This window comes from Tiliqua scincoides, chromosome 2 (assembly GCF_035046505.1).
Source record: "Tiliqua scincoides isolate rTilSci1 chromosome 2, rTilSci1.hap2, whole genome shotgun sequence".
NCBI lineage: Eukaryota > Metazoa > Chordata > Lepidosauria > Squamata > Scincidae > Tiliqua > Tiliqua scincoides.
In genome coordinates this window covers 8554524-8698702 of record NC_089822.1, presented here as the reverse complement: position 1 = coordinate 8698702, position 144179 = coordinate 8554524, and the positions used below count along the sequence as shown (strand labels likewise).

General features: G+C 44.6%; 3 protein-coding genes and 1 long non-coding RNA gene across 4 annotated transcripts in view; 1 reads left to right on the top strand and 3 right to left on the bottom strand.

The window, feature by feature from the left end:
• Window positions 1–42534: 42534 nt before the first annotated feature.
• On the top strand, window positions 42535–84650 carry MEX3C (mex-3 RNA binding family member C). The gene is made up of 2 exons (XM_066618028.1): window positions 42535–42994; window positions 81209–84650. The coding sequence occupies exons 1-2, from the start codon at window positions 42535–42537 to the stop codon at window positions 82435–82437; spliced, it is 1689 nt and encodes a 562-aa protein (XP_066474125.1). The 3' UTR covers window positions 82438–84650.
• Window positions 84651–96303: 11653 nt separating this feature from the next.
• On the bottom strand, window positions 96304–126723 carry SMAD4 (SMAD family member 4). Its single transcript, XM_066614929.1, has 12 exons — window positions 126623–126723; window positions 111453–111772; window positions 111038–111212; window positions 107044–107073; window positions 106346–106561; window positions 104882–105001; window positions 104634–104747; window positions 103830–103880; window positions 103293–103476; window positions 100597–100765; window positions 98397–98535; window positions 96304–97636 (listed from the first exon to the last, which is right to left on the bottom strand). The coding sequence occupies exons 2-12, from the start codon at window positions 111699–111701 to the stop codon at window positions 97425–97427; spliced, it is 1659 nt and encodes a 552-aa protein (XP_066471026.1). The 5' UTR covers window positions 111702–111772; window positions 126623–126723; the 3' UTR covers window positions 96304–97424.
• Window positions 126724–127914: 1191 nt separating this feature from the next.
• LOC136641957 (uncharacterized) lies at window positions 127915–132253 on the bottom strand. The gene is made up of 3 exons (XR_010793931.1): window positions 132079–132253; window positions 131345–131425; window positions 127915–128667 (listed from the first exon to the last, which is right to left on the bottom strand). It is a non-coding gene; the product is annotated as an uncharacterized lncRNA (long non-coding RNA).
• A 7428-nt stretch (window positions 132254–139681) lies between these two features.
• The window catches only part of ELAC1 (elaC ribonuclease Z 1), a 9614-nt gene continuing 5116 nt past the window's right edge, over window positions 139682–144179 (bottom strand). Inside the window, exons 2-4 of the mRNA XM_066617307.1 lie at window positions 142949–143128; window positions 141012–141479; window positions 139682–140524 (exon numbers count right to left, since the gene is read on the bottom strand). Of these exons, the coding sequence (XP_066473404.1) occupies window positions 140055–140524; window positions 141012–141479; window positions 142949–143105 (1095 nt within the window). The 5' untranslated portion in view covers window positions 143106–143128 and the 3' untranslated portion in view covers window positions 139682–140054. The remainder of the gene's footprint in view (window positions 140525–141011; window positions 141480–142948; window positions 143129–144179) is intronic.

The window sequence follows — 144179 nt, the reverse complement described above, 5'->3', positions numbered from 1 at the left end:
GAAGTGCCTTTTGGAGGCCTCTGCCTTCTGAGGCCTCTTCTTGCTGCTGCTTCTGGCTCTACTCCTCTGGGAAGGCAAGGAAGAAGTAGAGCCACAGCAGCAGCAAGAGTTCTTAGAGGCCTCCAAAAGGTACTCCCAGCTTTCTGCAACAACTGGAAATGCTTTCTGAAGGCCTCTAAGACACCCCGTTAAAGGTGGTGCCTAGGATGTACTCCCTGCCCCCTTAGCTATGCCACTGACCCTGAATCAGTCACCCCCTTGGAGCCCTCGCCATCTGCCGCTAACATAACCCACATCAGGTGGCCTAATGGATGGGCTGGCCGTGGCCACATCTATAGGACTGTGCTATGACATGCATGCTATGACATGCAGCATGTCATGCTATGACATGCCACATCTATAGGCCTGTGCTATGACATGACAGGAACACCTGTCAAAGTTGTTACAGGGGCAAGGGGAGAGTCTGCCGAGTGCGGTCAAAACAGGTGACAGGAAACCGTAATTGATGCACCTGCGCAAGTAGAAATTGCCAATTGCCCAGGCTTGAGTCTGCTCAGGAATTTTTTTTTCTTTTTTGACTCGACTCTCATTTCAGTCCGTTTCATTCTCCAGCTAAGTAGAACTAAAAATATGCCCCTTTTCGCTCCGGCGGTGTTTTATTACAGGCTTGTTTTGAAGAGAGGGGGTGGTGTTAATGGGAAGTCAAAGTTAAGTGGCCCAAAAATTTTCACTATTAAGCTTTCCAGCATGACTCAAGGAGAAAACGCTTATCTCTCTCGCATAAATTCAGCATCCAAATAAAGCAAAAAGAAAAGAGAGCAGCGACATTAAGGGTGATTCTGCTGAGTGAGCGAGGAGACAATGCTTAAATGCATAATTACACTCCTTCATGCCATAATAAGGAAGCTTTGCAATTTGGTGGTTAACAGCAATCAATGCAATTTTTGTTCTGGGAACATTCAGTGCATCCGGTAATAAGAGGAGCACCTTATTCCGACAACGTTTCTGCCATTTTAATTACTGCAAGCTTTTGTTCCGTGGAGAACCTGGCCAAAAAGGAGCCCTTTTAATTAAAAAAAGAAAGGTGCAGGCTACCTGGTGATATCTGGATCAGGCTGGGAGATAAACACGCTTAGGAACAAGTTGCAGTTTCTCCATACTACACCACAACCTGAGCCAAGAAGAAAACAGAATCTGTAATGCTTCCCAATGTTTTCATTGGTGGGACATGAAACAAAGGCCTAACGCTCCAATGGGCAGAGAGCCAATTGGTGCCTACATTGTTTTTGGCAGGTCCCCTGAATCTTTAAGAGTGGCTCAACAAACAAGGATTACATAAATGACATTTCTCACACCATTAAGAACATAAGCCCAGCTGGATCAGGCCAAAGGCCCATCTAGTCCAGTTTCCTGTATCTCACAGTAGCCCACCAAATGCCCCAGGGAGCACACCTGATAACAAGAGACCTGCAAGGCATTCTGGGAATTGTAGTTAAGAACATAAGAACAGCCCCACTGGCTCAGGCCATAGGCCCATCTAGTCCAGCTTCCTGTATCTCACAGTAGCCCACCAAATGCCCCAGGGAGCACACAAGACAACAGACACAACCTGTGTCCTGGTGCCCTCCCCTGCATCTGGCAATCAGAGGCAGCCTGTCTCTAAACCAAGGGCTTGCACAAACCTACTATGACTTGTAACCCATAATGAACTTCTCCTCCAGAAATCTGTCCAATGCCTTCTTAAAAGCATCCAGGCAAGATGCCATAACTACTTCTTGTGGCAAAGAGTTCCACAAACCAACCACACGCTGGGTAAAGAAATATTTTCTTCTGTTTGTCCGAACTCTCCCAACACTCAGCTTTCGTGGATGTTCCCTGGTTCTGATGTTATGCTAGAGGGAAAAGAGTGTCTCTCTATCCACTCTGTCCATCCTCTGCATGATTTTGTATGTCTCAATCATGTCCCCCCTCAGGCGCCTCTTTTGTGTCACCATGGCAGATAAAACCTTCATCTGCTAAGTTTCAGCCCGTCAGGCACTTGATACAGGGCACAATCCTAACCCCTTATGTCAGTGCTTTCCAGTACTGACATAAGAGCATCTGAGGTAAGGGAACAAACATTCCCTTACTTGAGGAAGCCTCTGTGAGTGACACCCAACTGCAGGATGCAGGTCCCATTGGCACCGCTATGCCAGTGCTGGAAAGCACTGCATAAGGGGTTAGGATTGTGCCCACAGATAGACAGGGATGTACCAATCCACTCTGGCTCGACTTGAGTCTAGCCCCCCGCACCACCTTTGACTCAACTTCTGCTCAAGTCTTAATGGGCAGCCGTGGGGATTCATCCAAAGCGTTTTTGGGACTCCATTTGACTCAAGTGCAAGTCTTTTGGCAAACGAGTCAGGCGTGGCTCTACGGAAAAAACGGAGCTTGCTGGCAGGGTGTGTGTGTGTGTCAGAGTTCTTATTTAACACTCCCCTGATGTCCCCATCCCATCTGTAAACAACGTTCTGCTGTTCTTCAAGAGACAGGAGCAGTACTGAAAGCACCGATTGATTCCTGACGAATCCCAGCCATGATCCCACCCCCATTCACATCAGGACTCCCCATTCCACCATCAGAAGGAATGCCAAACATGGACAGACCTACAGGGAGGGAGGAGGAGGTGTCCCAGCACAGTAAAGCAGGAGAGGACGGTCAGCGCAAGCGAAGGGACAGAAGCAGTGGGTCCAGGAGGGGGAACTGGCCTGCTTGAGCCTACTTAGCAATTGTGCTGCACTGTTGTAATTCTTGAGTTCTAAAAAAAGTCCCATTCAAAGTACTAGAATTGTCTTCAGTAAGTTCTTTCTGAAATTTGTGTCTGCAAGGGAGTCACAAGCAGATGCTACTCAAGGCTGGCTTCTCCTCTTCCGTTTGGGGAGAGGGATTTACAATAACCATTGAGAAGGTGTCAAAAAAAATTGGGGGTGGTTGGTGTAATTTTCCTTCACTGCTGTTGCTTCCACACTTCCTTGTCAGTTCCTCCGGCTCTGATCATGGTAAGATCAATAAAATGCTTCAGACAAGTAACCCCCAGCTATCTGTGTTAATTAGATTTGCTAACAATGGAAATGGTTGCATTATTGCTAAGTCAGGGAAATCTCCATGGATGCACATAGTTCACTGAAGTTCCCAGAAAGACCCTAAGCACAAGGCATTTTTGGAAAGTTTAAAACCTTCTTAAGAACTAAGGGCCTGATCCTATTCAGCTTCCCAGTGCTGATGCCAAAGGGGTGTGCAATGCATCCTGTGGGGGGGGGGGAGTCATAGGGACCTTCACAAGGTAAGGGAACACTTGCTCCTGCACCTTGGGACTGTATAGTGGCTGCATCAGCACTGGAAAGTTGGATAGAATTGGGCCCTTAAGAGTGGAATTACCCATATTAATGTAATAAGAGCCTAACCCAGGGGTGTCAAAGTTTTTGGCAGGAGGGGCCACATCATCTCTCTGACACTGTGTCAGGGGCCAGAGGAAAAAAGAATTAATTTAAATTTAAAATTTGAATAAATTTACATACGTTTACATAAATGAATATATTAAAGATGAATTTATATGAATGAATGAAGGTCTTGCAATAGCTCAAGGCCTATAAAAGGCCTTGCACAAAGCAAGGCTGGCCTTTCCTTTGCTGCCGCTACTGCATCACAGGTGTGAAACAACAAGCAGTGGAGGGAGCCCTCATCCCACACGAGAGGTCAAACAGTCTCCCTCAAGCTGAGAGCAGTTGCATTGGGCCAGTGTGGGCTCCAACAAATCTCCAGAGGGCCAGAGGCTCATTGGAGTCTGGGGGCTCCCTGAGGGCCACATTGAGAGGCCTCGAGGGCTGCAAGTGGCCCCAGGGCCGGGGTTTGGGCACCCCTGGCCTAACCCTATCCCTTCACCTGTGCCAAAAAGAAACAATTGGGGGTGGGTGAGTTGGGAAGTTTTCGAGGGGAAAGGGGAATTATTTCATCTTACCCCTCCATAAGCCTCCCACCCACCAATGGGTCTCATCAGACCTGCACCAGCTCTTTAGCTGGCACAAATCCAAAAAGAAAGGTGTGGGGAGTCTCCACAGAGGGGAAAGGATCTGGCTTTCACAATTGAGCCAATGGAAAGGGCCTAGTTCTGACGTAACTAGGGCTGCAGTCCTATTCACACTTACCTGGGAGTAAGTCCCATTGATGACAAAGGGATTTACTTCAAGTAGATCTGCATAGGATTGGGCTCTCAGAGACATTATGGAGACAGCTCTGGGAGGGGAGAATATCAGCCCAAGGAATTCACTGACATCACCCATGCTGCATCAGTCAGGCCCAGAAGCATTCTAGAAGGATTGCCATGGAACAGAAAGCAGAGCCTCATCCCTTAGCCTTCATCAAAAAAAGAGAACAAGACATTTTCAGGAGAGAATCTCAACTATGCTATCCTGCTGTTGTAAGAATGATGTCTGCTCAAGGTTCTGAGAGCTGGTTCAGAAAATACATACTTAACTTTTCTAAGCACCGACTTCGACTGAAGTGGGCTTCCCATTTTAATCCAGTAACAAAGCCTGCAGCTCACATATTCAAAAGTTACTGCTCTAATGCCGGCAGCAGAATACCTAAGGGCCCAATCCTGTCCAACTTCCCAGCACCAATTAAGCTGCAATGCAACCCTGAGGTAAGGGAACACTTGCTCCCGAACCTTGTGGAGGCCTCCATAAATGTCCCCCTATGCTGGATGCAGTATATGGAAGTGGGTTGCAGTCATGATTGGCAGCGGTTCTGAGGCATGGGGAGGCCTGCAGAGGGGCCGTGGGTTTCTCGCACCCTCCAGAGGGCCATAGTGCCGACTGGTAAGTTTGAAAAATCTCCCTTTTTGCATGGTGGCGACGCGATCGTGGGAGCACTGCTGCCACAAGGTCACCAAACCCCTTAAGGGGGTAGCAACCTGTTTGTCCTGGCTGGGGATACGCTGTTTGGGATACGCTGAACTGAATGATAGCAGTCATTGTGAGGAGCCCAAGGGGGGTGACAGACTGCTATTTCATATCTAAACTATAGGAACACAATCACTCCATCTGCAGACCCAAGACTGCAGACCCAAGACTTGGCAGACCCAAGACAGTATCAGGCCGCATCCCAGTTTCCACCACATCTATTTTTTTTTTTTAATACAAGTATTTCTATACCGCCTTTCTTGGTCCTCAGATTTCTCCTCGGACTTTATTCAAGGCGGTTTACATAGGCAGGCAAATTTAAATCCCCGTAGGGATTTTTACAGTTTGAAAGGTTCTATCTTTCAAGAAACCACAACATTCAGATGTTTCTTTCTTGATCTGGTTTCACATTCTGGCCTCCATCCTCCCACACTCAGAGCAGATGGAATAGCTTGGCTCAGCTTGTCAGCTGCTTCAAGGTCGCACGGTGCCGGTGGCCTCAAACTGGCGACCTTCGGATGTTATCTTCAGGCAAACGGAGGCTCAACCCTCTAGACCAGACCTCCTGCCTGAGGTCTGGTCTATCCCGCCTTTCCCCATTCAAACAGAGGCAGTCAAGGCAGCTTCCAATAAATATTGGAAACAACCAGTGGATTCAGAGACAGCAAATTAAACCATTGAAAGGCCAACACAAATGTGATGTTGCGTTTCAGCCCCTCTTTTCCTCCCCTTTCCTTCATCAACTGCTGCAGAAAATATATTTACTTTCTCTTCATCTTAATTCCAGTCAATTTCTCTTTGCCTGCAACTATAAAATTAATATCTTCCTTGCCACCTGCAAGGCATAATGTTCACTCTGAGCAGTGATGGAGTGCCTGAATTATTTGCGCATGCTGCTAGCGCGGGAGAGATTTAGTAGGATTAATATGGAGAATAAATGAAAATTTGTTAAAGGGGGCAGAGAAAATAACCTGGGCATGAATCTCTCCTTCATGCTGGTGGTTGACTTTTATTTCATCTTAGCACTCAGTGAGGGTGTGCGTGTGTTTTAAATTGACTTTGGAAAATAACACTTAGTGAAGAAATGTTTTTAAAGAGCGCCAGCAGAATACAATACAGGTTGATAATCCAATACCTGCATTGTAGATCTCCAAACCAAGAGGGTCTTTTTTTCTCCAGATTTAATTTCAACTTGTTAGCCCATGCTCAGATGCCAACTGCCTTCAGGTAGCTCTCCAGGATTTCAACAACCTCTCTGGGATTAAATGCCACAGAGAGATAGCACTGAGTCACCTGTACTGCTCAATCACCCATAGTTCCAAACCTTCCTGCATCTATTGTGCCTCTTTACCAGGAACAGTCCATATTTTCTGGACTGTCCCATGAGTCCCTATGTTCTATTTTGTTTGGGGTTTCTTAAAATTGTCTTAGCATGTGTTGCCAGTGTGGTCATCTTCAGCTCCCTTCCCAGGGAAGTTGAGTATCTGAGTGGATGGATTTGGACTCTGGATACATGTCAATTAATGAACATAAAGGGACCATGCAGAGCCTAGCTGAGCACCCAATTCATCACCGCATTGTAAGTATAGAACTGCTCATTTCATTTACGTTTGCAACAAATAGCTATTTTGTCTTTTAACCACCAGGTGGCAATAAGCATAAACACTTTCAATTGCATATACAGTCAGCCCATATCTTACACTTGTGCGAATTCATGCGTCATGGGTGAATTTATTTTGCTTGTGCAAATTAACGTGCCTGCATTTGGCCAAGAAGAAGAAGAATTATTTTAAAAGTGCAGGAGATTCCCCAGAGGCAAGTACGTATGTAGTCCACATCAGAGAGAAGTCAAGGGCCAGAGCAGTGCACATAGGGGCTGGAGGCACTGATGTAGACAAAACTATTCAGATGGTCAGGTACAAACAAATGATAATTCAGGAAAGGCTAGTGTGGCAATAAGTCACTCAGAGTGAGAAAATAAAGCCTGAAGCAACTGTTATATAGAGCCTGCCATGTTCCTGTTGGCTCCCCAGATCACAGTCTAGATGGGCTGATGAGCTGCAGTACCCTCTCTGGCCATTAGCAGGGTGGCACTGTAGCACAACCAAGACCAGGCTAATAGGTCTTTTTGTCTGAGAGTTGCCATGGTGGAACTGGTAGCAAAGTGCCTGGGTCCTGCTGCCAAGTTCTCTAGTTTGATCACCCTGATGCCTTACAGGGTGTTGCCTTTCATTGTATTCCACCTGGACTTTTGATCATTTGTACTGAAACCTATGAAAATGTCTGTTCCTATTAGAGTGACATGCAATCCTTGTTTCTCTGAAGCCCTGTCTGGTGGTTTAATCTCATCTGACTTCTCCCTTGACTGAGGAACACCATGCTTCAGATGCCATAAGTGTAGTGAGCTGGTGTGGGTTAATGGCTGCCCTCGACCTGCAGATATTCAGCTAAACACACAAAAGGCACCTGCCACTGAGTTTCCACTCTCCCCGCCCTGTGTATGTTCACTAACCACACAGGTCAACCAAGGAGTACCTACAGCTGCTGAAGCCTGCAGAGAAAGAAACCTTTGCTCCTCATTGGCCATACAAGTGGCTTACAGCCCATTCCTATCTTCAGTCAGCTTTCAGGGTGTGGTGGGGCTGACATGGTCTCCACTTCATCCTGTGGGTTGGCCAGGGACCATGGCACAACTGAGAGGTAAGTAAATGAAATTCTTCTTACCTACTCCACCACACCAGGGTTCCCAGTGGGTCTATTTAGATCTGCCCCATCTAAATAGATCTGCCCCATCTCTTTGGCTCTTTGGAGTGGACCCAAGGGGGCATGACAAGGGCATTGAGGGGGCATAGGATATCGGTGGCACTGTTACCACCTATAACCCCCTTCCCCAACATGCCACCTGGTGGCCCCAATCCCCACCCTGATCCTCCCCCTTTCCTCCCCCTCCCCATCCACAACCCACACACCCCCAGGCCAACTCACCTCCTCCAGCAGTGGTTGGGTGCTCCAGTGGTGCGCTAGCAGTTGCCAGACCTTCACACTAGCAGCCATATTGCACTCTTTGTCACCACAGCCACAGCAAAGACAAAGTGGGCCTTCAACTGATGGAACACTCAGAAGGCACACACAGGCTTGGGCTGTCATGCTTGGGGCTAGGGATAGGGACAGAAGGTGCATGTCACAGCTATTTTGTATTGCCTCTTTCAAGACACAAGCCCATGCTCCGGGATGAGAAAGGCCATTTAAGTGGGAAACCATTTCAATTAGGCAACAAAAGCCTGTGTGAGTGGTTAGTCCTATGAATGATCTCCTTGGGGGCCTGCATAGTCCTAGGTCCAGATGGACTAAAGATAGTTTGCAAATAACATTCCTTGAACAGTTGTCAAAGTTGTATTGAAGCAAGTTACAGTAGGAACCAGATTATTCTCTGAGCAGGTGCGTGAAGGCAAGCAACAGCAGGACACTGATTCCAAGGGCAGCAGCCAGCATCCATTCAGTCATAGCTAGAATTGCACAGTAACACTTGTTTGTTCCACATTTCAGTCTCCCATGGAATCATCTTACAAATATTATAGCTATCTGGATGCTCCAGAGATGACACCCCTCATTAGAGTCCTTGACTTTCCTTCCAAATCATTCACAGCCTTTAATCAATCGAAATGCCACTCTGTTTCCAAAAACTCAGTTCTGACAGCTTTATGGTTCCTGGACATCATGATCTCAGACTCAGTTATTCCTGAAAGTCATGATCAGTTGCCCTCTGCAGCAATGAGCATGTAAGTTACTGACTCTGCTCTGTTCTGTAACTGCTCACAGCTGTATTTTGCTAGAGCACAATTTTAAGCAAGGATCCAAAAAGACCCCCATGGAAGGCATTATGTTTAATAACAGCCATACTCCATCTTTGTTTTGAAGCAGTGTAATTTGGGAAAGACATTTTCATCCAACAGATCAACTGATGGCTACGCGAAGGGCTTTCGACTTCCCTAGTTTGTATGGGAGGCGGGTTGCGTGTGGATGAAATTTCTCTCCCATACCCAAAAATGTAATTACCGATGGAAGATTTATGTCACACACTCGGATATGCAGAAGCCATTCTCAAGAGGCATTTATAGATCACAATGCTACTTTAAACATCACAGACAGAATGTAATGGCATCCAACAGAGTGCTGCGAATACGTTACAAAGTGTTGTCTGAGACGCAGAGCACCAAATTAACCATTTGACAGAATTGCTTAAGATTTCTCATTGGTTGAGTAGAAGATACTTATGGGCTCAGTAAATTACACACCTGGAGCCTTGCAATGACAGTTTCCAGGAGAGGAGAGCCAGGATGGTGCAAGTGGTTTGGGAGTTGGACTTCGACCTGGAAGATCCAGGTTCAAATTCCCACAAAGTTTACTGGGTGACCAGTCACGATCTCTCAGCTTCACCTACCTCACAGGGTTGTTGTGAAGACAAAAGGAGGGGGGAAATTATGTACTGAGCTCCAGAGCTCCTTGGAGGAAGGGTGGTATAAAAATGTGAAAAATAAATAAAATGTGTGTGTGTGTGCCAGCTCTTCTGTAGTCATTCTCCCACAAGTTCTGTTGAACAGATAGAAGGGCAATATTGCCAGCGCCAAGGCTGTTGGGTAGGCTGCTCTTAGCACTCTTAACACCCACAGGTGCAGGTCCTTCACTCTTCGCTATACTGAAGTTCAGCCTACTGAATCCGACAGCACCAGTAACTGGAGTAAAAAGAAAGTGCATGGTATTTATTTTTGCCCCAACAGAGTCCATCCGGAACTATCCCAGCCTCTGCTCTTGGCCCTGCCAACATTCCAGTACAAAAATTGGGCCATCTTCCCTCTGAGATCACTTAACCGTTCATCCAGCCCTGGGTGTGTGCTTCTCACTCCCCAACAGTGCTAGGTTTCTCTGAAAGGTTAACAGTGGACACACATTCCCACATGTGGTCAACACTACTTCCAGCACCCATCCTAGGACTGTGCAAAAGAAACTTCTTCTAAAGCCCCTGTGGCTCTGAGCCGTAACTGCAGGCAATCATTTCTGCTGCTGGAAAAAAAGAAAGGAAAATTTTACAAAATGCAAAACTCTTTCACGGTCTGGTGTAAAAATATGTCTTTGAGAAGCAGTGGGAATTCAGGACAATAAGAAGATAAAGGTCAAAGCCTTTTTCCTTTTTTTAATCCTTATCTAATTTATTGTAAAATGGCATGTCGTTACTCAAAACTGATTTAAAAAATGAGGCAATCACATTCTTTATTACCACTATACAAAATCATTTCTCTTAGATGTGAGACAAGAGTTTTAAAAACCTGCATCATATTTATCTGTAGCTTGAGAGCGGGGGAGGAGGAAGAACTGAATGTCCAACATGCTGATTATCAGATCAAAAAACACATGGGAGAAAAGTTGCCTCCCAACCCCAACTGCAAAGAGATCAGCACTGTTGTTTGTCAAGTGTGTAGTATTCAGACATACACTGCTCCCTGGGCACCAACGCTTCATTTACCTATCCTGCTTTATAACCATTCTTAGACCTATTCTCCAGCATTTGGTCTGAAGACTGAAGTCAATTGCCATCAACACATCTTATGGCAGTACATAGATGCAACCTGCTGGGTTTGGATGGAACATGGAAGAAACTGACAAGGCTCACCAGAATGTTGAGTTCACTGACTGTTTTGACCCAAAGATGGATAATCTACAAGAATATGTGGTTACCAATTGAACCAATAAATCAATAAAATATTGACTGGCTGGCAATACTACTTGTTGGCTGGTTGGCAAATGTATCAAATCCTGAGAGTTGGCAGCCACTTTTTTTATTCTATGCTTTGATGAGTGTCCTGTTACCCCTCCATACGCCTCTGTTTTGCTCCCACGGCCTGGAATGGCTCTGTAGGGGAGGGGGCACTTGCATGCCACACTGAAGCTCCCTGCAAAATTTAGTACTTTGCACCTCCTTTAGCTGTACCACTGCCCGGAGCAGTCCTCAGTGGTACCTCTGTTCACAGCTTGCTGTCCGAATCTAATACTTGGCAGGAGTGCCTTCAGTGTATCTCAAAAATCATAGAGACGTACAGGAGGCTGGAACAGTGGTCTCTAGAGTACACTGGGTCTAACAGAGTAATTCTAATTTGCACTGGAATAGGCAGACCAGCGGGCCTGCGCTGTATCCAGTGCAAGGTACAGGAACTTAATTGCTCAGCCTGGGGCAAGAGGAATCGTTTCCCCTTGCCCCAGGGAGCACCACTGCAGCCCCAATGGAGTTACTTGAATCTGGAGGTAGTGCAAATCCAAGCAGCCCAGGGCTGGCCCAGGCTGCCCACGAATGGGGTTAGGCCCCGCCTGCCTACCCCAGGAATGCTTGCTGCCCACCCTCCCCCCAGCCTTTCATCCGCCCCCCAGACCCCTGCACTGGCCAAGCTCAACCAGCACAAACTCACCTTCTCCAAGGCTTGCGATGGCACAGGGAGACTGGCGCAAGTCCCTTGCGCTGGCCTGACTGCCTCCATAGTGGCGCGAAAGTGCTTTACGGCACTTTTGCAATATTCCTGAATATTTTGCAATATTTATTATGTTAAGATTGCGCCCTAAACTGTTTAGGCTTTTCTAAGATACACCCAGCAGCTTGAACAATGCTTAGAAAAGAGCAGAGCACCAGTTTGGATGTTGTAGCACTGGTGTAATGTAGTCCCAGCCTTGCCAGAGCAGAATGTGGCCCTCCCTCTTCTCATGTGTCATCTTGCATATATTTACAGAGCAGAGCTTGGCTGCACTGCCCAGTCTAAATAGATTTTGCATCAGAGCCCCATTATTACAGCTGACATGCAATAATCCATGTTTAAAGTTTCATAGTCCCCAAGTCGACAGGTGAAGTCTTGCTTGCAAAAATCCAGAAAGAACAGTCAAGGAAGTGTCACAGATATAGAGAGATCACTGCAGGGGCATTTATGCAGACCAACTTCAGCAATGACTCTAATCCTCTTGATCAGTGGTCTCAACTGCAGACCACTGCATCTCAGAAAAGGTGTCCAGGTGTCAGGCGACACAAGGTTCTGAGATAACTGGCAGCAAAACAGGGGGTGGGGGGCTGCGCACAAAATGGAAAGCTCCATGCCGCACTTGGATGCCTTTTGGAGATGCCAGATCCGCACCATGGGCAGTGGTTTGGCAAGCATTGCTCGTGATAATCCAGCAGAAGAGGAGGGGAAAGCAAGCTTTGCAATCACCACCTCTCTGTATTCCTGGCTGTATAAGAAAGCACCCAGGAGGCAGAGCAAGGGGAAGAGAGGGGAAACGAAGCTACCCTCCATACCTTCTGTTTTGGCACTGTCTCCTCACCTTTCCACCAGACCTGCTTAAAATAAATAGAATAAAGGCGCAATCCAAACCTGTATTTGGGCTAGCGCAAGTCCCTTGTGCCGGCCCAGGAGGGTTGCAAGCATGCGGAAAGGCATGTTTGTGCCTCCTCAAGTGGAAGCCAGGCCGGCACTCTGAGAAGCACCAGCTTGCGGAGACTGACATAAGCAGAAAAGGTAGACAGGCTGACGTATTTGGGCTGATGTAAGTAGAAAAGGTAGGCAGGGGAAAGGCGGGGGGGAGGCGGGGGGAAGGTGTTCCTGGGCTGGGGGAGGGCAAGAGGCGGGGCTGGGGTCCAGCACTTATGCCGGATTCCAACCCCCATTCCCAGGGAGAACAGAGCAGCTTCAAGCTGCTCCGTTCTCCTCGAACTAAGTCCAAGGGGACCCATAGGGGCTAGCAGCCCTTACCCGGAGGTAAGGGGAAATGGCTGAGCTGCTTATGGCCACTATCCTGCGCTGGATACAGCGCAAGCCTCCTGGCTTGCCTGTTCCAGTGCAGGATAGGACTGCGCCCAAAGTGGACTATGCTTGTGCAAGGAAGAGGCAACAGGATACAGTTATCTTGTTGTCCTGTGTGCTCCTGAGGCATCTGGTGGGCCACTGTGAGATTCAGGAAGCTGGACTAGATGGGTCCCTGGCCTGATCCAGCGGGGCTCTTCTTATGCTAGGAGGTCCCACCATGCTCCATTCACCAGTTTATTTCAAGCAGGATGGCAAGGAGGAAGGAAGCTATGCCAGAGCTCAAGGGGGAAGAGGGTGGGCTCCAGATTTTATCAGATCTACTCACCTTCCTTGCCCACCCAGCAAGGAGGAGGAGAGCAAGGTGGCAGGGATGCATGTGCACAGAAGAATGGACGAGCAGCAAAACAGGGTTGCCTTGGGCAGCACCCAAGCTGCAACCAAGCAGGCCTTTCAGACTGACTAAGAATTAAAAAAGAAAAATTCAGACTTGAAAATCACAATAATAGCAGCACATAAGAATAAGAGATAAATGAATTTTTAAAAAATTGCGACACTAGAATAAAACCAAACTCAGATGATATTTTTAAGCCCTGATAAATAAACAAGGTCTTTGCTTAGCATAGAAAAGACATAAGACAAGACTTCCTGGACATAGCATCCCACAAATGGGGTGCCACAACCAAGCAGGCCCTCCCTCCAGTGATCATCCACCTGATTTCAGAAGGCAAGAAGAACCATGTAGGATATCACTTAGGCTTATGGCATACCATCGTATGCACGGGACCTCATATCACAGTCTACCGTCTGTGTGTGGTAGAAGAAGAGGCATACACCTATTCCTGCACCCTGCAAACTGAATCAATGGCCAGGAAATATGCAAATCATCCTGTAGCTTGTAATCAGGCAGGACTGAATTAAGCTAGTGGTCTATAGCAGGGGTTATAAAGCAGGGGTTATATAGCAGGGGTTATAAATGTTATAAAGGGGTCCCTGCCTGCTGCCCTCCCCCCACCCATCCCACCCCATTCCCACCCCATTCCACCCTCCCCTGCCCCTCTGCCAGCCTGGGCGGAGCTTATCTGCTCTAGCGCACACATCTTCTATAGGTGCTGGCAGGCTGGCACAAGCCTTCCCGCTGGCACCTCAAAATCTTTAGCTGTTGCAATATGCTTTTCAGCACATTTGTGACAGGAAGCGCCAGTGGAATGCATGCTCCATTGGCATTGAGGCTCAACAGGATTGTGCCCACAGTGAAAAATTTTAAGTTTATTTATATCATGCTATTAATGACATCCATAATGATTACGTACCATGAAGCATGCAGTTCCCCCAATACGTAAATAACAGCATTATTAGTCTGTGAGATGCTGATTACACCAGAGACAGCTTGCAAGCATTTCGTGTGGGGCCCTGAAAATGTGGATATGCAGACATTAAATTAAAAGATGCTTGCTTCTTGGAAGGAAAGCTATGGTAAGCCTAGACAATGTAATGAAAAGCCAAGGCATCAAAGCTATGGTTTTTCCAATAGTAATGTATGGTTGTGAGAGCTGGACTATAAGGAAGGCTGAGCACCGATGAATAGATGCTTTTGAATTATGGTGTTGGAGAAGACTTTTGAGAGTTCCTTGAACAGCAAGGAGATCAAATCAGCCAATCCCACAGGAAACCAACCCTGGTTGTTCATTGGAAGGACAGATGCTGAAGCTTAAATACTTTGGTCATCTCATGAGAAGCCTCTTTAGAAAAGATCCTGATGCTGGGAAAAATTGAAAGCAAAAGGAGAAGGGGACGGCAGAGGAGGAGATGGTTAGATAGTGTCATGGAGGCAATGAACATGAATTTGGACAAACTCCGCAAGTTAATGGTAGACAGGGAGGCCTGGCATGCTGCGGTCCTTGGGGTCACGACTCATGAAGAGTCGGACACAACGACTGAAAACAAACAACAACAACATGCTACTTTTGCTACTGTGTTAATCCGGCCCTATAATCAGGACATGAGAAGTCAAACTATGCAAATGAAATAAAATGGTGTGTTCAGTATATAAAGTGTTCAGAATTTGTATTGCAGATGTGGTCTTACTAATTATTTGTAACCAACGACTTCCCACTATTGTCTGTTAAAACGCTGTATCTGAAGACAATAGCAGGTTGGTTGGTGTTTCAATAAATCCATTAACTGCAATTCTCTTACACAAAACCGCCACTAGAGGGGAGAAAATGCCCATATTTATCCACCTTCGTTAAAAAAACATGTCAGCAGAAGCCAGCTACAATTATCCCCACAGTATCCTGCCTTCCCATTGTTGGCTGAATTTCAAAAGAGGCTCAGTGACAAGTCAAAGTGAGTTGTATGAGCTCACGAGAACTATAGAGTGATTTATGAGAGTCAAAGTCTGCGAGATGATTTTTTAACCATCTGTTAAAAAAATCATTTCCCCAGAATAACTTCTGAATATTTTGTATCCAACATTTGCATTTGACATCCAATGATTTTTCAATGAAAGTCGATAACACCAACAGCAATGAAAATTTAATAGTGTCTTACCCATAGCAATCAACATTTTACAGTATCTGACAGCTAACATAGCAATAGCATTTAGTAATGTTTATAGTCACTTCTTTCATCCATTTAAAATGAATTTGAAAACATCGTTGTAAAAATCTAAACAATGACACTTTGAATTTTCATTTCAGACTTTGAACTCAAGAATCAAATCACAAAATTTGAAAATATATCATCATCATCTTCTTCATGACCTTGTACACTGATACCTAACTCAGGTGCTCCAGTTCTATCAATCAGGAAGTGAAATGGAAGGAGCCACCCAAAATTAACAGCCCAATCCTTATCCTCATGATACAACGGTAGCTCTTGTGATCCACCCCACAGGGGTTGCCATCACCCAAATTCACTCTGACAAAGTGTTGCCAGTGGTGCAGGAGCTGTTTAACTCCACTTCAGCAGTGGTAGGTAGCAGACCAGAGCAGGTACGGTGGCAGCAGGGACAGATCACAGAAAGGTTTGGGCCAGACCAGGGCAGGTTAGGGTCAGATCTCAGCAGCAGCAGCCACAAGAACCAGAGCCCCGTCCCAGGCCCGGCATAACCCCATGGACCAAACAGATTTACAAAGTAAATCGGCCAGATCAGCAAAGTAGCTGGCATGAATCTGAGTAGACCCATAAGGGGACCAGGGAGCAGCAGAAGTGATAAGTACAAATTCTCTTTACTTACCTCTCCTGCCCAGACTAGTCCCCAGCTGACCCACGGGATGCAGCAGAGGCTGTGTCAATGTCCCTACATCATACAAGCCCAACAGGATTGGGCTGTTAGGTGATGGTTTCTGCATACTCAGGAGACACCCTAAGTGTGCAGAATGATATATGTCTGGAAATTGAAAGGAAAACAGTTAAATCCCCGAACTGACTAGGTATCTGGCCTAGATGCCTTTAAAAGGGGATTGCACTTTTCCTCCAACTTGTCCATCATAGTTTACAAGCCATGATGTGTATGTGCAACCTCCTGATTTTAAAAGTGGGTTACCTCAGAATGCCAGATGCCAAGGATGGCTCCGGGATGTGGGTCTCTTGTTGTCTTGTGTGCTCCCTGGGGCATTTGGTGGGCCATTGTGAGATACAGGAAGCTGGGCTAGATGGGCTTATGGTCTGATCCAGCAGGGCTGTTCTTATGTTCTTAACTACAATTCCCAGGAGGCCTTGCAGGTCTCTTGTTATCTGGTGTGTTCCCTGGGGCATTTGGTGGGCCGCTGTGAGATACAGGAAGCTGGACTAGATGGGCCTATGGCCTGATCCAGTGGGGCTGTTCTTATGTTCTTATGACAAGGACCTATGAGTTTCCAGAACTCACAGAATTTGGAAAGTAGTTGAGCCCCAGAATATTAGGATGTCAACTGAAACAAAATAAGGAAAGGGAAGGGGGAAAGAGAGAGAACTGCCCTGCTCAGGCCTCTGTTTACAGCAAATATCCTGGAGGGAGTAAAATTGAGGAAGATGCATGCTGTAAGATTGAGGCTGAAATCCTAACCTCACTTTCCTGGGAGTTGAACACAATAGGTTTTACTTCTGAGTAGACCTGGTTAGGCTTGTGCCCTAAAAAAACTTCCCTGCCAGCACTGAATATCTGGAAAAGATATTTCAGTAACAGAAAAAGGGATACACTACCTTTTCCCTGACCCACTCTCTAGAATCCTCTCTCCAACCCATCCCAGGTACCCACCAACCAGTTGCTACATAGCAATAGCTCAAATCCAAGGTCAGCAGCATTTAGCACTATAAAGCACAAAGGGGAGTTTTCAGGAAGGAAGAAATTAGACTTTTTTTACTTCCTGCTCTGTCTCTCCTGAAATGTGAGCTCTACCCCACCCCTGGAGCCCTAATCAACACTACACTGTGCTATTCAAGGCTGACTGATGTTAACATGGTGAATATTTTATTTCTGTTTCCTTGAATTCAAGGTCTGCAAGAGACACTTGGTGCTTGCCGACTGCTTGGAAAGCAAAGGACCAGGCAGGTAACATGCTGTTAGAGTCCTCGCCATTAGAGGACTGATGACGAGGTCCCCCAGATTGGGAAGCTGGGAAGGCCACATTTTTCACTTGAACCATATAATCACCCCCCTTAATTAAGAACATAAGAACAGCCCCACTGGATCAGGCCATAGGCCCATCTAGTCCAGCTTCCTGTATCTCACAGCGGCCCACCAAATGCCCCAGGGAGCACACCAGATAACAAGAGACCTCATCCTGGTGCCCTCCCTTGCATCTGGCATTCTGACATAGCCCATTTCTAATGCTCCAACTTTGCATGGAGTCTTGTTTACTCCTTAAATGTAAATGGAGTTTCCAAAATTCAGATGAAGACTTCCAGCTCCAAGTTCTGCAGAAACAGCTTAGAGTCTTATGACAGTAGCCACCTCCCTAGACTTCTGAGTTCAGAAAAATAACTTTTGTTAAAACAAAGAGTCCACACCATTGTCACTCCTCACCAACTCCATGACAGAGCTCCAACCTGGGAATGATTCAATGGCCCTGCAACTAGTTTTGCACCCTCAATGGGAGAACAAAAGCACAATCTAGAAAGGGTCCTCAACTGGCAACAGAGGACCCCCTGATTGAGGGCCCAATCCTATTCAACTTTCCAACACAAGTGTAGCGGCAATGCAGCCCTGAAGGAAGGGTACAAAGGTACCCATACCTTGAAGGGGCTTCTTTGACTGCCCCCCCCCATTGCAAGACGCAGTGCACACCCCATTGGCATGGCTGCACCAGCACTGGATAATTGGATAGGATTGGGCCCGTAATCACCCAATTTAAGAAACCAATGATATTCCATAGGGGAAAAGGGTACATAAACCCTTGGCTTTAGAGCCTCGTGTTGTCTGTTCTCCCTGTGCCCATTGCATCCTGCCTTGCTGTGGTCTGTAACTTGCCAAAGCTGCATCAAGTCACCCCCATTCCAGCCTCCATCTGCTCATGGCCAAATGAGGTTGCTTAGTTTGCATTCACTTCCAATATACAAGATTCTTATGTTCTTATTGTGACAACAGAATGGGCAGCAAAATGGCAGATGCGCTTCAATGTCAGTAAGTGTAAAGTCATGCACATTGGGGCAAAAAATCAAAACTTTAGATATAGGCTGATGGGGTCTGAGCTATCTGTGACAGATCAGGAGAGAGACCTTGGGGTGGTGGTGGACAGGTCGATGAAAGTGTCGACCCAATGTGCGGCGGCAGTGAAGAAGGCCAATTCTATGCTTGGGATCATTAGGAAGGGTATTGAGAGCAAAACAGCTAGTATTATAATGCCGTTGTACAAATCTATGATAAGGCCATACCTGGAGTATTGTGTCCAGTTCTGGTCGCTGCATCTCAAAAAAGACATAGTGGAAATGGAAAAGGTGCAAAAGAGAGCGACTAAGATGATTACGGGGCTGGGGCACCTTCCTTATGAGGAAAGGCTACGGCGTTTGGGCCTCTTCAGCCTAGAAAAGAGACGCTTGAGGGGGGACATGATTGAGACATACAAAATTATGCAGGGAATGGACAGAGTGGCTAGGGAGATGCTCTTTACACTCTCACATAATACCAGAACCAGGAGACATCCACTAAAATTGAGTGTTGGGCGGGTTAGGACAGACAAAAGAAAATATTTCTTTACTCAGCGTGTGGTCGGTCTGTGGAACTCCTTGCCACAGGATGTGGTGCTGGCGTCTAGCCTAGACGCCTTTAAAAGGGGATTGGACAAGTTTCTGGAGGAAAAATCCATTATGGGGTACAAGCCATGATGTGTATGCGCAACCTCCTGATTTTAGAAATGGGTTAAGTCAGAATGCCAGATGTAGGGGAGGGCACCAGGATGAGGTCTCTTGTTATCTGGTGTACTCCCTGGGGCATTTGGTGGGCCGCTGTGAGATACAGGAAGCTGGACTAGATGGGCCTATGGCCTGATCCAGTGGGGCTGTTCTTATGTTCTTATGTTAACATACTTTCATGATAGTCAGAAGGAAAAATTGTGTGCTACATTTATAGTATCCCTTATTAATTAGGTTACCTGCCACTCTGTTTATAATTGCCCACAGACTTGAAGCTCTCTGGGATCCTTTTTAAAAAAAAGAAAGAAAGAAATGGTTTTGGTTACACAGCATTCCATTTGAAGTGGAAACAATTATATGAGACTATGAGCAGAACTTAATCACACAGATCAGATAAAACTGGGGAAAGCTGTTCAGGTAGCAATCATACAAACACTTCCTGGAGAGTAGGCCCAGTTAAAACAATTGCATTATTTGCAAGTAATCATGCATAAAATTGTCCCACACATTGGCCAGACAACAGAAAAGTAATCAGTACAGAGGCAGAAAAGTTTTGCCATAAACCTCAGTGTTTGGGGTTTCTGTTCTGTTCTGAACACTTGACAGACTATGGGATGTTTCGGGTATAGTGTACTGTTAAATAAAAGGCTCTGTACTTGAGTAAAGATGAGGCCCAGAGAAGGAAAGGAAGAATAAAGCTTGCAAATTACAATCTTCAGCAAATTCCTAATGGAGATTGTAATACCATAGGAGATACACATTTCATTATTTCACACTAAAGCTATTATACCTACAGAAAGGTAAAAGTGAATACCAAATATTATCCCTGCGCTCATAAGAAATATTTGCATATGATATCCTTTACACCAGTGTTTCTCAAACTATGGATCGGGACCCCCACTAGGTGGGTCACGAGCCAATTTCAGGTGGGTCCCCATTCATTTCAATATTTTATTTTTAAAATATTAGATGATACCTGGGTAAGTATGGGTAGGATTGCAACCTAAGATTGTTAAAAATTTTCCTGCTTGATGATGTCACTTCCGGTCATGACATAACTTCCAGTGGGTCCTGACAGATTCCCATTCTAAAAAGTGGGTCCAAACACTAAACATTTATCAGCAGTTCCCAACCTTTAGGAGCCCACAGGCCACTGAGGCAAAAATTGGAATTGCCATGGACCACATGTGGCTGTGGAGAATCTAGGCTCCACCCTCCCTGGTGGTCCATCTCCCAAGCACTCCCCCATGGACCATCAGAGAGGACGGAGAATGGCCTGCCCACAGCCACAGCTGCCACTTCAACAGTTGTGGCTGTGGGCAGTCGATTCTCTGTCCTCTTTGATGGTCCGTGGGAGATTGCTTACACAATGAGACACCGGAAGTGATCAAAGGTGATTTTTTTTTCCTGAGACCTTACAGACCACTTCTCAAGGTCTCACAGACCAGCTGTGGTCCATGGACCACAGGTTGGGAATGAATGCTCTACACACCACCCACCAGTAGAACATCTTAAAGCACAAGTGCATACACACAGGAAGCCACTGGCTAACATTGCCACATTTGTACTGGCAGGTCTCATCTGTCTTTAACAGCCATCTGATGTACAAAAATTGTACAGGTGACACATTTGCAGCATGGAGAGCCAGTAAAAGAGGGAGCCTTTGAGAGACTGGGAGATCAAGTTTAGTGGATCAATAATATCTTCCAGAGCAGTACCAGTAGGGACAGAGGCATTCCTGGTGGCACAAGTGATAACAGGGGTCAACCAGGTTGGGCACTGACAGACTCACGCTCATAACTGGGCCCACGAGGTGGGCTTACCCTTGAACTCTCCCAGGGCTCATGGCATGAGTCAGCCAAAAGGTTTTGCACTGCCACTGCCCCTGGACCCCTGTAGCAATGCCTTTCCCCAAGATGTTCTAGCATCGTTGTGGGGTGTATAGATGGGGAAATGGAAGCAACAGCATGAATTTCTTGGTCAGCAGACTTGTGCAGTAGCCCTTCCTTCTTCCACTTGTGAGGTGGGATGCAATAGTGGCTTCTCTCTCTCTCTTCTAAGGTAGGAGAGGCAGGAGCTAATCCAACCAGCCGAAAATCCACTCATTTGCCAATAAAGAGGGCAAAAGAAGCTGAGGCTTGGGTGCAGCTTTCCTTGAGTGCAGGGAACCAAAACACCATAGGTGGTGCAGTTCAGGCCTTCATCCTAGGGTCCCCCTCTATCTGGTGGTGATACTACCTGGTGGACAGGGCTCTGAAGAGCATCTTGCTCCACAGCAGCTCTCTTTGCTGCCATTGAGAGAAAACAGAGCCATGGACCGTGACCGTTAAATATCACCCCAGAAGATGCCCACCAGAAGAGATGCCTTCAAATGGGGATTACACAAAATTTATGGAGTACATTTCCTGCAAATGGTAACGTTGGCAGCTGATTTTCAGCAGGAAAATGGAACACGGGACAAAGGTTGTCCTGATGCAGACTGGGGACCCCACAGTTGCCTTTTATTTAGAACAATGATGGCAAACCTATGACACTCATGTCAAAGGTGACACACCACAATGTTTAGGTTTACACGCCTGCGTCCACGAACACCAAACTGAGTTTTACTTGTACAGTATTTCATTTCTGTAATTATTTGACATTTCTTTATAAAATACATAGCACCACATATGATCGGACTGTATTTTTTAAAAAAGTAAATGAATATGTAAAGAATTGTTTTATTTTGTTGAGGGGGGGGGGGGTAACACAGCAGCAGAGTTAAGACATGTCCTGAATTTTTGATATGCTGAGCCCAAAAGGTTCACCATCACTAGTTCAGCCAGCTCAAGGCACATAACTTCAAAACCTGTTTAAAGTATCATGTCCTTTGGCACATTTTCTTATATTCTTATGCAAGTGTGTATATCCAGGATCACTTATGGTCAATTAACACAGTCTTGAAATGCAAAGAGATTCTGAGTAGGCAAAATTAAATTTAAAATGCATCAGCAAACTGCAGGACTGACTTAATTTTGGCTTAAATTTAAATGTAAGTATCCATGGAGCAACAGGATCAGTGAAAAAGGGAGATTTCAAGAGCATCAGAGACCAAGGAAAAACTGATAGGAAAAAAATCCTTAAAGTAGTATTTTTTAAAGCAGTCCATGCATGACTGGTGTTAGACACCCCAACAGAGAATTCTCCTTGAACAATATCCCCCAAGACAAAATATCACTTGGTGTATTCCTCAGGTCAGCTTAAATTTACCCTATAGAAATCCATAAAAATATAAGCCCTGCAGGATCAGACCAAGGACCCATCTAGTCCATCTCACAGTGGCCCACCAAATGCCTCAGGCAGAACTGAAAAAATTGTACATAGGTGTCCTTTGCATATTGACCCTCCAACATATGTTCATTTTTTCCACTGCTTCCAGACACACAATTAAATCTTTTCTTATAAAATGACAACTAAGGATGAGTGCTGCCTGCTTAATTTATATATATATATTTTGTGTGTGTGTACACACACAGGTATCAGCAAGCTATAGAATAGGCTACTGATTAACTGTTACCAATTAACCTTTTCACCTTTCTCAAGTCAGAGAGAACATTTACTCACAAGCAGGCATATGTTCAATTAAACATATGCCCACTGCAAAGTTTATCATTGTTCAGCTTCTTGGCTTGTTTATCACACAGATTACTAAAAGAGCCCACACTCTTTTCCAAGGCACCTGTTTTCCAGAGATTCATGCATGTTATATTAATTCTCCTGCCTTCAGCTAGCCTAATTTAAATTGTCAACTTCTTTTTCTGGACCTGTTCCAATGCTTTTAAAAGCAGGCTTGCCACACCAAAGTTTACCAAATGCAACTTTTCCACTTTTGAAGGTATATGAAGGAAAACTTCATCTCCTAAATTCCTATGTGGACTTTTTGTTTAAAAGCACAGAAACGGGGCCAGTAAGAAAAGTTGGAAACCCTACTGGAAACCATTGGTTGATCTAGCCCAGTACAGCCTGCTCCGAGACAGAGCCGCACTCGAAAGTTTCCCACATAGAGCTTTTTTTCCAGCATCACCACTGCACTGAGCTCTCACTTAGTTTCAGATCATGTGACTGGAGCCTGTTTTGCTAGAGGCTCTTTGTGAGTTGGCCTTAAAGCAACTGTATGACTATACTATAGTGCAGGGCACAACTAAGGCACTAGCTTGTACACCTCATCAGGCAGGTGGTTAGGCCAAACATGGTTAGAAATCAAACAAAGATTGATAGCTACAACAGCTCCCCCTTACACATTCCTGTAACTTACCCCACCTATTGGGGTAAGTACACTGCTCAAAACAATAAAGGGAACACTTAAACAACACATCCGAGATCTGAATGAACAAAATATTCCTATTAAATACTTTGTTCCTGACATAGCTGAATGTGCTGACAACAAAATCACACAAAAATCATCAATGGAAATCATATTTATCAACCCATGGAGGTCTGGGTTTGGTGTCATACTCAAAATTGAAGTGGAAAAACACACTACAGGCTGATCCAACTTCGATGTAATGTCCATAAAGCAAGTCAAAATGAGGATCAGTAGTGTGTGTGGCCTCCACGTGCCTGTATGACCTCCCTACAACGCCTGGGCATGCTCCTGATGAGGTGCCGGATAGTCTCCTGAGGGATCGCCTCCCAGACCTGGACTAAAGCATCCGCCAACTCCTGGACAGTCTGTGGTGCAATGTGGTGCTGGTGGATGGAGCGAGACATGATGTCCCAGATGTGCTCAATTGGATTCAGGTCTGGGGAATGGGCGGGCCAGTCCATAGCATCAATGCCTTCATCTTGCAGGAACTGCTGACACACTCCAGCCACATGAGATCTAGCATTGTCCTGCATTAGGAGGAACCCAGGGCCAACCGCACCAGCATATGGTCTCACAAGGGGTCTGAGGATCTCATCTCGGTACCTAATGGCAGTCAGGCTACCTCTGGTGAGCACATGGAGGGCTGTACGGCCCCCCAAAGAAATGCCACCCCACACCATTACTGACCCACTGCCAAACCGGTCATGCTGGAGGATGTTGCAGGCAGCAGAACATTCTCCCTGCCGTCTCCAGACTCTCTCACGTCTGTCACACGTGCTCAGTGTGAACCTGCTTTCATCTGTGAAGAGCACAGGGCGCCAGTGCCGAGGTTGCCAATCTTGGTGTTCTCTAGCAAATGCCAAACGTCCTGCACGGTGTTGGGCTGTCAGCACAACCCCCACCTGTGGACGTCGGGCCCTCATACCACCCTTATGGAGTCTGTTTCTGACCGTTTGAGCAGACACATGCACATTTGTGGCCTGCTGGAGGTCATTTTGCAGGGCTCTGGCAGTGCTCCTCCTGTTCCTCCTGGCACGAAGGCGGAGGTAGCGGTCCTGATGCTGGGTTGTTGCCCTACTATGACCTCCTCCACGTCTCCTGGTGTACTGGCCTGTCTCCTGGTAGCGCCTCCATGCTCTGGACACTACACTGACAGACACAGCAAACCTTCTTGCCACAGCTCACATTGATGTGCCATCCTGGATGAGATGCACTACCTGAGCCACTTGTGTGGGTTGCAGACTCCGCCTCATGCTGCCACTAGAGTGACAACACCACCAGCATTCAAAGGTCACCCAAACATCAGCCAGAAAGCATAGGGACTGCGAAGTGGTCTGTGGTCACCACCTGCAGAACCACTCCTTTATTGGGGGTGTCTTGTTATTTGCCTATGATTTCCACCTGTTGTCTACTCCATGTGTGCAACAGCATGTGAACTTGATTGTCAATCAGTGTGGCTTCCTAGGTGGACAGTTTGTTTTCAAAGAAGTGTGATTGACTTGGAGTGACATTGTGTTGTTTAAGTGTTCCCTTTATTGTTTTGAGCAGTGTATTTTTGAAGACAGAGGTGCATATCTTTCCATGATTATCAATTAGGTAACCAGGAGAAGTCGTACTGTTTTCCATAACCTTTGGCAGGTTTATGCAGATGGCCAGCTCACAAGAGGTTACAGGTGCATAGATGCAAGCTATTCTGCAGTGAATGCTCATCTAATGACAAACAGTGCTGCCTGGTATGCAAAGCACTTTGCGTGTCTTATTTTGGTACAAGCCTTACAACGATCCTGAAAGGTTAGCATTCTTATTCCCATAGCGCAACTGGGGCTGAGAGGGTCTTGCTTGCCAAAGGTCACCTAGTTCATGGCAGTCTTGGCAGAGGGGAGATTTGAACCAGGGAAGTTCCATTCAAAGCTCACACTATACCTGTTCTGTATTAACTCTGAGGAGAATAACACTGCAGTTTTTCTTGAAGCTGCCAAGAGTTCTCTTAAAGTAAGGAAGGTTGTAGTGTGATTGTGAATACATCCTGACAAGGAGGAGGTTTTTTTTGCTTCAAACAGCAGCATATTTCTGATCTATTATACACAGACCGAAAATTACATAAACCTGAATTCCAGGCATGACTGGAACTGGCTCTCAAACAAACCCCATTCCCCTGAAGGCTAAAACAATTAGCATACTATTCATTCATAAGATTAAAGCCACTGAGATGTAAAACTGCAGCTGTACAAGGCAATCTTTCCACCTGTTTTCTGAAATTCAGAAAAGACACTTTCCCTTGTGCTTTTCTGCAGCAATGTTGTCTGGGATGTGCTGTGCTATATTCAAGCAAAGTGAATTAACTGCACATTGTCCCTTAAGCACAAGCCAGCCTCAAATTCCACATCCACCCACCTCACTTAGGCTGGAAAAGATCTGCTACGGTCCTGCATTAAGAGCCCTGCCAGGGAGCTGTATGAAACCTTGCTAATAAACCAGGCATGTTACCAACCTCTGTATGAAGCCTACTTGAACCAGTAGTTCAATGGACAACACAAAGTATGTGAGGTCTGTGTTGCTAGATGCACATGAACTCTCATCCTCATATGAGAATGAAGGATCTGCACATGAAGGCCTCTGTGCCCATAAGCAGGCCTGGATTTAAAGACAGGTGACATAAATGCATGAAAGAAACAGACCTGACCCAACCTCTCATGTATTTTCCTCTTTCAGCTGTTATGGGATTGGCCAAGTAAACTCTGTAATTAAATCCACAGCCCAACATCTTTGTTCTCAGACCTCCCCAAAGGACTAACTTGGACGTCTGAGAGGAGTAAGTAACCACTTCACTTCAACATGTGTGCTGGCCACCCGTGCCTGAGGAAGAATCTCAGGCACTCAGAAACTGGTAATCAAAATCCCATAATAAGGCATAACACTTTACCAACTTTTTTACTTCAGTTTTATTTCTGTAAAAAATATATGCACAAATGCTCAAACAGAGTTTTCAAAAGTATTGAGTAAACAAGGTGATTACTATGCAGGTATTTAGGGGAAAAACACACACACACACAGCAAAGGGACAGCCTACCTAAAAGGTCCGGGTGAACTTTCAATCCAGAGGTTATACTTGCTTTGTTTTAGAAGTGATGATCAGGGAAGCAGAGTGAGCTCTGTGTCTCCTATTTCTAAATCTATGCACAATCCAGGAGGAGGGTTTTTAGCACCTATATCTGATATGCCAGCTATGCCCCTTCTCATCACTCAGTCCCTTGTGAATTGACTGCTACAGTGCACTCTTCCTGGGTCCATCCTTGAAAACTGTTCAGATTTCAGCGCTGGTCCTAAATGTTGCTGTTTCTAGGAACATATATGTTAAGCAAGAACATATAAGAGCACTACTACTGGACTGGTGGGCAGCCACAGAAATCATGTGTACCTTTTGCAGTGTTATGCTGTTATGGAGATGCCATGGTGTAGTGTTTTTTCATGAAGCTTCAGTTCGTAGCACTCAAGGCCTCTCTAGAGGGGCTTCCTCTTCCAATCACCGCCTTCTTGAATCAAAAAATGCCTCACCTGGCTTCTGAAGGGCTGTGTGCCACTGCTGTGCCCTCACAGGGTCTTCACAGCACCTTACCTGCTGTGTGGTGCTTTGCAAGAAACAGGCTTGTCTTGGCAGCACCACTGTTGAGCAGGGATCAGGAGAGTGGATCTGCCTTCTCCACACAGCTTCTGGGCAGAAGCCCACTGCTGTGGTGCAATTTTGGCGGGAAAGGGCTTGAGCTGCCATCTACTGCCAAGAACCACTCTGCAGCCAGGCTCCGATGCTGTCCCAAAACCAAGGGGGAACATGAGCCCTACAGTTGTCCAGCTGCTAGATGGGCAAGAAGCAACCCCATTTGCTGCACCAACAAGGACGGCAGTCAGGCGAGCATGGCCAAGAACCACCCTGCAGCCAGGCTCCGATGCTGTCCCAAAACTAGAGGGGAGCATGAGCCCTACAGTTGTCCAGCTGCTAGAGGGGCAAGAAGCAACCCCATTTTCTGCCCCAACAAGGACAGCAGTCAGGGGAGCTCAGGCAGGATGGCTGCGGTCCTTTTCCTCACAACTTGTTTAAAAGTAAAGAAGGGGCCAACACCCCAGAAAAAAACAGTTTTGAATTTCAGGTAAGCTGACCAAGAAAAAACCCAACCTACCCTGCCTAGAGGCAAGGTCAGTCTGGGGAATCGAGGGAGCCTCTCCCCTCAGGAAGAATTTGTAACCTGACCTGCCTGCCTGAGAGGTAGGAGCTTCCCCTGATGTCAAGGACTGACCCTGCCATGGAGATTCCACCAAATTAAAATCCTGCATGCAGTGTCTGTACACATGACAAGCTGTGGATTGGCCATGGACTGGAAGGTGGCAATCACCAGTTTTTACAGTTCTTTCCTCCAGCCCGATTAATCAGAGACAGAAGCACATAAGAACATAAGAACAGCCCCACTGGATCAGGCCATAGGCCCATCTAGTCCAGCTTCCTGTATCTCACAGCGGCCCACCAAATGCCTCCAGGAGCACACCAGATAACAAGAGACCTCATCCTGGTGCCCTCCCTTGCATCTGGCATTCTGGCATAGCCCATTTCTAAAATCAGGAGGTTACACATTCACATCATGGCTTGTAACCCGTAATGGATTTTTCCTCCAGAAACTTGTCCAATCCCCTTTTAAAGGCGTCCAGGCCAGACGCCATCACCACATCCTGTGGCAAGGAGTTCCACAGACCAACCACATGCTGAGTAAAGTAATATTTTCTTTTGTCTGTTCTAACTCTCCCAACACTCAATTTTAGTGGATGTCCCCTGGTTCTGGTGTTATGTGAGAGTGTAAACAGCATCTCCCTATCCACTCTGTCCATCCCCTGCATAATTTTGTATGTCTCAATCATGTCCCCCCTCAGGCGCCTCTTTTCTAGGCTGAAGAGGCCCAAACGCCGTAGCCTTTCCTCATAAGGAAGGTGCCCCAGCCCCAGGTTCGTGAGGCAAGACTTACCCTTACAGAAGCCATGCTGATTCTCCCTCAGCAAGGCCTGTTCCTCTGTGTACCATCACAATACTTCAGTAACACATCACACCAAAACAGTAAGGTCACATTTCATCACTGAGCCCAGAATTCTCAGACCACATTGTGGAAACTCAAAAAAAAAAAGAGGTGTAATCCATTTCCATCATTCAATCCCAGTGGATACTTGCAGCACCAAATGGGATGCTTTGACGCAGTCACCCTAACAAAAGGCACTGAATGTTGGAACCAGAAAATTCTGGAATGTTTCATCCATGGCAGTTGGAAGTGGGCTACATGAATAAGAGACAAACAGCTAGAAGATGGGCTGCTACAGGGAAAACGTATAGAAGTCAGAAGGGAATGTGTATAAAATTCTGGGAGAAAAGATCAAGTGTGAGCTTGTGTGTGTGTGTTAGAGAATCTTAAGGAGGGGAAAGGGAAATGCGGATGGAAAGAGAAAGCAAAATGAGAGAGAAGGAAAGGCAACAGATGCAAAAATTGGCCCAGACCAGTCCATTCAGACAACGAATGAGTGAATGATCCCACTCTCCTTTTCTTCACCTCCACCTGTGAGAAGAGACTGAAATTGTAAGACTCTGGTTTATTCTAACTGTGGTTAGTTAACAAACCAAAATCTAAAATGAAGATTTATTAAGGGCTTTTATGTGCCAGGATTATTCAAAACATTTGGCTCAAGCCAATGCAGCTGCAACTGGCACAATCCACCAAATTTCTACTGTGCAACACCTTTGACAGAAGCAGGTCAAGAGTGGAGCTGACTCCTCTCCACCTTTTCCTGGCACCAGTTTGAAATGCAGAAAAATTTCACGATTTCTCAACTTTTGCAATCTTTTGAAATATCAGCCCTTTCTAAAAAGTTGCTATGAAATTCAGCTTTGAGAAGTATATAAAAGGCAAATAAAGTTAGGTATCAATTTGCTATAAGTAAACTTTTTGGGCACAATCTAGACAAAGAAACACACTTGTAAGTTCCAGTGATTTCACTGGAAGCAGGGCTGACCCAAGACCAAGTGCCTGAAAAAGTGTGCCAAATGTTGCCCCCCCCCCACATGGCAATATGCCATCCTGTGTTCCTCCCAATACTTGTAACAGAAAAGAAGGGGTGGCATGGAAGAGTGGAGGAGAGTGGTATCTCTGAGATTTGAGCCCAGTACTCTCCTCCATCCCCTTTCCAGTCCCCGGGGAGGAGGGGAGATGGAAGGAGAACCAGTGGTAGCAAGTGCACAGATGAAGGTGAGCATGCCCCCGCCAACCTGTTGCCTGAGGTTACTGCCTTACTCAGCCTTATGAATGGGCCAGCCCTGAGTGGGAGAGTTAAGAATGTTACTTAAATCTCTTCCATGGGCAACCCAATCCTATCTAATTCTCTATGTGGCGATGTAGTAGCACTGGTGCACCTTCCACAGCATCCTGTGAAGGGGTTTTGCCTGCTGGAGGTCCCCTGAGGGTAAGAGGGCATTTGTCCCCTTGCCCCGGGTAAGCCCTAGCAATCTCTATGGGGCAACTTGGACCCGTGCCAGCTCAATTGCTGGTCCACATTGCTCCATGAAGGTGGAGTTGGGAGGGGCTTGGGATTTGGCCCTTGTGCCACAGCAGCTAATCCTGCCCCCTGCCGGGCCTGATCTACCCTCCTCCTTGCCCCGGTCACTTCCTATCCCCTGTCCTGTTCAACCTCCCTCCCAACCCCTGCATGGGCTTACCTGCTCCAACAGGTGTCCGTGGGCCTGCCAGCATGTGGGAGGCTACTGCAGCCTCCCAACCAGCGAGCCTGCAGCATGCATCAGCGGTGGCTGCTGTGTGATAGCATTAAAGCAGCCTCCATTGGCACAATGCTAGTTATGGAAGTAGGGGAGAAGGTTAAGATTGGGCTGTAAATTTTGCTAGATTGTGCTGTTTCTTCTAAATCCTATAGCTTTCATGATTTGGAACTTTTTTAACTAATGGAATTAAGAACTATAAATTCTAATTTAAAGAACTTAATCTCTTTGGCAGGGGGAAGTACTGCAATTAAAAGATGCGGCCAAACTCTCTCTGGATGCGTAGTTCGCTCCTGTACATTCAAACCATATCAGAAGCCATGCCAAAAAGCATCAGGACTCATAAAGACTTCCTGGTTCATTATATACATAAGCAATAACAGACCATGGAGGAGGCAAGTACAACATTCTTAGTCTCGTTTTCTATCCCCAAATAATTTTCTGTGTGACTATGTAGTGGATGCCAGAACAAGTCCTAATACTAGACCATCTTATCACTCTGATAGTGGGGAGGAATATGTTCAATCAGAGCTGTTTTGAACATTGCTGTTGTAGCCGAACACCTACCTGAACCAGCGAGCCACCTTTAAATGGGGAAAATGACTCACTGACACACTAAAATCTTTCCAAGCATCTTCAGCTACAGTCTAGATTGCAGCCTTGGTTTCTACAAAACTTTCCTTCCTGGAAAGGAATATAAGAGGAAATAGAATTAATCCTGGAATGTACTGACCCCTACATTCAAAAAGCATTGTCATGAGGGTTTTGAGTCTCTTGCAGCCTACACAAATACTAGAATGAGGAGTAGAAGGAGTAGAAGTTACCTGTCTTCTGTACCTCAAATCGTACCACCTTGGAACTTATATATAGCTTGGATACTTATCCTATCAATGCTAGCACCAAGTTGCTAGCCTGCCCTGGATTCCCATGGCACCCCATCTCACTCCAAATAGTGTCCTGGGTGGTAACACTGCCATGGATACTAAGGGTTGGCCTGTCATGTAGGCCCGCTGTTGGCGGTGGGCCCCCTTGACCAGTGCACAACCTGGCCAACCTTTAATCTGAACCCTGTATCTTAGGCTGCTGTCCTAAGAGCAGTCACCCGAAAATAAATTACACTGAAATCAATCAGGGCTACTTCTATGATTATAAAATTGGGTTGTAAGAGTCTGTTTTATGGGTCTAGTGACTTTTCTGATTAACCACTATGCTTTTAAAATCAGCAATTAAATATGTAATTAACCAACCATGTGGATGAATCCATTAAAGTCTAATCCATTTCATTTGAAAATGTTAACAGTTTGCAAAAATTTGTAAATGAGGGACTGCAGGTCATCCAAGACTAGTTACAGAGGCAAATCACATAATCCTGCTGTTGAAAATACTTCTGATCTGACTATGGTAGGCATATAATTTAGAGGAATACGTAGCAAGGTTCCCTTCCAGAATTATTTTTAAATCACCATCTTATATTTAAAAGAGGAAAACCACTAACTTTGTTTAGACACAAAAGATGAATTCTCACATTAATGGCAAGTTAAGTAAGGGCTGTATTTATTTTGTTAAAAGGTTAGCAATGTCTGTTTGGAAGCTACAAGCCCCAAAGTGCCCTTAACTCAGAAGCTAAGGGGGGGGGGGGAGGAGTTTGGTGAATAACACAAGCCAGTGAAAAGTCAGTTATTTCAGGTGGATTATGATACCTGAATGTTCCTGCATGAAGAAAACACCACACTCGAAAATACTGTCTCAGAAAAAAGACTAGGCTTGCAAATCTTTCTCTCTGACACTCAGGGCTGGTCCAAGTCCTCCAAGACCAAAATGCTGCCCCCCCTCCCCGCTTTACCTGAAAATGTACCAGCCTCTGCTTCCATGATTGAAAGAGGGGAATGGAGTGGAAGAGGAGTGTGGAGAGCGTTTCATTCTTCTCCACACTTCCTCTTCTGCGCCATCCCTTTCCCTTTTCCAATCCAGAAAGTAGGGAGAGGAGCAGTGGAGGCAACTGGGTGAACAGGTGAGAGCCCCCCACTAGTCAGCCTTCAGATACTCTATCAAGGAAGGTTATTTTATGGAGAACCCATGAGACACTCACACACATCTTTGCAGCCTCAAGTGATAGTCAAGAAAATGTGTTAAGGCCTGCTGGTTGTATAAACCAGCTCTCAGTGCGCATTCTGCATGATTTCGGTCATGCTCTTCAGTCAGTTCTCAGGTATAGTTGAAATCTGTATTAATGTACAGGTTGAAAGAAAAATGGCCACCTATTGGAATGGAGGATTCTGGTACCTGAACTGCGCTTGGTGAGTGGAGCCCTCTGAGTCCAGACCTCATGAATGGAGCCATGGGGCAAAGCTTAGGGGTTCCCAGCACAGAGCAATTCTATGAATCAGAGGTGTACAACAAACAGAAAATCAGCAAGGGTGGGAATGGCCTTGCACTTTGATTTTCTGTCCAGTGACCCACAAGCAAACAACAAACAACAAGAAGCCAGGACAGTTCTTTTCTAGTTACGTGGCAACCCTACTGTGGGAGGCTAAAGTTTCAGGGCCTAATACTAGTCTCTGAATTAGATTTACAGTGCCAAATATTAATCGTGCAGAGGAGAGCACTGACCTAGGCATACTGCTTTTGGCAGGAAATCCTTCATAACATTGCATCTTTCTTCAGAATAATCATGTTTAAAAGCCATGTTCGAGCATTTGGGTTACAGTCCTTTTCCTCAGGTTGGATAGCCAAGAAAAAAGGGGGCGAATAGGATGGTTCTGAACAAGGGCAGGATGTAGAGTCCTTGTCTGCTAGTTGTTTTAGTCACACACAGTACTAACAGAATAGTTACTACAGATCAAGCCTACCCACTGGTTTGAATAATAAAAGTTGATCAAGTTGCATTCACTGTAGAGCTAAACCACATCAGCCCAATCCCATTCAAGTTCCCCTGTGCTGATGTGCCACCACAGCTTGCATGGCATCCTGCAGATGAATTTTGCATGCTGGAGGTCTCTGCAAGGTGACATTCATCCCCTTGCCCTGGTGAAAGTCCCAGCAGCTGTAGTGGCCTCCTAAATCACTGGTGCAGGCCTGAGTTGCCCCATGCAGGTGGACTGGGCCTAGGAAGGGGAATAAGATATGTGGCAACTTTGCCATCAATCCCGTCCCTCTCAGGTCCAATCCACCCACCCTGCCCCATCACCATTCCCTTCCGCATTACACCTCCTCCCCACCCTCTCCCCATCCCTGCATTGCCTGGCATGGAACTTACTATGTCCGGTATGCTTCTCGCCTGTGCTGGTGCAGACCTTCCTGCCACCTGCACATTTATGACAGTCTTGGATGGCAGAGTGCATACTCTGCCAGCCCACAAGGGGGATAGGATTGGGCCATAAGGCAAGTGGAAATTCATGAACAGTTTAAATCTAAGTAAATTCTGCCACCAAGGCCCAATATAGCCTTAACATTGTGCTGCAACATGCGATGATAAAAAGAAATCAGAAGGTCTCTATTGCTAGCCCCACGAGGTATAGCTTTGAAATATGTCTCTTTGTGAATCAGACACTGCAATTAATTTTATAAAAGATGAAAAAGAAACATGTGTTCAAAGTATACCATGCATTTCAACTGGTGCTTTCCCAAGTTATTACAGTGGTGCCTCGCAAGACAAATGCCTCACACACCAAAAAACTCGCAAGACGAAAGTGTTTTTGCGATTTTTCTGGTGACTCGCAAGACGAATTTTTCTATGGCCGTGCTTCGCAAGACAAATTTTTAAAATTAAAAAGTTGAAGTTTTGTGCTTGAAATTTTTGAAATCCTCTGTACAGTATGTATGCCTTTAAAGAGCACTTAATAAACACTTTGTAAACCAAATTTGACTTTGTTCTGACTTTTTTTGCCCATAGGAACGCATTAATTAAATTTCAATGCATTCCTATGGGAAACCGCGCTTCGCAAGACGAAATTTTCGCAATACGAAACGACTTGCGGAATGAATTAATTTAGTCTTGCGAGTCACCACTGTAATTGGATAGGCTTTAGTTGCATTACTTCTGAATCATCCGAGTCTCACTGTAGCTACCTGCAGCTGCTGCTGCCTGACCAGAATAATCTTCTGAGAGGTTCTGGCTACAACTACCCTCCTTTTTACTCTGCCACCAGACTGGAGAGGGCTTTTAGTTTAGAAGTCTGGCTTTTTAATCTGAACCATCTGGGTTTCGGTGTTTTAGTGGACTTAGCTGAGTGTAGTTTGAGTTTTAAGTCTTTTCAGTAGATCAGTGATCTCCAAACTGGAAACTGCTGTGTCCTAAAAAAGCCCTCCCCATTCCAAGTGGTGCTTACCGTTCTGCCGTAGCTTTGTATTTCTTTCAAACTGATCTGGGCACAGGGATGCAGAACAGGTAAGTGCTGCTCATGGGGGGGGGTCTTTTCCAAACCCTGGATCTGGCCCGTGGACTGGGGTTTGGAGAGCCCTGCAGTAGATTAATCTTTGGTTCTAAATGTAACTGTCTACAACATTGCTCCTTACCAGTAGTATTATCAGCATTTCAGGTGTGTTGTTTTTAGTCCTTTGACAATGTCCTACACATGTGAGGGCAAAACATTAGGAGAATCAATTCTGCTCAATCAGTTCTTGTGGTCAAAAATCCAGAAAGAACTTTTTACTTGAATAACCTTGTTAGGGATGCAGTGGGGGCAAAGTGTTGAAGCTCCCTTGCCTCCTGCCATGGTCTTACTGCAATTCAAAAACCCCTGCCCACTGGTGCTATTTTTTTTTAACTGTTTTTGGTTAAAGGGCCCAATCCTATTCAATTTTCCAGTGCCAGTGCAGTCATGCCAATGGGACATGCGCTGCATCCTGCAGTGAGGAGCCGACCACAGAGGTCTCCTCAAGGTAAGGGAACAAATGTTCCTTTCCCTCGGGGTTGCACTGTAGCTGTACCGGTGATGGAAAGCTGGATAGGACTGGGCCCTAAAACACATTAAAAGTAACATGTATGTATGCCTAACTAGTATGACTATGGTAGGTTTGTTGGTGGGAGGAAAGATCTGTCCTAGCACCATGGACTTCTATTGGGCAACACCATGGCATCACTGCACATGACCCAATCATTTCTGTTTATACTCATTGCCATTTCAAAAATCTTTGTCCCTCACCACCATACCACTCATGCAGGCCTTTACATGCTTCACGATATCACATGAAGGATGGATCTGCGGTGTTCCTCCCTTGCTGTAATGCATAGCTTACATTCGTGGTCTGGCACACACCTTCCCTCTCCTTCCCATCCCATATTTCCTTGCAGTATGCAAAGTCACCCTAAATTTTACAGAGATCCTGATTAGGTTTATTGCTACATGTAAAATTTATCTATTGGTGGAACTGACACAGCATTTAAAATTGGAAAACTGCTGTATGCTCAGATCAACAAATGCAAACTAATTGTAAATATTTGGTCTGCTGTAGCCTTCATGCAGGAACATAACAACACCCTATTTTGCATCAGTGTAGGGGCATAGCATTCACCCCACCCCAAGCCCACTGTTCCTATCATAGCAATCTTTGGAACTGGGCCATTATTCTCATTGATGTCAACAAGGTTAAAGCCATCTGATTTGTGGCCATCAGCCAGGATGATTCAAAGCATATCTGTAGCCTTTCCGGCATGCATAAAACGGACTAATAATGGCCAAGGCAGTGCGCACATCTTTTTAACAGTCTTATCTCATAAAAGGTCAAACACTTTTCCAGGAAAATGTCATAATGAAAAATTATGAAAGCCCAATAAAAAAAGATCTGTGCAGAGAGTCTATTCACAGACATTTGATACAGTTTTGGGATTTCTCTGTAAAAAAAATACATCTGTAGAATCTGATAAGAGTCAGTTTTCAACAAAACCTTTTTCTCCTCACAACAGCTACACATACAGCAATGGATAGTACAGGTGGGCAATGGAACTGATAAACAAGGTAGATTGTAGGACATTCATCACTGGAAGACTTTTAAAAGCTAAAGTGCATAAACTTCTCTTCAGAAAAAGTTAAGATACGGTTATTCTAAGTAGTGTTAAGAACAGAGCTCAAACTTGAAATTCTAGTGGGGGAAAATGGGTTTGTGTTAGTGGATTAGCTTTGTAAATTGCAATACTGTATTACAGGTGGGGACTTAGTATCCATGAGGGATTTGTTCTCGGACCCCTTACAAATACCGAAAACCATGGATAAGTAAATATGCTGTTTCAGCCCTTAAAGCCTCCAACGGCGATTGGGACGGTGCTGGTAATCTTTAAATTCTTTCTCTTTAGCTGAAATCTAGTACAGGTAGAGCCTCCATATCCACAGATTATGTATCCATGGATCTGGCTCAACACAGGTCCACCGGACCCGCACTGAGCCAGACTTGGCCCAACCTGAGCTTTCTGAAGGCAACCGGAGCTGCGGTCCAGTTGCCTCTGCAGGGCTTTCTGAAGCCCACGGCCTGGGCCTTGGATTGCCTTAAAAGGCATAAAAATGTCACTTTGTTTCCCTCTGGAAACCGGAAGTGACCCTTTTCAACCTGAAATGGCTATACTGAAGTCTATAAAGGCCGCAGGTAAATGCACACAGCCTCTGTAGGCTTCAGAAAGCCCTCCAGAGGCAACCAGAGCACAGCTTCTGCTGCCTTCAGAGGGCTCAGGTTGGGCCAAGTCTGGCTCAACACAGATCTGAGAGACCTACGTTGAGCCAGATCCATGGATACATAATCCATGTGGATAATCCACAATAATCCATGTGGATACCTCAAATCTGGATATAGAAGCCCCACTTATATTCAGCTATCCAAGAGCAAGGCTTTACCTGCCCCTTCCCGTGGAAGAGAAAACCCATCATGTTCAGAGCTGCACGGAGAGAGAGAAAGAGAGAGAGCGCGCGCAAAGAAAGCAAAATGGTGCATCCTTTATAAATGGAAACTGGACAATGAGATAACTTTTCTGCAAGTTTCATTCTCCATTTCACCCCAATTGAGACAAAGTAGTGTAAATGGGCTGCAGTTGGCAGGACTACAGGAAGGAGCGGGAACAGCTTCCTCCCCAGACTGGTGTTTCTGTGTTTTAAGCCCCTTCCCCAATTAGGGAGTACCATAATTCCAAAATGGTTTTTTGTGCAGCTGAGTCAAAAACTTTCTCATGAAAAGTTTTGGGCGAAATTTATGGAACAGGTGGAACAAAGCTACCTCCCAGTCACAATTTTTGTTGCCCTTCCCTTGGGATAGCAGAAGCAATAGCATTTCTTCAAGTGCCTTTTTTCCCCACAGACAGCCCTCCATGCACTACTATATAATTATGAAATGTCACCCTGAAATATATGATAGGGTTTCTAGGGAAAAAATGGCACCCACCAGGAGGCACACTGCTGATGCCTCCCAAAACACATTTTGGCCCCAAGCTCCAATTCCTCAAATTGCAAAAATCATGCACTGCATAGTAGTTCAACTTCAGGACATTTGGAACACAGTGAAACAATTCTATTATCTTTTCACCACTTTACATCAGTACTAGTTTTCACTGCAGGCTGCAAAATGGTTTCCAGAACATGGTCAGTGAGACCATGGCAAAATATCAAACTGCACTGAGCAACCCAGACTTTGAGCCAGAACAAATGCTACTTTTATCATTGTGTTTTTATAGTTGTCTAGTTGCTGTTCTCCCTGGAAATTTTCACCCTGGTTTGTTTTACCATGTTTTTTACAGAGCACCATCCATCCTTCTTCCAAGATGGTGCAATCTGGAATAAGACCTGGATGCTGCTTCTCTGCTATTAAAAAACAACCAAAACCCATGCTCCTCGTGCACTGCTGGCACTTCTGGGTTTCACAGCAGCATGTGAGGAGCATTGTAAGCAGGAGAATGGTTTGTGTATCCCTTGAGTAAGCAGGAAGCAGATCACTGCAGCTTGTGATGGCAGCAAGTTGCAGGGAGGCTTAGCAGCACACTCAGGTTGAAAGCCACCCCAAATCCTCCACCCCTTCAGACTTGTTGCAATGCCATTGATGCAACCTGCATAGGTGGCTCCATGGATGAGCCAGCTGTATTCCCTCCTCCCTCAAATCAAAATCTCAGCCTTCTCCATGTGGTTCCTTTAATATTTGATAGGGAAATCATATGACAATGTGATCTTTACAGAGAGAGGTTAAAGACTTTAAATTTCAGAAGACTTTTTAGGTGACTGGGTAGATTAGGGTTAAGTGCATGGTTTGGGTTTGGGTTTACTGTCTGCTTCTCTGGCTCCTTGGATTTGCTCTTTTGACTTTTATGCTGCCACTTACTTATCTGAGTTTTTATGCAGCTGCTTCTTTCTAATTTTATTTTTGCTAAGAATGCTTTTATGATGGGCTGTGTATTTTTATGATTATTAGATTTGTTACTCTTTTTACTATACTTCTTACAGCTTTATTTTAAAATGTATCTATATAAGGTTTCTTTTTGTAAGTCATCTTGAGCTCTAAATTTTAAAATAATTGAATACGTTATGCAAGTGTGTTCAGAAATACTGTAGACCTGAATACCTCTATACCAGGGGTGCTCAATAGGTGGATCATGATCTACCGGTAGATCGCAAGGCAAAATGAGTAGATCGTGGAGTGCCGACCCCCCCCTTCAGGTGCCTCTGGGAGGAAACGCCGGGAATAAGGCCCATTGTACTCAATGGGGCTTACTCCCAGGTAAGTGTGGCTAGGATTGCAGCCTCACAGCCTAATCCTAGGCATGTCTACTCAGGAGTAAGTCCTGTTATACTCAGTGGGGCTCAAGGTACACCAACATACATTGTACACATAAATGTTATATGTTATGATGGCGCGAACATTGTAAAAAAAACTCTGGTAGATCTCCGGGCCTTGCTGGGTTTCAAAGTAGCTCTCGAGCCAAAAACGTGTGAGTACCCCTGCTCTATACAGATGAGGCAGGGCTCAACTGACTGCACAGTCTTATACCTAAGTAAAACTACCAGCCTAGCAACACTAATGTATGTGGTCCTTATCCTACTCTAATCTGATACAAAGCAGAAAGAGCAAATAAGAGCTCCAAAACTGCCAAAGAGATGCATCCCTGTCAGCCATTTCTGTGGCACCTATGGAATATCTCCAGCATGTTCCACCAGCAAGTACCAATCTGGGGTGGCATCCTGATGACACCCCTACCTGGGGCAGAACATGACAGAAGCCAATTGATGCAATGTGACAGGCAACCACCCCCATGACGTTAGCATACTACAATTCACCTGACAGAAAGGTCTCACAGTGCCTCCTACTGCAGAACTGGGGTGCATGCAGTAAGGAAACAAAACCAAAGAATTGCCAGGAAGCCCAACATTCAGACTTCAAAGATCCTTATGCCACTGACACAAACAGACACTGCTTAAGAAGTACTTTTTTGAGTGCAGCAGCCAAGGGAATGAGTAAGCTTCCTTGGGAGACAGCAGACATGTAAACATGCAAATATCCCCAGGGCAAGGGCCTATGTCCCTATGGGGGAACCTATCAGTCGGAAATAACTTATTTTGCAAGAGAGGAACTGGGACAAGCCACAAGGGGAACCCTAAGAACTTTCAGGCAATCAGGAATGCTGATAACTCAGTACATCAAGACCTAAGCTAGGAACCAGGCATGTCCAGACACCAATGGCAGAGATAAAAGAGGAGGTGGCAACATTTCCCACACTGGTTCTCACACAATCTCAAATCCCAAAGTCATAGGTGGCACTTTCGGTTCATTAAAAGAAAAATGCACAATCCAAAGCAATGTGGAGAGGCTGTTTTGGAGTACTTTACACTTAACTAACCTTAAAAAAAATCTGCCCAGATTACTCAAGAGCCTTTGGTTAGGGAATTCATCAAAAGTTTTTTTCAAGTTCAAGTATTACATAAACTGCATCACCTGTATCCACACTCCTACTGACCTCTGCATTGACCTCTAGTGGCAGTAAACCCATATCCTGTTAAGGATAGTCCTCTGGGGGTGCTGGGATCCTACTTCTGTTAGGAACATGAAAAGATGGGTTTGTTACGGATGCGAAGACTACATAGTGAAGAGCTTGTGGATGCCACTACCAGACAGGGAGGCTGGATGTGCTGTGGAAGAGGCAGTGGTTGTGGTGCAGTGGCGTAGCTAGAGAGGGTGCAAAGTAGTAAGTTTTGCAGGGAACCTCACCTCTAGCTACGCCATTGCCATGGTGCACTTGTGCACTAGTGACTTTGGGAAAAATAATTGAAAACCAAATTTGTGTTGCTCGGCATGGTTACTTGGAAGTAAACACTCTCACCTATTCACTGGGGTGTGTTTTCAGTCAAGACCACAGCATCCCGCTGCTGCGCCACGCTGCCCCCCCCCCAGCTTGGACACTCTCTGAATGCCCATTCAGATGACAGGGGTTCTTATGAATGAGGCTGCCATCCTATTCATACTTTCCTAAGAGTAAGCCTCATCGACTCTAATGAGACTTACTTCTGAGTAGACATGTCAAGCATTGGGGCTCTGAGTCCCTGAGAGTGGGCTGAGGCTGCACATTTACCTGGGAGCAAGACCCAGGAGCTCTGAGTCCCCAAAGGTGGACATTTCCTAAGGAGGGAAACCTGAGGTGCTGCTGTCATAATTATGACCTATTCCCCCCCTCCAAGTGCTTCATCCTCCCCTCAGTCTCTGGCCTTCCCTCCCCCCAGGCTGGGGGGAGGGGTGGGACAGCTCTTGTGAATGAGACTGTAGTCCAATCCACATACTTGCTTGGGAGTTAGGCCCACTGACTCTTATGGGATCTACTTCTGAGTAGGCATGCCTAGAACTGGGCTCTAAAGCTGCAGTCCCATGCACACTTACCTGGGAGCAAGGCCCACTGACTCTTGTGGGTCTTACTTCTAAGTAGACTTGCATAGGCTTGGGGCTCCGAGTCCCTGAGGGTGGGCTGAGGCTAGAATCCTACCTACACACTTCTCTAGCAGCAAGGCCTACTGACTATTATAGGAGTTCTTCTAAGTAGACTTACACCTCTGAGTTCCCCAGGCTGAGGATGGAAGCAAGATGCATTGACTCTTGTGGGGCTTACTCCTGAGTAGACTTGCACAGGCTTGAAGCTCTGAGTCCCTGAGGGTGGGCTGGTGTCCTATCCACACACTTACCTGGGAGCAAGGCACACTGAAAATTATGGGTCTTTTGAGTAGACTTGCATAGGCTTGAGGCTCTGAGTCCCTGAGGGTGGGCTGAGGCTGCAGTCCAATCCACACTTACCAGGAAGCAAGGTCCATTGAGCAATATGGGACTTACTTCTGAGTAGACATGCCTAGGTCTGGGCTCTGAGGATGAAGTCTCATGCACACTTGAGTAGACTCCAGGCTCTGAGTCCCTGAGGGTAGGCTGAGGCTGCTGTCCTATCCACACACTTACCTGGGAGCAACGCCCACTGACTCTTATGGGGCTTACTCCTGAGTAGTCATACATAGGCTTGGGACTTCGAGTCCCTGAGGGTGGGCTGAGGCTGCAGTCCCATCCACACTTACCAGGAAGCAAGGTCCACTGAGCAATATGGGACATTCTTCCATGACATGGGTTCTGAGGCTCTGAGCTGGGCTCTGAGGACGAAGTCTCATGCACACTTACCTGGGAGCAGCGCCCATTGACGCTTGTGGGGCTTACTTCTGAGTAGACTTGGGGCTCTGAGGGCGGGCCGAGGGCCCACTGGCTCTTGTGGGGCTTGCTCCCGAGCTCCCAAGCTTGCACAGGCTTGGGGCTCTGAGTGCCTGGGGCGGGCTGGGGCTGGGGTCCCGGGAGCAGGGCCCGCTGACTCGTGGGCCTACTCCTGAGGAGACCCGGGGCGGCGCCCGAGGGCCTGGGCGGGGGCAGGGTCCGGGGGGGCCTGAGGCGCCGCTGCCCCGGCGCGAGAGCGCAAGGAGGCGGCCGCCCCCCGCTTCGCCCCGCGCCCCGTCACAATCCGCGCGGCGACCCAACAATCCCGGGCCGGGCGCCCGGAGGCCAGATTGGGCCGCCCTGCGAGAGGCGGCGCGCGAGGCCAGGCCGAGCCGGGGCAGCCGCCGAGAGGAGGAGGCCGCCGCCCGCCAGACGTCGCGCTCGCCTCGCAGCCAGCCGGGCCGCGCGCTGCGGCCTCGCAGCCAGTCGCCGCCGGGAGCGCGCGGGGCGGGGCTGGAGCCGCCCGGGCCGCCGCCCGCGGCCGCCGGAGCCGGCGCGGGGGAGGAGCCGCCGCCGCAGCAGCTGCAGCAGCCATGGAACAAAGGAGGCGCTGAGGCGCCCGCGCCCCCCTCGCCGGCCATGCCGAGCCGCGCCCCCGAGGAGCCCCCGCCGCTGGGCGAGCGCCTGGCCGCGCTGGGCCTGCGGGAGGAGCCGGGCGCGGAGGGGGGCGGCCCGGGGCCGGGCCCGGGGCTCGAGCTGGAGCTGGAGGCGCCGCCCGGGGACCGCTCGCCCCCCGCGCCGCCCCCCGCGCTGGCCGCGCTCCTGCCGCCCCCGCCCGGCGCGGCCCTCGAGGCCCCCGAGGTGGCGGCGCTCTTCGCGCCCGGCGACGACGCGCCCTGCCCGGGGGTGATGGCGGCGCTGCTCTCGCAGGCCTACGGGCCGGCCGCGGGGGGGGCGGCGGCGGCAGCGGCGGGGGGGCCCCCCGGGCCGGCGCTGAGCGGCGAGCAGGCGGCGCTGCTGCGGAGGAAGAGCGTCAACACCACCGAGTGCGTCCCGGTGCCCAGCTCCGAGCATGTGGCCGAGATCGTGGGCCGGCAGGGTGAGTGCGCGGTGGCCTGTGCTGGCTACTCGGAAGTAAGGCTCATTGTCCTCAGTGGGACTTACTCCCTGGTAAGTGTGGGTCGTGGCAGCCTGGGAGCCACTTCTGTGCCCGGCTCCTCAGAAGTAAATCCCGTTGTCATCAACGGGACTTACTCCCAGGTAACTGTGGATAGGATTGCAGGCTAGGAGCCCAAGGCTATGCATGCCTACTCAGAAGTAAATCCCTTCGTGTTCAGAAGGGTTTACTTCCAGGTAAGAGTGCGTAGGATTGCAGACTAGGAGCCCAAGCCTATGTATGTCTACTTAGAAGTAAATTCCATTGTAATCAGTGGGGCTTACTCCCAGGTAAGTGTACATAGGATAGCAGGCTAGGAGCACCAAGCCCATATATGTCTACTCAGAAGTAAATCTCACTGTGTTCATTGGGACTTACACCCAGGTAACTGTGGCTAGAATTGCTGACTAGGAGCCTAAGCTTATTCATGTCTGCTCAGAAGTAAATCCCATTGTAGTCAATGGGGCTTACTCCCAGGAAAGTGTGCATAGGAATGCATCATATGCATGCTTACTTAGAAGTCCTATTATGTTCAATGGGGCTTATTTTTAGGAAAGTGTGGGTAGGACTGCAGCATATGTCTACTCAGAAGAAAGTTCTACTGTGTTCAATGGGGCTTACTCCCAAGAAAGTGTGGATAGGATTGCAGTTTAGGAACCCAATCCTATGCATGTTTACTCAGAAGTAATTCCCATTGTAGTCAGTGGGGTTTACTGCCAGGAAAGTGTGCATAGGATTGCAGCCTTGATTTCCAAAGCCCTGGGAAAGGAGAGGGTGTGAGGAGCTGCTTGGCTGCTGTCTGGGTGTACTCTTAACCACAGTGTGTGGGGGGGGGAAGGTTCTTTCTGAAGCAGCCTGCACAGAGGGGTCATTGGAATGGGCATGACATGGTGCCCCCAAGCTAGGACACCCCACATTGTGGGGGGTGGGTGGGAGAGAGCAGGACATCAGATCTCTATTGGGGTGTGTGGGGTGTCATGGCTGGGGGTGTGGAAGTGGGAAGGAATGATTGCTAGAGCGGTTGGTGGAGGAGCTCGTGGAGGAGGGCGGGCTTGGTTGATGGGAGACTTTAGGGTGAGCTAGGCTGAAGGGCTTGTGGGGGAATGGGCATTGCCAGTCTTGTATACATACTGTATACTGCAAAGGTGGCTGAACTATGGCTTGTGAGCCACATGCAGCTCTTTGACATAATGTGCTGGCTCTCACATCTATGTTGATTGAGCTCCTTTTTGCATCACGATTAATATAAAAGGTAAATAAATTTTCAAGCTTTACAGTTACATGCCAGGTATGAAGAGTCCACTGAATTAATACATAATGTTCATGGTGAGTAAACATATTTAAGAACTTAAATGCTACTTAAATATTGCAGCTTCTCAAACATCTGAAGTTTATAGTATGTGTCTCTTATGTTAAGCAAGTTTAACCACCCCTGGTATATAGCATGGAAGAGTGGGTTCACAGGGTTGGCTAGTCTGCCTGCCTAGTTGAAGAGGTGCTGCAGGGATAGCAGGGGAGGAGGGATTTCCAGGTCATTAGGGGTGGAGAAATGAGATGGGAGGGTGTTGGTGCTTTGTGTCCTGCAAAGAAAGGGAGGGAGGCCCTTGGGTTGTTCTGAAAAGAAAGGTTCTGGGCCTTTTTAAATGCTTTATACAGGAAGCCACTAGGCAGGCCTGGACATGTTTCATGGAGCTTTGAGCAGATGTTGGTGACTGTGCTTTCACAGACAATACTTTAGTGCTGTGGGGTGTTTCCTGAGGAGGTTGTAGCTTGGGGCACCAGGCTGTTGCTACCACTAAGGAAGATGGCCCTACTTTGGAAGAAATAAGTTGGATCAGAAGCCTTTAAGGAAGGGTTGCTTGAAGGAGATGAATCAGGCAAAATAAAGCTTGTCACATGTGGAATTGCATATCACTTTCATAGGGGGAGGGGGGCTCCAGTCTCAAGAGATAAAAATCTAGTCTGGCTGTTGGGAAGACTTTCCAGGGCTGAAGTCCTGTATGCACCTTTCTGGGAGCAAGTCCCACTGAATTCGGTGAGATTTACTTCTGAGTAGGCATGCCTAGGTTTGTGCTGTAAGAAAGATTTGCAGAGCACTGTAACAGATTGCCTGGGGATGTGGTGGAATTTCCATTTCTCCAGGGCAAGAGTAGGTTAAACAAGAATTGGTTGGGATGCTTGGTAGACTTAGTTCCAGCATGCAGAAAGAGCTGAATGGAGGGTCCCTTGAGGCCACAGCCAATTGAAGAGCTTGCACTGTTTGATTTGGAGTAAAGACCAGAGCTCAAACTCCTGCTCAGCCATGTCACTCACTGGGTGCTCTTAACGAGTTGCCAACCTTTACTGTGAGAATAGAAATGGTAATCTGTAACCCTTGTGTGGGCTGCTTCCAAGCTCCTTGAAGAAAGGACAGGATAGAAATGGCATATATAATGTGCTGTCAGTGTACCACTTTCTAATGGTATTGGGTAGAATTCCAGCTTCTACAAAGAGGATGTGACCCATGAGAGTCCCTTTCATTTTTTGTGGCTCTGTGAAGCCCTTTTGTGGAATGCTTTTGTAGACTTCTGGGGAAGGTTTGTGGATCTTTGCTATGGGCAGTATATTGCTTTGTTACAGTTAGGCAGGTCTACATGGCAACATATGTGCAAAACGTTCTGGATAACAGTATACTTATAGATGTGGTAGAATATAAGAAATTAAACAACTTTTCCCTCTCACTGGCATAACTAGATTTTGTGTGGGGTTGTAACGTCCCTAAAAGTATTCTTTCCACTGGTTTTCTAGGGGCAATTTGTTGATTGGTGCAGTTTTTTTCCCTTCTGGAGTCCTGTCGCTGTGAACATTGTAAAATATTCCCAAGTCCCCTAAGCACATTGAATGAATGTGTGCCACTTATTTCTCAGTTTTTTTCATTTACAACCAGTAGGGTCAGCTGTCCAATACTTTCCTGGTGCTGCTGTTGCCTCCCCCCCAAAGCTAGTCTCCCATCTGTCCTTTTTTTTGTTTGTCTACGAATACAATAAGCTGACATTGTACTGTTGAGGGAGCAGTGAAGCACCAGGCTGATTGTGACCTGTGAAGCCTAACGAGCATTTAATCAGGAGCATGGATAGACTTTACAGGCTGTTTTATTCATTACGATAACTCTGAAGTAGCTGTATTTTTTTAAAACAAATCTTCATCCCTGATTATAACTGAATGTGAAATTTAGTAACCTCAGGCCAGCTGCTGCCAGCAAGCTTTTAACTACCAGTATTAGCAGTCAGTTGACTTCTGAGAGGCCAAGTGAAGTTATTTTCTGTGACAGTGTAATTGGACATGTTTCATTCATGCTGAATCAGACAAAAATGGAAAGGCCAGGGTTTCACAGTGAGTAGATTTAAGAAAGGAATACACATTGTCCTAGTGTTTGCCGGACCAAGATCTCTTGTCTTTTTACTTCATCTCTCGCTTCTTGTGGTTGCTTCTGACCTGTTTTTCAATCACGCACTTATCATGCATTTTATTATGCATTTCATGATAAAAGCATGACTTGTGATGTCATAAACTCAAGTCCTATCACTTTTGGAGGGAGTGATCACCCTTGATACAAGCAGCCATTATGCTAATCAGAGTACCAGAGCATATGGTTCTTTCTTATATGAAAGTTGGACTAACAGCCAATACTTATTTGTCATTGATTAATTACACGCTTGTAGAGTAATTTAAATTACATTGATTTGCATATTAAAGACCTTTGTTGAAAAATGTGTAAAGTAGGTTACTGCTTAATAAATTTCTTTTGAAAGGGCATTGTTAACACAGATATTAATTCTCTATTTCAGTCACACCAAAATCAAAACAGCCTCAGAAAGTAAATGTGTGCCTTTCACTGACAGCCCCACCAATTAACATTTGTCCTGACTGATAAAAATGAGTCCCCACCAATTGATCAACTAATGCTTTAGTTGATCGCTATACCCAATGCATGTTTACAGTCATATTAAAAAAGTGGGACGTGGTACTTGGTTGACTTTAAAAAATAGTTACAGTAGATACTTGCCTATAAGGCAATAAATTTGCACCCGGAAATGGTGGGAGAATCGGCGCCCCCCCCTCATCTTATCTGCGCAGTCATGCAGACAGACTGAGGGGGCAAGGGTGCCATCTGTACCCTGCCTGGGTCAGGGAGGGACTCTGCAGGAGGAGGGGCAGTGGCGCCTCCCAGGGTCTTCTGTGGGGTTGTGGGATTCCTGGCAGCCTCACTTCCGCCCCCCCATCCCCCCACTGCACAAGGAGCCGGAGAAGCCCTGGGGGAGGCAGGGCAGTGGGGGGACAACCTGCTGGCCCGATGCTCCCCCAAGCCCACTCAGAGCCGCTGCACGCACTCACTTAAGTCCTGCCTCCCGCGAAGGCAGGGAGCAGAACAGGGGCGTCCTGGCTGCTGCTGCTGCCGCCGCCACTGTTGTCACCAGACCAATGGAAGGCAGGGAGTGTGCAGGGAGCATCCTGTGCTGCCTGCTCCCCGCCAGATGCTCCCTAGTGCGGGGGCAGCGTGCCTCCCTCCGTGCCCGCCACAGACGCAGCCATGCACTTGGGAGTGGGCAGTGCAGGTTGCTCCCCGCACGCTCCCTGTCCTCCATCTGTCTGGTGGCGGCGGCGGCAGCCAGGATGCCTCTGCTCCACTCCTTGCCTCTGCGGGAGGCAGGACTTAAGTGAGTGCGTGCAGCAGCTCTGAGTGGGTGCGGGGGAGCACCAGGCCAGCAGGCTGTCCCCCCACCGCCCTGCCTCTCCCAAGGCTTCTCCGGCTCCTTGCGCAGTGGGAGGACCGGACAGGAGAGATGAGGCTGCCAGGAATCCTTCAACCCCACACAAGACCCCAGGAGGCACCACTGCTCCTCCTCCTGAAGAGGGTCTACATCTGAGTAAATCAGGTGTTGCTTTCCAGTTTTTTTCACTCCCCTTCCCACCCCCCCCCCCCGATCTGACTCCCCGCTTGATGAAATGAAACCCCATGTGCATCTAAATCTCTCCACTGTGCAGTGTCTTCCCTGGGCAAGAGGTGTTCTTTCCAGTTTCTTTCACTCCCCTTCGCCCACCCCCCCCCCCGGATCTGACTCCTAGCTTGATGAAATGAAACCCCATGTGCATCTAAATCTCCCCACTGTGTAGTGTCTTCCCTGGGCAAGAGGTGTTCTTTCCAGTTGCTTTCACTGCCATGTGTTTTTATCAAAGAAGAATATCTGTAATGATGTGGCCCTTCTGCCAAAAAGTTTGGAGACACGTGATCTATGAGATAGATAATAGTTTTTAATAAATTAGAGACTGTATTAAAAGCGGTTTTTGTTATGCTGGTTATACATACTATGTATACTATGTTTTTAATACTTACTATGTTTTTAATAAGTTAGAGATTGTATAGTTCTTAGGTAACAATTACTGGTAGGTTATTTTTCAGGATCTGGCCTCAGGTAAAATCAGACAAAACTATAGTCAGACACCTCCCTAAGGTCATAGAAAATTCCATGATCTTTGGCTCAAAACCTGCCCTCTACTTACCTTTGAGGTTGACTTATAGGCGAATATCTATGGTGCTCTCAGAGTGCCTGACAAACAATGCAATCACTTCCTGTCTAGTCAGAAGTGAGCCTCATTGAGTTCAGTGGAACTCAAGTTAGCGTGTGTAGAATTGACGCCTATGATTTATCAGGAGACATGTTCGACATATCTAACATAAATGGCCCCCAGATCTAACCTATTACTTGGAGTTGAGATCACCTTGAGGTCACCTCTCCCTTGGGGCACCAGGCGCACTTTAATGTGACTTCAGATGCAGTCTGTACACCTCCTAGATAAAAATCGTATAATTGATTTTTCTCAATAAAATAATATGTGTGATTTTGGCATATGCATGCTGGAATTTACACATGTAGACTGCATTTGAATATGGTGGCCGCAAATATTGGACGTAGGCTGGTGGGCAGGGAGACCCAGTATTTTCTCACTCTCTTCTGCTCAGTGGGCCGGTTCATGGTAAATGGCAGGTTGAAGGAGGACCCCATGTAGAGTTGAGAGCTGCCTTGGGACTATTTTTTAAATTGAAACATCACATGGTAATTATCTTCAAGTAACCTGCTGAGGTAATGTTCAAAAAAACAAACCATTATAGGAACCTGGTTCTGATATAATGCATAATAAAAATATTTGTTACATCTCTTTTTACGTAGCTAGTGTAGACGTTTCTTAGCTTGTTGCTTTTTCATCTGCCTGTTGGTGATGAAAAGGCCTTCTCTCACCCCTTAACTTCTTATTTACGCTTGATTCCCATTTACAGCTAATCTAGGGATCTTAAGATCTTGAGTCACTTTATGTTCCTCAAACGTCGGAAATGTGGGGCAGAACATTTTCCAGTGCTTTATTTTTCCACAGAGCACTTTTCCACATTTTCCCACTTTTAAAGATTAATCACCGCAGACACTTGACCATAAGTCGACCCCACAGATAAGTCAAGGGCAGGTTTTGAGCCAACAATCATGGAATTTTCTATGACCCTCAGATAAGTTGGGGGTTAAACTTAGGGGGGTGTCTGACTATAGTTTTGTCTAATTTTACCCGAGGCCAGATCCTGAAAAATAACCTACCACTAATTGTTACCTAAGAACTGTAGTCTCTAATTGATTAAAAACATAATAAAAGATCATAAGATACATTTTTAATCTTTTTTAAATTCTGGTCTTCACCACCTTTTTGTAAACACTATCAGAGTAAGTGCACTGTAAACTACATACCAGTAAAACAGTGGTTCCCAGCCTGGTATTCACATACTCCCAGGGACACTCAACAGACCTTTAGGGGTAATTGAAAAAGAATGAAATAATGGCAGAAAAAGGCAGGCCGTGCTCCAGAATGCCTTGCAAGGCAGGAATGCCTTGCAAGGACCAGCAAGGCAGGAAGGGAGGTAGCTAGTTGGCTGTGAAAGCCCCACCAATAGCTAGTTTTTTGTCATCAATTCATCTATGAACCAGTGATTGAAGACCAGCACAGTAAAAAAGCTGAAACATAATAGGGAAAGTGATCAATCACCCAGAATTTCTCAGCACACTTCTGGTGCAAAGCAGTGCAAAGGCAGAGTCTTCTGTTCTTCAAACAGATGAAAAGAGAAAATATGTGATGAGTACATGAAATCTGGGCTTTCATATGGAGGAGATGAAGGCTTGTATTATTAATTACAAACATTTTGCTAATATGAAGGGTACAATTTATGGAAATGGGCTGCAAAGGGATACGCAAGTGAAAAAGATTGGGAACCACTGCAGGAGATCCATGAATCAAAGACACCTTTAAGGTGGACATGAGGAGAATCAAAGACACCTTTAAGGTATCTGGTGTGTTAAGCCAGAAGCTCTACATATAACCCATAACACATAACTGAGAGTGTGCAATTCAGTTCACAGCAGAGAGTTGAGATATTTGCAACCCTTTTTACTCAGAAGTAGACCCACTGCTTTCCATGGGTGTTGTTCTTAAGTAATGGTGCACTGAATTGTAGCCTGGAAAGGAGGGTGCCATCCTGGTGTTTCGAAAAACAGACCTGCTTTGCAAGCATTTGTCAAGCCGAACTAGGCTGCAGCAGAAGGAAGGAGAAGAAAAGGTTAGCTTTGGCTGGAATGTCCCTGGAAAGGAATATAGCAACTAAGGAGGTGCCTGCCTGAGCTGAGCAACAGCTCAGCTGAGAAAGGAAACTGTTCAGAGCTGAAAGGCTCTGCCCTCTGATTGACCCAGACATAAGGCGAAGTGAGAATTGGAGCTTGATTACTTGGCAAAAATTTTTCCTACTATACTGAGTATCTACCGTATTTAATACGATTCCTTAATAACAGTGAATGGATGCCATTACCAATATAATATGAGACAAACTTTTGGCAGTTTCAAAGTAGTAATGTTCTTCATTCCTAGGAAGTGTGTGGGATATGTGTCTGATTTATGACCAGGGGTAAATACATAATAGTCTCTAAATCAAAACTCAAGTTATGGATTAACATGACTTGCTGTACATGTCAAATCAAAATCAAAACTCATTTTTCCATCTCGGGTAGGGAGTGAAAGAAAGCAAAACCAAACTTGTGACTATTTTTTGTATTGTTTTTATGCAAGTAGAGCAGCATCTCTTTTTTTCTTCTTGAGCTAGGGAAGTTGGGAATGTTTGTCTGAGCTGTTAGTTTTATAGTTTTTTTTTACTTTGAAGTAGTCATAATAATGCCCAATTTTTTTTTTTAAAAGTGCTGTGTGGCATTGTTATAGTTACTGAAGGAAGGAAGGCTGCAATCCTATCCACACTCTCCTGGGAGTAAGTCCCATTAAAAACAATAGGACTTACTTCTGAGTAGACATGCATAGGATTGTGCCCAAATATTGTTGGCGGTTGTAAATATTGCAGCGGCTTTGAATCTGAACATTACATTTTAAACTCAATTGATTTCATTTTTATACTAATCAATATTTTGGTTCAAATACATGGTGCTGCTCAAAATTCACATGGGGTATTTTTTAGTTTTGCGTATTAAGTATAAGTCAAATGTTCTAGATCAGATAATGCTCTATTTAAGGCATTGGAAAATTTTCCGATTCAGAATTTTCTGAAGCAGACTTGGAAAGAAACTACATTTGCCAGAAAGACAAGTTAGCAATCCAGTAAATAACTAAAATAAGGTGAAAAGTGACAACAGAACCAAATACATTATTTCATCCATCTAATTTCTGAGTGTATATAAAGTGGTTGAACTGCCTTTTTCACATTAGGGGTAACTGTTAAAGAATAAGAAGAGTATGTGTATAGGCTATGGCTTAGCATTCTTCTTAAAAGTAGGTGTGAAAATTATGTTAACTACAGTTATTGCAATTAAAAAGCTGAAAGTGTAATGCTACTGATGTGTTTCTGAAGTGGTCCTCAGTGTTGAGCAAGTAGCTTTTCCCCAGTTGGAAATGTATTGGTACTTGGTGCCTTTAAAATAATTTAGGGTCCAAACCCAGCTTGCCCCCCCCCCAGTGCAGAGCTCCAGTGCTGGGTGTCGTGAATGTACTGCAAGGCACGTCTGCAGCACCCGGAGAGAAGGGGCCACTGGCACTGAGCCTCAGTGCCAACTGGTGCTGGCCTGATGCTTGTGGCCCCTCCTCTCTGAGTGCTGCTGCAGACATGCCTTACGGTACATTCACAGCACCAGCACTGGAGCTCTACCAGCACCAGCCAGTGGCAAGTATTTTGGGGAGGGAGAAGGCGGGGAGTGGACACAATGGGCGGGGAGAGCAAAGGGAGGGGAGGATCAGATTTGGGGGGAGGCCAAGATGGTGGCAACCTCTGCCACCGTATCCTAAACCTCCCCCCCCAGCTGAGCAACCCGACACAAGTCTCCTTGGCTGTGTGCCCGCTCAAACAAGGGTGCAGGTGACTCATTGCCACAGCTGCTGCATACCCCCAGGGTAAGGGAGCAAATGCTTCCTTCTCCCAAGGAGATCTCTGGCAGTATCCCAGCACACACAGAATCCAGCGGTTGCCATTTTGGCACCTCTGGAGCTGTGAGCTCTGGGAGGCTTGGGGTTGGGCTGCCGGACCAGTGGTTCCCAAACTTTTTAATATTGGGACCCACCTACAGAAAAAAGTTTCCCTTTACCAGCCGCCCAAGTCTCTTTGACCATAATAGTGATTGGGCAGCAATCTAATTAGTAGCAATTAGATTGGGCCCACAATTAGTAGGTTGTAAAATTCTTGATGTCCATAGCCTGATCTACCGTGTCAGTTTTGCAATCAATCAAAAATTGGGTCACGGCACATTGGTGGGCCATGGACCCACAGTTTGGGAACTGCTGATTTAGACAGTGTTGTTTGCCTAAGATTCCCCCCCCCCAATGGTTGACTGCTGCTGTTCCTTTAGTTCCTTCAGATTCCTACTAGTTGACTTGTGACCCTAGTCTATAGCTACTGTGGCATGAAACATGCCGTATCATGATGTCATTTATTACTCCAAGAAGAAATGCCTCTAATAATAAGCCATCTTTTCTCTATGGAGACACATCCGGGTCTGGGAGGAGTCTGTGTTTGTACTCTTTAAATAGTTCTCGAAATTACACTGCTCTGGTTGCAACTAGCACAGCAAAGCTGACAAATTGAGATGTCTGATGATTTCTGCATCCAAGGCCTAGCGATAGATGCCACCCTACTGAGGTAATGCTATGGTGAAATCCTCAACATTTTGTATTTCTGAAAATTCCTAAAATGTACTGGACACAATGCACTACTATAATGAGCAAGACCCTTCTTGCAAGCTATAGTAACTAGGCACTGAGGAAAGCACTATTAAAAAAATCTGGGCATTTGAATGCAGTGTTTCCACCCCTTAAGGGGCCCTCAATGCAGCTTGTATCCGATTAAAAACACAATTCCCCTTTCAATAGCAGAGCAGGTAGTGCTTCTTGCCTTTCTGGCTTTGTTTCTCTTGTCCTTACGTGGCAGTTGGTATTGCTTTGTGTTGGGGGACGCATGCAATTCAGCATTAATTATAGTTTTTATATAGCGTTTTGCAGGCTTGCAAAGTGCTTGACATATCTTGAGGTTGTCCTTGCAACAACCCTGTAAAATAAGTCAGTAATATTATTCCTATATTGATGAATAGCTGATGACTAAAAGGAGTAGCTTGCCAAAGGTCAACATGTGAGTTTATGTCAGAGACCAAACTTATACAGTACTTTCTTACCCACAGCCACTTGTGTTGCTAAACATGGTGGGTATACATATGGCAGGAATGGGGTATTTATCACCTTAGGATGAGGAATTCCCAAGTAGTTTGGGTTTTGATTTAAGGAAAATGGCTGATGCCACTGAAATATGTTGTTTCTTTAAACCATTTTGAAAATTGAATAGAAAGAAATACCTGTCCAGGAGAACAAAAGTGGTTTTTGCAGAGGCACCCACACTTCTGATTTAAAACTACTTGGCAATCATAGGGTGCAGGCCTTTGACGAAAAGCACTCCACTCCCACCAATAGGTTTTTTAAATCTGAATACGTTCACTGCTCTGCTGTTCATTCTTATCCATCTGCTGTCAGCCTGGCTGTTTTTTGATCAGCGAAAAGTTTTGGGTTTAGAACACTGGTTCTCAAACATTTTAGCATCATGACCCACTGGAAGTGATGTCATTAATCTGTAATGTAAATGATGTCATGCCCAGAAGTGACATCATCAATATAGGCTTCAAATGTAAGTGTAATCAGCCAAAGGTCCCATTATACAACATGCTCATGCTGTTATTTTACATAACGTGGAATTCAAACATTCCAGCTTGGAAGTCAAAGCAGAACATTGACTTGGTTCCTTCTGCAACCCCACAGCCCTCTTCTGTTTCCAGTGTCCCATCTTCTCATCTATTCAGGGCAAAGCACCAGACCTCTCTCTTCCACAAGCTGCCTACCCTGCCCAGCAACTCTGTACCCTGTATTTTTAGTTCTGTGTTTTCAATGGCAACTGAGCTAGGTACTACACAATCCACCTGAAATTGGCTTGTGACCCACCTTGTGGGTCCCAACCCACAAATGAAGAAACACTGGTTTAGAAAGTTGTTAGAATTTTAATAGCAGTAATGGGGCAGACATATTGTTAATATTTACTGTATATACCACTTCTCAACAAAACATGGTTTACATAGCAAAATAAATACTAAATGGTTCTTTGAACTTGTATAAAGGTAAAAAAAAATAAGGAAACAAATTTTCTTGTTTGGAAGTCATTGTAAATCTTTCCTTTTGTAATTGTTCTTTTGTAAATTTCATGATTGCAGTGGAATCAAATTGATGAGTGTGGGTTTTATTATGGTATCAGTCATGCTATCTAAAGAATAGTGTCTCTGAAGATAGGAGGTACTGGAGACAATGTTGGGATGCAGTTGCCTTCGTGGTCAGTTTCTTGGAGGCATCTGACATGGCCATTGTTGGAAGCAGGGTTCTGAACTCCATAGAACAGTCTAAAACAAAATTTAAAATGTTGCTCAAGTCTTCAAGCCACAGATTAAAATACATTTGTAAGATCTAGTCCCAATGTTTCACTTTCAACTGTGGAAAGCATCTTCAGGAGGTTACAGGGAATTCTTTGTAACCCCCTGAAGTTGCTTTCCACAGTTGAAGTGGAACGTTGGGACTAGATCCTAAAATGTGTTTTAATCGTTGCCTTGAAGACTCGAGCAACATTTTAAATTATGTTTTAGACAAGTGATTCCCAAACTGTTGAGTCAGGACCCACTGGTGGGTGAAGACCTGATTTTTCATGGGCCGCTGAAGGGTGATGGTCAGGTAACTACCATAATTACCTCAAGCCCTGTGGCTGTTCAAAAATCAGATACTGTAGCTGCTAACTGCCCTGCAAGGAGCTGAGCTCCTGCAGTTTGCAAGCATGTGTAAATATAGGGAATTAAATGTTTGTGGATCTTTCTTTCTGGTTATTATAAGTAAAGAAAATTATTTCTTTCTAGATCTCCTTTTTTAAAGTCTGGTAAATCTAGGTGGGTCCCAGCAGAATGTCATTTTAAAAAATGGGTCCTGGCGCTAAACAGTTTGGGAACCACTGCCTTAGTGTGTTTGTACGTAGACCAGTACTTCCCAAACAGGAACCCACTTTTTAAAATGACAGTCTATCATGATTCACTAGACAAAAAAAAGAGATATAGAAAGAAATATTTGTATTAATAATAAATTATTAATTAATAATAATTGGGGTCATGTGCCTCTGAGGTTGCTAGAGACTGTACGTAGATTATTGTGTGTAGATATTTGCTAGACTCCCCCTAGAAACGGAGTTCAAGGACTGTTTCCCCAAACCTTTACAGTCATTCCAGGGTTCCCAGAAGGCTGCAATGGAGAGTAAGATGTGCAGTTAGGAACTTCCAGGCTAGACAAAAAGCTGAAACTGGGTTCACAAGTTGTCTGTGACATACCAATTACTAGAAAAAAAGGGAAAATGTGACATTTTAATTTGGGGGTTTGAAGATTACCTTATACTACAGGTTAGCATTCCAGATAACAAATTTCTTCAGGCAGGGGTACTTTGCAAAGTTGTGTTTTTTTAAAAAAAATGTTTCAAAAACATTTCACAACCCATCAAAAATCAGCTCATGACTCACTGGTGGGTCCCGACCCACAGTTTGGGAAACACTGACATAAACCATTGTTCAGGCCTGCAGGATCATAAGAGGATGCCTACAGTGAAATGTATCCTGCAAGAAATGTAAATAGAATTCACCATAATTAATAATTTGGGAAGAGAGTGAAACCAGTGACATTATGAAGAGCGATCTTTCCTGTGGCAGAAGCTTTGCTTAGATATAGCTTAACTTAAAACTAGGTCCAGATGGATAGTAAAATTGTTGTTTGAGACACAATTACTTTAGAGTGGTGGCACGAACAGAAATGGGATAGCTTGAGCAAGTAAGGTAATTACGCAGCTTGATGACAGATGTCTTCCAGACTGAATTAATGGAATGTAAATATACTGCTGACATTATTTGACTTGCTGAGTTGAATACATCTGGATTTTAGCATCCATGTCTGAAATTTGAATACATCAGATAAATTAGGTGTCTTTGCCTTCATGATCCTGGGGTACAATACCCCTTACATGCTTGCACTCTGTTTCTGCAGCTCCCAGGGAATTTATAGCTTCACAGTCAGCACATTCATTAGAAGCTGCTGCTGACAGGCCTGCAGTAAGATGCTCACAGCTTCATTTTTATTACAAGTTTTGCTCTGTTGTGAATGTGAAACAGAGTCATTCAGAATTATTTGCTGCCTTAAACGAGCAGAGTTTCATAGCAGAGTATTCAGGCCAGAAAGAAGATTCAATAACCTATTCTTGAGAATGTTACCAACAACTACTTAATTTTCCTCCAGCCCTACTTTGGTAGTTGACCTTACTTACTATATACAGTGGTACCTCGCATAACGAATGCCCCGCGCAGCGAAAAACCCGCAGAACGAAAGCGGTGTGCGAAGTTTGGTAACTCGCATAACGAATTTTTATGACTTATGCTTCGCATAACGAATTTTTTTTTATTGTCCTGGTTTGTCTTAAGGGGGGGATCTTCATGTCCCTTTATGATCCCGTTCACCCTAGTAAGGGGCGGATCTTCATGTCCCTTTATGATCCCATTCACCCTAGTAAGGGGCGGATCTTCATGTCCCTTTATGATCCCATTCACCCTAGTAAGGGGCGGATCTTCATGTCCCTTTATGATCCTGTTCACCCTAGTAAGGGGCGGATCTTCATGTCCCTTTATGATCCCATTCACCCTAGTAAGGGGCGGATCTTCATGTCCCTTTATGATCCCGTCCACCCTAGTAAGGGGCGGATCTTCATGTCCCTTTATGATCCCATTCACCCTAGTAAGGGGCGGATCTTCATGTCCCTTTATGATCCCGTCCACCCTAGTAAGGGGCGGATCTTCATGTCCCTTTATGATCCCATTCACCCTAGTAAGGGGCGGATCTTCATGTCCCTTTATGATCCCATTCACCCTAGTAAGGGGCGGATCTTCATGTCCCTTTATGATCCCATTCACCCTAGTAAGGGGCGGATCTTCATGTCACTTTATGATCCCGTCCACCCTAGTAAGGGGCGGATCTTCATGTCATTTTATGATCCCGTCCACCCTAGTAAGGGGCGGATCTTCATGTCACTTTATGATCCCGTCCACCCTAGTAAGGGGAGGATCTTCATGTCAGCTTGCTCCCAGGAAAGTGTGCACAGGATTACAGCCTTCAAACTCCCCACTCAGCATCCCCCCATCGCTCATTCACCCTCTCACTGCCCCATTTCCTTCACGTTTCCCCCCATGATCATGGCAAAAGCAAGCAATTGAGTGCAGCTGCTGTGTCCTCCCCAGCTTAGAGCACAATCCTGTGCGTGTCTCCTCAGAAGTAAGTCCCATTGTGCTTACTCCCAGGAAAGTGTGCACAGGATTACAGCCTTCAAGCTCTCCACTCAGCATCCCCCCCCCCGTTTTTGAAATCCTCTGTACAGTATGTATGCCTTTAAAGAGCACTTAATAAACACTTTGTAAACCAAATTTGACTTTGTTCTGACTTTTTTTGCCCATAGGAACGCATTAATTAAATTTCAATGCATTCCTATGGGAAAACGCGCTTTGCAAAACGAAAAACTCGCATAACGAAAGGACTCGCGGAACGGATTAATTTTGTTATGCGAGGCACCACTGTATTACGTTAGAGCAGGTGTGCCCAAACCCCAGCCCAGAGGCCATTTGCGACCCTCGGGGACCCCCAATCTGGCCTTCTTGGAGCCCTCAGTCTCCAATGAGCCTCTGGCCCACCAGAGACTTGCTGGAACTCACACTGTTCCGATGCAACTGCTCTCAGCATGAGGGGTGATTGTTCAACCTCTGGCTTGAGCTGTAGGCTGAGGGCTCCCTCTGATGCTTACTGTTTCACGTAGGTTTGTGCAAGGCCTAAGGCCTTGAGCTATCACAAGACCTTCATTCATTCATATAAGTTCCATCTCTAATATATTCATTTATGTAAATTTATTTAAATGTACAGGTGCAGCCTATTTATCCACGGATTTTTTATCTGTCAATTTGTCTCAAAAAGAATAGGGTGGAGGTACTGAAAGTCACACACACCTTTGCCTCCTTTGCCCTGCGCTGGCATCTCCATCCATTTCCAGGGAGCCCAAAACACTGCAAAAAGGCTCTGCCTCGCCCAGGCAGGGAAATAGCCCTGGAAGAGGTTCCCCTTGCAAAGGAACAGTCCTGGAGCCCCTGAGCCAGCAAAGAGGCTGAAGAGGGGGAGGGGGGCCAAAAATATCTGTAGGCAGAACAAGGTGGAGTGCTCTCTCTCTCTCTCTCTCTCTCTCTCTCTCTCTCTCTCTCTCTCTCACAGGGGCAAGTGTGGTAGCAACAGAGGGGATTGCTTTAAAAAACCCAGGGAGTGTTTGCCAAATCCCCCCCCCCATGGTGCAGGCTATCACCGACACAAACAAGCCTTCCCACCAAGCAAAGCATGAGATTTAGCCTACAATCCTCTCCACACTTTTCTGGGAGTAGGCCCCATTGACTACAATGGGGCTTATATATTGGCAACCTTCAGTCTCGAAAGACTATGGTATCGCGCTCTGAAAGGTGGTTCTGACACAGCGTCTAGTGTGGCTGAAAAGGCCAATCCGGGAGTGACAATCCCTTCCACACCGGGAGCAAGTGCAGTCTGTCCCTGGTCTGTCTCCCTGGCTATGAGCCTTCCTTCTTTGCCTCTTTGCCTCAGACTGTTGGCAAAGTGTTTCTGTTGCATGGTGCAGAGTTGTCGATCCGCTTGTCGGTTTTCACTCTAAACCCCACGCACCCCATGAGGTTAACGGACCGTGGCGAGGCAACACCTTACTGGCTGGGGACTGCCCAGCTTAAGGCGGGCGGTAGCTGCCCAATGAGATGCAATGATCTCTCCCACCGTCGGAAGCAGCCCCTGGCGTCATGCTCTACGCCAATCCAGCAAAGACTTATAACCGGTAAACTGCTGCTTCCCGTGTTGTGCCGACGCCATATGGCGAAGTTGGAGTGTCCTCTCCAGTGCGCGAAGCCTGGGTAAAGAAGGTATGGAGGATAGGCTGTTACCCATGCAGCAAATCCCCCCTCTCCACGTCGCTGGAATGGTCCAATGGAAAGGCAGAAGCCAATACGGTTGGTTCCAGCTTCTGAGTAGAAACGCATAGGGCTGGACTCTTAAAAGATCAGCATCCTATGTGAAAGAAGCCGGGCAGCTGGCAACGGGGAGGGCTGAGTATGGAGCGGAGGGGAGGAGATTGATAGCTGCCTTAGTTTCCTTCCATCCGGAAGTGTCAGGCTGCAGTGTATTTGCGTAACTCTATGGAATTTAGCACAACATGTTTTTTGTTAATCGCGCCAAGTCACGGAACGGAACTAACACAGATAAATAGGCTCCACCTGTATTCAGATTTGAAATGTAAATTAATTCTTCTTTCCTCCGGCCCCCAACACAGTGTCAGAGAGATGATGTGGCCCTCCTGCCAAAAACTTTGGACACCCCTGTGTTAGAACATAAAATGCATTAGGTATAGTTACTAGTACATAAAATTAAACTATTTAGTAGATTATGAAAATATAAAAGTTTTAGTTTTATTCAAACAGTAAAACAGTTGTAAAAAAGAAGACAATAAAAGCTGAAAATAAAAATAATCAATATTGTTGTAAGCAAAAGGTGGTGGTACAAGTAGTAGTTTTAAATTATCTGGGCATAAAAGTATTCTGAGATGGAGGAAGTGATGCAAAAACTTGGAACTACAGTCAATCCTCAGCATACACAAATTCGCTAGTTGCAAATTTGTGTATCTGTGAGGAGCAAGATTGCAACCGCCTTGTGCCATTTAAGAGGTGGGTCTCACTTTCCGTGTTTCCTTCTGCCTCCACAAAGTCTCTGCTACCCAGCAGAGACCTTCTAGAGGCCGCAAGTACGTTGAAAACAGTGCCCACAATCAGCACCAAATGTTTTAAAATGGCCAGGCTTTTCCTAGACGCTTCCATGTGCTCCGCACTGAGAGGTCCTGCAGGGACCTTTACAGCAACAACCGTGGATCAGAACAGAGCATGTTGAAGTGACCAGTGAAAGCCTGAGAGGCTTTTCTCAGCCATTTCAAAGTGTTCCATGCTGATCATGAGTGCTGTTTTGAATGTCCCTACTACATTCAGGAAGTTCCTGTGGGTAGCACGGACATTCATAATGGCACACAGAGTGCTTTTAATTTCTCGGAGGCAGTAGGTAATATGTCCCTCCACCTCCTAATCTCCCGCTGTGGAACCCCATTGATCCCATAGGATCAATAGTTCGGTTCCTGCGAATTTGTGATTTACAGAGGTTTGCAGGAACTTAACCTTCCCAGGTAGTAGGGATTGACTGTATATACCACAGTGCCAATATGCAAACAATAATCCCTCTCCCAAACTGCTTCAACCCGGGGGGGGGGGGAACATGACTAAAATCTGCCTCCAGCATAACAGATCACAGTGTTAAAGTCTACCAGTAATTTTCAATTTAAGGGTCATTTCCAGACATAGCCCAGTTTCTTTCATATGATATAGAGGAAGGTGAAACAAGTGAAAGGATTGGAGAGTTGTTCAAGCCTGCAGTATATGAGAATTGTACTTTCCTAATTCTTTATAAATGATCTTGAATAGTTATTAGAAAGCTTTTTGAAGGAGTGAAGGGCATATACATAAAAATACATAAAATACATTAAAAGTACTTTAAAAATTTACTATTCTAAACAAGAGAGAAACTTTATAAGAAGACTTTTAGTATTCTTCCAAGTTTTCCACTGGAAGAATTTGGAAATAAAAATGCTGGGGGTGGCAGGACGGGAAAGAAAACGTTTTTCCCTAGGCCTTCATATCTCTAAAGACATCACGGACTAGTAGTATCACCAAGGAAAGGAAGAGTCGAGATAGCCCCCAAATAAAACTTGCTTAAAGCCTCTCTTTCGAAATCCCAAACATCTCACAATAAGATTGTGAAAATCAGGAAGAAAGAGGCCTAAACCAACAAGCCTGTTGTTTTCTGAATCCCCTGAATGGAAGTTGGGGGATTGGGGGAAAGTAATTGCAGTTTATAGAGTCTGGTGGCTCATGATGTAGTTCTGAAAAGACTAAGCAACTTTGGGCCCTATCCTATCCAACTCTCCAGCACCAATGCAGCCACAATACAGCCCCAAGAAAAGGGAACAAACATTATCTTGAGGAGGCTTCAGTGGCTGCTTCCTCACCATAAGATGCAATGCAGGCCCTATTGGCACAGCTGCATCAGTACTGAAAAGCTGGATAGGATTAGCCCCATTTAAGGTACCCAAGTGGGAGATAGGGCAGCATAGGTTGTATGTAACTTGCTTTTAACTTGGCTGAAGAGCTGGGTTTAAGTGTAATAAATGAAATAACAGTGTCTTATTCTGAGATAAAATATTCCTGGAAATGTAAGTCTCTAAAGCTTTTCAAGAATGCTTAAGAACCTGGCTTATATAACTCTGCTCCATTGATTGGAGTGCAACTGATTCTACTCTGTGATCACCAGGTCATGGAAGCTGTACAGTTCAGTGCATAGTGTTTTGGGCTCCAGGGGTCAGCTGTGAAAATCTCTGTGGACCATGTGCTTTCACCAATAACCTACCTGCAATCTGGGTTGTGAAGATACAATGAGAAAGCTTCATATCTGTCACCTTAGAGTCTCTGAAAGCAAGCTATTAAGTAAATCTTCATTTTGAAAGCTACTAACTAGACTCATGTTTCATCCCTTCTTTCCTTCCCCCCTTCTCAGGGACTTCTGTTTCTGCATCTTCACCCACCCAAGAAAAAGAAATAACCCCTTTTTTCCATGCCTTGAAGCTTCTGCGCAAAAATAATGTACATTTAAAAAGCAATATCAGACTCCAGGAACATGAGGCTGGAATCATCCCTAAAGTTTTCTATGCAGGCTGTCCAGTACCATGTCTATGAGGCAGGGGGCATTAGGAAGCGGTGATAGGCCGTTTGTACTAAGGTAAAAAGAGTGCTGGAGTTGGAGCAGCGTTCAAATCCCCATTCAGCAATAAGGTTTTCTGAGCAACCCCTGAACGTAATCTCTTCTACAGTCGAGATAGATCAGTGTATTCTGGCCTGAACCTTGGGGGAAGAAGGATGAAATACAGCGCAGTGACTAATACAAAAATAATATGCTTCCTAACCAAGATTTGAATTTTGTTAGCCAGGTGGTAAGATATGAGAAGGAGTTGTGGAAAACATTTTTTTAGCAACACAGACATGTTGGAGGCAGAAGATGAGGCAAGTAAATCTGGAGCAAGGAGATGGACGTGAGGCTTGGAAATGTGCTGATTCAGGAAGTTCTGTCACCTGTGATTCCTTCCTGTATCCTCTCTAGTTTCAGAGTCTTTTGGCAGATCCCAGCTGCATGTGATGTGAGTTTTGCTTGACAGCTGTGAGAGCTTGAAGCACTTCTCCTGGCCTGTTTTTGTTAGGGTTTTTATTTATTTTTTTAAAGGAAGTCAGGTTCCCAGTGTCCTTGGAAGAGGCCAGGACTTAGTGACCTGAGCGCAGCCATGCAGATTTGGTTTCTAACTCTTCTATTTGCTTCATAAACTTTACAACTAATGCCCATGAATACCCTTTCAATAGCAGAATGGAATACAAGGCAAATGCTTTGACCTGAATTTGGGGTTTAAAATTAGTTCTGAATGCTGAGACACTTCTAATGGAGAAAAATTTTAAGCAACAGCACACTGTTGATGTATGTGATCATTCACTCTTTTTCTCTCCAGAGTGAATTCACTTCTTCCCTCTTAACTTCTGCCCATGTCAGTGCTAGAGTTTGCATTATGATATCCTGGTTTCCACAGGCCCATCTGCTCCTTCTGGGAAGCGCACAAGTCTGGTACAGAAATACTAGTTCTGTGACTGGTATTTAAAGGCATGCTGCTACTGAATCGGGGTAGCCAGCGCATAGTTGTCATGTCTAGTAGTCATTGATATACCTGGTCTCCATGGATTTAAACTCCCGGGCTATAAACTCTACAGGAGGGACAGGCAGGGGCGTTTTGGAGGTGGGGTGGCCATTTATGTTAAGGAAGGGATAGAATCCAGTAAAGTAGAGATTGAAGGCGGGTCCGACTCCACCGTAGAATCTCTGTGGGTTAAATTACCAGGCCTGTGGAGCAATGTAATACTGGGGGCTTACTATCGTCCTCCAGACCAGAAATCAGAAAGGGACCTTGAAATGAGAAAACAGATCAGGGAGGTGACAAGGAGGGACTGGGTTGTAATCATGGGGAGTGACTAAGATGATTACGGGGCTGGGGCACCTTCCTTATGAGGAAAGGCTACGGCGTTTGGGCCTTTTCAGCCTAGAAAAGAGGCGCCTCAACGGGGACATGATTGAGACATACAAAATTATGCAGGGGATGGACAGAGTGGATAGAGAGATGCTGTTTACACTCTCACATAACACCAGAACCAGGGGACATCCACTAAAATTGAGTGTTGGGAGAGTTAGAACAGACAAAAGAAAATATTTCTTTACCAACATGTGGTTGGTCTGTGGAACACCTTGCCACAGGATGTGGTGATGGCATCTGGCCTGGACACCTTTAAAAGGGGATTGGACAAGTTTCTGGAGGAAAAATCCATTACGGGTTACAAGCCATGATGTGCATGTACAACCTCCTGATTTTAGAAATGGGTTATGTCAGAATGCCAGATACAAAGGAGGGCAGCAGGATGCAGGTCTCTTGTTATCTGGTGTGCTCCCTGGGCATTTGGTGGGCCGCTGTGAGATACAGGAAGCTGGACTAGATGGGCCTATGGCCTGATCCAGTGGGGCTGTTCTTATGTTCTTATGAATTTGTCTAGTCCCCCTTTGAGGTCATCTAAGCTAGTGGCTGTCGTCACATCTAGTTGCAACAGATTCCACAGACGAATGATGCTGTGTGTGAAGAAGTACCTCTTTTTGTCGGTCTTAAATCTTTACTTTCACTGCTGCAGGTTGCGCCGGATTCCCCGCAGCCTGAGGAGGCTGCAGGAGGCTTGGCTTCTCCTGCCCCTGCTGCCTCCCCCCCCCCGCCCACGCAAATAATTAGTGGCTCTAAAACTCTCCCAGAGAGTTTGAGAACCGCTGCCCTAATGTATAGGGTTATACATTACATATACCAGATACAAAGTGGGACAGACCTAACCCTAACCCTATTCCTATTCCTTTAACTGTTGTAGAGCAGTGGTTCCCAGCCTGTGGTCTGGGGACCACAAGGTGGTCCATGAGACCCTGAAAAATGGTCCGTGAGGTCTCAGGAAAAGAAGTTGATCACCTTTGATCACTTCCAGTGTCTCACCAAGTGAGCGCACCCCTGCAGACCACTGACGTGTTGGCTGTGGCTCTAGATAGTCTGTTCTCCGCCCTCTCTGGTGGTCCAGTACTTGCCGATGTGCCTCCTGCAGAGGCAGGTCCATTCTCCACCCTTTCTGGTAGTCTGTGGCAGAGTAGTCACTTGGTGAGAGACTTCCCCCTGGACCACCATTGTGGACGGAGAATGGACCCTCCACTGCTGTAATTTCCAGTGAGCGCTCCCCCATGTGCAACCAAATTGAATTGCCCTTTTTGTGTGTGATGGGGGAGTCGCTTGTGGTCCATGACAATTTCAATGTTTGTCTCAGTGGTCTGTGGGCTCCTAAAGGTTGGGAACCACTGGTATAGAGGGGCTTTTGGCAGATGCAGCTCAACATGGAAGGGTTTAAAAAGCTCCGTCTGCCAAAATCCCCTCTTCTATACAATGGTTAAATGTATAGACACTCTGTCCCACTTTGTATCTGGTAACCCTACTAATGTGCATCTTTTTACACTTGTTGACATTGATTTGGCATTTGATTGCCTATTCATCCAGTTTGGATAGGTTATTTTGGAACTTTTGACTTGTTGGTTTTTAACCCTGCACTCCTCATGGCTAACTTGGGGGGGGGCATCCCTTATTTTCAGCTTATGTTTGTTTCTCAAGGGTTTCTGTTCCTTTAGTTCCTTTTAGTTCTCTTCATTTGGATAAGACTTTCATTTTCTGAAGGAAGCAATTTTCTGACCTGGTCAGCGATAGTGCCAGATATCTTGTCTGAATGATTGACGTGCATAATATGTACTCCTTGACCTATTATGGAGTTGTTGATTGCAGTGTACATATCATAAGCACTACTCTTGTAACTTCTATGGTGGGCCAGAAGCCTTTCAAAGCTTCTTTGACTCAAATTATGAGCCAATTCCTGGACCTGGTTTCAAATTAGGATCTCCTCCTACTGGTACTTTGTGGTATACATTCTGATTGAGCTTCTGTTAATTTAACTTTGGTTTTAATGCCTCTGTGCATTTTGGATTGATTGGACTTGTTTGCCATTGAATAGCCAGATCTCATTTATGGCCAGTCAGCCTGCAAGGTGGCTATATCTCCTTGAATCTCTGCAGAAATGAAGGGCTTTCTCTTTGGCAAGATGTAATATTATGCCTTCGGCTGTAATGATTGGAAGATATAAGGGAATCCCTTATAATGAAAGGTGTTGTGTGTGTGAGCTGAGAGAAGTTGAATCTAGCCCACATAATTTTGTATTGCCCACTGCACTCTGAAGCTTGTTTGAAATTTCTAGACCCGTTGTTGCATTTAAAGAAAATGTACGATGGCCACGAGAACAGGATCCTAAAGATAACACTGGTCATTGTTCCCTATTGGCTCAGCAGTACTTGCACCTCACACTAAGGCCTCAGAGCCAATGTGCGGCAGTGGTGAAGAAGACTAATTCTATGCTTGGGATCATTAGAAAACGTATTGAGAATAAAACTGCTAATATTATAATGCCGTTGTACAAATCAATGGTAAGGCCACACCTGGAGTACTGCATCCAGTTTTGGTCGCCACATCTCAAAAAGAATATAATGGAAAAGGTGCAAAAAGGAGCAACTAAAATGATTACTGGGCTGGGGAGCCTGCCTAATGATGAAAGGTTACAGTGTTTAGGGCTCTAGAGTCTAAAAAGACACCTGAGAGGGATCATGATGGAGATATACAAAATTATGCAGCAGATAGCTGGAGTGGCTAGAGAGTCTATTCCCTCTCACATAACACCAGAACCAGGGGATGTCCACTAAAATTGAGTGTTGGGAGAGTTAGAACAGACAAAAGAAAATATTTCTTTACCCTCCGTGTAATTAAATTAGTCTGTGGAACTTGTTGCCACAAAAAGTATTGATGGCATCTCTCCTAGATGGGGATTTAAGAGGGGATTGGACAAATTTCTGGAGGAAAAGTCCATCACAGATTACAAGCCATGATGTGTATGTGCAACCTACTGATTTTAGAAGTGGGTTACCTCAGAATGCCAGATGCAAGGGATGGCACTGGGATGTGGGTCTCTTGTTGTCTTGTGTGCTCCCTGGGGCATTTGGTCGGCCACTGTGAGATACAGGAAGCTGGACCAGATGGACCTATAGCCTGATCCAGCAGGGCTGTTCTAATGTTCTTATGAGGCATGTAGAATTAAGTCTTCAATAATACTATTTATAAGTGTTATTTAAAAATATGTAGGTATTTTTGAATGTAGGTGAAGTAGTAGGTCAATTGCTCAGTTCATTTACATTGTCTCTCTACCCCCCCCCCCATAATTGCTATGGAATAAGTGTTCCTCCCATTTTCTGTAATTAATGTTGATTACAGGACTCCTGATTACAGGACTCCTCTGCGTATAACATAGTAACTGTCAGACTAGTTGAAGCAGTATAACCTGTTTGCTGGCAGTCAAACTTGCACCAAAAGTTCCATTTTTTAGAAGCCAGCTAATCCATTTAGCTCAGAACTCTCTATATTATATCTTGTAGTGGCTCTTCAGAGTTCCAGTCACCTTCCGCAAACTGTACCAGCATTATTTTTTTAATGGGAGGTGCTGAGGGACCAGAACATCCAACATGTATTCTTCCTCTAAGGCTGCAATCCTGTGCACACTTTCCTGAGTGTAAACCCCATGAAACCCAGTGAATGTACTTCTGCTTAAACATTCACAGGATTGCACTGTGAGAGTATCATGGCTGAAGTTTATTATGTTCTTCACATATGCAAATGTTGATTGCAGTGAATACATCAGTGATAAGCCCTATTGTTGTAACTTCCCTAGGGGGCCAGAGCCCTAAAACTTATTAACTTCTGTATCTTGTCCTTTCTTTCAGTGATTCTTTCACTGTGTTTCTTCCAAATTGGATTAATTTAGACCTACATACTGCTTTCAGTAGTTTCAGGTGATAGAGAGTTATCTTAGGGGTTAATTATTAGTGACTTCCAAAATGTGTGCCTCTCTTCTTCTGGTCATTCTTGGCATTGTTTCCTTATGTGCTGGCTTCCCAGTAGTGCTATCTATAAATGTATGGTCTGCTCAAGTTCAGAAATTCAGTTTGAAAATACTATTACTGGTTATTTGGCAGACATGGTTTGCAAAGACTAGCACAGGCTTGTTTTGTGCAACAAAGTATGAGGATAGTTGCCAGACTTTTGGTGGATATTGTGTGTTTCCTCCTGGGGAAAATAACTTCATAAACTGGCCAGCACGAAGGAGATGGCTTTGTCCTTGTAGAAGATATCAAATGCTGTTACCAGAGCCACACGAGAGGGGACCAGTAGAACCAGGACTGGGCTTACCGAGAAGAAAATATTACAAGCAAGTCTTAATACCACTTTTAAGGAGGCAATAGGCTGGTTTGGATGATACGAACCTTATCATGCAAACTGCCCATATTCCCAAATGATTAGGGAAAATGACTCTGGGCTATTCAGAAAGTAACCGTGGGCAACGATGTATCAGCATACATCTCATATAGCATGGAGCTGGTTTGAGGGGTACAGTATTGTTTCCCAGCTATTTGTTTTTAACAGGGCTGGCAATGCACCTGTAAACAATAGTGGTGAGCTAGTGGACTTAAAATTTGTAGAATATCAGCCAACAAAAGTACTTCTCTCTTTAATATATGTTTGTATGTCCTTTAGCATTGGTGATGCTTTTTTGTGTCTTGGGAAAGAGCCCACACTAGAGTCTTAGTATAAGGCTGCCTCAGAATGCCAGATGCAGGGGAGGGCATCAGGATGCAGGTTATATATTGCTGTCTTGTGTGCTCTCTGAAGCATTTGGTGGGCCCCTGTGAAATACAGGAAGCTGGACTATATGAGCCTGTGGCCTGATCCAGTGGGACTCTTCTTATGTTCTTAACATCTGTAGCATGACCCCAAACTCTTAGGGTCAAACCATGTGTTAGCTGTGAATGTAAACTGCCTGCAGAACAATTGTGTGAGTAGATAGTAAAGGTGTGCCCCCTTATCTGCGAGGGTTCCTTTCCAGAATCCCCTACAGATATGGGTGAACACCCAGGCCTCCCCAGGGGTGAGAGGAGCTCCTCACTTCCAGAGGGGCTTCTGAGCTCAGCAGAGACCATAGACATTTGTCCATGACCTGGCCACACTCACACTGAACTTTAGAGCTCAAATCATGTGACTTCCTGTTTTACAGTGGAACCTGGGCCTGATCAGCAGATAAGGGAGTCCCCTTGTACTGTAATCTGTGGCTTTGAATTCTGCTGCATCCCTACCAATCAGAAATGTGCAGGTGCAGTGTTACTGTGCAGTTTATCTTTCCTTGTGGCCCAATACTGCAGGCAAGACACTCGTTTTGTTGTAGGTTTTACTTGCAGAATGTTTATAAGTGGCCTCTAATCAGCAAATAGTCATTTTTATCCACTCATTCTTGATGGAAAGCAATGCACAACAGACTAATAGCTTCTTGCTACTCATAGGTGATGCACTGTGTTCTCCAGAGTTGCCTTCAAATGCTCTCTGATGCTGATCGGAGTTAATCATTTAGGAGACGGTATTACAGTGAGTAATGGAGCAGATAGTGTTCTATCCTACACTTGCTTGCTTTTCCTCCTCATGGCGCCTGTCACAGTGGAGCAGCTAGATAAGTCTGATAACGTATCTTGTTTTGCAGACATTTAGAAATATAAGAGAACAGCTTTGATAGATCTGTGTTCCAAAACGTGGGGACTCTCCTCACACTCCTTTGTGCAACTGTTTGAGATTTCAGGAGTCTCATGTCAGTGACCCCCTGCTAACTAAAGAAGCTCTTTTTAGGTGCTGGTTCTATTCTACATTTTAGTCAGAGAAAGCAACTGCCCTTATTCATCCTAACATAACAGCTGCTGTTTGCTGGTTTCTCCCTTGATGTTCTGTTTGTTTTGTTTTTTTGAAACTGGGAACTTTCATTCCATTTGTTATGTAAAACTCTTTGAACTTCTTGTTGTTGAAAAGCAGTATAGAAATCTCTGATACTTGAAATCTGTAAGCAAGCAGGTACTGGTCTATGTACAGAAGTCCTGCTCTGGCCACATACTCTGAGGGAAACCAGCAAGTTCCAGGGTGGACTGTATTTAAACAGATTAACACAGAGGTGAGAGGTCAAGCCAAAACAGCCAGCTTTAAGTCTGAAATGTCAGTGTCATTGTTTTTAGCCAAATGCTCCTGGGTTGGGTGATGAGTGATCATCTCAGTCTCAGATGAGTGATCAGCACTTGCAGTGACGCAGGTAGCACTTTCCTAGTTTGGCATGCCTTCTGTCTGCGTGAAGTGAGCTTACCCAGTAGAGGGGAACAGGTGGGCTTGGCTGTTGGGAAGAGCTGTGTATTTTAGCAAGCAGTGTTGATGCCTTTGCACAGCTGCAGACAGGCACAGAGCTCCTGGAGATTAAGGTGGTGGCTGAGAAGTACCTAATTGGGATGTTCGGATTGTGAAACTTCAAACATTTCTGCTGTGATTTCACTCTGCACAAAATCACAGCCTGAAAAACTGTCTACACTGCTCCTCCATCTGCATTGGTAGTAAGCATGTTTCCACCTTAGACATTTCTTACAAATGTTCAGGTGCATTTTTCAGTCCATTGTCCTTTCGGTATGGCTTCCTTTGTCAAACTGCTCATCTTTTTGTCTAGGGTTTTTGTCTTATTGTTTTTTCACTTACCCCGTGAGGCGGGGGGGTGAGCCCCAAGGGGCTCTCACTTCTGGCTCCAAGCGCCCGGCGTGGGCTGGGCGCAACCTGCTCCGGGGACAGTGTCAGGTGGGGAGTTTGACTGGGGCAGTACACCTGTCAAACCATAATGCAGGTGTCCTAAGGCGAGCTCAGGGAGGACAGAAACCTCCTGTGGAGCAGAAGGGCAAAAACCCACTTGATCTTGATTTTCAGTTTTTTAGTATGTTTGCATCTGTCTGCTACTATTTAGAAAGGTTTTGGTTGTAGAACCATTGCTTGTAAGAATCATCTTGGGATATACACCTTGCCAGGAAGCAATGACTTAGATCATGGGTGTCAAACATAAGGCCCGGGGCCAGATGCGACTAGCAGAAGCTTTTTATCCGACCCTCAGGCTCTCATCTGCTGAACAGTGCTGTGGTGTTACTGCTGAAAGGGCAGCCCACGTGAATATTGGGCTCTCTCATATCTTGAAATATGATCAAGATTTGTGTATTTTTTCTTCTGTTGTTTGCAGCTAATGAGTTCCTAAGTAAGAAAAAAGTGCTTATTTTTAATAACCTGTTTAATGACATAAATTCCTGCCTAATAACATCACTTCCGACCCTCAGCAAGGCATTCAAACCCTTGGTACGTATGAAACAAGTTTGACACCCCTGCTTAGATGGTGATGGCACATGTCTTCATTTGTGATCTCATGTCAAGCGCTTCTAAAAAGTGGTTGTTTCTAAGTGAAATAAGCAAGTGTGACTATAATGGAAAGAGTGTAAATAGCGATGCACAAAGTGAGGAAGTGTAGAAATGAGAAAAATATTCCCATATTTCAGTGAAGAGTCAATAGTATTTCATCCTACAGAGGGGGAGAGACCAGTGACATTTATTAGGGAAGAACCATCAAATTTATTCTCTGCTTGCCCAAAACCCATCATAATTTTGAGTAGAGCTTCTCTTTGTTACATGTTGTCCAATAATTTTACTCTGTTGTTTCTTTTTCTGGCATAACATTAAATGTAAATAGAAGAAACCTATGAGGGATTTCCTACTTTAAAAAAAAAAAAAGGAGAGAGGGAGGCTGAGCCATCTAGTGTGCTTGTCTAGACTGCCTTCTGAGACACATCAAGCATGACTTCGCTTTGGTAACAAGAGGTCCCCTTGTGTTTTAAATGAACTCTGCAAGATCCTGGTTGTATCTCAGAATGTTTGCATAATGTTTAATTTAAAAGGCCAGATGGTACTGCTGGGGTGCTGATTTTTAGAGATCAAGAAGCAGTTTTTTTAATCAGTTTGAGGAACTTGTGTCAAAAAAGCACAATATAAATTTAAATGAATCAGTGACTTTGATTTGCTGTATACACACAGAATTTAACTTTGTATCCTTCTCATTCTGCTCTAAGCTATTTTATATCTGACTTCAAATTTCTAGGTACTACTAGCGTTATGGAGAGCAGCCAGCTAATTATCTGCAATGTGGATTTTACAGTTTCAGGAATTCTCGCCATACTAGATGGATCTAAGTACCAGATTGTGGGCATAACCATCATTCCCACATCCCTGCAGACCCTTCTCAGTCACACTTAGCATAGACGCACTGTGGAGGCTGTTTGTAGCAGATCATAAAGATGATAGTAGTACATGGGGAAGGGACTTGCTGAACTTTACAGTTTAAAACAAATGCCTTTTTGTTCGGACCTAATCTGGAGAATAAGCTGCTACTTGAAAAACTGGGAGTTTACTTTGAAGGGTAGCAGTTAATACAATAAATAAAATAAAATTTTTCCAAACTAAAAATGTTGACTAGAATATAAAGATTATATTCTGAGATCTTGTGTGCGCTTCATTTTGATCTGAATTTTCGTTGAGAAGGGGTAGTTCCTAGACTTGAAAACAGGTTGTATGGCTACCCATTGTAGGTAAGAGGGGGATTGTTCAGGTATGCACAGGTCTCTGCTTCATGAATGGTCTTGATCTTGCATGTACTTATGTTCATAAAATAAAGGAGAAGTACATACATATCCAGTTCCCTATAAATAGCCATGATTCCCATGACCTTAACAACTCCAAAAATGGCTTCACCTCAGTTGTGGGGTTCATGGAAACGTAAACTATCTGGGTGTGTCTTTGTGCTGGTTCATTCTTTTTGCCTCTTTTTGAATTTATAGATAAGCCCAAGGTTAATCATGTGGAGTTTGAATTGACTCCTTTTTGCAGTTCCCTCGTTAGTAGTACTTCTGTTCACTAATATTCTGTGCTTGAATCTCACTTGACAAATGCATTTGAGAAGATGGTTCTGGTATATTCCACAGTATGGCCTCCATTCCTAATGTGACGGTGTTTTAGACCCATGGCATCTTCAAAAATAAAATCAAATAGTTCATGTTACATCTGCTTCCCTAGAGATGCTCTTGTGAATCCTTGGGTTACCCTGTCAGCAGAAATGTGTGTGTTGCTTGTTTCTCAGGAGTACTGTGTTTAAAGAAGAATGTGGCAACCTGGGAATCTCTGCTTTCAGCAGCTTGGAAAAAGGAAACACATAAGATGTGTTCAAGAGCATGGCTTTTTCGGGATTCAGACCAGCTTTTGTCCTGCACACTGGCTATGGTCTGGTCTTTGTAATTGTACAATAAATACTGTATTTATTATCTGCAGTAACAGGAACTAACCCATGCCCTTTTTCCCTCTGGAGGAGCAGAGGTCTGTGAACTTCATAAGCACACACGGTGCTGTCCCTCCACTTATGAGACAGTGAATTCAAGTGTGCATGCAGTCTTTGAAATTGTAGGCAAACGCCATCACTGTCTATCACTTTCATGCTTTCTTTGTTCATGTTCTTGCCTTATGCCAAGTATTTGAAACTTAGGAAGTAAGCAGATCACTGCATAAGATTTAGGTTTGGTGCCAAATCTGGGGGCTCTAACTTGCAACGACGGAACTTAAGCTGGGCTTTTGTCTTTAGGTTTATCTCATATGAACAGGTGCTTGGTGTACAGATGATCCTGCCTATCAGCAAGTCATCAGATTAGAACAAATTTCACATTCTTAAGTGTTTGGACGTACTGTCTACTTATATCAGGTGTTCCAACAGACACGTCCCTGAGGGCATGGATGATTATTTTACAGACACAAAACTGAATATTGTCCTACAGTAGCAAGATCCAGGGAAAGGATACAAACAGCCATTCTTTCTCACATGTGCCTGATAGATGGTTAAAATTCTTCATACCACTTGGCAGAGTGAAAACAAATTTTGCCAAGCTGCTCCAGGGTGACAGAGTTTTCTGCAGGGCAAGCTTAACCACCAAAAAGACCCCAAATAGCTTCTTGGGGCACCATGTTTAGGGAATAGCACACTTGGGTGCATTCCTCACCAACTTTCCAGCACAGGCATAGCTGTGCCAGTGGGGCATGTGCTGCATCCTGCAGTTGGGAGGCAGTCACGGAGGCCTCCTCAAGGTGTGGCATTGTTTGTTCCCTTACCTCAAAGTTGCATTACCCTTACGTTGGTGCTGCAAAGTGAGTTAGGATTGTGCCCAAAGTCGCAAAGTTCCCAGTCTACCCAGACTGATTCTGAGGTAAGCCTTGCCTGTCACCTCATCTGCAGGTGTTGTCATCTGGAAGTTTGGAGCAGATAGAGACTGGAAAATGTGGGAAACGTGAACATAGATTGTCATGAGAAGCTGGTACTGCTTTGGTGCTTTATACTATATATAGTTGTAAAACGTTGGTACATAAGAAGAGCCCTACTGGATCAGACCAAGGGCCCATCTAGTCTAGCTTCCTGTATCTCACAGTGGCCCACCAGATGTCTCTGGGAGCACCCAAGTTGGGGTGATACTTATATCCTGTACATGTGACCCTGACCTTTACATTTCAAAGAGATCTGGTCTTCACATTAACATTTACAGTGAATGCATGCGGTTATTCTTATGACAAAGTAAAACTATCTGTTTACATAGTTTTATTTTGCATGTTTTGTGAAATAATGCAATTTATAAATTAATACCAAAAGTGTAATTTGTGCAGAATTGTTTTTGAAATAGTGTAGTTTAGCTTCCAGCACTTCTGCTTGCTTGGCCTGCAAGAGAGACACTTTGCAAATAAAATCAGATTATGTCTTTCTGCCAGCCCAGTTGTACCTCTTCCTCCTTCCATTCCTCCCAGCTACTTAGTTGGGGCTGCTGCTGAGCCACACTGAATAGAGCCAAAGCTTTTTCAAGCACTGTTCTCGCTTTGCCCATCTCTCGGGGCTGAAGGAGACTGCCACAATCTTGCCATTCCCCACCTTAACCTGTATGTCACCTATATTTTCTCTTGCAGTGGTTCTCACACATTTAGCACCAGGACCCACTTTTTTAGAATGAGACTCTGTCAGGACCCACTGGAAGTGATGTCATGACCGGAAGTGACATCATCAAGCAGGAAAATTTTCCACAATCCCAGGCTGCAATCCTACCCAAACTTACTCAGGAGTTATTGACTATCATTGTTAAAAGAATATACATAGTAGCTTGTTAAAAGTACAGGTCTGTCACATTTCCCCAAATGCAGTCACAGACCATGGTAGCATCCAGTCTAATATATTAAAAATAAAATACTGAAATGAATGGGGGTCCAGTTGAAATTGGCTCGCGACCCACCTCGTGGGTCCCGACCCACAGTTTGAAAAACACTGTTCTACTATTGGATCTGGTAGGTTGGGGGAGAATAAGTGCATCTCAAAATTTTTGGAAAACGTGGTCCATATTCCCAAGCAGGCCAGGAGTTTCTGGGTAATTCTCTTCCCTCTATCACATACAGGCACTCTCCCCCCCCCCATTAGCTGGCTCCATATCTGTATTTTAACTTATCCACGGTTCGCATTTTCCCCATTCATTGTTTTCAGCCCTCCAACCTGCTTCCACTTAGCACTTGCGGACAGCACAGACACAGCAGGACACAGGAGACAGCAGCGGGAGGGCTGCAATCACGGACAGATAAGTCATTTGTGTGATGGGGAATTTGTGAACCACTTTTTATAGGGTTCAGTGCTATCCACAGTTTCAGGTATCAATGGTGTCAGCTGGAACCTGTCCCCTGTGAGTATAGGGAACACCTGTATTTCTGTTTTTCCAAGTTGGTTTAATGCAAGCTCTCTTGCCTCCCCCTAAATTCAACTCACTGCAGTTCTCCACTAAGCCATCAACCTCATCAGCTTTGTCCCAGTAACTTTCCTCCATAGTTGCCATTAGTCAACATGAGCCATTTTGAATGCCCATTAGGGCAATGGTTCTCACACATTTAGAACTGGGACCCACTTTTTAGAATGAGAATCTATCAGGGCTCTCTGGAAGTAACATCATGACCAGAAGTGACATCATACATGCATACAGACCTGAACTTATAAGATGAGCATACCTCTTGTGTAATGCAGTAACCACATTGTTGTTGTGTAGCTTTATCTAGACTTTTTTGTATTTTTTGCCATATAAAGACAAGGTTTTAGTTCCATAGTAAGTAATAAACCAGCAATATCTTACCATATAGCCACTTAAAAAGATTCCTACAACTTGTTACATGTCATATCTTCATATCATTTTTTTTCCTTGGGTGTGGCTCATAGGCAGGCAGCTTTAATTACTAGTAGTAACATGAAATTGGGGCAATTGTTTGAGTCTTTAAAAAAAGGTGGCAGAACAGGTGATGTTATCTACAGGGAAGAGATCTTATCCCTGCTAATTGGGTAAGAGGCACTTTTTCAAGTGGGTGCTCCTTTTTTTTAGCAGGGGGAGAGTAACTGGCCCACCTCACCCCAGCACTGTCTGTTCTAGTGGCTGTCTGCTGGTGTTCTTTTTGCATCTTTTTAGATTGTGAGCCCTTTTGGGACAGGGAGCCATTTAGTTATTTGATTTTTCTCTGTAAACCGCTTTGTGAACTTTTAGTTGAAAAGCGGTATATAAATACTGTTAATAATCTGTGGGGGGGGGGAGGCTTGGAATCTCGTGGATTCTCATGAATGATGTGCATTTTTCAATATAAGATTAAGATGTTCTGAGAACAGCAAATGAGCAAACTGTGGTGTGGTTCAGTTATTATAAAACTTAAGGTCAGTCTGTTCACTCATCACCAGTTTCTCACGTGTGCAGGGACATGGAAACTGTGTGAGAAATGCAAGCTTCCCATCATTTATAAGCCTTGTGCTTCCATATCCTGGAAGCCAAAAACCTCTTGGATCATATGCTAGCCATATGACTCACTTGTAGCTTAACTTCTTATATGGAATGTTGGGATGCAGTATGTTGAAAAAGTGATTAACGGGGTGGCATGGTAGTGGAGATGAGAGTAAAACCAGACACGAAGGTCATCTGGTAGAACTGCATAAATAGGTAATGGCCTTTATTTTGAACCAGCTGTCTTTACAGTAGTCCACTGAGTCTGCGTTTTGCCACTGGTACTTTATGAATTAAACTCATTTAACATTGATTGCTGACACATTCAGAAATTTTGGGCGTTAGAAGCTGCTGTTTTCTTTGACAATTCTTTCATTCCAAGTAACAGGAGAAGTTGACCTTGGGAGTCAACTTCTGACTTCAGAGTCAGCTCCCCTTTTAAGTCCCCCTTTTTAAAAAAATCAACACTGTATATTAATGGTCCTATTGCATTGTCTCTTAATCCAAGTGAGATTAAGGTGGTGTTTCCATCTGTTAACCATCTGGAGATTTATAAAGCAATCTTAATTTTCACTGGAACAGGCAGGCCAGCAGGAATGCACTGTATCCAGCGCAAGTTTGGGGTTGATTGCGGCTCAGCCAGGGGCAAGGGGAAACATTTCCTCTTACCCTGGGGAGAGCCAAAGCAGCCCCAATGGGTTTACACCTCAGGAGATGGCACGCATCCGAGCAGAGCGAAGCGACCTGGAGCTATTCCATACAGCCCAGGGAGCGGGGCTAGGATCTGGAGTAACCACCAGGTCCTAACCCTGCCACCCGCTCCCTGCCCTCCTTCTGCCCTGGAAACAGATCTAGTTTCAGAGATACTGCATAGCCTTGTGTGTGAATGGTTCAAGCAGCTTCCTTGTGAGGAAGGTATGCAGTATCTCACTCACAAGGCTATGCAGTATCTCCAGAACTAGATGTGATAGGGCAAAACTGATGCCTTTTTTGGAATCAGCACCACAAAAATATAAAACCATCATAAATTTTGAACTAAGTTTTTCTGACCCTCCGTTTTGGAGACCTGGGTCTTCTCAGAGCTTCTCAGATCTAAATAGGGTCTTCTCAGATCTGGAGTCTAAAATGTAATGCAGATGCTAAGCCTCACTTGAGCAGATGTGCTGTCAGCTGTGTCTCCATATACCCAAATCTGAGCTGTTCACACTTTGAGCAAAAATGTACATTTAGTTTCAAAATGGCTTGCTTCTGAGCTCTTCCAGTTGGGGGTTGCTGTATAGAGACCAGTACTGCCTGACCCAGGACATCTTTAATGGAACAGCAGTGATGACTGCAAGTGTTGGAAAGGGGGAAGAGCAAGGGAAAATAGGGAGACTCTCTTCTCTGTGTGTGATATCCCAAGCTGTCCCATGTGCATAGGGCAGTGGTACTCAAACTTTTCCAGCCAGTGGCTCCCTTGACCCCCGTGGCTGTTGGCCATGACTCCCCATCATGTTCCTGAGGGCTGGAAGTGACATCATTAAACAGGAAGTGGCCAGAAATATTAACTATATTAATAATGTCATTAATTAAATGCAGATCTTAAAAATATATTATTAATACACAGCAATATACATGCTTTATAAATGATCAGCTGCTGATCACTGCTGGAGACAGGATGCTGGAGTAGGTAGATTTTGTCTGGTCCAGGAAGACTCATTTTTTTAACTTTGTAAGCATACCAATAGAATTGTTTTATCAAATGAACTTTGTGAACAACCAGTCTGACCAGCATCACACACACACACACACACACACACACACACACCCCTGTGGACCCCAATCCAACTAGTCATTTCTCCCATTCTCCTTGGATAGGATTGAACCCTTTATTAATTTAATGAAATTAAATTTTTCCAGCAGCTGGTGGGGAAAACAAAAATAGACCATGAAAATATATCAGAGCTGATGAGGGTTTGGTTAGGAAGCTGATTTGTCTCCTGTACTATGAGATGCACAACTCAAGCCTTTGCATGTCTACTCAGAAGTAAGTCCCATTAGAGTCAATAGGGCTTACTCCCAGGAAAGTGTGGATAGGATTGGGCTGGCAATCACTTCATCAGTGGCTGATAAGTATTCCCTTCAAACAGCAAGATTCATCACTTTAAAAATACAGCCTTTTCTCTTCAGTCAAACAACAAGATTAATAAATCACTTTTAAAACAGTACCCTTTTTCTGCTCCTGGCCAAGTAAAGTGTGTGCTTGTCTCTCCCCTCCCCCTTTGCCAACTGCATGGAAACAACTTTAAGGGGACGGGGAGGAAAGCGGGAAGGTTTGGAGATTGAAAGGGGGGAGTGGAAGAGGGAGGGGGTTGAAAAGAGAGATTTCACTTTGATGAGAAGCGATCCCAGGCTGGAAACTATGAACCAACCAGACAAGGATCAAGGAGAGTTTCTTTCTGAAGGTCAGCAAGGACAGGGACTGCAAAATGAGCATGCTTGGTACTTGCCAGATGGGGTTGAAGAGCTTTGCAAACAACATGCAGTGAACACAGAAGGCGGCAGCCTCGGAGTGGAGGGAGAAGAGGGCGGGGTGGCAGCAGCCACTCTTGCAGCTGACGGGGAGGGAGAGCTGATGGAGATGCAGAGACGGACAGAAGACGGGCTCGTATTCTGCCCAGGGGTGTGACTGTATTGCTGCGAGAGGACATCCCGCGCCTCCCCTTTTGAGTTCCTGGCGCCTCCCTAATGAGCAGTGCCTCACAGTTTGAATAACACTGGCATAGGGAATTGTTATAAGAGGCAGATAGGGCAGAAACACCATCTTCCCCACTGTCATTTGTCATTGTAACACTTCTTACACCTTTATACAAAGCAGATTGAATGCTCTCAGTTAAGCATCAATAGGTGCCTCTTGTTTTTTGTCACCTTCTTTGCTTTTCCTGGTCTTTATCCCAATGAAATATCCAGAACTGTAGAGGTTTGAGCTAAACTTTGATGGTAGCAAGTTGACAAGTTTGAATAGGAGGTAATTCCCCCCCCCCCAAGTGAAAGGATCCAGCATGCTTTATTCTTGACAAACCCTTGCTGGCTCCTAGAAATCACCCACTAAGTGTTCACAGGATTTTTCCACAACTTGATGTCACACAGATTGGTTCTGTAGTTTACCCACTACTTCCTTTCTCCCTTTATAAAACATAGTGATGGCAGTTGCTTGTCTCTAGGCTTTGGGCACCTCATAGATTCTCCCTACATTCTCAAGATCACAGGCAGTAGTTCTCACACCTGGCAGCTCCTTCAGTACCCTCAGATGTAGTTCTTCTGGTCATGGGAACTTAAATTCATTTAAAGTAACCAGAAGTAACTTCACTGTAGCAACTTCTTACATATCATGTATTGTGATGCCCATAGTGCAACTGTTGGGTTGAGCCACTTTCCCCTTGTGGAAGAAGGCAGAGCTGCTCAATTCTTATTTTGTATCTGCCATCTGTTACCACTTGTCCATTTTTCCCACACAGAAGGCCTGCTGCTTCTTTAGCCTTCTTTTTTTGGGACATAACCACAAAAAAAACCTTCTTTGACATTCTACACCAGCTCATTCTGAGCTTTAGCCTTTCTGACATCCTCTCTGTGGATGTAGCTATATTTGTGAACTATTCCTTAGTTAACTGACCTTCCTTCCACTTCCTGTATATATTTTTTCAGAAAGCGATATGTGTTTCTCAAACTGTGGATTGCGCCCTTTTAGTGAGTTGAGACCCAGTGTGCAGTGGGTTGCAGACCCATCTTTTGGGTCAAGACCCACCCAAAAACTACATTAGAGATGCCCAAAAACTACATAGTTTGACCTTTTCTCAAACAATGACTCGGTAGGCAAGAGCTGTCTTCTTTGAGCATCTCTTTCTACCTATCTTGGCTATAAAGTGATTGTGAGACTAAAATGTTCTTCTGAACTTCATGGAGTTCAGAAAGCCTACACATATAGCACAAACAGTTGACAGAATATTTGCTGCCCTGTTGTGATGGGCAGGTGGCTGTGTACAAGTAACCAGAGAGGGAAAGGCTTTTCAAAAGATGTCACTGTTTCCACCACCACCCCTTAGACCACCAAGTCTGTGTGAGCAAGAAGGCTGCTTAAAGTTTCTGTGAGCTGAAGCCCAATGAATGTATTTACAGGACCAACTTGTTGTGTTGACTCTCTTTCAGCCAAACTGTTTGTTGGACTCGGTGTGATAGCACTGTATGTAACCTCTTCTGTCATTAAATGAGAATAGAAGTAAGGACTTCTGTTTTCACGGATCAGATAAACGGGAAGGAGCCAAGGGGCAGCACAAAACAATTCTGAAACTAAGCTTGTTCTCGCTTGTTTTTGTTCAGAAATCGTCACTAAAATACCTTTTATATCTTATTTTCTCCACACAGGTTGCAAAATAAAGGCATTGAGAGCTAAGACAAATACGTACATCAAGACCCCTGTCCGTGGAGAAGAACCAGTGTTTGTTGTCACGGGACGAAAAGAAGATGTCACCATGGCCAAAAGGGAAATTCTCTCCGCTGCTGAACACTTCTCCATGATAAGAGCATCCCGCAACAAGAATGGTCCCGTTTTGGGAGGGCTGTCTTGTAACCCCAACTTGCCAGGCCAAACCACAGTCCAAGTCAGGGTGCCTTACCGTGTCGTCGGGCTGGTGGTCGGCCCAAAAGGTGCAACGATCAAAAGAATTCAGCAGCAAACTCATACCTACATAGTTACTCCCAGTAGAGACAAGGAGCCAGTCTTTGAGGTTACCGGCATGCCTGAAAATGTAGATCGTGCGCGGGAAGAGATAGAAATGCACATTGCCATGCGCACTGGAAACTACATTGAACTGAATGAAGAAAATGATTTTCATTACAATGGTACAGATGTGAGCTTTGAAGGAGGGAACCTGGGACCTGCCTGGCTTACTTCCAACCCAGTACCTCCTCCAAGCCGCACCAGAATGATTTCTAATTACAGAAATGACAGCTCCAGTTCTTTAGGAAGTGGCTCCACTGATTCTTACTTTGGAAGCAATAGGTTGGCTGACTTCAGCCCAACAAGTCCGTTCAGTACAGGCAATTTTTGGTTTGGAGAAACGTTGCCTTCTGTAGGTGCAGAGGATCTTGCAGTTGACTGTCCCGCATATGATTCCTTGCCAACACCTTCTCAAACTATCTGGACACCTTTTGAACCTGTTAACCCACTCTCCAGTTTTGGTAGCGATCCTGCTAGTAACATGAAGGCTCCACGGAGAGGGAGTCAGCCATCCACTCCTCGCCTGTCACCTACGTTTCCTGAAACCCTAGAGCATCCGCTGGCAAGGAGAGTAAGAAGCGATCCACCCAGCACCGTCAACCAGGTTGGCCTTCCAATCTACATCCCTGCTTTTTCTAACGGTACCAACAGCTACTCTTCTTCCAATGGTGGCTCTACATCAAGTTCCCCTCCAGAGTTGAGACGGAAGCACGACTGTGTGATATGCTTTGAAAATGAGGTAATTGCTGCCCTGGTTCCGTGTGGCCACAACCTATTCTGCATGGAATGTGCCAACAAAATCTGTGAAAAAGAAGCACCATCATGTCCCGTTTGCCAGACAGCTGTTACTCAGGCAATTCAGATTCACTCTTAAATATATAGAGATATTATATATGGACTTTTTAAACTCTTAATGGCTTGGATGTAATGGTTTCCCCCTAAGTAAACTTATAATGAACTCAGACTGTTATTGGGCTTTCTTGGGATTAGGCTAATGTTGTTTGAGGCGTGTACAGTTAACACTAAGCCTAGCCAATCTTTGTCTATTTTGGTTCCAGCTGTGGCACCTGTAGCAGAGTTATGTCTGGAATGAAGCTGTGATGTGACAGGAATTTAGATCTGGATTAAGCAGGAGTGCTTGTAGCTTTCCGGATGTGTTGATGGTGGTCATGGCCTTGATGGCACAAAGCCTGGTACTGTCAGGGACATAGAAGCTGTCAGTTCAGGGGGAGGGTACAAAGGATTATCAATGTATCAAACACACTTCCAATGCTGCCTTCTTTACACTGCCAGTTTTTCAAAACAGGTTTGGGGGGCGGTTTTTTTCCCCTCTTTACAACATAGGCTTAACCTACTCAATGTTGCATACAGGTTTTATGATGCACAAATTAATTTGCTGGCATTCTGCAAGTAGTGGAGTGGTAATTTTTATTAATAAGATCATTGTTCATAAGGGACAGAGGGGGCAACGTGGAATGAATTGACCACCTTCTCATCCAGTATGCAAATAGGGCATCTTAATCAGGAACTGTGTGGGTCTTCCATTGCCAAAACATGGGAAAATCTGCATCGCCTTGATCAGTGCTGATGGGCGCAGGTGCGCCAGTGCAGGCACAGAGCTCCCCCGTTCATTTTAAGGACTGGAGCCAGTCTTTTATATATTGCTCTGCATGTGCAGATTGACTCCCTCCATCAAAATGAATGGGATTCTTTGTATGCACTTGAGCATTGCACGTGCATCACAGCACATGCGGAATTCTGAATTGAGGCGAGTATCATTAAGGGCTGTGGTGTTCCCATACTTGAGTGCAGTCCACTAAAGTTTCTCCCCGCCCTCCCCCCATTCCCATGTGCTTCAGTGGGGCATAATATGTGGGGTGAGAGATCAGCTGTTGGTTTATTGCACGCGTTGTATGCAACAGCAAGGATGCGAACATTCCATTGGCTAGTTTGATCAAGCTGTTCTTAAATTAACTATTTTAGAGAATATCAGAGTTCAAAAATGTGAATCACTTTTATGTTTCATCCATGCTTGCTCATTATGTGAAACATGTATTTTATTTTTAGTAACGGAAGGGGGGGAAGGAGTCTCATCCATGCCCTTGTATCATTCATGAAAGCAGCTGCGACAGTGGCCCAGCAAGCGGTTTATCTCATTTCAAAACCTGACTTCCCTGTCTCAAGGAAAAATTAGCTTCTCTCTTTTAGTTCCTTATTGTTTGCTTTCTTTACATTTCAACCTGTGGATGTTTCTCGCTTCTCCATCCTTAGAAAGTTCCCAAATCTGTGCTGGCATTTGAAAAATGAACACTAAGAAGTTCTAATAGAGTTCTTTGTTCATTTCTCTCTCTCTCTCTCTCTCTCTCTCTCTCTCTCTCTCTCTCTCTCTCTTTTTTTGAGCAATATCTTCCCAAGCTGAAACATTTTTTCTCAGTATAGCAAATTCTATGTGTATTGACCTAGTAATTATACAGAAATCTTTATTTTTTATTTCCACTTGAAAGAGTTACATTTCGTATAAAAAAAGTTTACAGATAACGGTTTTTATTTTATGATTTTTTCGGTATAAAAGTTGCCTTGATGGCATATTATTATTATTATTATTATATTATGGGATGCATAACTTTAATGCTAACCGCTTGTAGGGTAGTTTAAATGTCAGTATTGAAACCTTAAACTTTAGCTGCAGTCTTGTAGATATGAATAATCTCGTTCACCGAGCATGTCTTTTGTATTCTATTGCATTGTACACTGCAACTAATAAGCCAAGGAGTCGACAGACATTAGCTGCGTGTACCATTTCTATAAGCCACAGACTCAAGAATGACAAAGCTCTCAATATAGTTTAGCATTTGCTAATTTTACTACACTCTTTTTGTTATGTATATGTAGGGAAGTCATAGGGATTATAAATTCAATTTGAGTAAAGTTTAAAAAAAAAAAAACCATATATTTTATGATAAAAGGCCTTTAACTTATGATGGCCAAAGCACTGATATTATATATTTGCTGTAAAGAGAATTATAAGAGTTTTATTTTTCTGATATTAAAAGTTACTTAATAAAGACTTGTTTCCATTAACTTGAATGTTTTCTTGACTTTGCTCTTTTCATGGTTTGTGGTCTTCAGGCAGTTTTTGTGCTCCCTATGACTCTCATCGGCCGTAATCCCGTTATTATGTAAGGTGCTCATTTCCTGGTTTTAGTGGTCAATTTGCCAGGCAGGAGAATGTACGGTGTTGCTAATACAGTGAAATTATTTTGTGTGTATTTGTACAATTTCATGAATAAAAAATAGATGGGCTGCACCTAATGAGTTGGGGAGGGTAAACCAAGGGTAGCTAGGACTGAGGAAACTTATTTACTGTTAGGATTGGGGCGGGGGGGATTAATCCCAAAGAGTCTGTGAACAGGTGGGTTTTGTGGAGGAGTTTGAAGAGACTAACAATACTGTAATCCTTTGCATGTGTACTCAAAAGTTAGTCGTGTTATGTTCAGTGGAGCTTACTCCCAGGAAAGTGTAGACAGGATTGCAGCCTGAGAATTCCACACATAGGGGCAGGCAAGGAATAATGGACAGAGCTGTTTAGAGTAAGAGTCCTTAAGGCAGCTGAAGATGGTGCAAGTTGGAAAATCAACCAGCGGGGATAATAGTGTAAAACCAAGGAGAGAAGAGAAGGTGGGCAAAGCCAAATGAGCATAGAGCTTCTACTAGAAATTGGAGGGCTTGAGAAGTCAAGAGATTGGAGGAGGGACTTCATGTGGTAAATGAATTTGGCCGCATAGTTTTGCATAGAGGAGAGAAGCAAATGGAGGCATGCTAGCAGACAGCCAGAAAAAGATGGTCGAAATCAAAGTGGAGATAAATTAGTATTTTGGCGGAGAGCCTGGATAGGAATGGATGGATTATTCCCATGTTTGTACAGGGACTAGTGATACAATTGGGCATCAGAGCACTTTGGGGAAGAATTAAAACCAAGGTTGTGTGCCTGTTCAGTAGGCTGGTTGGTGGTCTGGTCAATGGATATAGAGCAGTGGTTCCCAAACTATGGGTTGTAACATACCAGTGGGTTGGGACCTGAGTTTTGGTGGGTCGCGAACCTGACAAGTTGATAGCTGACAAGGAAAACTTATTGAGCCCTTTGGAAATGGAAACAGCGACATACGAGTTTAGTTGCGAGTATGCAAACATGCCTCAGTCCGCTTTGAAGGGCAGGCCAAAGGGAATGCAGTGCCACCAGAATGGTCCTGATCCATGAATACAGGCCCCAACTAACTCTTGAGAAGAAAGTCCACCCCTCCACCAAACTGACAAGAAAAATGTATTGAGCCCTATGGAAAGTGAATCTGAGTTACATGTGTATATTTACTAATGAGTAGGCCACCATGCCTCCACCATCATCAAGGACCAGGCGCAGGAGAACACAAGGCCACCAGAATGTCCTGATCCAATGAATTTGGTACTCAGCAAACACTCCAGAAGGCACCCACCCCACTGCAGTAAAAAAGTAAGTGGCTTGAGTGGCTGGTAAAGTGAAACTCTTTTTTAGTCTTGTAAAGATAGGTGGGTCCTGGTAGGGGGTCGTTTTAAAAAGTGGGTCCCAGTGCTGAAAGGTTTGGGAACCACTGATATAGAGATGATGAAGAGGAAGGCTTAGGAGAAAAGGAGCATGTTGAGTTTGAGGGGGTGATAAATATCTACTGAGATGCCTTTGGACAGGCAGATAAAGATGGTAGCGGAGTGATCTGGCCGGGGGAAGTACAGCTGGGTGGCATTGTACAAGTGGCAGTGAGAGTCACAGAATTTGATGAATTCACCAAATTATAGCTGGAGACCAAGAGCAGAACCTGAGAAGCCCCAGCCAATATAGGAAGGAAAGGATGTGAAAGACCCTTTGGGACTCTCCTTGCCTTCCTATTCTGTGATCCCCTGCCTTTGCTTCAAATCTGTCTCCTCTTCTAGTTCATGTGGAATAATTTTGCTGTTTGCTCTGCCTCCTTTTCGACAACCATTTTTGCTTCTGGGCTCCTTGCTACTTAGTTCCCTACCTCCTGGATGACTGCTTGCTTATTTTTGCAGTCTTTAACCTGCCCCACACAGAACCTCCTACATAACTTGAATGAGGTTTGTATACTAGCCAAGCCGGAAGAACTAACCACATAGAATCTGAACTGTGCATCTGTTGCTGGTGGCTCATTCCCAAGTGGTGGGAATGCTCCATGCCTCCACACTAGCTCAGCCAGTTTGTGATGGACACTTCTTCGCTACAACTGCAGTTCCCAGTCCCTGACAAGTAAGCCATAACAAACATTTCAGATTTCATTTTTTAAGGGTTACCCATTTTTTCCCCCGGGGGGGGGGGGGGGAGCCAGCATATAAAAGTGCAGTAGCTTTTCTTACTGCCAGATCAGTGACAATTAAATTGCACAAGCATCGCGCCCATCTTCTGCCAGAAGTGGCTTGAAAAATATAATTGCACAGCATTACAGCAACATTATGACCTAATTCACGGAAGCATTATGATGTAATTCACTAATCAGACGTAGTCTCTGAACTATGTCACTTTTGCGGGGGGGGGGAAGTGCTGGCACTGATTAAATATTCGGTATGAAAAAATCCACCTTCGACATGAAAAACTAGCATGGCAGAGAATTAACATATAAGGGTTCTAACACTTTCCCCTTTCATGCTACTTTTCTATGTGCAATATAATGGCTCAGAAATGCAGCTATGAATCAGAACTTCCTTGGTTTGACTATCTCTCTGCCATTAATTCACCAGGTGGCCTTGGGTAAGTCAATGCCTCCCAGCCTCTGCTCCCCAGGTGCAGTGTGCAGATAACACTACCACACAGGGCTTTTGTCTCCATCAAGACAAAGTATATACATATGCTTCGCACGCTCACAAAGTAATATAGAGTAAAATTCTGATAATCTGGAATTGGCAGGACCTGAGTGGTGCCAGGCTTTTCAGATTTGTTGGACTATTAGCAGATACATACCTTAATGCATGCATGCACACGTTTCTGGAGGAAAAATCCACTATGGGTTACAAGCCATGATGTGCATGTGCAACCTCCTGATTTTAGAAATGGGCTATGCCAGATGCAAGGGAGGACGCCAGAATGAGGTCTCTTGTTATCTGGTGTGCTCCCTGGGGCATTTGGTGGGCCACTGAGATACAGGAAGCTGGACTAGATGGGCCTATGGCCTTATCCAGTGGGGCCGTTCTTATGTTCTTATTCAGTCATCACGAATCTGAAACAGCTGGAGAAAATGCAAGCATTATCCAGTGTCACAATGCCAGGGGCAGACCCATCCTGTCAATCCTGATCAATTCCATGCTCGTTTTGGTGCTGGAGTATTAGGATTGCTGCAGTATTAGATGGCAGCTTATTGTAGTATTTATATACTGCTTTTCTCCACTAGATTAGTGGCATTGTATTGGACAAATGCCCAGAGTAGTATTCCACGAAGATTCATTCTGTGAGCTCCTACCTGTAGTCTGAGGTGCCTAGGGCTTTTGATAAACAGTTTCAGGTCAAAGTTCCAGAATTATTATTATTATTAACAGTATTTATATACCACTTTTCAACAAAAAGTTCACAAAGCAGTTTACAGGCAATGATTCCTATGGAAACTGAGCCAAAGAGCCTCCCTGTTGGGTCTACATGGCACTGAACCCACATGGCACTGAAATCACTGCATGGGGGCCACATTTCCAGGGAAGATTCTGCTATCCTTGTGTTGGTTGAAACACTTATACAATGAATGTGCAAGAGATACAAGATCTGTTTTAACAAACCTTGTGAATTAGGTCTTTTATTCCCCCTGAACAGATGCAGAAACTGAAGCTACTTGGAGCGACTTGCTCAAGGCTGCTATTGGATTAATAAAGATTTGCACTCAGACATTACATAGGACTTGGACTGGGATAATCCTTTAAGGCAGATAACTACACTCAAAGACGACAAAGTATTGCCTTCACAAACCATTGCTGGGCCTGGTATGGGTTATTCACTCCACAGAAGAAACTGGAAACGTGGCAGGTTTGGGGAGCTAAATTTTTGTTTGACACCAATAACAATGAAGCACGCCAATCCATCCATGCAGAGGGCTTTTTTGAACTAAGGGCCCAATGCAATCCAACGTTCCTCTGCGGAAAGCAGGTAAGATTTTATTCAAAGAAGCAAACCAGCCATGATGGAAGAGATGGGAGATAGTTTCCCCTGACTGAAAGTCTTCGAAGCAGCTGCATGGAGCTCTGATTTAGATTGAAGCAATTATGCTGCAGGAGAGAATATGAAAGTCCTGCTGCATCTGACCAAGTTCTGTATAGTCCTCCCCCCCCCCCCCATGATCCATCAGTGGTCTCTGGGATGCTACTAAATCACAGTAGATTTAGTAGGTGATGAGGAGGGTAGACCCCTCTCCCACCATTGTCCCCCTGCCACAGATAGTCGAGGTAGCCATCGCGCCTAGTGTCCAGTGGCACATTTGGCCACCATGAATTTGTTTAATCCACTTTTAACATCATCTAAGCTTTCCCAGCACTATTTTCCAGCAACCTAAATTGCTGCATCTTCTTCAGAAGATGCTGGTACTAAGATTGGAGCACCCTCCTGATGGAGGTCCGCCAGGCATTCCCCCTTTCTGCTTTTAGATGTCCATTGAAGAACCTCCAGTTTCAAATCTTTCTGCTATTTTGAAGTAGGGACTGCTAATTTCCTTAACTTGTTTTCATGACTTCTGCTCTCATAGCAGTTTTTGAGTTTTCTTACTCCACTGTTTACTAGTTTATGTGCTGCATTTGCTTCTAACTTGTAACTTTGGGCCCTTGCCCCTTTGCTCTTTGTAGTGACAGCCATTCTTTTTTTCCACTTGCAGTCAACAAGAAGATGGCTGCCTCTCCTTCCACCCCACAGTAAATTTAGTATAATGTAAATGTGCCCCACTGACATCCCATCCATTAGGGGGAGATGTGTTGCAGAACTTGACTGGGACGCAATTGATGACCCCCTTTAACAGGCACAGTAGTCATGTTTGTAACAACCATATACTCAACCATTTTTTAAAAAATCAAAAGACCTTTCTACTTTAATAAGTAGGGCCATTTAAGTGCAGGGTAGATACAAGTGGACAGTAGCTTTACTTGCACTTCATAGTAGGTGCTCTACTACTGAGCTACAGCTTTCCCCTATCAGATTTGTTAAATATTTACTTAACTCCTACCCTGTTCATACAGCAGTCTCCTATCCCAAGGACTTCTTAGCAGGTCCACACTGCCCTAGGTCGAGTCATGATGCAACTTTGAGTGTCTCCAGCTCATATAGCAAGCGATGAGATGCAAGTGTTCTACATCTGCACCCAAGTACAGTATGTAAAGTGAGAATTGATCGATACTTCCCAGCATTCCCGACACAAATGGGCTTCAGTTGTCTTCCTGCTCAGCATTAATGATGCACAATCCTGTACAGAATCTGGCTTCTGCCGAAAATGTCACTGGGGTTAGAAATAGCTAGATATGAGTCAGCCACCCTTTCCAGGGCGCAGTGATTGCTGCTCCAGCAAGGCTAATGCAAGGGACAGGGTTCTTGAATCAATCTGTGGAACAATTTCCATTGTGACTAGGCTGCACTGCAAATAAAAAGCCCCAAAGAAAATTTATGGTACACTGCAACACCTGGAGAAGGCTCTGGTTTCTGTAACTGGCAGAGTGACTGAGCCAAATGATGAGGAAGTTTCTGGGGGCTGGGTGCTTGGGATGCACATTGAGGCAAGGAATCAAAATTTTACATATACAGTGGTGCCTCGCATAACGAAATTAATCAGTTCCGCGAATCCTTTCGTTATGCGAAATTTTCGTTGCGCGAATCACGTTTTCCCATAGGAATGCATTGAAATCTAATTAATGTGTTCCTATGGGCAAAAAAGGTCAAAACGAAGTCAAATTTGGTTTACAAAGTGTTTATTACGTGCTCTTTAAAGGCATACATACTGTACAGAGGATTTCTAAAATTTGAAGCATACATGAAATTTTTAATTTTTAAAAAATTCGTTATGCGAAGCACGGACCTAAAAAGTTTTCGTTATGTGAAGCACGGACCTAAAACATTTTCGTTATGCAAGTTACCAAACTCAATCGAAAAACTCGTTATGCGAGTTTTTCGCTGCGCGGGGCATTCGTTATGCGAGGCACCACTGTACTCTGATGGGTGCTGAGTTGTATGTGAGAGAGCAGGAGAGAGATCTTGGGGTGGTAGTGCTGAGCAGCTCAGTGAAAGTATTGACCCAGTGCATGGCAGCTGTGAAGAAGGTCAAGTCCATGCTTGGGATTATTGAAAAGAGGATTGCGAATACAACAGCTAATATGTCATTGTACAAACTGATGTTAAGGCCACATCTGGAGGGGTGTGTCCAGTTCTGGACATCATATCTCAAAAAAGATACAGTGAAATTGAAAAAGGTGCAGAAGAGAACAAGGAGGCCATGAAGGCCAAAAAAGTATCGTGAAGAAGCTGCATTTTTTTAAAATGGAAGATTATTCAGATACTGCTTTAGAGGTGTTTGAAAACAATGTTATTTTACTCTAAAGTAAATCCATTGTGTTCAGTAAGAGTTAGGCTGTAATCCTAGCTTACTTACTGGAAACAAATGCCTCTATATACACTATATGTGCAGACATGCATTGCTTAACAACCTGCTTAATGGAACCCTTGTATGACAGTGTCAAAGCACAACAAAGACTGCCTCTTAATGAGGCAGTCAGGTCTCCCATAGCCTGCATTAGAATATCCCTTTATACAAAAAAGAAGAGGCAATCTCCAGTAGCCTGTGCAACCAGTGAGTGTCTGTTTACACAACAAAGGCACTACATTGGGCTGAAAGTTCGCTTAAGGACCTAATCTCATAACAATGGGGATCAGCCCCACCACACATGCTGCAGCTTGAAATAGAGTCCAAGGAAACCATTTTCACTTGATTAAGCTCCGCGCATAATATGTCTTTGAGATACAAGGACAACATACTGGATGTGACCCACTGAGAACTATGCAACAAGCCTCTATAGTTTTTACTGAGAATTAAGGGTGTCTAAATCCCAGTGAAATGTAAGGCTGCAATCCTAACCTCACTTTCCTGGGAGTAAGTTCCATTGAACAGAATAGGACTTACTTCTGAGTAGACCTGGTTAGGCTTGTGCCCTAAATTGCATTGTTTATGCAAGTCACATGGATTTCAAAAGGGTTGGGGCATGCTTAACTTTGGTTGTTGTTCCTAACCACACAATTGCCTATCTCCGAAGCACACCTTTCTGGTTGTGTTTGTCCCAACTTCATTCCCACTGTTTGGGTAGCAGAGGCAAGTCCTATCAGCTTACAGTTGCAACACTCACTGAGACGTGCCTTCCTTGCTCTCAATACATTGAGGTCTTGTCTGAGGCTCAAGCCAGTTTATTGCCCAATAAAGATTCTTTCTTCATCAGCAAAGGGTGAATCATCCACATTTTATTAGGGATTGTTCCTCTTAAAAGGTGAACATAAGAAATGTTCTAGTTCTGCATCCTGTTTCTAATAGTGGCCAATCACCAGGGCTCAGGGAAATCACGATGAAGACAGATTCTTCTCCTGCCATTGCTCCCCTTCAACTGATTAATGGAGATCTGGTCTATCTGAATACAGCCTGCTGCTGAACTTGTGTGCTACTACTGAGAGACCTGGCCTCAATTAATTTACACAATCCCCTTCTATCTAAAGTCATCCAAGCTACTGCTCACAACCACACCTTATGGTAACAAATTGCAGAGTAATTATGCACTGTGTGAAAGACCTCCTTTCATCTGTCCAAAATCTGTTTTACTGGATGACCTTCAGTTCAAGTGTTGTGACAAGAACATAACTGTCTCCATTCTCTCCCCAGAATGCATAATTTTGTAAGTCTCCATTAAATCCCTCTCCCTTGACTTTTTTTCCGAAGTTGAAAAGACCCAAACATTGTAGTCTTACCTTACCCTGGCTTTCTGACCTTTTCGGTTGCCCTCTTTAGCACCTTTTTCCAGCTTCACAGTACCATCCCTAAGGTATGGGATCAGAACTACACCCTGTATTCCAAAGCCACATGATAGCTTTATTTAGGGGCAATATTGTCTTATCCTCCATTCTTAATTATCCCTAGCATGGAAGTTACCTTCACTACTGCCACACATTAGGTCAACATTTTCATTGAACTATCCATCATGACCCCAAAATCACTTTTCTGGTTTGTCACTGCAGTTCAGACCCTATCATTGTACTGTATATGTGGAATTGGACATATACAAAAAAAAAAAAATTCAAAGTGCAGCACTTCACACTTACAGGCACAGAATTGCATTCACCATTTGGTTGCCCATTTACTCAGGTTGGAAAGATCCTTTTGGAGCTTTCAATTTGCTTTGATTTTTACCATCCTAAATAGCTTGATGTCATCTGCAAACTTGGCCACTTCACTGTTTAGTAGAGTGGTGAGGACACCTAGTGGCTATTTGCATTAAGCCACAGGTATTGCAAAGTAAGTGATCTCCTAGCCAGCCATACATAGCCCTAACTCTGTCCTAGAAAATACAGGCAGTTAGAAATCTAGCACCCACGTACTGGTAAACATCTCTGTCTGGATAGGAGACCACTTAGGAAACCCACATATGCTGCCTTAAGCCAAAAGCAGAAAAAAAGGTGGGGTAAAGATGCAGTTAATTACTTTAATTCATTGTTCCATATAAACTGTGTTTCTGGCTACCATCCACCTACACGCGATTTGTAGGAAATTGTAGTGAACATACAAATATACCACAGAGGCCTCACACAAAGAACATTGGTCAACTAAGACAAGTTAACTCATTTATAAATCTTGCAGCACTTCTTAAATGGATTTATTGTAGCCAATACCTCTATAAGCACAAGACATAACACTCACATCAGGCTCCAAGGTGCCACAAGTTTCCTTGCTGTTTTTTACAAAAAGGTGACACAGCTACTCCTTTGGAAGTAGCAGACTCCTGTGATCCTAAGTAGATGTCCCCCTGGCTATAGGCCTTCCTCCTTTGCCTCAGTCTGTTGGCCAAGTGTCTAATTTTGAACCAATAAACCTATTTTGTTGCAGGGCTTTTTGCTTGACATTAAGACAACCCCTTGGACAACTAGATCACCTGCCCCTTTATTTTGTAACCAAAGCATCATCCAACTGGGATGTGTCTGAAGAGTGTAGGGGTTTTTTTCCTTGCTCATCACAGTTCTAGAACAGAGTCATCTCTCAGTTTCACAGCTCCGGCAGGAACAGGTTGCAAGTATTTCACAATTCTGCAGGTGCTGAATGAATAGCTGTTTTCATCTTCCTAATAAAAAAAGGTTCTAGTCCATAAGGCTGCACAGACAGAGGCAACCAGGAGTGAAGTTGGTCCTAAAGCAGGATTTCTCAGTGACCAGAGCTTCAGTGGCCCATGCAAAGCTTTTTGTCTAACATCATGGTCAGAAATAGCAGAATTATGCAAGACAGGCAAGTATGCATTAAAGCCATCATTAATACAGGTTGCAGCAATCAGATGTCCGTGACTCTGCGTGTTTAACAAAAAACACGTTGTGCTAAATTCCAGAGTTACAGAAACACGCTGAAGCCTGACACTTCTGGATGGAAGGAAACTAAGGCAGCTGTTATCAATCCCCTCCCCTCCCCCCTTCCCCTTTCACAGGTGGGATCCTGAGCTTGCTTGGGAGTCCACTGTGTCCCAGGCAGCCTCCCGACAGCACTGCAGGTTCTCCACCTCCTCTCCGCTGCTGCTGCTCCTGCAGCCCTCCCTGGCCGCAACCATCATGGAAACTCCTCTGCCCCAGAGCATTCTGGGACTTGTAGTTCCACTGTCTGCTCACCCTCACTTGTCTCTCCAAAGCTCAGCAACCACTCCTGGGGTTTTTTAAAGCAATCCCCTCTGATGCTACTCTGTGTGTGTGTGTGTGTGTGTGTGTGTGTGTGAGAGAGAGAGAGAGAGAGAGAGAGTGCTCCACCTTGCTGTACGTGTTCTGGCTACAGAGGTTTTTGGTCCCCCCTTCCCCTTTCAGCCTCCATCAGGCTCCATCAGGGCTCCAGGAATGTTACTGTTCCTTTTCAAGGGGAACCTCTTCCAGGGCTCCAGGGCCATTTCCTTGCCTTCACAAGGTGGAGCCTTTTTGCAGTGTTTTGGGCTGCCTGGAAATGGACTGAGATGCAGCTCAGGGCAAAGGAGACAAAGGTGTGTGTGACTTTCAGTACCTCTAGCCCATTCCTTTGAGACAAATCTGCAGATAAAAAATCTGTGGATAAATAGGCTGCACCTGTATTACCTGGTTTCTGCATGGGAAGCAGCTTTCATGAAAAGAATAAACAGAAGCATGGCGCACTGACTAGTCAATGCAACACAGGACAATAGGCAGGGAAGCAGCATCTAGTACAAGGAGGTCACCCACCCTTACCCAATAACCCCCTGTAGTTTTGGGGGAAGAAAGTTGATTGGCATGTTGCATCTGAGGGTTTACCTGACCCAGGAAACTACCTGTTCAGCTGCTTTAGCACTTGAAAAGCCTTACAATGTTAACTGGCTTCCAAGAAGGTTTCAGGGCTGATCCGATTCCTTTAAAATTCCAATCTCATGCCCTAAAGCAATCATCAGGACCTACATCTATGATTATTAAGACAATTAAAGGGGTGAATTAACCATTCTGCTTTAGAATAGCACCTGGCTACAGATCACTAATATAAGGGCAAATGTTTCTCTTTCAAGAACTGCAAAGGATTAGACACACTACCACATTTTGTGCCAAATGGAAAAAAAATTCTGCAGTGTATATAAAATGATTTACTATCCACTAGAACTGCTAAACAATTAAATAAATTTTAGCGATTTTTGAATCTATTGTTCAATTAAATCTGCATACCACCACGGGGGGGGGGGGAAACCAACTGTTTTTGGATATTCAATGCATGGGTCACAGCAGGAACCACTGTAAAGGTTTACTCCCTCCTGGGTGAAAGAGAAGGGGAAATGCCTCTTCTATGTTAGGGGTTGCCACCTAAAATTTTTATAAGTGGTTGTGTTAAATAGCTAACATCAGGGTCACCTTTATAGTCAAAATCACCAAGGTTTCACAAAATCAGAGAACAATGCAGGTGTCAGTGGTGCATATGAAGGTACCTGACATTGAGAGACCCCTGACTGGACCATCTAGCCCAGGAGTACCTCCTCCTGATAGGCCATGGTTCCCTGGGGCTTCAAGCATGAGTCTCTTTCAACATTTGAACCTTAACTAGAGATACCAAGGACTGAGCCCGAAACCTTCTGCTTGCAAAGCAGTGCTCCAGTACGGAACTCGGGCTGATCCCTTTTCCAAACTGCTTGGATGATGAGAGAGAGCAACACAAAGGTGGTCAAGTACTATAAGCTGTATGACACATGGGACAGTTTTGCAGAACAAGATCAGCCGTCCTCTGCCTTGAACACCGCTAGTCACAGTGGCTGACAATGCCCATCTCAGCCACTGTGCTTTCTTGTAATACTGTACTCACACAGAGGAGAAAGACAGCTGACACTACAGAATCTGAAAGTCTCTGGAAGCTACAAGAGAATTCCTCCCATCACTGCAACTTCAAGAGCAAACCGACCCAAAATTCCAGAGTAAGGGATTCCAAGTGTAGAAAAAAATATTAATAAAAGCAAAATAGATAGGTTTCTATCAAAGTTGAGAATTTTACTGATAGTTTTATTAACTAGATAAAGCATAATGTTGCGCCGGTCATACAGCTATATATTTGCAACTTCTACTTGAAATTCTCTATACAAAGTCAATGCAAATTGATAAGATTGTTGATGGGGTAAAGAGCTTAAAATAACCAAGAGGTATAAAAAACAAGTTTGCCATCTTGCCCTGAGTAGAAATACTGAAACAGATACAAAATCTGCATCCTTAGTGATGCAATCGCAACATGATTTCAAGGTTTAAGATGGAATTCCCAAGTTCATTCAAACACATGTCCATGCTAGCTAAACTGCAAGTTTAACAAGCTTGTCATTGTATCTAAAAATTAGTTGGGAATAATGATGAATATAAGTTTCTGTCATTAGACGTTTGTTATATAAAATCTAACTGGCAATTCTCCTTGTTGAATATTTTGTGTTGCATTTAAATTTAGTACCAGTTTCAAAGGCCACCCACTTTTAGTGTATTTTAGGAGTATGCTTACATAAATATTTTACACACAAGCGTCTCTCATGAGACTTGCGCCACGGCAGAGCGTGGCACCAGAATCCATCTCTTCAGAATAATCAACATGATTTTGCTCATTTGAGGTGGATTCAGCTAGGGACAGGCTGAATAACAGCCTAAGGCTGCAATCCTATGCAGGTTTACCCAAGAGTAAGCTCCACTGAATTCATGGAACTTGTTTCTGAGTAGACACACAGGACTGCACTATAAATGGAAAGTTCCAATTCCAGGCTCCCCAAAGTGCATAGGGTTGCCCCAGGTGACAGTCCCTATGCCTTGGTAAGAATTCTGAGGAGCTCAGTGGCATTTCCAAGGAGCAGGCATAACACTGATCACACTGAGACCCTCATCAAAAGACTGCTAGCTGGCATCAGTTTTTCCCCAACTACAAAAAAGAGGTCTCAGGGGATGAATTTGCTCAATTACTACAGGTTCGTGTTATTTCTGCTGAGAGCAAGGTGGCAAAGACATTTTCTCTTTAAAACCTGGTTAAGAGATTAAGCATAACGGAAGGAAAATATATCTTCCGGTAATAAACAAAACCGTATGTTACAATCCACCATCCTCACTCTCTAACAGTTAACAGCAGCAAGGTCTCAGTCTAGCGGCTGGGGGTCTGCAATAGGCATGGTATGAAGTACTTCATCTAGGAGCTGGAGAGCCCGATGCAGGTGAATCTCAATCCAACACGGTGTCTCTTTAATGCTCTGCCTCGGGTAATCAGGCCCCCAACCTTTGACAAAACTCATCCGGAGTATGCACAAGCGGCGAAGGTCGTCCACACCAATTCCAGCAGCAGCTGACAAACCTAACACATAAAAGAATCGCATCAAGCACTCAAACCAACTTTATATTCCAGAAGATCATCTGCCCACCTCCAGCCAGCTCTGAGCATCTTGAGGCCCTTATGTACCAACAATGCTGGTCATTAACTCCTCTAGATTTTTGCAACCATTTTGTCACATTCTTTTGTTAAGTTCTGCAGTCTTTTTTTAAAGCATCATCTTCTTTTAAAGCATCCTAATAAAAACAGCAGCAGACACAGCCCACTTCACAGGAACTGTACCATATGATTTCCTGCTTCAAAATATTTCAGGCATGCATAGAGGACTGCTGCACCCTCTGAATTCCAATGGACAAGGAATTCTGCAAATGTTTTCATACCCAGAATGCCTGCCAACTTCAGCACAAGGGCATATCGTGTTGTAGAGGGGGCTACCCCTCTAATAACAGACGGGGAGATACCCAGTTCACACATCACACAAAGTCACAATTTAAGGAAGCCCAACTCTGGTTGTGTGTGATGCCTCACTTGATAAATCAGTGATGGTCACTGTTCTCTATCTGCCTTCAGCACTCTGGGCAGTCAATGCTCTGGACAAATAGCTCTGAAAACCATGCTTTCCCTGCACATTTGAAAACCCAAGTCATGGTTTGGTTCCAACTATTGTCAGCACAGCCAGCGGCTTATGAAGACATCAGAATTGAGGTGACACACTGAATTTCATTCTTCTCTTTGAAGAGAACGGGGTAGGACAGACAGAGGGTCTCATTTGTGTGTCACTTACTGATGGCTGGAGCAATTCCCCCTACAGATCCTGGCCCGGGGATGTTTCCTGCAACTGCAGCAGCCTGGGCAGCAGCTGCAGCCTGTGCCGTGGCAGCCTGCTGCTGCATCTGGCGATGACACTGACGTAAATCGAACACCTTGGGGAAAAAAAGATACAGCATTTATTGCAGATTTTGAGTAATTGCAACCTGCCGCCGCCACCTCTGGAGTAAGCCAGAATCCTGGCAAATTCCTACCAAGGGCAAACACAGAGCTCTGAAGAGTCTCAACAGCTTTACAAAACTTACTGGTGAGTCTGTTTCTCACTGAGACACACTGTTCACTCCTTCCTTTCACTTTTATAGCCCCTACCTGGGTTTGGGTTGCACAAGCTGTGCACATCCTGAGAATGGACAAGTGACAAGGAACCAAACTAGAGCAGCTTCAAACTATGCCACATAGTGGCTATAGCCACATGGAGCAGTGGCTGTTTGCCATTACTACATTTTTTTTTAACAATTTAGATTCTGCCTTTCTCTGTAAAAAAAAAAACCATGGCAAACCAAACTCTGCCATGGGCTTGCCTGGATTTATGAGCCGTTGCACTTGCATGTACACAACATATTGCAATTACTTTGTAGTTAGAAGCTACAAACGACCTCTTCCTTACAATGCTTCAAGTTACACAGCTACCCTGCGACTCCCGACAACCATTCCACCATTTTCAGCCCACTATTTAGCACATATGTACAGAATCTGGTAATCAATGCAGTATCTGACTCACTGGAAACTCACCTTTTCTTTTTTGGTGAATAGCATTCATTGTTACTCAGAAAAGCAGTAATGCAAATGAGGACAGTGAACTGTATACAACCCAATCCCGGCTCCTCAAATCCCCATTTTTATTACAGCACAGCAAAAATGTGTTGTCCAGAAGTATTCCAAGATGCTTGTAAGCTTGAATTTTTAAGCAAAACTATTTACAGAATTGTGCAAAGCAGATGAACACCAATTTCCTTTTATTTAACTTGACCATAAAGTTTCTAAAATTTGGGCTACAGAGGTCACAGTCCTGATTTAAGAGCAGAGATCTGAGGCTACTAAGGTACAGTGACCTTCACTAAAGAGGTATCCTACTTCTACAGCACACTATTCTTTTTTGAAGGTACACTTAAAGTAATCTATCCATAAATGCAGTATTTTCCCCCAGCTATTCTCTTTAAATTTAATATTTTGGCATTAGTAGAGATCTTTGAAAATAGTGTTGTTTTACTCAGCCCACTGTGCTTAGAAAGACTTTGGCTTAGGTTGATGCTGCAATCTCCTATCTTACTCACTGAAAACAACTCCTCTAGGCATTAGCTACCTATATTTAATACTATCTCAAAACTAGGAGGAACACATATACACACCCTTTACGGAACGAACAAGTGTGCATAATTCACCAAGTCATGAACCCCACTGTTGGGATTGTTGAAAAGAAGGAATGAGACCATATGTCACTAGCTGTCATCTCACACTGAATTAATAACATGGAGTAGGAGTAGGAAAAAGATGATATAAGCTGTTGGGGGGAGGGGAGTAGAACCAAATAACTGAGGAAAACCTGGTGAAGGGGACGTGACTGCCTCCAAGGGGAGTTGAGAACTAGCAGTTTTAGGCAGGAGTTTGTTAAGCATGAGAACGACTTCACATATATTTTGGTATTTTAAAGAACTGGAGTTGAGTTCTTGTGCTTATAAAGAATTTTTGTTATCGTCAGTGTTAAAATGACAGTATGTCAACGTCTCATAAAACTTTATATCCAAAATGCTGAAGTCAACAAAGGATACTCTTTTTCCAGTCTTTGATAGGGACTGCTATGAATTTCAGAAAGAATTAACTGATCTGGTACCCGACTCTGCAAGTCCATCAACCCCAAATTATTTCTTCCCCCATTCTTGCCCAGTATGGCTTCCAAGGGCAAAATGTTCTCTAAGTGCTGTAGGTTATTCCAAGAATTCATTTCAGTTCTGGAAAACACACTGAAATTGGGAGTGGTAGTAAAACCCTGAGCAAAAGTGGTTTCTAGAATATGTGACTATAAAATGCTACCAATGTAAACTTCATTGCTGCTGTTCATCTGGCAAGTATAGAGAGTTACAAAACTCCATCTGCTTTTTAAAATACGTATATTGCTGTTAACTGTCCCCTCCCCATCCCAGGATGTTCACACCAACCTTTATATATGCACTTGGATAAATTTTGTGAACTGCATCGCCTGGTGCACGCCCTGCTTCTCGATCTAGGTAGTAACTTTGGACAAAAACCGCATGGTCACTGAGGCACCGAACCCAGACATCACCTTCACCTTTACATTCCAGCTGCACACCTTTTCCTATATGCAATCTGAAAAAAGAGCATATCCATGGACTCTACAAGGTTAAGAACTACTAATAGATGAAACAGTATTAAATGCAAATTAGGTGCTTTTACCATGACAGTGAGAACTGAGCTTGCATGTAAGCTTTGGGGGAAAAATCAGAGTGAAAAATGAATCAGCATTCGCATTTAAAGGAATGTGTTTTATAATACTTTGGTTATCACTCTCATTGTGCAAGTGAAAAATTACTGTGACATCATGCAAAAGAGCTTAAGGCTTGCTACAAAAAATATAATTGAAAAAATTGTTGAAGTAAGAACCAGTGCTGGATACCACCTTCAACTCTACCTTTTGAAGAGACATAAGAACATAAGAACAGCCCCACTGGATCAGGCCATAGGCCCATCTAGTCCAGCTTCCTGTATCTCACAGCGGCCCACCAAATGCCCCAGGGAGCACACCAGATAACAAGAGACCTCATCCTGGTGCCCTCCCCTACATCTGGCATTCTGACTTAACCCATTTCTAAAATCAGGAGGTTGCGCATACACATCATGGCTTGTACCCCATAATGGATTTTTCCTCCAGAAACTTGTCCAATCCTCTTTTAAAAGCGTCTAGGCTAGACGCCAGCACCACATCCTGTGGCAAGGAGTTCCACAGACTGACCACACGCTGAGTAAAGAAATATTTTCTTTTGTCTGTCCTAACCCGCCCAACACTCAATTTTAGTGGATGTCCCCTGGTTCTGGTATTATGTGAGAGTGTAAAGAGCATCTCCCTATCCACTCTGTCCATCCCCTGCATAATTTTGTATGTCTCAATCATGTCCCCCCCCTCAGGCGTCTCTTTTCTAGGCTGAAGAGGCCCAAACGCCGTAGCCTTTCCTCATAAGGAAGGTGCCCCAGCCCCGTAATCATCTTAGTCGCTCTCTTTTGCACCTTTTCCATTTCCACTATGTCTTTTTTGAGATGCGGCGACCAGAACTGGACACAATACTCCAGGTGTGGCCTTACCATAGATTTGTACAACGGCATTATAATACTAGCCGTTTTGTTCTCAATACCCTTCCTAATGATCCCAAGCATAGAATTGGCCTTCTTCACTGCCGCCGCACATTGGGTCGACACTTTCATCGACCTGTCCACCACCACCCCAAGATCTCTCTCCTGATCTGTCACAGACAGCTCAGAACCCATCAGCCTATATCTAAAGTTTTGATTTTTTGCCCCAATGTGCATGACATAAGAACAGCCACTGATGAAGTTGTGGCTAGTGCAAACAAAAAATAAAGTTACTAGAAAGGAAGTGAGTTTCATGCCAGCACATACAGCAGAATGTGGTCAATGCATATTTGCATTCTTTGGCAGGTCTTTGGCACACTTTTCTTTCTGAAATCAACATCAGGTAACGCAAGGATTGGCCTCATTATTAAAACAAAGAGAACAGATACAAATTGCATCACCCCAATCAACCTGAGAATGATTTAACTTTCTTTTAACAATCTAAGCAAGTCTAGTCAAATTTGTATTCCTCTTGGACTCCAGAAATAGGAGTTAAGGCACAATGCAAAAAAAGTCCCTTATTTACCTCTATTCTACAATCTTAAGTATGCCAGGAGACACTGAAAAAGCACCTCAGTGGTGCCCACATATGCTTCAATGAGACAAAAGCATACTTGTTTTAACCCCCCCCCCCACCATACATACACCACAATTTTTATAACTACTGTTTGAAATGTACGATAGCCAATCCAAAGGAGCATGTGATGACTGCAGTTACCATGACAAACACAACAGTGTGAAATATGTATGCCCCATTTTTTGAACCTGGTTACCAGCACATTTTAACAAATTATCAGGACCCACTGTACCTTAGAGAGAGCCTTTTCCCTATATATTCTTCCCTATTCTTATGAGATGAGCTGATGAAGCTCTGCTCCAACTTCCCTCTATTCATCAGCCAACAGTTATATGTACCTGAAGCAGGCACCACAACCCTGGAATAGTTCGCTGGAAAAGTCTAGCAGGCAACATTACTATCAAGCTTTTGATGCCATTTATACATTCCTTCTGATCATTTTTAGTGGATCCACAGATTTATAAAAGCACAAACCCAACCAACCAACCTCAGGAGATACATACTTGAGTTACTAATGGCTTACATCTAAAAAGAAAAGAACAGACTCCTAACACAATATAGGTTAAACGTACTGTAGAAAAGCAGCAGGCTGACTTTAATGGCTTATATTTTTAGTATAGTTTCTGTAATCCAACTATATATTTTAAAAACTTACGAAGCGAGTGTATAGGATTTCTACAGTTAATGTACAACAAACAGGTGCTCTCTCAAATCTGCACTTAAAAATTCCTTGCTGGTTGGGTCAGTTGAGACCTAGCCAGTTCTATACCACCAGCAGACTCCATTCTGCCTTCTGTTCACCTCTGCTTTAAAAGAAGAGCCCAACAGGTTCTTAAGACTATAGTGAAATGCAGGCATCTTGAGAGCAAAATAAGAACCAGGTGATTACTTTTCCAGAATCCACCAACATACCTTGCTCTCTCAATAGCTTCTGTTCTATGAACATTGGAGAGCTGACCAAGGCAAAAGCGGTCCCCTCCTGAAGGGTCCACATATCCATCAACAGTAACAACTGGACAGCTTGAAGGAACTTTGAATGTCTCGCCAACTTGTACATCCATCTCAAAGTAGGCAATTGAACACCAGTACTCTGGAGCTGAAGACAAATTTGGGGGGGGGGAGAGATTGAGGGACTTAATGAACAACAGCATCAAACAAGCCGCAGACAAAGAGTTTGGGAGAAAAATAGTTTCTAGATAGTTGCTTAATTGTTTGCCAAGTCTCACCCTTGTGTGCCCTTGGAAATTACAAGTGTATTCAGGTTTGCCTTGAGATTTTCAAAGCTCTCATGTTTTCCAAGTTTTGTGAAAGGGTGGCACTTGATTTTTAAGTATATTGAATGAGTGACGGAAATGAATTTTTAAATGAGCATAAAACATTATTCCATTTTACAATGTTAGCAAGTGCAAGAGCAGCCACTCAACTGAACATTCATTAACATTCACTTACCAGGGTGATTTGATATAGGAGGTTGGAATGGAAGTTCATTATGAACCGGCCCTTTAAAAAAATAAAATGAAGTCATGCTGTGTATCCTTTACCTACTGTTCTCTTAAGTTGCTACATTTTCGAACACACAAATGACTAAGAATTTGATTTTAAAAGTTACCATAAAATAGGCAACATGGTAGAATCAATTTGGTAGGGTTCCACGTACAGGACAATCTTTACAGATAAACAATTGTGCATTCCTCATACCCAAGGCAGAAAGAGGTGGTGGAATGCTACCCTAACCCATCAGATTTCTTCAGAGGAAGCTATTTGTACAAAGAATCTGGAGATTCCTAAGCAGAAGGACAGCAATAAGGGAGCCTATCCATGGTAAGTATGGAGTTTTATTATTATATTGGTCCCATCCTTCCTCCATGCAGCTCAGGGTGCCATATGGCTAACACATCCCTAGGCTGAGAAGGTGAATTAGATTGATAGATAGTAACTAAAGGGGAGACCCCACAATAGTAAGCATATGTTACACCTGCAGAAGGTACCAGGTTCAATCCCTAGTATCTCCAATTAAATACCTCTGCCTAAAACCCCAGAGAGCCCATGCCAGTCAAAGACGATGTCCTGGGTTAGATGGATCAATAGTATAAGGCAGCCTCCTGTATGTGGGACTACGCAGGGAGCTTTGTATTTGAAGCCACATCTCCCTAGCACCTCCAGTGTCCTATCCACTATATCACACTGGCTCTTCTACAGTCAATACTACTGCACAGAAACTATCTACCAATCTGGCAATACACAGAAGCTTACAATAGTGTCCAGGATGAGGCATAGGCGGGTGATGCTGAAGGTGTCCGTTCTGATGGTGAGGGATGGTAGGTGTGTAAGCTGCAGTTCGACTGCCGGTCCAGGTTGTTGTACTATCTTTCAAAAAAAAAAAAAAAGGAAAAAGGTCCACAAAAGTGGTCTGACCAAATTTGCTTTACATGACATTTTCCCCCCATTTCACATTTTCAAACTGAATTAAGCAAGTACCATCAGCGGGATAGTCCACTTACTGTGGTGATAAGTAGCTGGCTGAGCTGTAAAGCCATTCTGCTGTGTCCCAGGCTGAGGCCCTGAAGCAATTTGTAAGAGTCCGTCACTGTGACTACCTGGCAACATGCTGGTGGGTTGACCTGACAAAACAGATTTTATAGCCATTTTATTTTTTTCAACAAGTGACTATAAGGGTCCCCTTTATAAGTCAGAATTCAGGACCAGACAGCTTGGACTTAAAGTAAAATGACATATAGGGGAAGAAACAGTGTAATAAGGTGTGGATATGGACTACTGAGAGAGGCATGCAGTCCGGAACTCGAACAAACTAGAACACATGACACAAATTGAGGATTTATGTCATACAGCAAATTGGAAGAGATAGAGAGTGGGGGGGGGGGTAACCCACACCTCCCACCTCCTTAGAGACCAGAGCAATTCCATCCTCTGCTCTCACTATAGCATGCAAGAGAGAGGATGGGACAGCATCCCTTACTTTTTTCTCCCTATGCTGGCATCCAGTGGCCCTCTCTTCCACTTCCTCTAATGGACAGCAGAAGGAATGCTGAGAGTCCAGCATTCCCTCCACAGCCATTATAAGAAGCACTGCAATGGACACGGAGAGAGGCGTTCTCCTCTCACCCAGCACTGCCACCTCTGATGACCAGTGAAGGGAATGTTGGGAGACCAGCATTCCCTCTGCAGCTATCAAAGAAAACAGGAACAGAGGCCACTGGACACCAAGGGAGAGAAGTAAATGGGGGGCTTCTTTCTCATGATATTCAATACTGCATTCCCTCCACCAGGCATCATAGGAGAAGGCAGCAGAAACAGTAGGGAACAAATGTTTTTGTGCATGGAACAAACAAGATGCAGCACTAAATACTGAAAAGGAGAAGAGAGTACCTCTCTCCCTTGGCATCCAACCTCATCTCTTCCTTCCCCAACAGCCAGCAGCAGGAATACTGGAAGCCCAGCATTCTCTCTAATGCCATTGATTAGAGGAGTCAGCATCGCTCAACACAAGGTTGAATGGTAAGCCCCCAACCCCCTCTGTTTCATTTACCTCTCCTTCTCCCACTGCTGCAGCTTCCAATGGTTGTGGAGGGAATGCTGGTCTCCCAGAATTTCCCACCGTTGGAGAAGACCATGGTAATAGTATTGGATATCAAGTTTGACAGGTAAGCCTTCCTCTCAGTGTCTGGAACTGCTGTTTACAGGTGTGTTTTTCAAATGTGCATGTCACAGGAATACAAAGCATGTTAACCTTCTCCACTGATTATGCTGCAGTAAAGCAACTAATGTCAGGGGATCAACAAACAGTTGAGTCCTGTAACCTTTTACAGGTCATTTGGGGTTAAGCCATCTTTGTACTTTTGCAATCCTTCATTCACAAAAGTTTTTCACAAAAATGAATTCACAAAAAAGTTTTTGCTTGGTTTTTAAGAAACAAGTTTAATATTTAATATGGTTAGATCTCTTACTTGTGGAAGCGACAGGAATGTTGGGGAAGTTGGTGGTGCTGCTAGTGCTAGACTCTGAAGGGGCTAACATGGCTGGGGTGCTGTAGGTTTCTGTAGATGCTCTGTTACTTGGTGGATGCTGGATAGTCTGAACTGAATGGCCTTCAGCAGTTGAAAGTGATGACTGGCCCTCAAATTCATGAACATATTCATCTTTCACCAACATGCTTGAGGGTGCTGTGATGAAAAAAGGTCTAAATTAATGACAAGTAAAAGGGAATGTGCTTTTTAAAACACACACATACACACACAAAACCTCAGAAGAGAGAAACCAATTGTTCACTTTATCTTCAGGCAGAACAAGCAGAACAAGCAGTTTGCCTCCTTGTATCTAGGCTAGTTTTTAAAATAAGGTATTTCAGTCGGTATGGTCAGTTGTACTTAAGTTGATGTTAAAAAGGAGTCAGCAGACACCTCAACTAAACAAACTGTATTGAGTTGTCTGACTTTTCATTACCCATCGACAATCATATTCTTTTTCATGGCTTCTTAATTTAAAAATAAGGTTGACTTGCAATAGTGCGCGTGGGCCATTTTGATTACTACCCCTACTAGTGTCAGAAGCGTAGTTCTCATTTTATATGCTCTCAATAACAAATGCATTCTACTGAAAGGTCCTGTTTTGTTAAGTATTCCAAATAATTTCATGCTTAGCTTACCAGAACTCTGCAGCGTCAATCCCGAAAGATCTTTAGAGGAGAAAGAACAAGACGTCATTAGGCCAGTTTCAAATATCAACGAACACACCATTTACCATCTAAAAACACAACATATTGTTGTGTGAAGCCAATTAAATACTCCCCTTGGTTTATGCAGCACACTCTGAAACAGTGAAATTTAAATCTGAAATTTTTATTAGAACACATTTCAAGACTAAATGTTTCCACTTACAAGAAGAACTTACTCTTTACCCGAGAGCTTTCCTCTCCTATCATTACTGGAAGCCAAATTATGATAAACATCTTCCTTGCTTAACCAATGAGGCAACACATTTTTACCAAGTATCTCCAAGGACAGAAGTCAGCAACCCTTCCTCTTCACCAAGCAAGAGTTTTATCCAACCCATCCTAAACTGTGAAAAAAAGATGCTTCTAAAGGAAGGATGGCCCATAAGAGAAGAGTCTGTAAAGACCTTTCAGGCTGCACTATACATTGTTTGACAGAGTTTGAACACACACCTAAATCCTGGGAGATATAGCTCAATTGCCAGAGGGTCAACCTTGAGCACAAATAGGCCAAGATAAAGCAGCAAAATAGAGAGCCATGATGCAACAGGTTTCTTGATTCCTGCAGGGCAAAGACAAGGCTAGACAGAAAATCGCAGAATACCACAGTCTGGAAGGCAGAAGAGGAACCAGCAGGGTTTGCACTGACAGTATCTTTCAAGCAATGCTGTCCAAAATGGAGAGGCAGAAGCTCATTACTCGTGTCACTGCCTCAGCTATGCCTTTCCCGCCTACTGATTTTACTAAAGAAGGTGCAAGATCTGCAAGATGCAGAACACAAGCAAGGGGAGTAATCTGGAAATCTTGTGCTGCATCCCTCGCTATGATGGAGGTAAAATCCTAGACCAGCGGTTCTCAAACTGGTGGGTTGTGACCACCAGTTCATGTAAAGGTCCCCTGTCCCTTAAAGGGGTGGGGAAAGAGGAGAGGCAGGGAAGCGATCCCCAGGATCGCGCCCGTATGAGGGGGCGAGGGGGGTGCTTGTGACTTACTTTATGAGGGCTGCAGCAGGTTGCACGGGATGCAGGGAGCCCTGTGCAGTCCTCCACAGCGCTTCCCGAGGTTTGGAACATTCGGAGAAAGCACTTCCGTTTTGCAGGAGGCGCTTTGCTCCTGCTGTATTTGAACATTCCAAGCCTCGGGAGTGCTGCAGAGGGCTGCGCAGGGCTCCCCGCACCTCCTGCAGCCCTGTCTACATAACATAAGTCACAAGCACCTTCCTCGCCCCCCTTAACGATGAGATCCTGGGGATCGCATCGCTGCCCTAGGTCCTCCCCCACAAAGACTTACTGAGGGAGTGAAACTCCCTCAGAGTTTGAGAATCACTGTCCTAGACCATCATATGGGCAAGGAAAGCTTTCCACCCTTTTCAGTTCTATTTCTTTGTGCAGGGACAAAAGCACAAGAAAAGCTGTTGGCTTAACTAACAGGTGTGAAGACAAAGTTCACTCCTGACACTCGAGGGCTGCAACCCTGCTTCTACTCAGCATCTCCAGTACTCCTGATCCCCAAAAGGAGCAGAAAAAGGCAGAAAACTGGGGCGTGGTTTCCAGCAGCATGGCTAGAACACTAAACCTCTTCTCTTGCTGAGATAGGGCTTTATCCAGAGATAACAAGAAGTTATCTCCCTATTTTACAGCTTAATTTGAATGATAACATGAGTAAAGAAGCTGAGGGAGTTAAAGGGGAGGATTAGAAGAGTTGTGAATTTTGTGATCACAATGGAGAAGATCTCCTAAGGGCTGCTTCCACAGATGACGTTTTCAGAAGGAAAATAAATTAAACTAAGGAATGGGAGAGATAAAATGTGTTTGGTGAATGTGAAAGCTGACCAGACCTAGAAAAGTTTAAATTAAAGAGAAGAATGTTATAGAAGATTTCTCCTTCCCTCATTGGTTGTGAGAAAAAGAATCCTGATATTGACAGAAGCTGATGGGTTCAGATTTTTTCTCCTATTCTCTTCTCTGTTTCTGAGGTAGACTTTTGAAGAAATAAGTTATTATCTATTACTAAAAGTTAAAGAGGAAGCCATGTTGGCCATTTGATTGTATAATTAATAACAGCTGGAGAAAGGAGAAGATAAGAAGGGCTAGAGACTTTATTAGCAGCTGAGGAGATATTGGAGTAACTGTGGAGCCATCTGTTGGAAATTTACAAAACATACAAATTGGTAAACCAACTTTCTAAATATCAAAAATAATCAATGCCAAGTGGGAGGAAAAAAGAAAATGTTAGTTGGATAAGAACATCTAAAACCCCAAGTGATCATTCTTTGGCAAGAATTAGACAATTACAAAGGATTGATACTAACAGGGTGGCTGATGACGGAAAAGAAAGCAAACAGGAAGAATTGCAAGATATTAAAACCAGTATGGTACAAATGTGGCAAGAAGTGAAAAAGGAAATTATGATGGAATTAAGGCATGTAGAAGAAAGTATAGATAATAAATTAACCAAAGAAATGCAGAAACTTAATATACAGATGAAAGGAATGAAAAAAGAAATTACAGATAGAATCAAAATTATCCAAAAGGAAGTAAAAGTGATAAAAAAATAAGTCTGAAAAATCAGAAAGAATTATAAAAACTAATGTGACAAAAATATATAGACTGGAAACAACAGTAAAGGAAATAGAAAAGCAACTGGTGAAAATTATGGATCGTAGCAGGAGGTCGAATTTAGAAGCTTGGAAGAGAAGGATGGGGAAAAGAATCTTCCAGAGGATATTTTACAATGGTTGAGAACAATACTCCCTCAGCAAGAATGGTCACAATATGATCTGGAGAGAATACATAGAGTAGGGGGATCAACTGGATCGTCTCCGAGAGACATTTTAATAAAATTTTGGAATTTTCATAAAAAACAGGAGTTATTAAAAGTAATTAGAACAAATCCAGAAACATTAAGGATTAACAAAACTCCTGTGAAAATATTTAATGACCTTTCTCCTGAAACCATAACTTTTAGAAGGGATATAAGAGAAGCTATGAATATATTGAGAGAACATGGAATAATTTATAAATGGGGGTATCCCCTATTTATAATTGTGATATACGCTAAGATGACATATTGATTGGAATCGACTAAAGAATTAATGGAGTGGATGTATCAAAAAGGAATTGTATCAGAAAGGCAATGGGCTCAATATGAAGCCAAATGTAAAAAAGCTACAATAGAAAGAATGAAATCAGCGACAGGACCTGGATATTGAAGAATTTTTTATTGGAGAAAAGAGTGGAAGACGAATCAGATCTATAAAAAGAAGAATGTATGGAATTAGAGAAGATGAAAGAGGAAGGAATAAGATAGAAATGTTTGAGTTAGATTTAATATGTAAAGATTAATAGAAATAAAAATTGGTAAAGGGAAATATGGAATGTTGTAAGATGAAGTCTGATAAGGAGGATATGTTAAGATTATGGAAAGTAGTTGGAAGTATTAGTTAAAGTCTGGATAAATTAAAATAAATTTAATAAGCATTGCAGGAGAGTGGGGGAGAGTTCATGCCATGAGAGATATGCATCTCTCCCCCTTTCCTAATTTGACAGGGTGAACTACTAGAAGGTAGTTTCTGGTAATAAATGGGGGGTTCAAATTGTAATTGTTGGGGGATGAGGGCAATAGTCTATTTTTTAAAATTAAAAAATAAAATTAAAAAATAAAATTAAAAAATGGCAGAAAACCGCTGAAGAAGGAAGCTACTTGCAAGCTGATCTGTACTTCCCCTCCCCCCAGCTGAGCTCAAGGGACAGCTCCTCCACACTCTTAAGGATGCTTGGCAAGAAACCGTAATCCAAAAGCCATGTGAGGGGACCACTATCATAAAAGGGTGCTCAGGGCAGTGTAAAGAAAGTGAAATGTCATTAAGTTTAAGGTTGTAAAACTTACATTAATTCCAGAATCTATACAGTAACATGGACAAACTTACCAATGCCAGGTGACACAACACGCTCATAATGATATGGATTTACACAGACACTGTCACATTTCAAGTCGAAAGCATACTGGCAATATTTGACATGTTTGAGTTCATTTTTGTGAAGATCAGGCCACCTCCACAGTCGAGCATAAATCACATGAGGAAAACCCTTGCGACCAGCCACCTAGAAAGACGGGAAGCCATGAAAAATTCAAATGAGAATACAAAGAGCCTCTATGAAAATCACACAGGATAACTGAAATCTAAGCCAAATACCACGCAACAGTAGCAGCAGAAATGACTGCAAGGACTCACAGGTGAATTTCACTCAAGTTCCACTGTTCTCCCCTCGCCTTTCATGCTATACCAGTACACTACTACACTGCGGCAGGCACTGAAGTATCAGGGACATTTTTCTACTGACCTGAAGCCTTCCATCTAGTGTTCTCTGAATTGTAACACACTTGCTCGGATGAGCTCCATTTGTTGTTATAGCTGTAATCAATGAATCCAATTCATCTTTTTTCTCCTTCAGTTTTTTCACCAAGCTTTCAATTGCTCGTTTAGCAAATGTTTCACTCTCTCCCCCTTGTCGATGGCACATCAAACTGTGAACAATGCTCAGGCAAGCATCGTTACTTGTCGGTGTGTTGGTAATAGACATACTGTCCATTTGGTAGCGTTTGACTTCCACACCAAATCTGGTTGTCAGTCAATGAGCCACAGACTGGATCCAGGGCACACCTAGAAGAAAAGATCACAAGCTTTACGAAAGTGGCCACAAAATGTTTACGGCTTTAGCCAATTATTCACCAAACTCTAATATCTATCAACAGATCTCCTACAGTTAAGTATCAGCATTGCAACAAACAGCTGTATGTTCCTCCAAGTAGCTTGGAAAGTGTACATGGAGTTATATAAAAATACCAGCATTTCTGAGCGCTCAAAGCACTTCACTTGCATCAAATTGCTGTAATCCTTACAGCAACCTACTGTCCCCATATTGCAGGTGGGCTACTAAGGTTGAAAGGAAATGATTGAGGCAAAAGTCTAACCAGCCTCTCAACTACTATGCAGCACCAACTCTTTTACCCTAACAACCTAGTAGAGTTAAGTACAATTGGGTTAAGCCAGAACAGCAGTGAGTTTTGGGGCTAAACAAGGATTTGAGAACAGGTTTTCCTGGTTCAATTCTCTTTGCACTCTTTGATTTGGAAATCACCAAAACTTTAATAGTGTTTAATAGCTTTAATAGCCCAATTTGAAAAGCATTTTTTAATTTGTAAAAGTCCTCCTGTATAAAGAGGTAATTGTAGAGGAGTAGTAGTTATACCTAGAGGGTAAGCGCCACAGGGCAGTTGCACCACCCCCCCCCCCCCGCCTTCCACCAGGAAGACCATCAAGGTAAGGACAGTCAGGCTGGTCCCCATTTACTGGTCTGGGTTGGAACAGTTGCACAAAAACTGCCTCCCTTCTCTCTGCCAAAAGAGAATATACTGTTTTAACTGTCAGTTGCCCAGAGACTGCAGCAGGAATGGGATATACCCACTAGTCCCTGGCAGACAGCTATGGATTGCTTAGCTGTGTGGGGAGGGAGAGGAGATTGTTGTTTTGCTTTAAAATTGATTGTGATCCATCTCCTTGAGGAGCATCCATCCAAAGACAGAGTACAAGTTCTTAACATAAATAATATACATTTTATAGAAATACGCCAGACTTGAAATTTGCTGTGGGAAAGAGAGAAAAGAAGATAAGTTTCTGAAGATCAAAAGCTGCTAAATTTATGAGGAGCCAATAACAAGTTGCTTCCCTCCCACTATTAACATAAATTTACTAACAGCTGGAGTGCAGAAGGAAAAATAAGTTGAGAGAGAGGAGGCCTCAGGGAAAAAAAAGGATAAAGTGTTTAATTGTAATATAGATCATAATAAAAAAAAATTATCAGGTGAACAGTGATAAATTTTGAACTCAAAGAATCAAACTACATTCAAACCTGAATCAAAAAACTGGTTTAGAAAGGTTCTTTTAATGAACTGATCCCAAACCTAAAATCTCTTGGTTTCCTTGAATGTGTCATTAAACACAAAATGTGGTAACCAATTCAATGACAGATTGGTAAGAACATAATGGGCACTCAGATGATTCTTTCAGAGGAGGAGTGGGAGCTCTTCTCTGTTCCAGCTGAACTTGGAAAAACTAAGTTTCCCAACAAGTATTTGAAGGGGGAGAAGGGGCAAGGTTAACTGTTAGACAGGAAATTGTAAAGTCGAAGATCACCTGTTCACTCGCCTGAAGCCTAGTCCATGAGTTGCTAGACTTAAAGTTTTTCCACTTGCAGAGGAGACATTCCTCTCACTGTAGAATCACTGCATATTATTTTTATTCTGCTTTTGAACAAATAGTTCACAAAGCAGAATATAAAGGAAAAGGAATGCACAATTAGAGCCCCAGAATTTGCCCAAACATATCATGTGCTGATGCTGGACCTAAAGCAGCAGTTCCCAACCTTTAGGAGCCTGCAGACCACTGAGACAAAAATTGGAATCATCATGGACTACATGTGTCTGTGGGTGGTCTGGCCTCTGCCCTCTCTGGTGGTCTGTCTCCCAAGCACTCCTCTACAGACTATCAGGGAAGACAGAGAATAGACTTCCCACAGCCACAGCTGACAAGTGTTTGTGGCTGTCGGCAGTCTCCACTCTCTTTGGAGGTGAGTGTTTGTTCAGCAAGACACTGGGAGTGATCAAAGGCAATTTTTTTTCCTGAGACCTTGCAGACCACTTCTCGGTTTTGCAGACCACCTATGGTCCCCAGACCACAGGCTGGGAACCAGTGACCTAAAGGGAAGGATGTATAAAAACAGCAACATTAATTTCAGTTATTTTCTTACAAATTTAGGTCAACTGTGGGTTTGATGTTATCATGCATGTAATTTAAATCTGTCCAAAGTGTCTGAACATGTTACAAGAACACTTCTTTACTGATAGTATCGGAACCAAAGTTTAAAAATACTGATCAACCTGAACCAGAAATGAACCCACATTTGTAATGACTTGACTCAAATTTGTTAATAGACCTCCAAGTATTGCTTCAACAATTACAGAAGAACTATGTCAAATAACTATATATTAAAGATACATTGACATTAGTTCTTGAACAAAGCAGAAACAAACCAGGAATGGTAATACCTTACACACAGGCACAAAAATGTATTTTGAAGCTGAAGTCTCAGAGTTCTTTTTCAGATAAAAAGTCAGATGATGAAGAAGGGAAATGGGAATATCATGATGTGAAAGCCACCATTTCACTCAGGGCAGAATCTGACTTTCCAAATACACATGGTTGCTACTAATAAAAAGCAATTGGGAGTAAAGCCCCCTCTCTCCTCCTCAATCAGATTTAGCAGAACTTATCTAGTACCATAGTATCATCAAGCCAAGTGCTTCATCACCCTAGCCAATGTTCAGTAGCTCCCTGTACACACAGAAGGGAGAGCAAAATTGCATTTGTAGAGAGGCCACCAATCTCCCATTTGTTCAGCTGAACAAATAAAAGACCTTCATATGCATATAACTACATGTACATGGGGACTTTTCTGATTATGCTGGGTACTTAATTGCCTGAAAGATTCTAAACATGCAGCAGAATTCCTTTAAAAGTGTTCAGTTAATGCACTTAATGTTGGATCACCATCCACAGGTACACAGACACAGGACACAGCCTGCAGGTGCTGTCCATTTGGTACATGCTTGGAGGGCAATGACTTAACAGGGCTCTGGATTAATGCAAGTTCTCCTGGACATTATAGAGGAAGCTCTACATGCAGCTGTTATTTTCAGCAGCCACTTTTTTGAGAAGTAATGTTTTATCCCATCATGAGAGACAAATCAGTTGTAAGCATGTTTCCCCATACTTTTCCCCATTTATTGCAACTACGGGGAACTCTGTACAGTACTGAAGTAGCAAGCAGGGTATTTAAATTTTGCTCAGAAGCCTTTTGTTCACTAAAAGGCTCTTCAAGCAGTTTTTCTCCACAAGCAGAAAAGGTAGGGATGAGAAAGCAGCTGTACTGAGTAGTGTGGCTTTCACAAGAAAGCCAACTCAAGGAAAAAGAATTAAGCACCCCCACCTCATCATTGCTCCAAATCTGGAGTTCACTACGGCTTCAGTAAACGGTTTTTAAACCTGTTGGGAGACACTTCACATACAGTATATAATGCATCACATCTGTTTTCATTCTCAGTCCCCTGGATACCCTAAACTCTTTCTGCTATAGTAAAGACTGCATTTAAAATGATCAGCCTCTCAATCACTTAACATAATGATGAGAAGCACCAACAGAATCTTAGCGACATGGCAACTACTTCATACATGCATGCTTTCCTTGGGAAAAGCATGAAAGCACTTTACTTCTGGTGAATTCCTCCTATCTGTTCAATATTGAAGAGGCTGCAAGTATCTCCCCAAGGGAAAGCAACTGCATAACACTGAAAAACACCACTACTATAGTCACAGGCACTTTGTAATTACATTGCTTTGTACCTCTTTCCTATTAGGGTCTAATATCCCACTGGTAACTGACATTCAGGATAGTCAGGAAGTTACAAAATCAATTCCAAGAAAGCATTAGCAACACACAAGTGTCCTGTTGAATCACCACTCCATCATCAGAACACTTTTATTTGCAAATGTGGCTTCAGTCTGTCCCCACAAAATGCCAAATGGAGTTTACCAATTCAGTGATTTGGTATGGGATTATGTCTTTTAAACAGAAGCAATGGAATTCAAAGCAGATGGCAGCTCTTCCAATTAAGTTAACAGGGCTGTGCTGGTGCAATGTGCTACCTCTTCATTCCTCAGGATATTTCTGTCCTAAAGCGGTATTTGAACAATTAAGAGATAGCATTCACAAATATGCATTACAAGGATTACATGTGCATGCTTTAAATGTCATTGCAGGCATTCTGCATCGCTATCTATTTATTAGCATTTAAACTTTTTTCAGACCAATATGCAGAATATCAGCTTCTAGTTATAAATAGAATAGGTCCATATAAAAAAATGCAAACAAGGACCCAAGAATGTTCATAGAGGATTGTTATTAGTGTGTTAATTAAAAAGTTGAACATTTCCCTCCCTTCTTTAGTTCATTAAAGTAGTCCAGCAACCCCCTCCATTAAGTATATATGTGTGTTGGCAAACTTCAGTCTCGAAAGACTATGGTATCGTGCTCTGAATGGTGGTTCTGGAACAGCGTCTAGTGTGGCTGAAAAGGCCGATTCAGGAGTGACAATCCCTTCCACACCGGGAGCAAGTGCAGTCTGTCCCTGGCCTGTCTCCCTGGCTATGGGCCTTCCTTCTTTGCCTCTTTGCCTCAGACTGTTGGCCAAGTGTCTCTTCAAACTGGGAAAGGCCAAGCTGCACAGCCTGCCTCCAAGCGGGCCGCTCAGAGGCCAGGGTTTCCCACCTGTTGAGGTCCACTCCTAAGGCCTTCAGATCCCTCTTGCAGATGTTCTTGTATCGCAGCTGTGGTCTACCTGTAGGGCGCTTTCCTTGCACGAGTTCTCCATAAAGGTGATCCTTTGGGATCCGCCCATCATCCATTCTCACAACATGACCGAGCCAATGCAGGCGTCTCTGTTTCAACAGCGCATACATGCTAGGGATTCCAGCTCATTCCAGCTGGATATATATATCCGTGTGTGTATAACAACAACAACAGGTATTTATATACCGCCTTCCTTGGTCTTTATTCAAGACTTTATTCAAGGCAGTTTACATAGGCAGGCTTTTATTTAAATCCCTTATTAAATAGGGATTTTTACAATTTGAAAGGTTCTTTCTTTCAAGAACCACTACATTCAAGGTGTTTCGTTCCGATCTGGCTTCACATTCTGGCCTCCATCCTCCCATGCTCAGAGCAGATGGAATGGCTCGGCTTCAGCTTGTCAGCTGCTTCAAGGTCGCACAGTGCCAGTGGCCTCGAACTGGCAACCTTGTGGATGTTATCTTCAGGCAGACGGAGGCTCTACCCTCTAGATCAGACCTCCTGCCCACATATACACATATACATATATGCGTATATACATATGTATATGTATATGTGTATATATATATGTGTGTATATATACAGTGGTGCCTCGCAAGACGAATCCCTCGCACAACGAAAAACTCACAAGACGAAAGCGTTTTGCGATTTTTTGGTGACTCGCAAGATGAATTTTAATGACCGTGCTTCGCAAGACGAATTTTTTTTTTTTATGCTTCATGCCAGTTTATGCTCACATTCACCCTAATGAAGGGGGAGGATCTTCATGCCAGTTTATGCTCACATTCACCCTAAGGAAGGGGGGGATCTTCATGCCAGTTTTTGCTCACATTCACCCTAAGGAAGGGGGAGGATCTTCATGCCAGTTTATGCTCACATTCACCCTAAGGAAGGGGGGGATCTTCATGCCAGTTTATGCTCACATTTACCCTAAGGAAGGGGGAGATCTTCATGCCAGTTTATGCTCACATTCACACTAAGGAAGGGGGAGGACCTTCAGGCCAGTTTATGCTCACATTCACACTAAGGAAGGGGGAGGAAGACAGCGAAGAAAGTGATGTCAGTGATTGTGAGAAAATGAGCTTCATAAATTCTGACTCTAGCGATGATGAGTTCTTGGAGTTTCCAGAAAACTAGAGTACTCAAACCTTTAAGTCTCTCCATTTGTTAATGACAGTGATAATGGTTCTTAATGCCACTGCTGACTGCTGTTCACTTTACATGGAGCGAAAAACATGGTATGCCTTTAAAGAGCACTTAATAAACACTTTGTAAACCAAATTTGACTTTGTTCTGACTTTTTTTGCCCATAGGAACGCATTAATTAAATTTCAATGCATTCCTATGGGAAACCGCGCTTCAGAAGACGAAATTTTCGCAATAAGAAACGACTCGCGGAACGAATTAATTTTGTCTTGCGAAGCACCACTGTATACTTGTGTGTGTGTGTGTGTGTGTGTGTGTGTGTGTGTGTGTGTGTGTGTGTGTGTGTGAGAGAGAGAGAGAGAGAGAGAGAGAGAGAGAGAGAGAGAGAGAGAGAGAGAGAGAGAGATGGGGAAGCCCTTACATCACTAAAAGAGCACTGGTTCCTAAACTGTTCACTGCAGCGCCCCCAGGGTGCCAGGGCAAACTCACAGGGGCACCGGCTCTTGGAGGCCACCATCTTGGTAGGGATGATGGCCATCTCATCCTCCTGTGGTGTGGTGCAACCGTAACAGGGTGTAGAGGACACTACGGGCACCATGTCCGGGGTAGTTTGGGAACTGCTGTCATACAAGTGACAAGACTCTCAGACTGACATCCTTACAGCCCCATTCCACATTTTCATCTATGTTTCCCTCTCCCACTAGACAAGGGCTAGTGACTGTAAGATTCCACTACTAAAGGGGATCCAAGTGGCGTGATGCAGCGGCCTATTAATCCACAACAGAACCTTTTGCATGAGTAGGGAATAGACGGGTGTTTTGTTGCCCTGCAACTTTTCTGGGAGGGCAAAATTTCCATGATCTATCATGATGGGTGGAGGGCTAGACAGAGTAGGACAGCAAGTATATCGCAAGTGATTGAGAAAGGTGAGAGTAATTAAGTCTCCCACTACCATGCAGCAGAGGATCAAGGACTACTCCACCATAACTAAAAAGATCCTCACCAAATCTATACACTTCACTCTCTGTTCAAATCCTCACTTTCCACATCTGTGGAAGGAAGGTTAGGAATACAGAGCTTATAAATTTGGCAAGAGTACAGACATGGGAATCTAAAGTTTTCCTGACACCATAAGTAAACTACTACTAAATTGTTTTGGCATCTGCTCCAGAAGGTCTGGCTCCCATCCCATGATAATACTGTACTCTACTAATTAAGAATAACTAGAGGCATCAGGATGCCATTGAAATCTGTGTGCTGCAGCCTTGGAAGTACAGAGGTGAAGCGAACAAGCCCAAACTTGTTTTCCATTTTCCCAGGTTGCCTTGCACTGCATTTTCTTTCTTTAACACCCTCCACCTGTCTGCTGCCTTTTCCTCCTTCCCTCAGGCACCCACATCTCTCTTCGCCTGCACTGTCTTCTTCCTACCTCTCTAGCTGCCCAGCTCCAAAGCTACCAAAGGTCCCAATTTTGCTAATTTTGGTTCCTTCTCCTTCCCCACCCCCCAGTTCCTTTCCTAGGCCATGGTTATATCTGTGCAATTTGTTGTGTGCAAGCAATTTCTTGTAACAATGCCCTTATATCCTCTAAATCTCTTGCTCTGGACAGCTCTGAAAAAGTGGTCCAGGAGGAGAAGGCAAAACAGACAAGCATGCAGTCATACACATATGGAACTACAGATACACAATGTTGAAATGCATATTGTAGAACAGGGCTTCTCAAACTAGGGCGTCGCGACGTCCCAGCCTGAGGGCCTTGGCCTCTGTCCCCTTAAGAGGTGGGACAGGGAGAAGGCAGCAACACGAATCCCAGGATCGCGTCGCTCAGAGGGCTGCAGAGATTGGCATGCACTTACCAGTCCCTGCTGAAGCCTCCTGGGGGTGTGGGAAGGCTTGCGTGACCATCCGCAGGGCTCCCTAGCCCTCAGAAAGTGAAAGCGGAGCGATCGCACTTCACCTCTGCAAAACCAGAAGCGGAGCACAATTGCGCCGCTTTCACTTTCTGGAGGCTGGGGAGCCCTGTGGGCGGTCGCGCAGGGCTCCCCGCACCACCAGCTGGCTGCTGCAGGGACTGCTAAGTGCATGCCAGTCCCTGCAGCCCCCTTAGAGATGCAATCCTAGGGATTGGGTCGCTGCCTTCCCTCTGCCCCCGCAAGGACTTACTGTGGTCCTCAAACTCCCTGAGAGTCTGAGAACTTCAGTTGTAGAACAATGTTCCAAGAACTGGCCTCTTATGTTGACAAAAAAAACATCCTCACGGTGAGATGAAGAAATGAAGCCAAAATAGTCTCAGATACAATGTCAAACAACATATGCCACTCTTGAAATGAATTAGAACACTATGAAAATACTCAATGAAAAAAGAAAAGTCTGTATTATACAATGATGGACCCAAGCTTAAAACTCCGCTCATTTTGTTGCCAAGAGCCTAGTACCCAGCTTGATGCTTTACTGCTGAAAATATGGCATGTAAAAATTCAGTAATCAATACCAACTACAATAAATTTCAGGGCTATGGGTGACTCATCCAGGAACTCATCCATGGTCATAATGTGCTTAAGAAAATCACACTATTGAACTAATGGAAGCCATTCCAGCACTTCAAACCACCAGAGGCTACTGAAGTGATAATCAGTTTTGTAATAGAGGCCTCTTCAACAGATGAAGCAGGTCTTCCATTTTGACATATGAATTTTAAAAGTTTAAAGAAGCAGGAAACCAACAGATAAAGACAAAGCAGGCACAGAGAAGATAGAAGCTTCATTTTAAATGTGTAATCCATAGCCAGCCCCTCTCCCTGGTATATTTTATTTATTTATACATTTCTCCATGTTGAACCAGTGAAATCTGTTTTACTATAGTTGCTGTAAGTGTGAAACATGTTTTAATAAGCAACTCAAGCTTGCTTACCTTAAAAAAAATGCTTAGCTTTAATACATTTAACTGAAGCTCCAATACCCACACCCTCATATTTTACTCAGCCCCCTTATACAGGAGGAAAAGACTCTTCTGGTAACATTCAGAGAATTTGTCTCCTATTTGCCTGAAGCTGACCTTCCTTGCCAAGATTACCATATGGCAAAATGACAGCTGTGTACATCAGAAGAAGTTTGTAGCATTATCACCCATTACTTTTAACTGTGCCTGTTCAAGGACGTTTCATCTTTATCCTGTGCTTGCTACTGTTTAACAAAGCTTCCTCCCAACCCCTGCCATCATCCAAGGTTGTTTACTACAGTCATAACACATTTAAGCACATTTTCATACTCACTATTATCTATCTCCGTAACCTTTTTCTTTGCACAAGAAGTACTTCAGTCTTAAATCTTATTTACTGGTACATATGGAATTGTCCCATTCCATCAATACATGGGGTGAAGGGCATTAGATAGATAACTCATGCCAACCCACATTAGTGGCTGTAAATAAAAGCCAGAGTGGTAGTCTTATAGACTGTGTGTGCTTGTGTGAGAGAAGACTGTGTTGCACATCACAAATGGATCCTAAGAGAGTGGAAGAAGGACTGACCCTGCCATGGAGATTCCACTGGAGAAAGAATATTTGTAGCTGATAGGGATAAAAATATGAAGTGAGGAAAATAGCTCTATCAGTTCAGTACCATTTTTAAAAACATTCTCATGCACTGTTCAGTTACCTTTACAGACCAAACAACTCACCAGCAAGGCAAGTTATTATTTTCAGTAGAGTAAACTGGCAAGGTCTTCTGTATACAACTCCAGGGCCCAATCCTATCCAACTTTTCAACATTGGTACAGCCACGATGCAGCCCCGAGGTAAGGAAACAAATATTCCCAAAGAGGCCTCTGTGACTGCCTCCCCACTACAGGATGCAGTGCACACCCATTGGCACGGCTGCACCAGCACTGGAAAATTGGATAGGATTGGACCCTCAGTCTACTGATACAGGAAGACAATGGCTAGTCTTTCTTTTTCACAAAAAGCTGAAAAGAGAGCCAATATTATGCCTACCTCAAGGCTAAACCTGGATTTGGGATCCATAACCAGCACTGACATTACTCGTGCCTATGGAAGCTTTTCAGCACACATGTGCTTTTTGTTATATGTTTAACGACAATGTGAAGAAACTTTGTATTCTAACAACATGCTACAGCAATTCTCTTTATATATCATTTTTTCTCAGTACTCCACAGTTCTTGTATTAGAAAGACAATCTAGCACTTTCAGTGCTAAAAGGTGGTGTACAAAGAATAATAATGGATAATTTACAAACATTTCTAGACAGCTTTGCAGTACAACACTACACACTTTACAAAACTTCTCTCTAGATATCCCCTTCCACAGATGACTGAAGGAGATCTATCCAGGGGCATTGCAATAAAGTCTTAGTATGAAGCACCAACTTTTCAGACTAATTCTTACAACTCTGTAATTATTTACTACTTCAGATACAGAAACAGAGATAGCAGCTTATAAAACTTTTTTTTGTATATAAAATTAACATTTGGTATCCGAATTCATTCTTTAAATACCACAACTGAAAACACTAGTGTCCAAACACACTAACCTGACAGGCACAAATAAAACCATCTCTGTATGCTTCTGAGGTGGCAACATTACTGTTACCGCTAATTAAAAATTATGCAACTGTTAAAAGACTAACAGATTGACTGTGGCACAAGCTTTTGTGGACTAGAGCCCACTTCTCAGACACACACAAAACTCATGTGATGATAAATCTGTTAAAAGTTCCCACAGGACTGTTAGTCGTAGGAGTAACAAATTCCAGAGGGTTAACCATGTTAGCTTTTTGTTGCAAAAAAGAACCAAAAAAAAAAAAGTCTTATAGCCAAGCCTCTGAAAAGACTTGGTGAAAAGCTTGGTACATTTACATACCAGGCAACTCCACTGAACACCATGAGAACTACTTCTGAATGAATATCCACTGGACTACGATGCAGCAGAATGTACTGTGGGAAGAGCTTTCACACACCTGGTCAAAAGGCTCTGCCCAATGCGGGGCCATTCATGCCACAGGTAAACCTGTTAAGCCTTCCCAAGTGGCATAACATTCAGTGTTCTAATACAGCTCCACCTCTGGCATGTGTCTACAACCCTCCAGTCTATACAGCAGTGATTTTCAACCTTTTTTGTCTCATGGCACACTGACAAGGTATTAAAATTGTCAAGGCACACCATCAGTTTTTGGACAAGTGACAAGGCACACCTTGCTGTTGGTGGGGGGGCTCATATCCCCAATGGTCCTATTAATAAATGACCCTCCACCAAACTCCCGCGGCACACCTGGGGACCATTCGCAGCACACCAGTGTGCCATAGCACAGTGGTTGAAAATGGCTGCTATACAGTATAAAACGAACAGTCTAGAACAGTGGTTGCCAAACTGTGGGTCAGGACCCATTGGCGGGTCACAACCTATTTTCCAACACCAAATGGTAATCGAAAGTTCAGATAACTAATTGCCCTGAGGTTATTCAAAATTCAGATACTGTAGCTGCTAATTACCCTGCAAAGAGCTGAGCTCCTACAGTTTGCAAGCAAGCATAAATATAGGGAGATTTGGGGGGGGGTGGCAGTGTTCACTCTCCCAACCACCTGCATGCGCCGACCCCCTCTGGAAACCGCTGCTGCTACTACTACTATGAAAGACAACGAGGGTCTTTTTTTCTGCTTACTTTTAAGTCTGGTAAGCCAGGTGGGTCCTGAGAGTGTCGTTTTAAAAAGTGGATCCTGCAGTTAAAAAGTTAGGGAACCACTTGTCTAGATCAGCATTTCTCAATGTTTGTCCCGTGCTGTACCACTCTGCATGGTCCAGCTATTGGAGACACCACCAGAAGTAACTGGTAATTATATTATTGCCAGTTAAAACCAGATTGGGAGGCCAGACACAACATGACAAACACAGTTAAGAGGCTAATGATGGATGGGGAGTTTTTTGGGGGGATGCAAAAAGCACACACTGAAGCTCTATTCACTGAGCTGAGCCTACATAAGAACATAAGAACAGCCCCACTGGATCAGGCCATAGGCCCGTCTAGTCCAGCTTCCTGTATCTCACAGCGGCGCACCAAATGCCCCAAGGAGCACACCAGATAACAAGACACCTCATCCTGGTGCCCTCCCTTGCATCTGGCATTCTGACATAACCCATTTCTAAAATCAGGAGGTTGCGCATACACATCATGGCTTGTACCCCATAATGGATTTTTCCTCCAGAAACTTGTCCAATCCCCTTTTAAAGGCGTCTAGGCTAGACGCCAGCACCACATCCTGTGGCATGGAGTTCCACAGACCGACCACACGCTGAGTAAAGAAATATTTTCTTTTGTCTGTCCTAACCCGCCCAACACTCCATTTTAGTGGATGTCCCCTGTTTCTGGTATTATGTGAGAGTGTAAAGAGCATCTCCCTATCCACTCTGTCCATCCCCTGCATAATTTTGTATGTCTCAATCATGTCCCCCCTCAGGCGCCTCTTTTCTAGGCTGAAGAGGCCCAAACGCCGTAGCCTTTCCTCATAAGGAAGGTGCCCCAGCCCCGTAAGCAACTTAGTTGCTCTCTTTTGCACCTTTTCCATTTCCACTATGTCTTTTTTGAGATGAGGCGACCAGAACTGGACACAATACTCCAGGTGTGGCCTTACCATAGATTTGTACAACGGCATTATAATACTAGCCGTTTTGTTCTCAATACCCTTCCTAATGATCCCAAGCATAGAATTGGCCTTCTTCACTGCCGCCGCACATTGAGTCGACATTTTCATCGACCTGTCCACCACCACCCCAAGATCTCTCTCCTGATCTGTCACAGACAGCTCAGAACCCATCAGCCTATATCTAAAGTTTTGATTTTTTGCCCCAATGTGCATGACTTTACACTTACTGACATTGAAGCGCATCTGCCATTTTGCTGCCCATTCTGCCAGTCTGGAGAGATCCTTCTGGAGCTCCTCACAATCACTTCTGGTCTTCACCACTCGGAAAAGTTTGGTGTCGTCTGCAAACTTAGCCACTTCACTGCTCAACCCTGTCTCCAGGTCATTTATGAAGAGGTTGAAAATCACCGGTCCCAGGACAGATCCTTGGGGCACACCGCTTTTCACCTCTCTCCATTGTGAAAATTGCCCATTGACACCCACTCTCTGCTTCCTGGCCTCCAACCAGTTCTCAATCCACTAGAGGATCTGTCCTCTAATTCCCTGACTGTGGAGTTTTTTCAGTAGCCTTTGGTGAGGGACCATGTCAAACGCCTTCTGAAAGTCCAGATATATAATGTCCACGGGTTCTCCCGCATCCACATGCCTGCTGACCTTTTCAAAGAATTCTATAAGGTTCGTGAGGCAAGACTTACCCTTACAGAAGCCATGCTGACTCTCCCTCAGCAAGGCCTGTTCATCTATGTGTTTTGAGATCCTATCTTTGATGAGGCATTTCACCATCTTACCCGGTATGGATGTTAGGCTGACCGGCCTATAGTTTCCCGGGTCCCCCCTCTTTCCCTTTTTAAGAATAGGCGTGACATTTGCTATCCTCCAATCTTCTGGCACCATGGCCGTTTTGAGGGACAAGTTGCATACCTTAGTCAAGAGATCTGCAACTTCATTCTTCAATTCCTTAATAACTCTTGGGTGGATGCCATCAGGGCCCGGTGACTTATTGATCTTTAATTTATCAATGAGGTCTGAAACATCTTCTCTTTTAACCTCTATCTGACTTAACTCCTCGGTCAGGAGGGGCCGTTCGGGCAGCGGTATCTGCCCGAGGTCTTCTGCCGTGAAGACAGATGCAAAGAACTTATTTAATTTCTCTGCCATCTCTAAGTCTCCTTTTATCTCCCCTTTCCCTCCCTCACCATCCAGAGGGCCAACCGCTTCTCTGGCGGGTTTCCTGCTTCTAACATATTGCATGTCTCACTGGCATGTCTCACTGCCAGGTGTGGGGGAGGGGTCTGGGCATCCCACAAGTACCACCGGACACCACTTCAAATACCTGCTGCTGGTGGTTGCATTGCACTGCACGTCTCACCGCCAGGTGTGTGTGTGTGGGGGGGTCCTATGAGTACCACTAAACACCACCTCAAGTACCACTTGTGATACAAGTACCACTGACTAAGAAATGCTGGTACAGTTTGTAGCACTGCTGAGAGATGGGGAGATGAGCTGCAGCCCCGAATGCTCTGACAGGCGGGGGGGGGGATGTGTGTGGGAAGAGGGAAGCCTCGCTGGACACTGGTTGCAATCATATGCATACTTTCCTTAGAGTAACTCCCATTGAACACAATGGGATTTACTTCTGAGCAGACAAGCATAGGATAGTGCAGACAGCATGGAGGGGAGCCCGCAGAGGGGTAGCACTGCAAGTGCGTGTGAGGAGGCTGCGACCCTGGTTGACGGTTGACTGTGCCAGGGGCAGGTCCCACTGAACTCAGATGGGCTTCACTCCCAAGCAAGCAGGCAGAGGATGGCAGTGCTCAATTTCCCAACCACCTGCACGTGCCAACCCCCTCTGGAAACTGCTGCTACTACTACAAAAACAACAAGGCAGCCACATTCCCAACCCTCACTCTTATGCCTGTCTAGTCAATGGGGCTTCCTCCCAGGTAAGTGCAGACAGGACTGAAGGCTAAGAGCCCACCTGTATACTCAGAGGTAAGTCCCATTACAGTGAATGGGGCTTACTCCTGGGTAAGTGTGCATCGGAGTGCAGCCGAAGGTCTCGATTCTAAGTGTGTCTACTCAGAAGTAAGCCCCATTCTAGTCAATGGGGCTACTCCCAGGTAAGTGCGGGCAGGACTGCAGCCTCTGCCATGCCCTGGTCTACTCAGAGGCAAGCCCCACTGCAGTCAACGGCGCTACGCGCGGGTAAGCGCGGCCCCCTGGGAGGGGGCGGGGCGGGGGCGTTACCTGGGCCTCGGCGGGACCCCCGTTTCGGGCTGCGCGCGCGGCCGGCCTGCCTGCCTGCGAGGGGCCGAGCGCCCCCTCCCCGCCACCGTCGCCCCCTCCGGCCTCCCTTCGTCCTCCCGCCTCCGCAGCGAGCTGCCAGCGGCGCAGCGCCCCAGGCCCCGGGAGAGAGCGCGGCGGAGACTCCCGGCGACAGCGCGAGGACGGCGGCGGCGGCGTTGTTGCTGCCGTTGCCGTCCAATCTCCTCGGGCGTCCTGCGCATGCGCAACATACGGGTCTTCCTCCCCTCACGCTAGCCTGTCCCTCTCCTCAGAACGCTTCTCTCGCTTCCCAAACGCGCGGCGCATGCGCAGTCGACGAAAACAGGGCAACAATGGCTTTTCCTCAGGGTGGGGTGCGGGCGGGCGCGGAAACGCATTCTATGAAGTGGTTGATTTTACGGTTCAGGTTGTCATCACCTCCGCGCCCACCCTCGGGCGGCTGAGTTTGGCTGCAGTCCTAGACACACAATTTCCTGGGAGTAAGTCACATTGAATGCAGTGGGGCTTACTTCTGAGTAGGCATGCATACACACATATATATACATATACATATATGTGTGTGTGTGTGTATAAATAAATAAATAAATAAATATACACACACATATATACACAGTGCTTTTTTGTAAAGAAAAAAGGTGCAGGTATTCACAACTTGTTAATCATTTATTTATTTTTAAACCATTTTTTATTGGAGAAATAAGTAATAAGATACAACTAGACGTAGTCAATAACTATACACACACACACAAATATTATAGATAGATAGAGAGATAGTTTTCCAAAGTTGGAAGTGCAGAAAGTGTTGTGTGTCTTAATTCAAAATTTACATTATAATCTAAATAATAATAGCTTTAAAAGTGTACTGCGGGGGGGGGGGCGCTGATTTCCAGGAGCATGGCCTGAACACAAAAACTCTAACTTCTCCTGCTGAGATAGAGCTTTATCCAGAGAAAACAAGAAATCTTCCTATTTGACAGCTTAGTTTGAATGATAAGACCTGAGTAAAGAAGCTGAGGGAGTTAAGTGAAAGAGGAGGATTTTGTTGTTGGCAACTTTCAGTCTTGAAAGACTATGGTATCGCGCTCTGAATGGTGGTTCTGGAACAGCATCTAGTGTGGCTGAAAAGGCCAATTCGGGAGTGACAATCCCTTCCACACCGGGAGCAAGTGCAGTCTGTCCCTGGTCTGTCTCCCTGGCTATGGGTCTTCCTTCTTTGCCTCTTTGCCTCAGACTGTTGGCCAAGTGTCTCTTCAAACTGGGAAAGGCCATGCTGCACAGCCTGCCTCCAAGCGGGCCGCTCAGAGGCCAGGGTTTCCCACCTGTTGAGGTCCACTCCTAAAGCCTTCAGATCCCTCTTGCAGATGTCCTTGTATCGTAGCTGTGGTCTACCTGTAGGGCGCTTTCCTTGCACGAGTTCTCCATAGAGGAGATCCTTTGGGATCCGACCATCATCCATTCTCACGACATGACCGAGCCAACACAGGCGTCTCTGTTTCAGCAGTGCATACATGCTAGGGATTCCAGGACTGTGTTTGGAACTTTGTCCTGCCAGGTGATGCCGAGAATGCGACGGAGGCAGCGCATGTGGAAAGCGTTCAGTTTCCTCTCCTGTTGTGAGCGAGGAGTCCATGACTCGCTGCAGTACAGAAGTGTACTCAGGACGCTTGCTCTGTAGACCTGAATCTTGGTATGTTCCATCAGCTTCTTGTTTGACCAGACTCTCTTTGTGAGTCTGGAAAATGTGGTAGCTGCTTTACCGATGCGCTTGTTTGGCTCGATATCGAGAGAAAGAGTGTCGGAGATCATTGAGCCACGGTACACAAAGTCATGGACAACCTCCAGTTCATGCGCAGAGATTGTAATGCAGGGAGGTGAGTCCACATCCTGAACCATGACCTGTGTTTTCTTCAGGCTGATTGTCAGTCCAAAATCTTGGCATGCCCTGCTAAAACGATCCATGAGCTGCTGGAGATCTTTGGCAGAGTGGGTAGTGACAGCTGCATCGTCTGCAAAGAGGAAGTCACGCAGACAAGAGGAGGATAAGTTGTAAATTTCGTAACAATGACAGAGAAGATTTCCTCCCTTTTATAGTTAATGGCTGTTTCCCCCTTTGATGACCCTTTCAGAAGGAAAATACATAAACTAAGGACTGGCGGCCCAATCCTATCCAATTTTCCAGCACTGGTGCAGCCGCAATGCAGCCCCAGGGTAAGGGAACAAATGTTCCCATACCTTAAGGTGGCCTCTGTGACAGCTGCCCCACCACAAGATGCACTGCATGCCCCATTGGCTCAGCTGCACCGGCACGGAAAAATGAGGGCAATAGTAGGGAAAGATAAAGATGTAGAGTTAGAGATGGTTGATAGAGATAGGAATCATGGTTATGTGGGTACGTAGTTGGGTGGGATTCACAATTCAGGATAGATGCAGCATACTATATAGAATAAATGGAGAATAGTATAGAAGTAGAAATGTTGAACGTTAAAGGCTTGGGAACCACAAGTAAGCATTTGAAAATTCAATCCCTTATTAAAGTGGATAAACCAGATATATTATTTTTGCAAGAAACACATCAAAAGAAAGAAGGAGTAAGAGCACAATCCTGTGGTCGGTGGCACGGCTCCATGCCATAAGGCACATTAACGGGGTTCACCGCCGGGCTCCCGGGTGCTGGGTTAGCACCAGGTGGTGGCCTAGGTTCCGCAGCTCGGCGGTCTCCTGGACAGCTGGGCTGCGGAAGGGGAGGCGGGGCGGGGGAGGGGGCGTGGGGGAGGTGTTCCAGGGAGGGGGGAGGCCAGCAGGGGTGGGCAGGAGGCGTGCCGGGGGCAGGCAGGAGGAGGATCCGCGGAGCTGAGCGATCCAGGGTGCTCGTGCAGGGCTGCGCGCCCTACACCAGTGCCTTTACTTTACCGCCAACCTTTTGGTCGGCAGTAAAGTGAGTAGCCCCATTGCAGGGCTGCTTACCTTACTCAAGGGAAGGGGACAAACGTCACTTTCTCCCAAGGAGGCTCCCGCAGTAGCGCAGGAGGTGCAGGATTTGGCGGCAGCCTTTTTCTGTGCTGCCAAGCCTGGGCGCTCCGGGCAGCTCAGGAAAGGGCTGTAAATGAGTTGAATGGGATAGAAATATATGAAAAATCATATGGTACTTCTAAATCTAAAGGAGTAGCAATATCTAGGAGGTGTGAATTTCAGATGAATTTAATAAAGAAAGATAAGGAAGGAAGCTTCTTAATGATACAAGGTTTAAAATAAATAAATAAATAAATAAATAAATAAATAAATAAATAAATGAAGAAAGAAAGAAAGAAAGAAAGAAAGAAAGAAAGAAAGAAAGAAAGAATAAAATTAATAAAAGGACAAAAGTGTTACTAGGTCGGTGATATAGATCAGGGGTGTCCAAACTTTTTAACATGAGGGCAAAATCATCTCTCTGTGTTGGGGCCTAGAAAAAAAAGTTAATTTACATTTCAAATTTGAATAAATTTATATAAATTAATACATTAGAGATGGAACTTATATGAATGAATGATGGTCTTTATAGGCTCATGGCCTATAAAAGACCTTGCACAAAACAAGGTCGGCCTTTCTTTTGCTGCCACTGCTGTATCACAGATGTGAAACAGCAAGCAGTGGAGGGAGCCCTCATCCCACAGCTTACATGAGAGGTCGAACAGTTGGCCGTCATGCTGAGAGCAGTTGTGTTGATCTCCGGAGAGCCAGTGCTTATTGGAGACTAGGGGCTCTCAGAGGGCCGGATTAGGAGTCCTCGAGGGCTGCAAGTGGCCCCAGGGCCGGGGTTTGGGCACCCCTGATATAGATGATATAGTGTCAGCAGATGCAGCCACAGCCATTACCCATGCACCCCCCTCCCCAATTAAATAAGTGAAAGAGTATTCAGATACTCCAGTAGTTCTCAAACTTTTTAGCGCTGGAACTCACTTTTTAGAATGACAATATATAGGGACCCACTGGAAGTGGCATCATTAACTTGGTGGTGACGAAACATTTTTAACACCCCCCATATCAAATCAAATAAAGTAAGAATCAAATCAAATTAAGTAAATTAAAAGTTTATAATAAGTATAGGTGTAAAAATGTATTTACAATAAAAAAGAACCCTCCTCATCCTCCCAAGCAGTTGCTGATCTGTTTAAAAAAAAATCCCCAACTGTCCCAAAGGCTGCAATCCTATCCAGATTTACCTGGAAGTACGCCCCACTGACAATAATAGTTAAAAGCATATACATAGTAGCCTATTAGAAGTACAGACCTGTAAGATTTCCTCAAATGCAGTCATTTATCATTAATACACATTGAAAAGAATAAGAACCCACCTGAAATTGGCTTAGGACCCACCTAGTGGGTCCCAACCCACTGTTTGAGAAACACTGTATTAGAAGTATTTGAAAACCATGTTATCAGAAGTAAGCCCTTGTGTTCAGTAAGACTTGGGCTGTAAAATCCTATCTTACTTAATGGAAACAAACCCCTCTAACAATAAGTGTAAATATCCAGTAGAGGAAGCCAGGAAGCTACTCAAGAGCAGGCACACAAAGTCCTCCCAACAAGTTGCTAAAATGCTGACACTTAAAGTTTGGCTTGAAAGCAAAAGAGCAAATGAAATAAAATTAATCCCTTGAACACATTGAGTTAGGACTACAGTCCCTGTCACTAGCTACTTACATTGTAAATCCTGATCTTTGCACTTACTGGAGAGTAAATGGGTGTGCCTTCTGCAAACCAGCACTTGGTTTCATAGCAGACCTGGCAGAAAACACACAAGTAATTTAAGTACTGAAGTAACTTACTGCCTAAAGTTACCCGATATCATAAAGTCACCCAATTTGAGGAGCAGAACCCACCTGGCCACTCCATCTCACCCCTTTCCTTTATGGGCAGGTTTGGCTGCCCAAATGCTGGGCACATGCCATTCTTAGTTGGAGGCTTGACTACTCCAGACACAAAGAAGGACTCTGAGCCAGAACAGGACATGGCTGTCTGGTAATGATGTTCAAAGACGGCTACAGGAACACATCCCAGCATGTTCAGACTGCTAAACCAGCACAGCAGTTGCTGGGGGTTAGAAATGCCCAAGAGGGAGAAAAAATGGGACAAAAATAGGGGTGAACAGAGCACCCCAACAATGGGGTCACCATTTCCCTGTCGTCTGCAGATGGCACGGATTTGTACCATGATGTCATGTTACACATTTATTTTACGTCTATTGAGATGTAGGTCAGTAGTGGTGTGGATACAGCCAAAGAATGAAATCTGCCGATAAAAGAACAGGTGCTTCCTAGGAGTGATGCAAGTTCTTGCACCCCCACCTCCAGTCCTTCCTTAAGTTGCCTTCTGCATATATGCAACAGGGACCAAAAGCAGAAAATCCATTTGCAAAAGCTGAGCTTGCCACTCACCAAATCCTGAATTTCTCAGCCTAGAATTCCAGGCTGGCCATAAAAGCACTTCCTCATTTATCACATAAAAATAGATCAGGAGCCAGTTTGCGGGGAGAAAGTGTTGGACTCATTGCAATTCATTACAGGAAATTTTACTTGGCTCATGGGAATGCCAAACAGGAAGAATCCCAGGGCAATCTGAGTCAGTCAGTGCTATTTAAGGGGGAATGCGTGCAACTGGCATCTGGGATCCAAACCGCACCCTGGTTTCTTTTTTAACATGGGAAAGATTCAGCCTCACACCTACTATGTGTGCCGAGTTTAAAATTAGATCAAGGACATCAGAGCAGGGATGGGATCACAGGAGAGGCAGAAGTATTTTTAAACTCTAAGCAAAACAAAGGGGGGAGGGAGTAAGAGGACTCCAGTTTCATGAAATCTTAGAAGGTAGAGGAGAGTAAACCATACTTCACAAGCCCCTCAGTTCTAGAAAGCTGCTTTTGCTGCAGCATCACATGGATTGCAATGCCCAGGTTAATGTGAAATTCCTGTGCTTTTTGATAGAGTTGTCCACACCCTGACAGGCTGACAATCAGCCTGAAGAAAACATAGGTCATGGTTCAGGATGTGGACTCACCTCCCTGCATTACAATCTCTGAGCATGAACTGAAGGTTGTCCATGACTTTGTGTACCTTGGCTCAACGATCTCTGACACTCTTTCTCTCAATACCAAGCTAAACAAGCGCATCGGTAAAGCAGCTACCACATTTTCCAGACTCACAAAGAGAGTCTGGTCCAACAAGAAGCTGACGGAACATACCAAGATCCAGGTCTACAGAGCTTGCGTCCTGAGTACACTTCTGTACTGCAGCGAGTCATGGACTCTTCACTCACAACAGGAGAGGAAACTGAGCGCTTTCCACATGCGCTGCCTCCGACGCATCCTCGGCATCACCTGGCAGGACAAAGTTCCAAACAACAGAGTCCTGGAACGTGCTGGAATCCCTAGCATGTATTCACTGCTGAAACAGAGACGCCTGCGTTGGCTTGGTCATGTCGTGAGAATGGATGATGGCCGGATCCCAAAGGATCTCCTCTATGGAGAACTCATGCAAGGAAAGCGCCCTACAGATAGACCACAGCTGCGATACAAGGACATCTGCAAGAGGGATCTGAAGGCCTTAGGAGTGGACCTCAACAGGTGGGAAACCCTGGCCTCTGAGCAGCCCGCTTGGAGGCAGGCTGTGCAGCTTGGCCTTTCCCAGTTTGAAGAGACACTTGGCCAACAGTCTGAGGCAAAGAGGCAAAGAAGGAAGGCCCATAGCCAGGGAGACAGACCAGGGACAGACTGCACTTGCTCCCAGTGTGGAAGGGATTGTCACTCCCGGATTGGCCTTTTCAGCCACACTAGACGCTGTGCCAGAACCACCTTTCAGAGCGCGATACCATAGTCTTTCGAGACTGAAGGTTGCCAATACAAATTGTCCACACCCTGTTATTGCCAAGAAAACTTCAAAGCATAACTCTCAGTCCTGCTTGAAAGTCATCAGCCCTTGTGCGACATTGATTGGTTTCAGATTCAAATATCCGTGTCAACTAAAATCATATTATCCAGAGGTTTGAAGGGATACTGTATTTAGCTATCTCAGAGCGAGGTCTCATCTCACCAGTGGTGAATTCCAAGGTGAAGGAGCTTGTCATGACACCCTCCTAGCCACATCCCACAAAGACTATACAGGTTCAGCCTATTTATACACTGATTTTTTATACATGGATTTGACTCAACACGAATGACCCCTGCAAATGAGAAGGAATGTGCTGATCCCTGGAGAAGGGGAAAAATGCATCCCTTTAAAATCAGTTTAAAAAACTGAACAGTCCTTTAACAATAGCCTCCTTAATGAGAGAGGGGGGGGGCAGCTGGCTGACAATCTATCAATCCTTCTCTCTCCAGGAGACCCCTCCCTTTCCCCCTGAGCGTGTGAAAGAAAGGTGATCACTTTGCATTGGTGAAGGGAAGGGCTGAGTGAAGCCCCTTTCTAAGCTCTTGGAGGATGACTGATTGATGGATTGTCTTCTTAATGACTCTTATCTTACATCACAAAGGTCAGCAAGGCTGTTTTTAAATCACTGGAGCAAAGAAACTTTGTTTTTTAAATTAGTTTGCCATCCTGCGTTTTTTGCCATCCAAGAGAATGCTTGGAACGGAACCCACGCGAATAATTAGTCTCAACCTGTGCTCCCTCCCATCCCCAAAAAATCAGCTTTAAAATGTCTTCATTATTTCTTCAGTTAAAGTTCTTTCCCGCCACTTATTCCTGCTTTGACATACTTCATTCAGAAATCTAGCTTATTTCATCCTAATTGCATAAAAACCAAAAAAGAGAATTTAAAAAACAACCCCAATAAATATAAAACACATAGCAGAATGCTAGCCTATGACGTTTTTTCAGAAGTCCCATTTTATTCAACAGGACTTGTGCCCATGTAAATATGGAGGGGGTTATCGCCTTCATGTAACATGAGCTACATATGTCCTCTTCAGATAAAACTTGGGAAAGGTATTAATGTATCCACCTAGACTAGTGGTTCCCAAACTATGGGTCCAGGACCCATCAGTGGGTCATGATCCATTTTTATTGGTTCACGAAACTGAAAGGGCAGATCAGGCTACGACATGAGCATCAAAGGTTAGACAAGCTGCTGTTTGGTGGGTGGAACACTGCTGCTCATCACCTTTATAGCTGCACCCCTTGGCATTTATAAATCAGGCAACAGCCTCTAGGGCAGCCATTTGCAACCACTGTACCGTGACACACTGGTGTGCCATGAATGGTCTGCAGGTGTGCCGTGGGGGTTTGGGGGAGGGTCATTTATTAATAGGGCCATTGGGGGATGTGCGTCTCCCATCAACAGCATGGTGTGCCTTATCAATTGTCAAAAAACCGACGGTGTGCCTTGACGATTTTAGTCCCTTGTCAGTGTGCCATGAGATAAAAAGGTTGAAAATTACTGCTCTAGGGCAACAGTTTCTAAAGCGGAGACTACTGCACACTAGGAACATAAGAAGAGCGCTGATGGATCAGGCCCAGGGCCATCTAGTCCAGCTTCCTGTATCTCATAGCGGCCCACCAGAAGCGCCAGGGAGTACACAAGACCGACCACATACTTGCATCTTGCTGCCACTCCCCTGCATCTGGCATTCAATTTACCCTCGCACCCCCCAATGAAGACACCAGACTATGGCATGGGTTTAACTTGGGCCACCTTATTAAACACAAGTGACCAATTTTTAAAACATGAAACCCACTAAACACACTGTCCCTCCCTCGCCAGTTTGGGGCAGCTGAAAAACTGCCATCCACAGCCAGTTTGGATGACAGAAAAAAGTTCCTACCTGGCCCTCATGAAGTGCAAATGGAGCTTACCGTTCCGCCGGGGAGCCTCTTCGTCCAGGGTGACCAGATGTCATAACTGCAAAAGAGGTCAAAGCCCCCCAAAATGTACGATATCCAAGACAAATGTAGGATGTGACAAAATAAAAGTTAAAAACACTCGCATATTGATTCCATGCGGTTGATTTAAATACTATATTACTTATTAAATTTAAAACTATATTACATATAATTTATTAATTACAAGAAGGCTCTGCGCTGCCTGCTCACAGGGAGAAGGAGGACATTTAAGTTCTTTTCCAGGACCCGAGGCTACAAAAGAGAACATGTCCTTGAAAAAGAGGCCGTCTGGTCACCATTATTATTATTATTATACTTTATTTTTACCCCGCCTTTCTCCCCGAAGGGACTGAAGGCGGCTTACAAAACAAGGTTGAAACAAGTTAAAAACATAATTTAAAAGCAGATAAAAACATAACATATCATAAAAACAGTAGTCAGATAAAAACTAATCAGGTAAGAGCATAGGGCAGCAAATTAGAAAAGGATCAGGCCTGTGAGCAGATGTTAAAAAGATGTTAAAAAGGCCAGGAACTCAGAAGGCTTGTCTAAATAGAAGGGTCTTCAGGCCTCGCCGGAAAGTTACAAGAGAGGGAGCCGTTCTTAAGTCAAGGGGGAGGGAATTCCATAGCGTTGGTGCCACTACTGAGAAGGCCCTGTTTCTTGCCGCCGCCCCACGTACCTCCCTAGGCGGCAGCACTTGTAAAAAGGCATTCTCTGATGACCTAAGAGGACGAGCTGGATTGTACTGGAGTAGGTGATCTCTAAGATACCCTGGCCCAGAGCAGTATAGGACTTTAAAGGTCAAAACCAGCACCTTGAATTGGGCCCAGAAACAAATGGGCAGCCAGTGCAGCCCCTGGAGAAACGGACTGACAGAGTCAAACCGCTTATCTCCAGTAACCACGCGGGCCGCTGCATTCTGCACTAGTTGTAGTTTCCGAACCGTCTTCAAGGGCAGCCCCACATAGAGCACATTACAGTAATCTAGCCTCGATGTCACCGTGTCACCATGTCTTCGTCGTACCTCCTATCACCACCAATTTTTGCACCAGCCAGCTGTGTCTGCCTGGAAATTTGGGCGCAAAGCCTGATCGGGTGACAGGACCTGGAAGCAACTGGACAGTGCAAAGATTGGGGGATATCAGAGGCACAGCAAAGAGGTTCTCTGTAAGAGTGGTAACCTCTGCTCATGCCAGGGAAGCATCACAGTGGGTGCTGAGTCCAGCCCATGGGCTGGGGTTTGAACCTGCTGCTCTAGGGCCTCTAAAGTTTAAAAGCCACTGGCCTAGACAATTTCTCAGTTTGCCTTCCTGCTGAGCCCAATGAGTCTTCTCTGCTAGAATCACTTTAAATAAAGTTTCGGCATAGCACCTGAACACTTCTCTGCTGATGACATCATCACTCCTGCTGCAGAAGTTTCAGAGTTCCGCTCCACTCAACACCCCTGCAAGGACAATTACGTGATTTAAGACCCAAGAAGTATTCTTTCAGCTAACTGGGCACCCCCAAGAGTAGAGGTTCTCAAACTTTTAGTACCAGGACCCACTTTCTAGAACGAGCATCTGTCAGGATCCACCAGAAGTGATGTCATGACCAGAAGTGACATCATCAAGCAGGAAAACCTTTTGCAATCCTAGGCTGCAATCCTCCCCACACTTACCCAGGAGTAACTCCCATTTACTATCATTGTTAAAAGCGTATATAGAGTAGCTTGTGAAAAGTACAGATCTGTAATTTCCCCAAATGCACATACCATGGCAGCATCAAGTCTAATATATTAAAAATAAATTATTGAAATGAATGGGGACCCAACTGAAATTGCTTCGTGACCCACCTAGTGGGTCCTGACCCACAGAAATACTGCCCAAGAGTATATACAACATGAACTCAGGGGTGAGTGCCAGGGCTGGATTGTATATATGGGGCTTCACATGAACTGAGAGGTGCACAGTTCAGCATCCTTTATAACACTGCAAAGGAACCTAGAGTGTCCCTCCCATTATGCCACCCCACACAAACACTTGAATTGTTTGTGTAGTTGAGCTGCTTTGATTGCCAACTTTTTTCTTCTGCTGTAAATATGAGTTGGCCTCAGGAAAGATGCTGTTTCCACCTGTTATGGTGCCTCTTATCAACCCATATGCAGAATAGTCATGTGCTGTCATACTGCCAACAGCTTTCCTTAGCGCTGTTGTCCCAGCAGAATTAGTTAGAGCACTGTTTGTCCCAGCAGAATTGATAACCATACTAATCAATGGGAGCAATATATTCTGGACCAACCAGTAGCCGTAAAAACATAAGAACAGCCCCACTGGATCAGGCCATAGGCCCATCTAGTCCAGCTTCCTGTATCTCACAGCGGCCCACCAAATACCCCAGGGAGCACACCAGATAACAAGAGACCTCATCCTGGTGCCCTCCCTTGCATCTGGCATTCTGATATAACCCATTTCTAAAATCAGGAGGTTGCGCATACACATCATGGCTTGTACCCCGTAATGGATTTTTCCTCCAGAAACTTGTCCAATCCCCTTTTAAAGGCATCCAGGCCAGATGCCGTCACCACATCCTGTGGCAAGGAGTTCCACAGACCAACCACACGCTGTGTAAAGAAATATTTTATTTTCAGTAAATATTTTCAGTAAATATTTTCTTTACACAGCGTCTCTTTTCTAGGCTGAAGAGGCCCAAACACCGTAGCCTTTCCTCGTAAGGAAGGTGCCCCAGCCCCGTAATCATCTTAGTCGCTCTCTTTTGCACCTTTTCCATTTCCACTATGTCTTTTTTGAGATGCGGCGACCAGAACTGGTCACAATACTCCAGGTTACCCATTCTCTATTAGGTTCACAATGTCTCCAATAGCACTGTGTCACACAGTAACTGATTTTCCCCCACATTATCCAAGGCATTTTTTTGTACGGAGGAGTTCTTATGAAGGCAACCGTCCCTATAAATTAGTACGTACAAAAAAAACCTGTAATCTGTACATTGTTTGACATAAAAATAAATCCTTTATTAGTTTCATTTTTAACAGTCATTGCATCCAACTTGGAAGTGTTTATTTATGACAAATATTCCTTTAAAATTCTCTGGCATACTGTTAGTCTTAAGAGGCGAGCAGCCCAATCCTGTATCCTGCGGGGCCAGGGAGGCTGCCGGAGGTCTCCTCGGGAGAAGGGGCCTTTCATTCCCTTATCTTGAGTCAAGCTCTGACCCCTGCAATGGGGCTATTCAAGTCTGTGCTAGCTATTTTGCCAGCAGACTTAAGAGGCCCAGTGTTGGGCTTTGAAGCACATCATGAGGCATAGGATCTGGCAGAAGAGGCCCCTGTTAGTTCCACCCCCCTCGCCGGCTGCTCTCTCCCCCGGTTCCACCCTCCCCCCAACCTGGAACACCTCCCCCCACCCCGAAAAGCCACACAGTTGCCCGGCAGTGCTACTTACCATCAGCGGCTCCTGTGCGGCATCCTCCTGGTGCTGAGGCCAGCATCACCATGCTTTACGGTATGTTTGTGACACCCAGTGCCAGTGCTCGAGCCCACAGGATTGGACTCTGAATCCCCAAGATAAACACATGCAGCCTGATCCTATGCACATTTACTCAAAATATAAATCCTCCTGATTTCAGCAGGGCTAACTTCCAAGTAAGTAGGTAAAAGACTGAAGCCTTAATGCCAGGTTGATTAACTAAGGCAGGGCTTTTCAGATGGGGATGTCACGACATCCCAGCCTGTGGGCCCTGGCCTCTGCCCCCTTAAGGGGTGGGGGCAGCCAGGAGGCAGGGAGGAGGCAGCGGCGTGACCCTAGGATCGTGGCACTCAGGGGGCTGCAAGGGCTTGGGTGCACTTACCCGAGTCTCCTGCAGCCCCCTGGGGGTGCGAGGAGCCCTACACGACCTTCTGCAGGGCTCCCCGCAGCTTCAGAAGTGACAGTTTCTCTCCACTTTCACAGCTGTGGGGAGCCCTGCAGAAGGTTGTACAGGGTTCCCCACACTCCCCAGGGGCTGCAGGAGGCGGTGGTAAGTGCACCCAAGCCCCTGCAGCCCCTGAGTGGTGTGATCCTGGGGATCATGTCACTGCCTTCCCCCAGTTCCCACTGCCTCCCCCCACCCCCGCAAGGACTTACAGCGCTTTCCAAACTCCTGGAGAGTTTGAAAACCGCTGAACTAAGGGCACAATCCTAACCAGGACTACTCAGAAGTAAGATCTATTTTGTTCAGTGGGGCTTACACTCAGGAAAGTGTGGTTAGGATTGCAGCCTAAGGGGCATTTGAATAAGATTTCTGAGTTAAGTGTTAGAGGAAAAGATACATGTTTTTCCAAAGCCCAAGAGGCATCTTCAACCATTGCTGACATTCAGGAATCAAAGACATTTTACCCTGTACAGAAATGAATGCTAAGAAAAGACATTCATAGCCAAGACAGCTTTCTTAACCAACATGCTCCAACTGGACCTTAAGAAACTAATCTCAAATAAAGCTATGGCTGTAGGTTTAGTCTATTAAAAAACTAATGTCTTCCTTTCCAGAAAATTGTGTTACGGTTGCTTTTTCATTGGAATATTTATTGTCATAAAGTCCTCTGCCAACATGATTTCTTGCCCATCCAGCACCAATTCAGCTTGTCTCTTCAATTCTGTGATATCCACATCTCCTTCACCAACCTGACCAGCAGGCTTATACCTCTGACTGAAGTGGGACAGAACGAGTTTCTTAACTTTACACAGTTTGGCAAACTCTGCTGCCATTTTTGGAGTGCTATGGCCACGCTCTCTGGCTTTGTCCACTTGGGTGTCATCCAGCGTGGCTTCATGAACCAAGAGATCCGCTTCACAACAGAGTGTCACGGCCCCATCTCCAACAACGCCAGAGCAATCTCCTAAAATGCAAATTTTCCTTCCAGGGAGAGGGTCTTCCAAGACATCTGAAGGAAAAATGGTAGTCCCATTTTCTAGGACAACTGGAATGCCATCTTTCAGTTGACCATATAAAGGGCCTGGCTGAACTCCTAGAAGTTGAAGCACAGGTACAAGTTATCTTTCAAGCAGCTCTGCTTTCAAAATCATTTTCAATATCATGTTCTTCTTCGCATCTCACTAACTTGATCAGCAACAATATCAGAATTCAGAATGCTCTCCCCCTGTTAAATATAAGATTCACCATTTTAAGGGGTGCCTCTTTGCCCAGATTGCAGGGGTTAACTCAGAAAGTAACTCAATACCATCTAAGTGACAGTTATTCATGGTTTCAGACTGGTGTCATTCCCAGCCCTACCTAGAGATGGGGAGAGGGGACCAAACCTAAGACCTTCTGCATGCAAAGGATGGGTTCTACTGGTGAGCTATGACCACTTTCAATTAAAAACAGACTGGAAAATTGGACTAAGCATGTTGTTATTAAATGTCTGTGATTTTCTAACAGATTTTCTAGACACTCTTCAAATCTACAGTCACAAGACATTTTTTAGTAAGAATCAAATGTACATAGACCCATACCTAGTTCTTTCAGCTTCTGGGCATTGAGTTTGCCAGCCCGTGGCTTCTCCTCCACTACAAATCCAAAGGAAGGTATGCGGTGAAATAATCTAAATCCCTTCATCACAAACTGCCCATTGTCCTCCAAGGTGTATGCATCTTCTACAGGATCGAGGTAAATGGTTTTCCCTCGCACCTCCTCAAGTGAGACGTCACCGCTGTCCACAAAAGACAGTTCACATATTTCTTCCATGGGGCACTGATCTGGCTTAGGTACCAGTTCGTGAACAACATAAGGAAAGAGAAGTTTCGAGTGGGAGAGCTCCATTGTTCGACAAAGGAAGCTTCTCAGTCCAAGCGGACCATAAATATCAATGGGTTGCTTGATTGTGTCAGGACTGCTCTGCAGACTGATTGTACACAGAAGCCCAGGAAGGCCAAAGAAATGGTCCCCGTGAAGGTGAGTGATGAAGATTTTGGTAATTCGCCCTAACAACAGAGCAATCAAATTGTTAACAGAATGCGGAACAAAAAATAATGTACACCAGAGGGGAAAAACCAACAAGGGCAAAAAAACACAATGTGAAAATCCCTGCTAAGCCACAAAAGCTAATTCGGGTGACCAATTTATATCTGTAAGCCTAGCTCAGCAATTTTCAGTGTGCCACAGCATAGCACTTGCGTGCTATAAGAACATAAGAACAGCCCCACTGGATCAGGCTATGGATGGTCTGCAGGTGTGCCACGGGAGTTTGGGGGAGGATCATTTATTAGGACCATTGGAAGATGTGAGCTCTGGCTGGCAGTGCAGTGTGTCTAGTCAATTGTCCAAAAACTGATGGTGTGCTCTCACAATTTTAGTCCCTTGTCAGTGTGCCATTAGATGGAAAAGGTTGAAAATAGTTGACCTAGTCTCTTTTACAGCACATTGCAGAAGGAAGCACTTTCAAGTGTTACAACACATATTAAGTCACAAAATGTAAATAAGAGCTAAGGCAAGCATGATATGGAACTCTGTGATTGGATCACCTGACATTTAAAAAACAAACTCATTTTAAAGCTGGCAGAAAAATCAAGAGTAACTGAATATGCACATTTGAGAGATGCTAGGCAAAGGGCAGGCTACTATGGTTTTTTTGTTTTGTTTTTGAGAAATGGGCTCTCGTTTTTTAAATCACGACAGGAGAGACAGAGCTAACTTAGGGCCCAATCCTATCCAATTTTCCAGTGCCCGTGCACCCATGCCAATGGGGCATGCACTGCATCCTGTGGTGGGGAGGCAGTCACAGAAGTCTCCTCCAGGTATGGGAACATTTGTTCCCTTACTCTGGGGCAGCACCGTGGATACACCAGTTCTGGAAAGTTGGATAGGATTGGGCCCTTAGACATCAATAGTGTAGTAATTTTTCCTTGACTATTTAATTGGCATTTTGCTTGCAGCAGTCTTGCAACACACTAAAGATCAGTCTTTAGTGTGTGACGTTTAAGGTTGTATTTATGTATGATAAATATAACTCTCTCCCCAAATCCAGTGCTGCATAGGAAAAAATACAGGCACAATAAGAGGTCCACCTCTTCATTGTTTTCTTTGAGGGAAACTTTGAAGAGGGGGCTGGATGTAGATCTGGGAAATCGAACAAGAGGAAGTGTTAATCCCCATGCCCTCCCACCGCCACTTCACTCAAGCTCCCTTTCCCCAAAAGTATATCAAGTTGCTGTTTTGTTTTTGTTTTTACAAAAACAGAAATCAAAAGATCCTGTCAATCACTGGCACCACATCCTTTTTGGTCTTTACGCTCACACAAAAAAAGTAATTACATGCTGATGTTTACACTGTTGCCATTTAGGACAACATACTTGCAGTTAGACCATTTTCAGCTTGTAAGCCTCAGTGAGAAAAGGGGAGCTGGATCATGTCCACAGGAGTTCTGTTCTCATGGGGGGTGGGGAAGACTAACCTGCTTTGAGTTGACTTTTCATGAACTGGGTTTGGGTCCCCTCGCCACAGTCAAACAGCCAGCATTCTCCTTCAAAACGGACTACAGTAGCAGAAGCCCCCCTAGTTGGAGACGGATACGCAGCACCAGTTCCCAGGAAAGTTACATCCATCGACATTTTACTCAAAATCAGTACATCACCTGAAGGAGACAACAACATGTGCAGACGAATTTACAAGAGTTCCCTTGCACCTCCTGTCAAACCTGTGTGTGTGTCTTACAAAGTCAAAATGTCGTGACAAAGCTATATTAATGTCCCGATGCTATTAAGTATTGCTGTTTTATTGTTGTGCATGACCCTGGTGAAAGAAAGAAAGAAAGAAAGAAAGAAAGAAAGAAAGAAAGAAAGAAAGAAAGAAAGAAAGAAAGAAAGAAAGAAAGAAAGAAAGAAAGAAAGAAAGAAAATCTTGTGTCTTCCATACCACCCTTCACTTAGTCGGTTTTCACATGTACTGCTTAACTGATTTTGTATTTCCTGCAAAAAAAGTTAACAATAAGTAAGTAAACTGTAACCTGTATGTTATCTATAAAACCTACACTGGTTAATTTGCAACTTAGGGCCCAATCCAATCTAATTTCCAGCACCAATGCAGTTGCAATACACCCCCAAGGGAACATTTGTTCCCTTACCGCACCACAGGATGCAGTGCACACACCCCTGACACAGTTGCATCAGCACTGGAAAGTTGAATAAGATGGGGCCCTTGGATTTTAGATTTTAACAGGGTTGCCACCTTTTCAACCAGCTTCTGTAGCTGTGCCTTTCAGAACAGATTCATTTGCAGGTCTTAAAAAGGGAGAATGCCAATTTCCACATTATGAAAAGCATCACCTGCTGAGCTTTGCACCTCAAATTGCTCTCAAGGTCACATCTACAGTAGATTTCAAAATATTGGCAATTCTAGATTTTTGATACTCTCTTCCATTTTGAATCCAGCATCAACACTATTCAGATGACATACAGATAGAGAGCTATGGAGCACGGTGGCTACAAGATTGAGTAGCAAATCTGGACTTTACACACTTCAGTTTCACATCTGCTACAGACTCACTACCTGGCCTTGGGCAAGATGCTCCCTTATACTGAGGTTTACCAAAGGGGAACAGAGTGCCTATACTTTTAACCATTGTATAGAAGAGGGAATTTTGGCAGGTGCAGTTTTTTAAACCCTTCCATGTTGAGCAGCACCTG

Coding starts and splice junctions, on each gene's coding strand:
- MEX3C (XM_066618028.1), top strand. CDS start 42,535: ATGCCGAGCCGCGCCCCCGAGGAGCCCCCGCCGCTGGGCGAGCGCCTG. Junction 42,995..81,208: donor CGAGATCGTGGGCCGGCAGG/GTGAGTGCGCGG, acceptor TTCTCCACACAG/GTTGCAAAATAAAGGCATTG.
- SMAD4 (XM_066614929.1), bottom strand. CDS start 111,701: ATGGACAGTATGTCTATTACCAACACACCGACAAGTAACGATGCTTGC. Junction 106,562..107,043: donor ATTGACGCTGCAGAGTTCTG/GTAAGCTAAGCA, acceptor TTTTCATCACAG/CACCCTCAAGCATGTTGGTG. Junction 105,002..106,345: donor CATTCCTGTCGCTTCCACAA/GTAAGAGATCTA, acceptor CTGTTTTGTCAG/GTCAACCCACCAGCATGTTG.